The following is a 144,179-nucleotide window of genomic DNA, read 5'->3' on the forward strand; positions in this document are numbered from 1 at the left end:
GGTGTACGGAGCGGAGCCGCGTGTGTACGAGGTGTACGGAGCGGAGCCGCGTGTGTACGAGGTGTACGAGGTGTACGGAGCGGAGCCGCGTGTGTACGAGGTGTACGGAGCGGAGCCGCGTGTGTACGAGGTGTACGGAGCGGAGCCGTGTGTGTACGAGGTGTACGAGGTGTACGGAGCGGAGCCGTGTGTGTACGAGGTGTACGGAGCGGAGCCGCGTGTGTGCGAGGTGTACGGAGCGGAGCCGCGTGTGTACGAGGTGTACGGAGCGGAGCCGCGTGTGTACGAGGTGTACGGAGCGGAGCCGTGTGTGTACGAGGTGTACGGAGCGGAGCCGCGTGTGTACAAGGTGTACGGAGCGGAGCCGCGTGTGTACGAAGTGTACGAGGTGTACGGAGCGGACTCGTGTGTGTACGAGGTGTACGGAGCGGAGCTGTGTGTGTACGAGGTGTACGGAGCGGAGCCGTGTGTGTACGAGGTCTACGGAGCGGAGCCGCGTGTGTACGAGGTGTACGGAGCGGAGCCGTGTGTGTACGAGGTGTACGGAGCGGAGCCGCGTGTGTACGAGGTGTACGGAGCGGAGCCGTGTGTGTACGAGGTGTACGGAGCGGAGCCGCGTGTGTACGAGGTGTACGGAGCGGAGCCGTGTGTGTACGAGGTGTACGGAGCGGAGCCGTGTGTGTACGAGGTGTACGGAGCGGAGCCGCATGTGTACGAAGTGTACGGAGCGGAGCCGCGTGTGTACGAGGTGTACGGAGCGGAGCCGTGTGTGTACGAGGTGTACGGAGCGGAGCCGCGTGTGTACGAGGTGTACGGAGCGGAGCCACGTGTGTACGAAGTGTACGGAGCGGAGCCGTGTGTGTACGAGGTGTACGGAGCGGAGCCGTGTGTGTACGAAGTGGAGCCGTGTGTGTACGAGGTGTACGGAGCGGAGCCATGTGTGTACGAGGTGTACGGAGCGGAGCCGTGTGTGTACGAGGTGTACGGAGCGGAGCCGTGTGTGTACGAGGTGTACGGAGCGGAGCCGTGTGTGTACGAGGTGTACGGAGCGGAGCCGTGTGTGTACGAGGTGTACGGAGCGGAGCCGTGTGTGTACGAGGTGTACGGAGCGGAGCCGTGTGTGCACGAGGTGTACGGAGCGGAGCCGCGTGTGTACGAAGTGTACGGAGCGGAGCCGCGTGTGTACGAAGTGTACGGAGCGGAGCCGTGTGTGTACGAGGTGTACGGAGCGGAGCCGTGTGTGTACGAGGTGTACGGAGCGGAGCCGTGTGTGTACGAGGTGTACGGAGCGGAGCCCTGTGTGTACGAGGTGTACGGAGCGGAGCCGCGTGTGTACGAAGTGTACGGAGCGGAGCCGCGTGTGTACGAAGTGTACGGAGCGGAGCCGTGTGTGTACGAAGTGGAGCCGTGTGTGTACGAGGTGTACGGAGCGGAGCCGTGTGTGTACGAGGTGTACGGAGCGGAGCCGTGTGTGTACGAGGTGTACGGAGCGGAGCCGTGTGTGTACGAGGTGTACGGAGCGGAGCCGTGTGTACGAGGTGTACGGAGCGGAGCCGTGTGTGTACGAGGTGTACGGAGCGGAGCCGCGTCTGTACGAGGTGTACGGAGCGGAGCCGCGTGTGTACGAGGTGTACGGAGCGGAGCCATGTGTGTACGAGGTGTACGGAGCGGAGCCATGTGTGTACGAGGTGTACGGAGCGGAGCCGCGTGTGTACGAAGTGTACGGAGCGGAGCCGCGTGTGTACGAGGTGTACGGAGCGGAGCCGCGTGTGTACAAAGTGTACGGAGCGGAGCCGTGTGTGTACGAGGTGTACGGAGCGGAGCCGTGTGTGTACGAAGTGGAGCCGTGTGTGTACGAGGTGTACGGAGCGGAGCCGTGTGTGTACGAGGTGTACGGAGCGGAGCCGTGTGTGTACGAGGTGTACGGAGCGGAGCCGTGTGTGTACGAGGTGTACGGAGCGGAGCCGTGTGTGTACGAGGTGTACGGAGCGGAGCCGTGTGTACGAGGTGTACGGAGCGGAGCCGTGTGAGTACGAGGTGTACGGAGCGGAGCCGTGTGTGCACGAGGTGTACGGAGCGGAGCCGTGTGTGCACGAGGTGCACGGAGCGGAGCCGCGTGTGTACGAGGTGCACGGAGCAGAGCCGCGTGTGTACGAGGTGTACGGAGCGGAGCCGCGTGTGTACGAAGTGTACGGAGCGGAGCCGTGTGTGTACGAGGTGTACGGAGCGGAGCCGTGTGTGTACGAAGTGGAGCCGTGTGTGTACGAGGTGTACGGAGCGGAGCCGTGTGTGTACGAGGTGTACGGAGCGGAGCCGTGTGTGCACGAGGTGTACGGAGCGGAGCCGCGTGTGCACGAGGTGTACGGAGCGGAGCCGCGTGTGCACGAGGTGTACGGAGCGGAGCCGCGTGTGTACGAGGTGCACGGAGCGGAGCCGCGTGTGTACGAGGTGCACGGAGCGGAGCCGCATGTGTACGAGGTGCACGGAGCGGAGCCGCGTGTGTACGAGGTGCACGGAGCGGAGCCGCGTGTGTACGAGGTGCACGGAGCAGAGCCGCGTGTGTACGAGGTGCACGGAGCGGAGCCGCGTGTATACGAGGTGTACGGAGCGGAGCCGCGTGTGTACGAGGTGTACGGAGAGGAGATGTGTGTACGAGGTGTACGGAGCAGAGCCATGCGAGTACGAGGCATGTATACGAGATGTACGGAGAGGAGACGTGTGTGTGTGCGAGGTGTACGGAGCGGAGCCGTACGTGTACGAGGTGTACGGAGCGGAGATGTGTGTACGAGGTGTACGGAGTGGAGCCGCACGTGTACGAGGTGTACGGAGTGGAGATGTGTGTACGAGGTGTACGGAGCGGAGATGTGTGTACGAGGTGTACGGAGCGGAGCCGCACGTGTACGAGGTGTACGGAGCGGAGATGTGTGTACGAGGTGTACGGAGCGGAGCCGCACGTGTACGAGGTGTATGGAGCGGAGATGTGTGTACAAGGTGTACGGAATGGAGCCGCACCTGTACAAGGTGTACGGAGTGGAGCCGCGCATGTACGAGGTGTACGGAGCGGAGCCAGGCGTGTACGAGGTGTATGGAGCGGAGCCGCGCGTGTACGAGGTGTACGGAGCGGAGCCGCGTGTGTACGAAGTGTACGGAGCTGAGCCGCTCGTGTACGAGGTGTATGGAGCTGAGCCGCGCGTGTACGAGGTGTACGGAGCGGAGCCATGCGTGTACGAGGTGTACGGAGCGGAGCCGTGTGTGTACGAGGTGTACGTAGCAGAGCCATGTGTGCACGAGGTGTACGGAGCGGAGATATGTGTGCGAGGTGTACGGAGCAGAGCCATGCGAGTACGAGGCGTGTATACGAGATGTACGGAGAGTAGACATGTGTGTGTGCGAGGTTTACGGAGCGGAGCCGTACGTGTACGAGGTGTACGGAGCGGAGATGTGTGTACGAGGTGTACGGAATGGAGCCGCACGTGTACGAGGTGTACAGAGCGGAGATGTGTGTACGAGGTGTATGGAGCGGAGCCGCATGTGTAAGAGTTGTTGGAGCGGAGATGTGTGTATGAGGTGTACGGAGTGGAGCTGCACGTGTACGAGGTGTACGGAGCGGAGATGTGTGTACAAGGTGTACGGAGCGGAGTCGCACGTGTACAAGGTGTACGGAGCGGAGATGTGTGTACGAGGTGTACGGAATGGAGCCGCACGTGTACGAGGTGTACAGAGCGGAGATGTGTGTGCGAGGTGTACGGAGCGGAGCCACACTTGTATGAGTTGTTGGAGCGGAGATGTGTGTATGAGGTGCACGGAGTGGAGCCGCACGTGTACGAGGTGTACGGAGCAGAGATGTGTGTACGAGGTGTACGGAGCGGAGTCGCACGTGTACGAGGTGTACGGAGCGGAGATGTGTGTACGAGGTGTACGGAGTGGAGCCGCACGTGTATGAGTTGTTGGAGCGGAGATGTGTGTATGAGGTGTACGGAGTGGAGCCGCACGTGTACGAGGTGTACGGAGCGGAGATGTATGTACGAGGTGTACGGAGTGGAGCCGCACGTGTATGAGGTGTAGGAGCGGAGATGTGTGTACGAGGTGTACGGAGTGGAGCCGCACGTGTATGAGTTGTTGGAGCGGAGATGTGTGTATGAGGTGTACGGAGTGGAGCCGCACGTGTACGAGGTGTACGGAGCGGATATGTGTGTACGAGGTGTACAGAGTGGAGATGCGTGTATGAGGTGTACGGAGCAGAGCACGAGGTGTATGGTGTGGAGCCGTGTGTGTACAGCATGTACAGAGAGGAGCGGTGTGTACGGAGCAGAGCCTCGTGAGCAGCACGTGTACAGCGTGGACGGATATTGGCTTCGCTGTTGATTGGGCTAATGTGTTTGGAGATCCTTCTGATTTCCTGGATTGTTTTTCCAATGTATAACTTTGTGCAGAGCATTCTCCTATGTAAATAACTCTTTTTGTCCTTTATTCTATCTCTGATATTGAATTTCCAATTGTCATGGAGATTCGCAAATTCTTTAATACTACGCAGGTATTTTCAAAATTGGGAAGAATTGACGGGATAAGAGCCAATTTGTATTTTTTTAGGCCAATTCCCCTGTGCTTGTGGAGTCCTTATTGATGTAAAATGGCTTTGCACTAGTTGCTCATGTAAGGTGAGAACTCTCTGATAGGACACTGATGTGTTATGAGCTCATTTTCTTGTTCACCTTTGATGTCCGATGAACTCCCTCTGCTTGTGAAAGGAGGTGGTGAAACTGATTTGGATGGGAGAAACCTGTCACCTGAACAGGTGGATTGCGATTGGACATCCGGAATCTCTGAGTGGATATAAGGCAGCTGACGCCCTGTAGGGTTGCTGGTGATTTCTCTGCTCTGAGCTCTGGCCTCCAGTTCAGTTCCTGTCTTCTAAAGCTAAGTTTTGCTCTGCTATTGTTCCATGAGATTTTGTCTGATTTGCTTAGTTTTGTGTTCTGCCAGCCCCGGCTGGGGCTCTGCTGAATTTCCATTTTTGTCCCTGATCGGTTAAATCTCTTTTGCTCTGTCTTCAGAATATATCGGAGTGCTGATATAGGGATTTTGAAGTCTAGTGACTTCAGGGCCGTTTTTCCTATCAGACGTGTTGGGACATTTTTGGTAGGGTTTTTGCGGATTGCAGCCAGCATCTTTTCTGTCCTTTCCTATCTAGTTAGTTGGGCCCCATCGTTTGCTCTGCCTGTCTTTCTGTCTGTGTTTGTGTTTTCATCTGTTTTCACCGACAATACATGTTGGGGGCTGTCTATTGCTTTGGGGTCTGCTCTGGGGCAGTTTAGATTTCCCCTTTCTTTCTATAGGCTTATTTAGTTCTCTGGCTGTGAAGAGGCGTCTAGGACCACCGTAGGAACGCTCCACGGCTACTGTTAGTTGTTGTGAATAGGATCAGGGGTCTGCAATCCGCTAGCTACCAACCTCTCCGGTTTTCTGGACTTAGCTTGCATTTTTGTTTTTTCCTCCTCCGGTGACTCATTCATAACCCTGATGGATATGAGACAATTATAGCTTTCAAATCAGGATCTGTCTGCAAGATAGGTCAGTACCTGCGCCGTATATTTATAGCTTCTGGGGTTTGGTCCTCATGGGTCCCTATGGATCTAATGATAGAATTATCCCTTTTTTTGTCTCTTGGGTCCAGTATGGGAACTTTCTTTGATTTTGCTATATTAAATGCCTTATAAAAAAGCTTCTTTCGGGTAACCTCTAGCTGTAAATCTTTTCACAAAGATTATGGTACTCTCTACCAAAACTTTCATTCTCTGAACTGCTTTGGCGAGTCCTTGAATACTGTCCCACCTGTATTCCTGCTATTAGCCTTGTGGATGGAGCCATCATCCTGAATACCGATCGTCAAATCTAGGAAATTGATGCATTTGTTTCCAATTTCATGTGTAAAGAACTTGGCAATTTAATTCCTATTCATACCTGTAACAAAGTCACAAAATAAGTGGACATTGCCATCCCAAACGATAAGTACATCATCGATGTACCAACTCCCCCCCCCCGAAAAAAAGTGACTAGTGTAAAAAAGTAATTATTCACCAACTTTATCTTCCCACCACCCTAAAAATAAATTAGCAGAAGTCAGTGCACAAGAAGTACCCATGGTGGTGCCTTTCACACAGTGGTAAAAGACGCAGGCAAAGATAAAATAATTGTGTTCTAAAATGACCCGTAAAAGTGATATTACCAAATCATTATGTACATTGAATTGTTTGACTTTGGTGGAAAGGAATTGTGCAACCGCTGTAATGCCAAGTTCATGACCAATATTAGAATATAAGGCCTCAACATCGAGTGTTATGAATGGGTCACCGAGGAGGATAGCAGGCCCAGGCTAAACCACAGAAAACCAGAGAGGTTGGTCACTAAGCGGATTGCAGACCCCTGATCCTATCCACACAACTAGCAGTAGCCGTGGAGCGTACCTACGATGATCCTAGACGCCTCGGCACAGCCAGAGAGCTAACTAAGCCTAAAGCAAGAAAGGGGAAATCTAAACTGCCCCGGAGCAGACCCCAAAGGAATAGATAGCTGTTATGAGCTCATTTTCTGCTCCACCAGTTGAGAGTTCTCCTTCCGTTCTCCCTCTGGTGGTGACAGGAGGTAGTGAGGTTGGTTTAAGTAGTAGTGATCTGCCACCTGATGAGGAGGATAACAATGGGATCTCTGGAGTATCAGACTGGATATAAGACAGCCGACGCCCTGTCCTGGTGCTGGTGATTCAGTCTGCTTCTCAGGTCTTGGACTTCAGCTCTCTTCCAGCCTTCTCAAGTTCAGTTTGTTTTTTGCTAATGTTCACACTTGCGCTTGTTGGTCAATTCAGTTTCTTGTGTGGTCAGCTTGCCCCTGCTGGGGCTATGCTGAACTTCCACTCCTATTTATCTGTATTTGCCAATTTGCCTTTTTGTCCCTTATTAGATTGGCCTCTTTTTGCTCTGTTTCTGAATATTTCAGAGTGCTGATATAGTGGGAGAAGTCTAGTGACTTCAGGGTTAATTTTGCTATCAGACGTGTTGGACGTTATTTTGGTAGGGTTTTTTGGCAGATTGCAGACAGTGGCTTTCCTTTCCTGTCCTTTCTAGTTAGTCGTGCCCCATCGTTTGCTCAGCCTATTTTCCTGCCTGTGTTTGTGTTTTCATCTTGCTTCACCGTCAATACATGTGTGGGGGCTGTCTATTCCTTTGGGGTCTGCTCTGGGGCAGTTAGTTTTCCCTATTCTTGCTTTAGGTTTATGTAGTCCTCCGGCGGTGACGAGGCGTCTAGGAACATCGTAGGAACGCTCCACTGCTACTGTTAGTTGTGTGGTTAAGATCAGGGATCTGCAATCTGCATAGTTACCAACCTCTCTGGTATTCTGGGACTTAGCTTTTTTGTTGTTCCTCCTCGGTGACCCATTCATAACAGATAGCCCCCAAACATATATTGTCGGTGAGACAAGATGAAAACACAAACGCAGGTAGGAAAATAGACTGAGCAAATGATGGGGCCCACACTGACTAGACAGGACAGGAAAGGAAAGATACTGTCTGCAATCACGCAGAAAACCCTGCAAAAAAAGTCCAACACGTCTGATGCAGAAGAAAACACTGAAGTCGCACGACTTCGCCCCCCAATATATCAGCACTCTGGTATATTCTGAAAGCAAAGCAAAAAGAGACCAATATAACAGGGGAAAAAATAAACTAGTACAAGCAGTAACATATGGGTGGTGATTCAGCACAGCCCCAGCCGGAGCTAGCTGACCCGCACAAAGCAGAGATAGACAAAACCAGATCAAATGCAAACAGACTAGCAAATGAACCACTTAGCTTAACCATGCAGAAACAGAGCAGGAGACATCAGACCTCAGAAGGCACAGGAAGAAAATCACCAGCAGGGATAGAGGGAGTCAGCTGTCTTAAATCCCAATCAGAGACCCCAGATCTCCAATCGTCATCCTCATTATCAGGTGGCAAACATCTGTCATCAGATCAGTTCCACTACCTCCAGTAACCACCAAAGGGAGCCCAGAAAAAGAACTCGCAACCCCTCTGTCAATCTGACCAGCTCCACTACCTTCAGTAATAACCAGAGGGAGGCCAGAAAGAGAATTCACAACAATCGAGGCTCGTGAGAATAGTGGATGAAGAGATGGTGATGTCACATAATTTTAGTACCATATCCTTCATGTCTTTGATATAAGAGGGTAATGCATGGACGAATGGTGACAAAATCTCATCCTCGTTTTCTGTTTATGCCCTCTGTCAATGAATCATTACCGCAGACGATCGGTCTCCCTGGAACAGGCTGGACCCTCTTGTGCACTTTCGGTAGCACATAGAGAGCTCCCGTAAGTAAATTATGCGATAGCTGTCAGTGGGGTCACTTTTTAGCACCTCATATATTTTTGAATCTTGTAGATTTTTTTACAAAACTCTACAAAGTTCAGTGGCCCAAAGTCATTTAACCTCTTAAAAACATCAGTTACTTATTCAAATCTGTGAAAATTGGCTGTATGCCCACTTTGAAGCCAATTCTGATGCCCAGAACCCATTTGGGCCAGGCAGTAGAGACCTACGTGGGGCTCCCTGTTCTATATGTCTGCAGTGTGGTATCTTTGGCCTAAACTCATTAAACCCTTTCATTAACGCCCTTTGGTGCACTCTCTAATGCCCATTTTTGTGTGCTTTAGGCTGTGTGCAAACGTTGCGGATTTAGATGCGTTTCCGCAGCATTTTTGAACGTGCGGAATTGCATCAAATCCGCAGTGTAGTGCACAGTCAATGTAAATCTATGTGAAATGGAGATTTCCTTTGCACATGCTGTGGAAAAATCTGCCAAAAATGTAGCGTTTTTTTTCCGCAGCATGTCAATTCTTTTGCGGATCTGCAGCGTTTTTGCACCCATTGACTTCCATTGAGTCAGGCACATCCGCAGCAAAACCACAGATGTAAAAAAGATCTGTGGTTTTGCTGCAGATGTGGGTGCGAGAAACGCTGCAGATCGGGAGGAGGGAAGAGTGTTGGTGGTGACTATGTGTGTGTGCGGGGTCTGCATGTATGTGTGTCTGCGGGTCTGTGTGTGTGTCTGCAATCATGGAAAAAACCCTGAAAAATCCAACATGTCTGATGCACAAAAAACACTGAACTCACACAACTTCGCTCCCACTATATCAGCACTCCGGTATATACTGGAAGCAAAGCAAAAAGAGACCAATATAACAGGGGACTGAACAAACTGACACAAGCAGTAACATATGGGCGGTGATCCAGCACAGCCCCAGCAGGAGCAAGCTGACCAGCACAAAGCAGAGATAGACAAAACCAGATCAGATGCAAAGGATTAGCAAATGAACCGCTTAGCTGAACCATGCAGGAACAGAGCAGGAGACATCAGACCTCAGAAGGCACAGGAAGGAAATCACCAGCAGGGATTGAAGGAAGTCTGCTGACTTAAATACGCCAATCAGTAACCCCAGATCTCCAATCGTCATGATCAGATGGCAGACCTCTGTCAATCTGACCAGCTCCACTACCCCCAGTAACCACCAGAGGGAGCCCAGAAAGAGAATTCACAATCCTTCTGTCAATCTGACCAGCTCCACTACCTCCAGTAACCACCAGAGGGAGCCCAGAAAGAGACTTCACAACAGACAGCATTGCCGATGATAGGACGAATTAGTCCCATCAGACTGGCTGTGATCAGTAATACAAAAAAGCAAAACATACAGAACATACATTACATACATATAACAGAACATACATACAACACATAACAGAGTAAATACTTACCAAACAGCTAGTCCCCGACGCCCTCGTCTCCTGTATTAAAAATTAAAATAATAACCCAATCTATATTTACCTTTCTGCCGTAGTCCACTTAATAACGAGTGTCCAGCGAGGATCTCCCATGTAGAACACTGACATTGGGTGATGTCAGTGCTCTACAGGAGCCCTGCGATGAACTGACAGCGTAGGTAATCCTCCACGATGTATCCCTCGTCAGACAGGGAGTGTACGGTTGGTTTATTATTTTTTTTGTTTTTGCAGGAGATCGATGGTGTCTGCCTGAGCGGCACTGTGCACACTTGCATGCGTTATAATTAGCTGGCGCTAGCAGTCTAGAAGGACTCCAGTCCTGTGGTCTAAGGGCCGAGTCCTGTGACCTTACGCTATGCCCTTTCTCTGCCAAGTCCTGTGGGGTTAACAGGCTCCGGCGTTTCTGTTAGCAGCCCTGTGAAGTAACAGAGTTCGCCCCTGTGCCCACCGGATCAGTAGTTAACCCGCCAGTGTTCACTTAATACTCCGCCATTACTAAGCAGCAGTTTTCCATCTCTGCACAGTGGACCCCAGGCTGCGAACGCACCTCATTATCTTTTTATTATTTGGTGTATTCTGACTCATGGATATGTAGAACGTATGGTGCCTGGATAGACCTCTCTTTCTAGGCCCTTTCCATATCGACCTGTACTCACGTTCATACCGATTAATCAGACAGCTTAACTCAGCCACGATCTCATGTAAGAAGACTCCAGGAAAAGAGGGATGCTTTAACTGAAATTCTTGTATTATGATGAAAGCAGCAGGTAAAAAGGAATATTCTTCAGAGGACATGTAACAGGATGCATACAGGTGGAGGGACGATCACAAAATGGAGAATGAAGGAGGGAACAAACATACATCACAGGACTACAGGGAGAGAGTTGGGACAAAATACAGGGAAAGGCAAACTTCTGCCTAGCAACTGGGATACAACACAAGCAATGCAAATATTAAATGATTTCCCAAGTCGTGGGACATGACACTCCCCGTCTGAAATCCTTGGATTTCACGATGTCCGTAATTCTTCGAAGTCGTTCGAACCTGAAAAACAAGAGAAAAGAAAAACATGCATGCAATAATAACAAACATTTTTAAAGTCCAACTCGTTGTTGACCCGTAGATCACACCGGAAGAGTCCAAGTCTATTAAACCCATCTTCGGATTGGGGAAGCCGCAAACATGCCAACTCTTCCACCAACCCAGCAATCCAATGGCAATGTTCAAAGTTCAATCCAATGGAAAATGTCAATGTTCAATAAAACTGGGGGATGAGTAGGTATGCTCCCCGCCGTGAGCAACGTCCAGGAGCAATGTCCAGTTCATGTGACGTCCTCCTTTGGTAGAAGCAGCACGAGATCAGTGACCGGATGGAAGAAGGTTCGGGTAGAGCCCCCTTTTGTCACCTTAACTTCTGTCTTACGAGTCTTTCCGTCCTCGCTGGGCATGACCTTGGTGATAAGACCCATTGGCCAGTCGTTACGATGAGCCTCTTTGTCTTTTAAGAGATCAAGGTCTCCTTCTTGGAGATTGGGACTGGGTGTCTGCCATTTGTGACAGTTTTGTATGTACCCGAGTACCACTCTGCTGTCTGTGTAGAAGGTAAAGGAATCAATTGCAATGTCCATTTCGTCTCTTACAACTTCAGCAATTTCTACTGCCAGTACTGCAGCACAAAGTTTGAGTCTGGGTACAGAGTGTGCAGGCTTTGGAGTTAATTTGGCCTTACCCAGGATGAAACCACAATGCACCTTATTAGCTTCTAAGGTCTTCAGATAAGCTACTGCGGCTATGGCTTCTGTAGATGCATCACAGAAAATATGGACTTCTCTTCTGATTGCAGCCAAAGATGATCTTGGAGAATAACAACGTGGGACTTGGAGTTGCTCTAAGGACTTCAAGGACTTCTTCCATGTCTCCCACCTTTGCTGTTTCTGAGTCGGCAGCGGGGTGTCCCAATCAGTGTTCTCGGCAGGGAGCTGTCTTAACAGTATCTTGCCTTGAATAGTGATGGGTGCTACAAACCCGAGAGGATCGTAGATGCTGTTTATGACAGATAGGACTCCTCGTTTGGTAAAGGGTTTGTCACAGGGCGACACTTGGAAGGTGAAGGTGTCCTGTTTGATATCCCACAGTAGACCAAGGCTGCGCTGTGTGGGAGGAACATCAGAACCTAGGTTGAGGTCCTTTAGGTTCGTGGCATGGTCCTCAGATGGAAACACGCTCATTACTTCTTGACTGTTAGAGATGATCTTGTGGAGTCTGAGGTTTGATGTGGATAGCATTTCCTGTGTCCTGGAGAGTAGGTCAATTGCCTCTTCACTTGTGGGCAAGGACTTGAGCCCGTCGTCTACGTAGAAGTTCTTCTCTACGAATTGACGAGCATCGGATCCGTACTCTCTCTCACCTTCCTGGGCTGTCCGTCTCAGTCGGTAGATCGCCACAGCAGGTGAAGGACTGTTGCGGAAGACATGGACCTTCATCCGGTAGTCTATGACTTGATTGTTGACATTGTTGTCTTTGTGCCATAGGAACCTAAGATAGTTTCTGCTGTCTTCCTTCATGATGAAGCAATGAAACATCTGCTGAATGTCGGCCATTATAGCAACAGGTTCTTGTCTGAAGCGGATCAATACTCCAAGGAGGCTGTTGTTCAGGTTGGGTCCAGTTAGTAGCAGGTTGTTGAGAGAGAGGCCTTCATACTGAGCACTGGAGTCAAACACCACTCTGATCTGGTTAGGCTTGCGAGGGTGATAGACACCAAAGGATGGAAGGTACCAACATTCTTCTCCTTCCTTCAGTGGTGGCGCAGGTTCAGCATGATCTCTGTCAAAGATGTTCTGCATAAAGTCAATGAAATGCTTCTCCATCTCTGGTTTCCTCTTTAGGGTACGCTTTAAGGATGAGAACCTTGCAGTTGCTTGCTGCAGGTTGTTCGGCAACCTCGCTCTTGGGAAACGAAAGGGTAAAGGAGCTACCCAACTGTTGGAGTCATCTTGAACAAATTCTTTGTCCATAACCTTTATGAATTCTTTATCTTCCCTTGTGGGTGCTAACTTGTTGTCTTCATTTGTGGAATCGAACACTGTTGACCCGAGGTTTTCGTCCCAGGGCTGGAGCATGTTCATGTTGTTGAAGGATTCCTGTTGCCTCTTGGTGTTGCTCACTTTCACCCAGTAATGATGTGGGCATGGCTGAAAATGAGTGCCGCGACCATTTGGCAAGATGTGTGTTTTGTAAGAGGAGATGTTATTAGGTCTCTTCATCTTGAGTATGCAAACATTGCCTATAATTACCCAGCCTAGATCAAAGCGTTGGGCAAATGGTGCGTCGTGTGGTCCGTTAATTTGCTGACGTACCTTGTGCAGCCGGAGAATGTCTCTGCCAAGCAGAATCAGGATATCTGCGCTGTTGTTGAGGGCTGGTATCTTGTTTGCTATCCCCTTGAGATGTGGGTGATGAAGAGCAGCCTCTGGCGTTGGGATCTCTTCTCGATTGGATGGAATCTGGTTGCACTCGAAAAGTGTAGGTAAGGGTATCTCTACGGTGTTGTCGAGGGATATCGCTATAAGACCACTGGCCCTTCTCCCAGAGACCTCTGTAACACCGCTGCAGGTACTTAAGGTGTAAGGGTAAGCATTTCCCTTTAAGCTAAACATATGAAAGAGTTCTGACCTTGCAAGTGATCGGTTGCTCTGATCATCCAAGAGGACGTACACCTTCACGGCTTTCTCTGGGTGACCGTTGGGATATACGTTCACCAGACAAATCTTCGCACAGGACTTGTCCCAGAGACCTTCTCCGCAGACTTCTGTGCATGAAGAAGATATTGTGGTATGACTTGCAGTTTGAGCTGCGTCCTCCCCGCCATGGTTCGTGGTGGGGGAAGGAGTACGTGTAGAGTCAGGACGGTATGGGTGGAGTGCTTGTACGTGATCCTCACTGTCACACTCCATACATTTAATTGTAGTTTTACAGTCTTTAGCAAGGTGTTCAGTAGAAGCACAACATCTGTAGCATACCCCAAACTTCTTTAGAAGTTCCTTGCGTTCTTGGAGCGGTTTCTTCCTGAAGCCGATGCACTTTTTTAAGGGATGTGGCTTCTTGTGGCTGGGACACTCACGATTTGGGTTCTCTATCTTTTCACCCTTGTTGTTCTTGCCTGGGGCTGATGTTGGTAAGGGAAGAATATCCGTCTTCTTCACTGACACTGGACCCCTGCGGTTTCTGTTATTTGAGCGTGTGCTCACGTATTTAGAATTAGGTGAAGCTGGGCCACTGGATTCTCCGTAGGAAAAGCTTGGGTCGTTCTTACGCTCTGCAATGTCTTTTATAAACTCACAGAAGTAGGAGAACGGAGGAAATGACACTTGATGGTCTTTCTTGTATTTTGACCCTATTGCAGTCCACTTCTCTTGTACATTGTATGGTAGCTTGGAGATAATGGGGTTTACTCCACGAGCAGTGTCCAGGTAGCTGAGGCCAGGTAGGTGGGTGTCTGCCTTGGCCAGCTGGAGCTCTAACAGCAGGTCACTGAGCTCTAGGAACTTTGAATTGTCCTTGCTTGATATCTTTGGAAAACTCTGTAGTCGCTTGAACAGTGCATCCTCTATGGCTTCTGGACTGCCAAAGTTTCTCTCTAGTCTTTCCCATGCAGCCATGAGACCAGCCGTTGGATTACTGATATGTACAGACCTGAGTCTCTTGACACGCTCTGTGGATTGTGGTCCTAACCATCTGATCAGCAGGTCCAGCTCTTCCGCAGCAGTGATGCCGAGGTCACTAGTTACGGTTCTAAAGGCACTTTTCCAACCTCTGTAATTTTCAGGTTGGTCGTCGAACCTTGTGAGACCGGTTTTAGTAAGTTCACGGCGAATCATGTACATGCAAAGTCGGACATGTCTGTTCTTTCTGACTTAGGATGCACAATTGTAGGCTGAGCTGTGTTGTACATAGGGGTGGAGACGTCTTGGCCTTGAAACATGGGGAAGTATGGAGTGGCATATGCATTTAGTCCAGCAACTGGTTTGGTGGGTATAGTTTCTGCTACCTGCGGAGGTGGCACTGTGTGGTTGTCGAGGGTATAATGACCTGCCGGCATATTGGGTTGCATGTAGGTATTAGCCTGTGGAGTTTGGTGAGATGCAGGGTTTTGGCGCATACTGGAATATGAAGGAAGTTCAAGTTTGGGAGCATTGTACTGACCTTGAATGCAGGATTCTGTAAGTGGATCGGCATCCTGGTACTCTGGAGAAGCTTCAACACCTTCAGGAGTGTTAGTGATGATCTGCGGTTCGCCATCTTGGCTTAGCACGTAGTCTCTTGTGTGTTCAATAGGGTCTTCTGCCTCCATTTCACACAAACTGACGCTGTCTCTTTGACTCCCACTGACAGCCTGCTCGAGTACCTTTAATTCTGCCATGGCTGTTGCATGCTCACATTCCTTCTCTAGAGCTTCCATGCGTGCCGCTTCAGCATCCATTTCTGCTCTATTTTGTGCAGCAGCTGCATCCATTTCTGCTCTCTTTTGTGCAGCAGCTGCATCCATTTCTGCTCTCTTTTGTGCAAAGGCAGCTTGTACCTTAGTAGTTTCAGCCTTAGCACGTGCTCTTATAAGCTGCTCACTAAGAGTAGAATATTTTGATGAACTTGACCTAGATGAACGTTTTGAGTGCTTACACAATTTGGATGAGCGAGTTGATGCATCTGGTGTCCGTGCGATTCTAGCCTCTATCTTGGCTTTAATGTCACGTACAGTGCAGTCTCTTTCAGAATTAAGCTGCTGGAAACCATGCAATTCGTTTAAAGTCTCTGGGAGATTCAGTTTCTTCAGGAGAATAATGTATTGGTCACTCTTCTCCATATACATTTGGTATGCTGTGCATAATTGTTCTAGGACTCCCTCTGGTGGTAACTCATGAGAAGCAGGCCTTGATGCAGTATCTATATGACTCAGCACTTTCTTCCATACTGAAGACACATCACTATATAATTCACATTTTGCAGTCTCTAAATTCTCCATAACTTTCCATGTGGGTTTGACTGTACGTTTTCCCCTTTCGCTAGATGGTGGATGGGGGTCTGGGTCTCTTTCCTGTGCTTGTAAGTCTGGTAGGGACATTGTATTCCTTGCTTCAGACATGATTAGATTGCAGGCAGGAAGAGTGGATGATGGGGGTTATACTTCCCACTGTTCAGCAACAGGAAATACACAGACTCTGCACGGAGTTGATACTTTGTATCTAATGCTGGAGCAGCTGCAGGGTCCTGTGTAATGATGGGAGTTATATTCCTCTCTGTTCAGCTGCAGTGTGTGGCTTCTATGCACGCTGGGGTCTGGCTGGAACTGGGTTACAGTCTATCTGGGAAATGTCCTTTTCCACTGAGATTCAGCACAGACCTTGAGTTACTGTCTCTGAAGGCAGGTTATTCCTTTTTACTATTCTGACTCATGGATATGTAGAACATATGGTGCCTGGATAGACCTCTCTTTCTGGGCCCTTTCCATATCGACCTGTACTCACGTTCATACCGATTAATCAGACAGCTTAACTCAGCCACAATCTCATGTAAGAAGACTCCAGGAAAAGAGGGATGCTTTAACTGAAATTCTTGTATTATGATGAAAGCAGCAGGTAAAAAGGAATATTCTTCAGAGGACATGTAACAGGATGCATACAGGTGGAGGGACGATCACAAAATGGAGAATGAAGGAGGGAACAAACATACATCACAGGACTACAGGGAGAGAGTTGGGACAAAATACAGGGAAAGGCAAACTTCTGCCTAGCAACCGGGATACAACACAAGCAATGCAAATATTAAATGATTTCCCAAGTCGTGGGACATGACATGGTGCATTCCATCAGCCTAACAACACTTAGTTTTCCCTCACCATGCGTGACAGTATGCATGCGAAGCAAAGATTTTTACAGTAGACCACAGATACACCAGGCCTCAGAAGAGATAACACAAGCCGCGGAGACACCATCACATGTTTCTCAACAAAAGCATGACTAGCCAGGAAACCACCTATGCCAAAACATGGTATCCATCCACAGACAGCTGTTTCGGGGTATTGCCCCTCATCAGTGTGGAGTAGGAAACTGGCTAGTAGGAGCAATGCCTAGTAAAAGTACTAGGTGGTTTCCTTCATTGGAGACTGCCCTCCCCGTGGTTGTTCCTTCCCGGGGAAAGACCTGGCTAGTCATGCTTGCGTTGAGAAACATGTGATGGTGTCTCCGCGGCTTGTGTTTTGCATGTTTTTGCATATTTCCCATAAGGGATGGGGGCATTGCTCTAGAATCACTGCGTTCAGAAACATGTGATCGTGTCTCCGCAGTGTTGGATGTTGATCTCCATGAGTTCATTCATCCTCATTTTTCACAGTCTTTTACTAGGCATTGCTCCTACTAGCAATTTGCAGCATATGCTGCTGCTCTGAAATTTGGCAGCCCACCACCGCCAACGTACCATGCTGAATAGGGGTGGTATTGCATCCAGGATAGATAAAATGTTGTTTTCCAAAAATATATGTATGAATTTTGAACAAAATGCTGTACCTTTTTCTGATCATGAGTGTTTGAGAGGTGTGTTTAGTGCGATTGATGACCGTGTGTATGGGGGTGGGGTTTGGAAGCTGAATGTAAGATTGTTAGAAGATGAGGTTGTGATGAATGAATTAAAAATAAAGTATAAAGAGTGGAGAGTATGTAAGAGGGATTTTGCGTGTGTACTGGAATGGTGGGACTGGGTTAAGTTAGATTGCAAAAAATCCTTCAAAAAGTGGGGCTATAAAAAAGCTGCTATTTATCAGAGTAGATTTAATGATTTAAACAGGCGCTTAGGCTGGTTAAGGAAGTGTGGAGAAAGTGGCATGGATGTGTCTGATCTGCTGGCTGAGACAAAGAGTGAATTAAAGACTGTTATGGATGAAAAAGGGAAAGAAATCATCCATCGCACCAAAATAGAACATCTTGAGAAAGATGAAAAGTGCACAAGGTTCTTTTTTAAGAAAATGAATGGGAGAAAGGCTGATATGGATAAAATCCTGGATAGGAACGGTTTGTGTGTGTCAGGTGAGAATGTGATAAAGGAGGTGAATAGGTTCTATAGCAAGTTTTATGATAAAAAATGGATTGATTCTGGTCTTGTTTCAGAAGTGCTGAATGGGTTAGAGAACAAGTTGGATAGTGGAGAATGTGATATTTTGAATGAGGACGTAATTATGGAAGAAGTAGAAAATGTGATGAAGAGTGCTAAAAGGAATAAGACTCCAAGTAAAGACGGATTGCCGGTAGAATTCTATGTGAAGGTGTGGGATTGTCTGGGTGCTGATGTGACTGAGATATGTAAGTATATGCGGGAGAGCGGTAAGTTGTGTGAATCAATGAAAGAGGGGGTGGTTGTGCTTGTGCATAAGAAAGGTGAGAGAAAGTGTTTAGCGAATTGGAGACCTATAACATTGCTGAACGCAGATTACAAAATCTATAGCAAATTGTTGGCGAATCGTATGCGTGAGGTGATTGGTAGTGTTGTGGATGAGGATCAAGTGTGTGCTGTGCCTGGGAGAAGTATGAGTGATAACTTATTTGTTATTAAGGGATTTGATTGGAGACTGCATGGGAAGGAAACGGAAGTGTATGGTTCTGTCAATTGATTTTGAGAAAGCGTTTGATAGGGTCTCGCATGTGTTTAAAGTTCTGGAGAGAATGGGATTTCCTCAAAAATGTGTGAATGGGATAATGTCTTTGTATGATTGTGTGTCAAGTGAGTTTCTTGTTAATGGGTGGTTGAGTGAGAAAGTGAATATTAAGTCTGGTGTGAGGCAGGGGTGTCCCATGTCCCCTGTCTTGTTTGTTTGTGTGATTGAACCTCTGTTGTGCTTGGTGAGACGTGATAAAATGATGCGAGGTTTGTTGGCACCTGGGAGTGGTGGGAAGCATGTGAAAGTTCTTGGATATATGGATGATGTTGTGGCTGTGAGTGAAAGTGTTGCGTCTATGAGTAGGGTTAAGTTGCTTCTGGAGTTTTTCTGTGGTGCGTCTGGCTTTAGAGTGAATTGGAAAAAATGTAGTTTTAAATGTTTTGGGATGACAGGGTTAAAATGGAGGGGGTAAAGTGTGAGGAGGGTGCTATCAAAGTGCTGGGAGTATTATTTAATAAGGACTTGGAAGGTAAGGAGAGCTGGGAGGAGTGTGGATTGCGCATAGAGCGTAAGTTACATTTTTGGCGACTGAGAGACTTGACCTTGAGTGGTAAGATTTTGGTCATAAAAGCGGTGATTCTTCCGATTTTGCTTTTTATTGCAACAGTTTTTCCACCATCATGTAGGAAAATGAAAAGAGTGGAAAAGTTAGTTTTTACTTTTTTCTGGAGCAGTAAAATAGAGAAACTTAAGAGAGAGAGTCTTTTCAAGGCGTGTCACCATGGTGGCATGGCCTTTCCAAACATGGAGATTTTTCTGGGGCTTCAGTATATCAAAACTGCTGTTATTTTGCTGAATAAAGGAAATAAGGGAGCGTATATGGCAAGTTATTCTGCTGGTTGGATGTTATATGGCTTATGTTGGAGAAAGAGGGATGCGAGAGTGCCCGTTGCTTTCCAGTGTCCGGTCTGGTATGAGGTGATTGAGAAGTTTGTGAGGAAGCATGATTTACTGAGTGTACCGATGAATGATTTTAGAATGGCTAAGAATGTGATGAAAATAATACGTAAGAATGATGTGGAATGTAATATTGTCGGGCTGAGAGGGAATGAAGTTTCGGTTGCATGGAAGAGTTTGGGAACGCACGGGATGTCTAATAGACAAAGGGATATTGTATGGATGTCCTTGCACAATATTTTGCCTGTGCGACAGGTTCAGAAGAGACGAGGTCTGACCAGAACGGATGTGTGCCCGAGGGAAGGATGTGGTGGATGTGAGACTGTGCGGCAGGTCATGGCTAGTCATTGCTTGCGTTGAGAAACATGTGATGGTGTCTCCGCGGCTTGTGTTTTGCACCCTTTCACACAGTGTCGGTATTTGTTCATTTACATATTATTTGCTAATATTTCCACAAGTCCTTACCATAATGTATGTGCTCATTAATAACTTTTATTCACCGACTCTGGCACTCAGCACTTTCTACAATTTTATTTACATATAATCCTATTGATTGGCGCCTGATAGCAGCTTTCATTCTGTTCCCTCCCCATTCCTTCGAGTCTGTTTTTTCTTACGATGCGATTCCATGCCTTTTATGCCAGAACATTGTCCTTATACATGGCTGTTTCCAGCTGAAATCTTAAAAATGGCCGCCAATGTGCGCATGCGCGCTGCGCTCCTGTGCCTTTCTGCACTGTCAGGTCATCTGTTATGTGATTCATGCGTGTCTATGGTGTCACTGGGTTTGATTTACCCGACATGCACGCCGCTATGATGGTGGTGGGTAGAAGCAAATCATAATGACGCGGGCAACAGTAACCATGCTCCTCTGTAATTGGCAGGTGAGATTATCATATAAATAGCTAATGGGACAGGACTCCAATGGCAATTCCTCTTGAGAAAGCTGATATGCTAAACGTGCGTCGGGGGAGCGTGGTAGGTTCATCTTATCCTCCCTTACTATGGGTAAGCATTGCAACATTATTGAACTGGACATGTCCACATTGGTTATGGCTAGTGATGGGCGAGCACTAAAATGCTCGGGTGCTCATTGCTCGGGTCGAGCAAATTGGAATACTCGGGTACTTGGACAGAACAACGAGCCCAATGTAAGTCTATGAGAGACCCGAGCATTTTTACCGCGATCCCCCGGGGGTCCTTTTAAGGTCTAAAAACATCTGAAAATGATGGAAACACTGCTCAAATGACACGGGAACATCATGGGGATCACCCCTGGAAGCATTTGTCACTCCTAGGTCACAGCTGTAAACAATGTTGTCAGAGTTTCTTGCCATTTTTACAGGTTCACCAATAAACGTACAAAAACGAAACCAAAATGGATTTTGCTGGGAAATATGTTAAGGTGCATCCTTTCCAGGTTAATGACTTGTATATAAGGTAAAATAATTAACCCCAGACCAAAATCTTCCTACACCACTTGGGCTATGTTCAGACGCAGCGTTTTTTATGCGTTTTTCAACTTTAACATTGCTTTCAACCAATACAAATGCATTCACTGGGAAATGTCATTGTAACATTTACCAACCCTAGCTGGCCATGGGGGGGTAGTACCGGATGTATTATTAGGAATGTTACTGGCCCGGCCCATCTCCCTACAATGGCATACAGAAGATTCCAACGCCATGGAGACGTCACAGTGGGATGATTTATGAAACCTGCTATATATGTGATTTCTCACTCTAGGAGGACTGTTGTTTCTGTTGTAGAGTGTTCTCTTTGGTGGTGGCATGGCTCTCCTACTATATTCCCGGCGAGCTCCCACCACCGATTTGCAAAGTTAACTTTGTTGTTTATTTTTTATTGTTCTCTGTTACCTCTATCCTCTTGTGTTTCCCCCCTTCTTAGATCAGACACCAATGGATACGGGACCCACCTTTAATACCTGTTCATGCCTGCAGCTTCCTGGGACCGAAAGGGATAGACACACCGTACTACTATACACCGCAATGACCTCACCCTGGGACCCAGGATAAGTATACCCCACACATCATATTCTGACACCCAAAAATTCCAAAAAAACACATTTGACAGGTTAACTCACCAAAACCCTGACTAATGCACTAGCAGGATGCAGCAGACCTCCATTGATAAAGGCTGGGGCAGCACAGGTGCAAACCACTGATGAGAACAGCTAGTAACCCAATATGGTCTGGCTGCCTAGTGGAAAAATTTTGGGGAATTTTTTCCTTATGTGCGCTGTTCAGATTTAGTGTTAGGGACTCACAAAATCTGGGGACCCTTGACGTTGGGTTGTGAGCTAATCTACTTTGGCCAAAATAGTAACTAATACCCCATATCTTTTTATCTTTTTGCACTTTTTATCATTTTTGCAGGATGCAGCTAGGCCTCTTCATGTTGGCTTGGTTTTTTCTGTGTGATGCATATATATAGTGCTGAGCAGCCCGCCTGCTAATACTATGGGCGTCATTAATAGGCTGTTCAGACACTTTGCACCACACTTATCTGTGTGACTGATGTCCTATGCAAACCCTATTTCTGTGCATTTTTTTCCACTAGGCCGCCAGACCATCTTGGGTTACTGGCTGTTCTCATCAGTGGTTTGCACCTGTGCTGCCCCAGCCTTTATCAGTGGAGGTCTGCTGCATCCTGCTAGTGCATTAGTCAGGGTTTTGGTGAGTTAACCTTTCAAATGTGTTTTTACCATTTACACCTCACCGCACTTATTGTTCTTGCCGTGGAAGGTGGCGGGCCTTAACACCCCCTTTAAACGCAAAACAGTTCTAATACGCCTAAAGTGATTCCGACCAGATGTGATTTTTCTTCAGGAGACGCACTATTGCCACAGTCTTATCGCCAACTCTCCTCAACCACGACTATAAACTCTTGGCGAGGATCCTGGTGAACTGACTGCAGATGCTGCTACCTGGCCTCCTATCTGAGGCTCAAACAGGATTTAGTCAGGGACTGCACAGCGTAGCAAATATTCGCATGGTGGTCGCAGCAACGGTCCTGGCTCAAGATGTATTGAGGCCACCTGCAATGCTGATGAGTCTCGATGCCGAAAAGGCCTTTGACAAAGTGTCATGGCCTCTTCTATATGAAGTCCTGGATAGGGGAAATCTCAGCCCGAAGTTCTTACAATACGATCAATACCTCCATGCAAACCTTATACTCAGGTGTCAGTCAATGGATACGATGCGCCATCAATTGATCTTTTTCGTGGAGTTAAACTGGGATAAAATTTTGGAAAATTGATGTCATATCTTGGAATATTTTGAAGTATTCGCTCGTTAGATCGTCGGGGCGGGGGGACTTATTATTTTTCATTCCTCTAATGGTTTGCTGTATTTCTGTTTGGGATATTGGTTGATTCAACATGTGTAATAAGTCTTCCGGTATTTTAGTAAGTTTTATGCTCTTTAAGAACTGATTTATTAGTTGGGGGGTGAGTTGTGGTATTGCGGTATTTTCCTGCAGATTATGGAGGGAGGAATAGTATTGTGAGAAGGTGTTAGCGATTTCCTTGGGGTTATATATATTTTTTGGTCGCCCTGTATGTAGGACAATCTTTGGTTATTTTGGCTGTGATTTTGTTGGCTAAAATTTTGCCCGCTTTGTTTCCCTGCCAGTAATATTTGGCTTTACTTTTCGGTAGATTGTGCTCGTATTTGGGTTGGAGCAGTTGGTGTAGTTCATACCTTAGTTTCTGTAATGTTTGGAGGATTGTGTTTGTGTGGCTACGTTTGTGTGCCTCTTCTAGTGCGCTATGTTTTGATTAATTTCCTCTATTTGGTGTAGTGTTGTTTTTTTATTCTGGAACGCTATTTTACCCTGGATGTCGGCCTTGTGGTCGCACCATACTGTAGATACGGACACATCAGGTGTGTTATTAATTGTGAAATATTCTGATAATGCTTCCTGCAATTGGGGCCTAATTTTATGGGATGTGATTAGGTAGTTATTTACTCTCCATGGGGAATATGTCGGATAGTTGTGTCCCTCTGTAATTTGACCGGGGCATGGTCCGACCAGGTTATGTTCCCTATCGTGGCCTTTTGGATGTCCTGTAATAACCATTTATCTGTCACCATTAGGTCAATTCTGGAGTCACCTCTATGGGAGTGTGAGTAGAAGGTGTAATCCCACTCGGAGTCGTGTAGAACCCGCCAGACATCATAGAGTTCTTCCTCTAGAAGGGTCTGAGAGAGTGACCGGGGATTTTCTTTCTTTTGCGGGGGTACCGATTTATCAATATTAGGACAGGGGGTGATGTTAAAGTCCCCGCAGACTAACAAGGCGCCTTTTTTAACCTTTGCTACTACCGCCAGGTAGAGTTGAGCGACTTTTGGTTTTTTAGGGTCGAGTTTCGTTTCGTGAAACCCGACTTTTCCAAAAGTCGGGTCGAGCAAGATCGGCCGACTATAGGGAAAAGTCGGGGTCGTCCCGAAACACGAAACCCAATGTAAGTCAATGGGGAATAAAAGTCGGCAGTGAGAGGAGGACAGGAAACACACCTACAGTGCCCATTTGAATGCCAAAAGCATCAATTCTTCTTACTTAAGCTTGTCAACCTTAATTAGCTTCATAATACAAGTTACGCACTGAAAAATGGGGGTTATTTGGCTAAAGTTGTGGGGGGGTAGGGCTGGCTCCAGGTTTTCATGTGCCCTGGGCGAAAGAGCGCCCCTTTAACACATACCACAACTCATCATGCTCCGATACGGCAGAGAAATAGCGGTATAGTACAATGAAAAATACCTCACTTTTTACATCTCATGACGAGGCCCATCTATTTCTCCATACAGAATCATTGGTCCCATATAATGTTTGAAACAGTATATGATGAGCTCCACATAATGCTGCAGTATATGTTGGTCCCCATGGATGAAGCTCCACTGTCTTATGGGCCCAAATAATGCTCCAAACATAATGGGCCCCATTTCTAATGCTCTAGTGTGTAATGGGCCCTGTAAATGCTCCTCCAGTGTCTGATGTCCACCTTTGGAATGTTCCAGTGTATGGTGGGCCCCATCTATCATTCTCCAGAGTATAGTGCCCCCCAAAAATTGCTGTCCCAACATTGAAAACAATGAAATAAGTCTCCTCGCTAGGGAATCCCTGTACTAGTCTGGACTCCTCGTCGTCCCCATCTTCCATCTCACTGCACAGTATTTCAACCTTGCAAGTGCTGTGATCCTGAGCAAGCAGGGGGGGCCCACTCGTTGGCGACGCCACTGGCACAGGGCCCCTGATAGTACGGTGGTGTGTCTGATGGCGGGTGGGCCGAACCTGCACTTTCATCTGCAGCTTCCTCTTTGTCACCGTGTAAGATGGAACTGTATATGGGAAGGGTAACCTGAGTTTCATCAGGGTCAGATTCAGGCCGTGTAGCATGCGCCCCCAGGAGTACGGTCGCCACAGTGGCATTACCTTCCTCCTAGGGAGTGTGATGTCATGCTTGGGAGCAACGAAGGATCTCTCTAGCAGGTTAACTGATTGGGCAGCGTTATTCCCACGAGTCATGACCCTCCAAAAAGCGTTCATGAAGGCAAAGTGTTTGTTTTACGTGGGCAGTATGGTTGCAAAGCTGAACCTTAAAGGAATGTCCAGAAGGGCACCACCAGGAGTGGAGCCTACGGTTAAATTCGACTCCACCTGGGAAACCTCAACCATGCCAGCTACAGAAAAGATGCACACATTGCAAGCTTAATTCCGTTAACGAACGAGACTCCGTCATGCCCCGCGGTCCGAGTCCGGCTTACTAGAGGGACACGTGAGGCTCTTGCACATGAGATTGGCCAATAACTGGTGTGTCATGCCCTTACATGTCCGTGGCTGCATGTGCGCTACACTGAAAAAGCCAGCGTTTGTCGCTTACAGGTGCAGATAACCCGCTGAACAACGTTAGTGATGGGGATCTTGGGGATCTGTGATTACAATTATTACCCGTGAACGATGATTTCCCAGTAAGTGCAGGTCAACCGCAGTTCCGGAATTAGGCCTAACCGTCATTCCTGAAAAATTGAAAAACTTACGTGTGCAAACCACAGGTGCTGTAGCTTGCTTAACAGCTCGCCAGCCGTTCTCACGCCCAGTATGGATTACACGTGATTGCACAAAGGTGAGAAAGGGTACCGTATCCCCGGATAACATGTATGGATAGCATAGTGTACACATTAAAAATATATGTCTATACATCAGGAGGCAGGCTCAGACGGTGTTAGGCCCAGTATGGCTTGCACGTGATTGCACAAAGGTGAGAAAGGGTTCCGTATCCCCAGATAACATGTATGGATAGCATAGCGTACACATTCAAAATATATGTCTATACATCAGGAGGCAGGCTCAGACGGTGTTAGGCCCAGTATGGCTTGCACGTGATTGCACAAAGGTGAGAAAGGGTACCGTATCCCCGGATAACATGTATGGATAGCGTACACATTCAAAATATATGTCTATACATCAGGAGGCAGGCTCAGACGGTGTTAGGACCAGTATGGCTTGCACGTGATTGCACAAAGGTGAGAAAGGGTACCGTATCCCCGGATAACATGTATGGATAGCGTACACATTCAAAATATATGTCTATACATCAGGAGGCAGGCTCAGACGGTGTCAGGCACAGTATGGATTTGACGGCCCAGACTACACAGTGGAGGAGCAGGGAGAGGTAAAGATTGCAAATGCTGGGGCCCTGCCCAAGCAAGGGGGGCCCACTCGTGGGCGTCGGTACTGGCACTGGGCCCCTCATAGTACGGCGGTGTGTCTGACGGCGGGTGTGCACCACCACCGTCAGAGACACTTGATTGCACTATGAGGGACCCTGTGCCAGTGCCCGCGCCCAAGAGTCGGCCTACCCACCTGTCCAGGGCAACGGCACTCACACGGTGTCGTGCGCTAGGTGGTGACCACGGCCATGGGGGGGAGGCAGCACAGTTAGGGAGTTTTTGAAAGTGGCATATGTTGATGTTGGACATTCAGCTGATGCAAAAGGCGAAATAGGTCAAGTCCCAGGAAGAGGTGGACCAAAGCAAGCCATTTTTCTGTCACCCTATGTGTCATCAGGGGAAGGTGGGACAAAATCCTTGGAAACCCATGCATGGTTCATTTTAATGAAGGTTAGATCATCCACATTTTGGGTTGACAGACGGGTCCTTTTTTCTGTCAGGATTGATCCAGCTGCACTGAAGACTCTTTCCGATAGCACACTTGCAGCTGGGCAAGCGAGCTCCTGTAAGGCATATTGTGCCAATTCAGGCCAGGTGTCCAGTTTAGCGGCCCAATAGTCAAAGGGGAATGACCTGTGTGGGAGAACATCGATATGGGAGAAAAAGTAGTTTGTAACCATAGTTGACAACTGCTGTCTCCTGTCACTTTCCATCGATGCAGTATTACCAGTTGTGTGAGCGGTACTTGAAAAATCAGTCCACAACATTGTCATGAAACCCCTGTCTCCAACGCCACTTCTGCTGTGTGCACCACGAACACCTCTGCCAAGCTGCCCCCGGCCCGTACGGCTCGTGTGAGAATCATCACCGCTGCTGTGTGCTGGGAATGCCTCAAGCAACTGATTTACCAGAGTTGCTTGTTTATTAGCCAATATTAGGTCAAGGTTCTCGTGTGGCATGATGTTTTGTAATTTGCCTTTATAGCGTGGATCCAGGATGCTGGCCAACCAGTAGTCGTCATCGTTCATCATTTTGGCAATGCGGGGGTCCCTTTTTAGGATCTGCAAGGCATAATCTGACATGTGGGCCAATGTTCCCGGTGTCAATGATGCACTGCGAGTGCTGGTTGGAGGAGCACTTTCTGGCAAATCCACATCCCTCCAGTCACGCACAAACCCTGTAACAAACCTTGCCACGCCAACATTTTCACTTGCCCCACGAGATGCATCCTCCTCCCCTAAGTAATCATCCCCATCATCCTCCTCCTCTTCTTCCTCCACCTCGTCCAGGAGAGGTCCCTGAGCAGACAATGGCTGAATGTCATCAAGGATTCCCTCCTCGTCAACATTGGCTGCAGACGCCTGCTCCTTAAGGTGCGCCAAAGTTTGCATGAGCAGACGCATAAGTGGGATGCTCATGCTTAGGATGGCGTCGTCTGCGCTTACCAGCCGTGTGCATTCCTCAAAACACTGAAGGACTTTACAGAGGTATTTCAGCTTCGACCACTGCACGCCTGTCAACTCCATGTCTGCTCTCAAAGTGCCTGGCCGTGTATCCTCCCACAAATGCATTATGGCCTGCCTCTGCTCGAACAGCCGCTCAACCATGTGCAGGGTGGAGTTCCACCTTGTTGCAATGTCGATAATGAGGCGGTGGTTGGGAAGGTGGAGCAATCGCTGCAGCTTCTGCATACGAACGGAGTGTACAGGCGACCGGCGGATGTGCGTTCACAGTCTTCGCACCTTCTGGAGCAGGGCTGTTAACTCCGGATAATTTTTGAGGAAGCACTGCACCACCAGGTTCAAGGTGTGAGCCAAGCAAGGTATGTGGCTGAGTTTTGAAAGGGCTATGGCAGCCACAAAATTACGGCCGTTATCACTAACTACCTTGCCTGCCTCAAGATGTACACTGCCCAGCCATGACTCAGTTTGTCGCTTCAAGTACTCGGCCAGCACCTCGGCGGTGTGTCTGTCGCCCAAACACATCATCTGCAACACAGCCTGCTGACGCTTTCCACTAGCTGCTCGATAGGGGGACACCTCGTGTGCAACAGTGGCAGCTGCAGATGGAGTGCTCGTACGACTGCGCTCTGTGGACGAGCTTTCACTTCTGGAGGAGGAGGAGGGTCGAACGCCTACAGCTAACTGTTTCCTATACCGTGGGCTAGGCAGCACTGTCCCACCATCGCTGTCCCCTGTGGACCCTGCATCCACCACATAAACCCAGTGCGCAGTGATGGACACGTAACGGCCCTGGCCATGCCGACTGGACCATGCATCAGTTGTGAGGTGCACCTTTCCGCTCACTGACTGCTTGAGTGCATGGACAATGCGGTCTTTCACATGATGGTGGAGGGCTGGGATGGCTTTGCGAGAGAAGAAGTGGTGACTGGGTAGGTCATAGCGTGGTACTGCATAGGCCATGAGTTCGCGGAAAGCTGCGCTTTCCACCAACCGATAGGGCATCATCTCAAACGAGATTAGTTTGGCAATGTGGGTGTTCAAACCCAGTGTACGCGGTTGAGAGACTGAGTACTTTCTTGACCTACTCATAGTGTCTGGGAGGGTGAGCTGGACTTGAGAGCTGCATATGGTGGAAGTAGCGGTGGACAGGGCGGACCGAGAGAGGGTTGATGATGGTGATGGAGTTGGTGTTCTTTCTGATGGCCTAGAATCAGTCTTTCGTTGATATAACAGTGGGATTCCCTGACTGCTGTGGCCTTGTAACGACACCTCAACATTTGCTGCTGTGCTAACCGGTGGGCTTACAGTGGGGGAAACAATGTAGCGTTGCTGACTACCTTCTTTGTGATCAGTTCAGTGGTTAGCGCTGCAGCCTTGCAGCGCTGGGGTCCTGGGTTCGAATCCCACCAAGGACAACATCTGCAAGGAGTTTGTATGTTCTCCCCGTGTTTGCGTGGGTTTCCTCCGGGCACTCCGGTTTCCTCCCACACTCCAAAGACATACTGATAGGGAATTTAGATTGTGAGCCCCATCGGGGACAGTGATGATGATGTGTGCAAACTGTAAAGCGCTGCGGAATATGTTAGCGCTATATAAAAATAAAGATTATTATCAGTTGCACATGTGGCACTTGAGGTTTGGTGTTGTGTCCACACTTGCAAGTGCATGGTGGTTAAATGTCTAAGCATGCAACTGGTATTCAAATTTTTCAGATTTTTCCCTCGGCTAAAGGTCTTTCCGCACTTCTTACAGATAACCTTGGCCTGATCATGAGGATTTTGTTCAAAAAAGTGCCACACTGCACTCTTCCTACTTTGGCAGACATTTTGCGGCCTAGCACGCTGTGATCTTTTGACCCTCTGGACAAGCTGTCCAGCAACTCTTTTGATGTTTGGAACCTGTCTTTGGAGTGCTCCGGGCCTGCCAGATAACAGCTGTTGCGATGTCGATGTCTGCTGTGGATGCTCCTCATCTGAGCTATTGGAAGCAGCACCCTCTTCCCCCAATGGATGCCAATCTGGGTCAACAACTGGGTCATCCATCACCTCCTCTTCTATGTCATGTGCACCTTCCTCTGTGTCACCGTGTATGGTGGTATAGTGTGAAGGGGCACCTGAGTCTCATCAGGGTCAGAATCTGGCTCTGTACACTACGAGGACAATGTAGTGCTGTGAGTGAATGTACCAGCAGAATCATCTATCAGTGGCTGTGCATCAGTGCACTCCATGTCAGATTCATCTTGGCCTGGGTAATTCACCATTTCACTTGATAATCCAGGCATGGTATGTGAAAACAGCTCCATGGAGTAATCAGTAGTATGGCCTGCGTCATCCTTCAATCTTGGTTGGGGTGAAGGACACAAGGAAAGGTGTGGTTCATGAACATGAGCCTCCAATGACGACTCAGTGCTTTTACTTTTTACAACTGAAGAAGAGGAGGCGATAGAGCTGGAGGCTGAGTCAGCAATGTAAGACAAAACTTTTTCCTGATGCTCTGGCTTTAAAAGCGGTTTGCCAACTCCTAGAAAACTAAGCCTTCGAGGCCTTGTGGAGCCAGACGATGACGCAGGCTCAACACCTCATGCATTCGGTCCTATTTGGTCTTGCCACTACCATCAGATCCACCACCAACACCATCGTTACCAGCTGCCAACCCCCGCCCAATTCCACGGCCTCTTCCACCAGCCTTCCTCATTTTTTGTAGAAATGTAGACATAATCCAACAAACTATATAGTAATGTAAAACAAGGTACAAGGTGTCTATAGGACAGGGGAGATTTTGAATTTCTGCACACACTTGTGGACACTGGACACATATGGATTGTGTGAGGCCCACTGAATATCAGAGCGCTATGTCACAGGCTCGATGGCACAGGTGTGAAAAAAGTGACTACAGGATCACAGAAATTTTGAATTTCTGCACACACTTGTGGACACTGGACACTTATGGATTGTGTGAGGCCCACTGAATATCAGAGCGCTATGTCACAGGCTCGATGGCACAGGTGTGAAAAAAGTGACTACAGGATAAGGGAGATTTTGAATTTCTGCACACACTAGTGGACACTGGACACTTTTGGATTGTGTGAGGCCCACTGAATATCAGAGCGCTATGTCGCAGGCTTGATGGCACAGGTGTGAAAAAAGTGACTACAGGATCACAGAGATTTTGAATTTCTGCACACACTAGTGGACACTGGACACTTATGGATTGTGTGAGGCCCACTGAATATCAGAGTGCTATGTCACAGGCTCGATGGCACAGGTGTGAAAAAAGTGACTACAGGATAAGGGAGATTTTGAATTTCTGCACACACTAGTGGACACTGGACACTTCTGGATTGTATGAGGCCCACTGAATATCAGAGCGCTATGTCACAGGCTCGATGGCACAGGTGTGAAAAAAGTGACTACAGGATAAGGGAAATTTTGAATTTCTGCACACACTTGTGGACACTGGACACTTATGGATTGTGTGAGGCCCACTGAATATCAGAGCGCTATGTCACAGGCTCGATGGCACAGGTGTGAAAAAAGTGACTACAGCATAAGGGAGATTTTGAATTTCTGCACACACTAGTGGACACTGGACACTTTTGGATTGTGTGAGGCCCACTGAATATCAGAGCGCTATGTCACAGGCTCGATGGCACAGGTGTGAAAAAAGTGACTACAGGATCACAGAGATTTTGAATTTCTGCACACACTTGTGGACATTGGACACTTATGGATTGTGTGAGGCCCACTGAATATCAGAGCGCTATGTCACAGGCTCGATGGCACAGGTGTGAAAAAAGTGACTACAGGATAAGGGAGATTTTGAATTTCTGCACACACTAGTGGACACTGGACACTTTTGGATTGTGTGAGGCCCACTGAATATCAGAGCGCTATGTCACAGGCTCGATGGCACAGGTGTGAAAAAAGTGACTACAGGATCACAGAGATTTTGAATTTCTGCACACACTTGTGGACATTGGACACTTATGGATTGTGTGAGGCCCACTGAATATCAGAGCGCTATGTCACAGGCTCGATGGCACAGGTGTGAAAAAAGTGACTACAGGATAAGGGAGATTTTGAATTTCTGCACACACTAGTGGACACTGGACACTTTTGGATTGTGTGAGGCCCACTGAATATCACAGCGCTATGTCACAGGCAGAAATTGGCTAGTGTATCACAAACTACAAGGTGTATGTAGAATTGGACAGAATAGGAATCTCCCTAGAGTGTAGGTCTGTAAGAACGGAACAAGTCCTCCACTTATCCTTACAGAGCGACACACAGATAGCTTCACTGTGGCCGTGATAACAGCCGTTACACGGTACTGAGAGGAGCGTGCACGTACACGGCTGTCCGGTGTACGTAAAATTGTGAAGCTCCGTGTTTTTTAAGTATACGGACTGACACACGCTGTCTCTCTATAGTTTTGAATGTGATCAAACAGCAAATATATTTAACTGTTTGAAAGCTAGACAAAACTAGAAGGTGCAGGTCTGTAAGAACGGAACATGTCCTCCACTTATCCTTCCACAGTGACACACAGCTTCACTGTGGCCGTGATAACAGCCGTTACACGGTACTGAGAGGAGCGTGCACGTACACGGCTGTCCGGTGTACGTAAAATTGTCAAGCTCCGTGTTTTTTAAGTATACGGACTGACACACGCTGTCTCTCTATAGTTTTGAATGTGATCAAACAGCAAATATATTTAACTGTTTGAAAGCTAGACAAAACTAGAAGGTGCAGGTCTGTAAGAACGGAACATGTCCTCGACTTATTCTCACAGAGTGACACACAGATAGCTTCACTGTGGCTGTGATAACAGCCATTACACGGTACTGTGTGAGGAGCGTACACCGCTGTATGGTGTGAAAAAATGCACGCTCAGTACCTCAGCAGGACAAAAAAAAAAATTGGGATTGCTTTTAAAAAAGCAGTTTGCAGAGCAGTGGGTAAACAGCAATGCAGCTGTCAGGAAGCCTTAGAAGGCAGCCTAACAACCAACACCGCTGATCCACCACAATATAGCCTCCCCTTGCACTGCACACACAGTGACTGGTGTGTTGTACAGGCAAAATCGCTAGCAGCAGAAGCAGGTTTTTTTTCTTCTTCCCTGCCTAACGCTCTCCCTACAGAATCAGCAGCAGCAACCTCTCCCTATGCTAAGATCGGCAGAAGTAAGATGGCGGTCGGCGTGCACGCCCTTTTATAACCCCTGTGACGCCCACCAAAGCAAGCCAATCACTTGCATGCCCTTCTGAAAGATGGTGGTGACCCGTGCCTATGTCATCACGTTGCCCACAGTGTCCGTGGATCCTGATTGGCTGAAAAAGAGCGCAAAACAAACTTTTGAAACGCGACTTTGGCGCGTAAGTCGCCGACCTCGTGGCCGACCTCATACTAGGGTCGGGTTTCGTTTCATGAAACCCGACTTTGCCAAAAGTCGGCGACTTTTGAAATTTTTCGACCCGTTTCGCTCAACTCTACCGCCAGGATGTCTTTAAGAAATGAGATTTGCTTGGAGTTAGGGGCGTAAATAGAGACAATTGTGTAGGTCTTGTTATTGATGGTGCAGACTAGGAAGACGTATCTGCCCTCGTCGTCCACTACGCTGGTGATTAGCAGGAAGGTGACGGTGTTCTTTATTGCGATTACTACTCCTCTTTTTTGTCAATTGCAGGGGAATGAAAGACATTTGGGAAGTTCCCATTCTGCAGTCTGGGGGCGTCAGTGCTATATAGGTGGGTTTCCTGAACGCACAATACATCTGCTTTTAGGGATTGGGCCTCTTTCCATAGAAGGGATCTTCTGAACAGACTATTCAGTCCCTTTACATTAATGCTGGAAATGTGAAGAACCATGTACAGATTACAGATAAATTCTATGTATCACCACCAGACAATTAGGAAAAATGGGGGAATAACAAAAACCAAATTTTAATTTTGTGAAAAACCTGTAACTGTAACTCCTCTTGTGCCTTCGCAGGCCATGGTGAAAAATTGTCTTGTATTCTCTTCTCTTGTCCATGTCCACTGCTTCATCAGAGTGGGCGGCATCTTCTTCTTCTGCGGGGAGCTGGTATCTTCGTCCACCGTCCCCACCGACCACTTTTGCAGAAGAGACAAGGCCTCTCGGGGGGAAGTCAGGATCTGTGTTGCTCCATTCTTGGTAATGATCACCGGGTAGCCCCACTTGCACGCGATCCCATTGTCCCGTAGGATCTTGGTGGCTGTGGAGATCTCCCGCCTTCTGTTCAGGGTGACGGCAGATAGGTCGGTGAACACCATGATGCTCTTGAACCTCTGGGAGTTCCGGTCCGCCCGCTGCAGCTTTTATAATGGCTTCTTTAAAATGATAAAAATAAGGCTGTGTGCACACGCTGCGGATTTTGCTGCGGTTCCGCAGCGGTTTTGGCCGCTGCGGACCCGCAGCAGTTTTTGCTGCGGTGTACAGTACAATGATTCCCTATGGGAATCAAAAACCGCAGTGCAGACGGTGCGGAATTTTCCGCGCGGATTATCTGCGGTTTTCAATCCGCAGAAAGAATTGACATGTCAATTCTTTCTGCGGATTCTCCTGCGGTTTGCCATCTCCTCCATTGAGGAGATGAAAAACCGCAGGGCAAAACCGCAGAGCAATCCGCAGGTAAAACCGCAGGTCTTTTGACCTGCGGTTTCACCTGCGGATTGTACAAAATCCGCGCGGATGAATCCGCACCTTTTCCGCAGCGTGTGCACACAGCCTAAAGCCTTAAAGTTTTAGGGTGGTGGTCTCCTCATCTGCCTCATAATGAGAGTCCAATAAGTGGTTGTGAGCTGTGGTGACTCCTCCAGCTTCTCCTCAGTATGGCTGTTCTGTCCCCTATGTGCCCAATGTCTTTCTGTTGTTAGGAATCTGGCTTCTATGATGCCTATGCAGGAAACCAGATTCTCACACTTATCTCCAGAGGCTAAGTCCTTTTTTCCAGCTTCTGAGCATGCCCACGGGACGAGCTCCCATTGGAGTTCAGGAGTCAGGTGCTCAGGTCCTGCTCCTGAATTCTTTGGTTCAGCTCAAGGCTCTGGAGATTTCCGGAAGGTCCCGTTCACAATAAAAAGTGCGCATGGCTGTTCCGCCATGCTCTAGTATTTTCCATATTTGCTGCTGTGTGTATGGTGATGGATGCTTGGACTGGTGACTGACTTATTAAGAAACCCCTTCCCTCTGATAATACGTCTGTGTGAGTGGGATTCAGCCAGTAGCAGCGCTAGCGCCAGCATGCTCAAGCTCCATCTGTTGCAGCAGCCAGCGTCCTGCATCGCGCTTGCGACATTGCGCTTGCAGCCTTTCCAGGCGTTCGTAGTTGTGACGCCATGCACACGTTCTTTTACGGTAAGTCCGTTCGGTTGTAGTGACGTTATATAACTATTCCGGTCACCGGCTACCGTACGTGTGCCGCTGAGACCCTGTGCTGTTAACAGGCTCAGCGTTACTATTTTTCTATTATTTTCCTGTGCAGCTCTGTGTCCCTAAACAGAGACTGCTTATTTGCACTTGGGTGATTTAGAACCCTGTGCACATTTAGTGCTCTGCCTCTCTCAGCAGCGGTTTTTCCATCCACCGCACGGTGGACCCCGAGTGGTGAAGACACTTTATTTTTTTTTTATTTAGTGTCTTCCGCCACTCCTAACATCTGTAGTGCAGTGAGGGCTGAGGTAATGTCACTGTGTATTGCCTGCTTTAGATCTCCTAGCAGGGACTTCAGTGTGTCCTCAGTGATGGGGGTGGAGGGGTGCCCTGTGTCAGGTGCAGGTGCTTATACTTGCATTTTGTTGCTCTGCTTCTCCGGGCTCCTGGATGAAGAGCTGCCCGATCTCTCCTGTGCCAGCTCCGCTGCACTCATTCCCCTCTCCTGTGATGTCTGACCCGGTGTCAGGAGACCAGACTCCCCAGAGCGCTCCACACCGCCGCTGGCCGCATGGTGAGTGCTGCTGCGGCCATCTTGGATTTTCCCAGGCGCCGACACAAAGACCGGTATCCTGCCCGGCGCTGCTCCCCTGCACCTCGGGATGCGCCCCATCAGTGCCTGGACCCCGTCTGAGGTCGTGGTGAGAGGAATTTCGGGGTTCCCTGACCGTTAGTTGCTGCTGGGGCACGGAGCTAGCGTTCTCTGCACCCACTCAACTCCTCATCCAGACACGACCCCATGTCCTCACTATATAAGCTATTCATCTATAAGTGCACAGGATCTATTCCTCTTATACACTGATATCCAGTGACAGATCTACAATCCGGTTACATATATCTATGTATGGATTTATCTTACACTCAGTAAATACGGTGCACTTATCTCATCCCCACCTTGATAGTGACGCTCTCTTAGGATACATGTTACTCTATGGTGGCACTTTTGCACATAGCCACTAGATGGAGCTACAACATTTGACATTTGCCTGAATTTTTATCTCTACACATGGTTTACACAAATTATATTTTCTTGTGGTAACTCTATACTATTTACCATTAGAAGCTGTGTATTTCTGTAATTATCTGTATGTATACATGATTGATTACCACTTCTGTCTCTGTAAGAACAATCCCCTTTAACCCCTTTCTGACCTCGGGTGTAAATGTACTTCCTCCCTTTGATGTGGGCTCCGGTGGTGAGCCCACATGTTTCCATCACATGTCAGCTGTTTTGAACAGCTGCCGTTTGTCCTTAACAGCCTCTGACAGCCGCATTTAATGTGCACTTCCAGCAAACACGTCGGAAATCCCTCCCATCAGTGACCTGGTCACATGATCATGGGTCACCGATGGGTTGGCATGATAACCAGAGGTCTCCAGCAGACCTCTATGCTTGTCACTGCCGGAATGCTATGAGCGCCGCCCACTAGCCAAAACCACATGGATCAGTGATCATCCTGCCGAACTCCCGCTCTCCTTTTAACATGGGCAAAATGCTACTCAGACAACACAGGGTGAGGATAAAACAGTGTGGGCAATGCTTTATTGTACCAGAGAACAGGCAGATAACACATAGAACAGTCCCAGCACAGTACCCAAGATGGGGCACATTACAGAGTCTCACCCTTCTACTGACCCGCTGGGATAAGAGCAGCTGTGACTTCAGATCTTCCAGGGTCACTACCCCACCTGTGGCACACACACAGAGAGGAGGTAACGACAAGCGTAGGAAGATGACAGTCCATTGAGTCCATAAAAGGTACAAGGCCAGTTGATCCAAAGATCACAATCTGGCTTCTGCAAACGTATCCATGGTTCAGCGATGGTCAATGGAGCAGATCTGTATTCTTCCAACCAAGGCTGAAAACCCCTAGGTTGTTTCCTATAGAATGATAGATCCGTGTCCCTTGTGATGATGTTTTGGCTTCTGTCCTGTCTCTTGTCTTTTGGATGTATAGATGTCTTGGCAGAATCTCTCTGGCTGTTTCTCTCTCTGTCTCTTTATACAGAGGCATGTAACCTATTTTTAGACTTAACAAGTGTCCCTCATTCAGTATTTACATAAAGGGTAAGAATGGAGATGAGATTATTATAGCATTACTTGATAATTTAAACTATTTACATAGTTTTTCCCTCTCTGCTTTAGAAGTCAACAAACTGGCTCCATAACACAATGCATAATTAGCATATCATCAAACATCAGTAGTGATCAAGGATAAGCTCACAATAAAAGTCAATATTACCGGCTTACACAAACAAAAGTCTGTTTTCTTGACCAACTAGAAATCAACACTTAAATTTAAAGCCAACATACAGATAACATTCTATTATTCTTCGTTTGCTAAAAAATAGTCATCTGGTTCATTAAGATACAATGCTGTATGTCTTCACAATGCCAAAAGTAAAAAAAAGTTTTAAAAAATATAAAAAAAAATAAAAGTTCAAATCACCCCCCCTTTCGCCCTTCAAAATAAAACAATAAAAAATAAACATATTTGTTATAGCCGCGTTCAGAATCGCCTGATCTATCACTGTAAAAAAGAATTAGCCCGATCGCTAAATGGCGTAATGAGAAAAAATTTAAAAACGCCAGAATTACTTTTTTTGGTCGCCGCAACATTGCATTAAAATGCAATAAAGGACGACCAAAAGATCGTATCTGCACCAAAATGGTCTCCATTAATAACGTCAGCTCATTATGCAAATTGTCTCTTCAGAGAGAAAGAGGACTAGAACTCTAGTGCCACCTATTGGAGGTAGCAATCCTAAAAGTCAATGTTGACCCTTTAACGAGCCTTGTTACCTGACTGAGGATAAAAGCCAAGCCAGAATCTCGGTATTCAGGCCCCTTTAAATTTTTCACTCTTTATTTCATTGCAGCCATTTGGTAAATTCAAATTCATACTATCTATTCCTGACACTGGAGGGGCTTATAAACTTCCAAAGTATATAGTTTGAAGTTAGGGATCTGCCAATATGTGGCTAGTTTTCTGTTTTGGATAACATGATATGCTTACCTTTTGGTAGGCATAAAACCAGCACAATACTCTGATATTGGTTCACCAGGAAAGTGACTACTCCACCATTCCAAATGGAATAGAAACGCTTAGAAATAACCACATCATCGGCTACCAAAAGAAATCATCACTACAAGATAATCTGCGAACTATTCGCTACTTAGACACCTCAACCTACATAGAATACTCTACACCGCCTTCACTTTAAGTAAGTACCGACAACTGAACTATTAATTCCTTTATTTACCTACAACCAAAGACTCTCTTTTCCTTTTTTTTTCTGTACACCTGCTCAGTATAGCGCGGTGAATCACATAGTTACACGTTCTATTTAGGTTTTATAACAGGAGCAGACACAGTCCTGTCTTTTCACCAGCTGCATCTGAGGTTTTTTTTTAGATAGGTAGTGCCCGTGTATACTCTATCCCATTGGGTAACAAAATGTGATTTTTGTGCAAAATATTTCCCACATTTTAAACATGAAAAAGGTTTCTCTCCTGTGTGGATTCTCTGGTGCTTAACACAATCTGATTTAATGTTAAACCATTTCTCACATTCTGAACAGGAAAAGGCTTCTTTCCTGTGTGAGTTCTCTGGTGGACAACACAATGTGATTTCTGTGCAAAATATTTCCCACATTCTGAACAAGAAAAGGGTTTCTCCCCCGTGTGAGTTCTTTGGTGGGTAACAAAATATGATTTATGTGCAAAACATTTCCCACATTCTGAACATGAAAAAGGCTTCTCTCCTGTGTGAGTTCTTTGGTGGACAACACAATGTGATTTCTGTGCAAAATATTTCCCACATTCTGAACAGTAAAAAGGCTTCTCCCCTGTGTGAGTTCTTTGGTGGGTAACAAAATATGATTTATGTGCAAAACATTTCCCACATTCTGAACATGAAAAAGGCTTCTCCCCTGTGTGAGTTCGCTGGTGCATAACACAATCTGATTTATTCCTAAAACATTTCCCACATTCTGAACATGAAAAAGGCTTCTCCCCTGTGTGAGTTCTCTTGTGGGAAAGAAAATGTGATTTCTGTCCAAAACATTTCCCACATTCTAAACATGAAAAAGGCTTCTCTCCTGTGTGGATTCTCTGGTGCTTAACACATTCTGATTTAGTGTTAAAATATTTCCCACATTCTGAACAAGAAAAAGGCTTCTCCCCTGTGTGAGTTCTCTGGTGCTTAACACAATCAGATTTATTGTTAAAACATTTCCCGCACTCTGAACAGGAAAAAGGCTTCTCCCCTGTGTGAGTTCTCTGGTGTCTAACAAACTTTGATTTCTGTGTAAAATATTTCCCACATTCTGAACAGGAAAAAGGCTTCTCCCCTGTGTGAGTTCTCTGGTGGATAACAAAACTTGATTTATGTGCAAAATTTTTCCCACATTCTGAACAGGAAAAAGGCTTCTCCCCTGTGTGAGTTCTCTGGTGGATAACAAAACTTGATTTACGTGCAAAATTTTTCCCACATTCTGAACAGGAAAAAGGCTTCTCCCCTGTGTGAGTTCTCTCGTGAGTAATAAAATGTGATTTCCATGTAAAACATTTTCCACATTCTGAACATGAAAATGACTTCTTTGCTTTAGGAGCAGTTTGTTTTTTAATGCCTCTTTTGTGACTTTGATTTTCCTTAGTAGTCGGTAATGAATCAGAAGATGGGACCTGTTTCATAGGGTCAGATGACAGATCTTTGCTGTGAATGGATGATGGTATATCTGGAGTAATCACTTCAGTTGTATATTGTAGGATCTCAAGATCATCAGATTTAAAAATTGTAGATGTCATCCGTCCCTCTGATCTCCTGGTACAGTCATCTGCTAAGATAAAAACAATTAGTTTTTAATAAAATATCCTTGAGTTTTATATTTTTGAGCATTTCTACTTAAACTGTCCATAAAAATGGCAAGCTATGTAAAAGCTTAAATTATTTACCAAGACAATGACAGTTCACAGTGTAATAGAAAACCTTGTTGGTTGAACCAGTAGTGTGCGGTGTTCAACTGTTTGTTCATTCTGCCTCCCAAATAACGAATAAAAAGAAACCAATCAATGTTATGTAGGTGAAAATAATACCAATTCTCATGTCACAAAAAACAAGTCCCCACTCAGGTCCATCATCTGTCAATGGAAAAACAGAGGTTCCCACACTATTAGTGGCTCAAAGGCTGCTGAAAAGCAACAAGGTTTCCATAAACCAATCCAGCAAAATCCGCTCTCACTTCGGAGTCTTGCAGTGTGCGCAAACAACATTTAGGATGCCTGTATTTAGCAATGTTATAGTGAGAAGAATCCACTTAATTTGCGGTGTCTCCTGGAGCACAATCTGGGCACTATGTGCTGGGTAAGAAAATGGCAAATGTGTAATTTTCACTCTCCAACATCCACTGCGTGTTAATTTCCAGAAAGTGGCTGTGGAGTCAAAATATTCACTTCTCCTAAGGATTATAACCCACAGTGAATTAATTAATAACATGGAATCACTTTATGGGGATTTCAACTATTCTGGTTTTCTGTCATTTAGTTATATTAGGGCTTCTGCATATGGTGTGTCCAACCTCATCTGGGATCTGTTCCTGCTGTCCAGCTGGAGTAATCTGCTCCCTACTTCAGCCAATTGGAAAGTACCACACCCTACTAAAGCGCAAAGCACATGGCCGGAATCTGCCAGATACAGCGCTGTTCTCCTCTGGTTCAGTCCTCTGTGCTCAGCTTGCGGCTTGTGTATTTGTTTCCTGCTGTGACCGTGGCCCGTTTACTGACTACTCTTGTGTCTTCTGATTCTGTATTCTGTCCTTCTGATTCTGACCCAGCTACCTGACTATTCTTCTCGCCATCTAACACCACAGAATAGCAGGTAACACCATGGTCCAAGCCTAGGGGTCCCTGTGTAAGTCCAGATCCATGTAATTGTGTTATAGGGCGATGAGCAAGGCAATCCTTGGGATATGGGAAGCAGAGAAGATAGCGCCAAGCATGTTCATGGAGGACATCTTTTGAGCTGCCAGGTGACCATGAACAGTGCTCCCAATACATTGTGTCTGCAAACTATTCCAGCAAGATCTGCATTCAAATAGCTAAATGGCGCTCCTTCCCTTCTGAACACTGCCATGTGCCCAGACAGTAGTGTACAACCGTATATAGGGTATAGTGCGAAGCTGGAAAATAATTTGTAAGATCCATTTGTTTCCTATTATCCTTTGTGAAGAATTCCAAACTTACCACCACATAAAGTGACACACGTCAGATATTAATAATGGGGCCTGATTAGGAACTACTGAAATGATCAAACTCCACAGTCTCCATCAGTAATAAATGAGTAACTAGTGGTGAAACCTCTCTGGGGTAATTAGAGTATGGGTCTCAGAGACTTCACAATCTATACTATCGTAAGGTCCAATATTTTCTGACAGATGAGTTTCAAGAAGAAATATTAGGCATTTAAAGAGAACTGTGTATAAGGCCGGTTTCACACGTCCTGATATTTCCGGTACCGGAGATGTCCGTGTGTGTAATACTCGTGGCACACGTGTGACTACTATGTCAGCATCCGTACCACATGGACGGCTGGCAGGGAAGAAGCGCTACAGTAAGCGCTGTTCCCCGGCGGCGGGTGCTGAAGACGCTCTCATCATTCTCCTCTGCTCTGCCGGCGGGGAGAATGATGAGAGTTATATTAAAGTCAGAATGATGACAGCAGGTGGGGGCTTTTGGAACTATTACTCCCATCAACCTACACCTGCTGCTAAGAACAGTGACAGCAGGAGTGGATGATGGGAGTATTCCTCACCCGCCACCTGCAGTATAACTAAATAAATGAATGAAAAAAACAGCGTGGGTTCCCGCTTATTTTCTATAACCAGTCCGGCAAAACTCACAACTGGGGGCTGTAACCCTCAACTGTCAGCTTCAGCAAGGCTGGTTATCAAGAATAGAGGGGTCCAAACAGTTTTTTTAATTAATTAAATAATTTAAAAAAATGGCATGAGTTCCCCCATTTTTGACAACCAGCCTTGCTAAAGCTGACAACTGGGGGCTGGTATTCTCAAGCTTGTAAGGGGCCATGGATATTGACCCCCCAGCCTAAAAATAGCAGCCAACAGCTGCCCAGAAAAGGAACATCTACTAGATGCGCCTATTCTGGTGCTTTGCCCGGCTCTTCCCACTTGCCCTGTAGTGATGGCAAGTGGGGTTCATATTTGTGGGGTTGTATTGCCAGGTGACATCAAGCCCACGGCTTAGTAATGGAGAGTAAGACACCTTTCCATTACTAATCCTATAGATATATGGTAAATAAAGACACAGCCAGAATAAAGTATTTTATTAGAGATAAAACAAAACACAGGGTAAGTAGGAAGAGCCGGGCAAAGCGTCGGAATTTCTGGGTTTTCCGGGCAGCTGTGGGCTGGTTATTGTTTAATCTGTATTTGTAGTTTTCAGTTAATGAGATTTTCGTGCTTCGGGGTGGGGTTGTGGGAGTGGCTGTGGGTTGGGCTGTGGGTGGGGCCTTATGTGGTGCTCTACACACATATTAATCTGTATTTGCTTATGACACTGACCCATCAGTGACCTGCCCCCTATTTTACATAAAAAATTACATCCAGAAATATGTCACTGGCGATGGCGGCGCCTACACAGTAGCATCTATAAGTAAGAGATAGATGCTACTGGACAGGCGTCACCAGTGTCATTTGTAATTTTTTTTCTAAGCCTCACAATAGCCACAATATTATAGGCATTATCAACAATAATATTATTAACACTATTATATGCATTATGTAATAATGGGGGGAAGGTCAGTGAGGGGTCAGCGACCTGTCATAAGCCAATACAGATGAATATGTAATCAGAGCACCACATAAAGCCCCGTCCACAGCCCACCCACAGCCCCGCCCCAGAGCACGAGAATCTCATTAACTGAAAACTACAAATACAGATTAAACATCAACCACAAGATGGATTTCATCACCAGGTATCAATGTAATCAGTATAATGGTGCTGACCTGACAGTGTCTGTAGGTTACTGTGCACAATCCTGCTGACAGGTTCCCTTTATATTTGGATCTTAGGCTGTTGTGAGTTCATTTTCCCCTTCACCGTCGATGTCTGATGAACTCCCTCTTCTGGTGAAGGAAGGTAGTGAGGCTGATTACCAAACACCTGATCTGGTAGATGATGACTGGGTAACAGGAATTTCTGACTGGATATAAGGCAACCAATGCCCTTCTGAGTCGCTGGTGATTTCTCTGCTGGATTCTTGGAGACCAGTCTGATTCCTGCTTCCCAAAGATAAGTTTTTGCTCTGCTATTGAACTTATTAGTTTTGTTTTGTTTTCCTTGTTTTTTAGATTTCAGCCATCCCCGGTCGGGGGTGTGCTGAGTTCCATTTTTGTCTCTGATCAGTTTGTCTTTTTGCTCTGTCTTCAGAATTTACCTGAGTGCTGATATAGTCTTTTTGAAGTCCTAGCGACTTCAGGGCCTGTTTTTCCTATCAGACAGTTGGGACATTTTTTGGTAGGGTTTTTTACGGATTGCAGACAGCAGCTTTTCTATCCTGTCCTTTTTAGTTAGCTTGGGCCCCATCGTTTGCTCAACCTATCTTTCTATCTGTATTAGTGTTTTCATCTTGCTTCACCGTCATTATATGTTGGGGGCTGCCTATTGCTTTGGGGCAGTTTAGATTTCCCCTTTCTTTATTTAGGCCTATTTAGTTCTCCGGCTGTGATCGAGGGGTCTAGGGCATCGTAGGAACCCCCCACGGCTACTGTTATTGTTGTGGATAGGATCAGGGGTCTGCAATCCGATAGCTACCAACCTCTCCGGTTTTCTGGACTTAGCTTGTATTTTTGTTTTTTCCTCCTTCGGTGACTCATTCATAACATTAGGCATTTGGAAGAGGCGATGGAGAGCTTTTTTTCAAGACTATAAGGGAGTTACAGACTCACATTAGGCAGGAAAGCCGGTCCCACCACAATCAAACTATCATACAGAATGAACAGGTTATAAAAGAAGACAAAGAATAAAGAAATATGTTACATCCCCAACAAGGTATGTACAAGAGGAGAACACTAAACTGGAGCTGCACTCATTTATGGTGGACCATTGGAGCCACTATGAGTCCTGACCAGAAGAGTAGAGAAAGTATTAGCGCCCCCATTTCAGGAGAGATTGTGCAGTAATCTGAATTCCTTAGGATCAAAAACAATGTAATTTATGACGTGGAGTGAATCCATGACACCAGGGCTGGAGCCAACACATCTCCTGCAGGCGGGAATAAATGTATATTACAGCCATCAGCTTAGAGATCTATCATGGCACAGGTGGAATGTTTGTCCTGGAGATTATCACAATCCTCCTTGAAATTACTGTATTTTTTCGACCATAAGGCGCACCTAGGTTTTAGAGGAAATTAGGAAAAAAAATTGAACCAAAAAATGTGGTCAATTCTGTACTTAATATCCCCTATCCTGGTATATATGGTCCCCTCATCCCCATTCTGATACACATGGCCCACTCATCCCTATCCTGGTATGCATGGATCCGTCATCCCTATCCTGGTATGCTTGGATCCCTCATCTCTACCCTGGTATGCATGGCCCCCTCCTCCCCATTCTGATACACATGGCCCCCTCATCCCTATCCTGGTATGCATGGCCCTCTTATCCCTACCCTGGTATGCATGGCCTCATCCCTATCCTTGTATGCAGGGTCCCCATCTCGTTCTCGTATGCATGGGCCCATCCCTATCCTGGTATACAGGGCCCCCATCTTGTCCTAGTATGCATGGCCCCATCTCATCCTGGTATGCAGGGCCCCATCTCATCCAAGTGTGAAGTACAGTATTCAGGTGTACGGGACATCTTGTTCTCCGGGATCCATTCTTGTGCTTGCGACGCCATTTTGTTGTTTACGAGTTAAATTTTGTAACTTAACAGCTTGTACAATATATGAGATATGAGATGAGACCCTAAAAGAATGTGCTATTGTTCTATTCTCTGCGTCACGTAACTACATAGTAACATAGTAACATAGTTATTAAGGTTGAAGGGAGACTTTAAGTCCATCTAGTTCAACCCATATCCTATCCTAACTTGCCCTAACATGTTGATCCAGAGGAAGGCAAAAAAAACCCATGTGGCAACAGTAAGCTTCACATTGGGGAAAAAAACTCCTTCCCGACTCCACATACAGCAATCAGACTAGCTCCCTGGATCAACGCAATATTAAGGAGACTAGTGTATATACCCTGTTATATTATACTTTCCAAGAAAGGCATCCAGTCCCTTCTTACATGTTAGTAGGGAATCACTCATTACAACATCATATGGCAGAGAGTTCCATAGTCTCACTGCTCTTACAGTAAAGAATCCGCGTTTGTGAGTATGCTTAAACCTTCTTTCCTCCAGACGTAGAGGATGCCCCCTTGTCCCCGTCACAGGTCTAAGAGTGAAAAGATCATTAGAAAGGTCTTGGTATTGTCCCCGCATATATTTATACATTGTAATAAGATCACCCCTAAGCCTTCGATTCTCTAAACTAAATAACCCCAAGTGTAATAGCCTGTCTTGGTATTGCAGACCCCCTAGTTCCCTAATAACCTTGGTCGCTCTTCTCTGCACCCGCTCCAGTTCAGCTATGTCTTTCTTATACACCGGAGACCAGAACTGTACACAGTATTCTAAGTGTGGTCGCACTAGTGACTTATATAGAGGTAAAATTATGTTCTCCTCATGAGCATCTATGCCTCTTTTAATGCATCCCATTATTTTATTTGCCTTTGCAGCAGCTGCCTGACACTGGCCGCTAAATGTGAGTTTGTCGTCCACCCATACACCCAGGTCTTTTTCAGTGACTGTTTTGCCCAGTGTTTTACAATTAAGCACATAATTATACATCTTGTTCGTTCTACCCAAGTGCATGACCTTACATTTATCCAGATTAAAGCTCATTTGCCATTTATCAGCCCAAGCTTCTAGTTTACATAAATCCTCTTGTAATATAAAATTGTCCTCCACTGTATTGATTACCCTGCAGAGTTTAGTGTCATCTGCAAATATTGAAATTCTACTCTCTATGCCCCCTACAAGGTCATTAATAAATATGTTAAAAAGAAGCGGGCCCAAAACTGACCCCTGTGGTGCCCCACTGCTAACTGTGACCCAGTCCGAGTGTGCTCCATTAATAACCACCCTTTGTTTCCTATCCCTGAGCCAGCTCTTAACCCACCTACATATATTTTCCCCTATCCCCATTGTTCTCATTTTATGTATCAACCTTTTGTGTGGCACCGTATCAAAAGCTTTTGAAAAGTCCATGTACACCACGTCCACAGCATTCCCTTGGTCCAGTCCGGAACTTACCTCTTCATAAAAGCTTATCAGATTAGTCTGACAGGAATGGTCCCTTGTAAACCCATGTTGATATTGGGTCATGAGGTTCTTCTTCTCCAGATACTCCAGTATAGTATCTCTTAGAAAACCCTCCAGGATTTCACCCACAGTTGAGGTTAAACTTACTGGCCTATAATTTCCAAGTTCAGTTTTTGTCCCCTTTTTGAATATTGGCACCACATTTGTTATACGCCAGTCCTGTGGTACAGACCCTGTTATTATGGAATCTTTAAAGATTAAAAATAATGGTCTATCTATGACTGTACTTAATTCCTGCAGTACTCGGGGGTGTATCCCATCCGGGCCCGGGGATTTGTCAATTTTAGTGATTTTTAGACGCCGCCGTACTTCCTGCTGGGTTAAGCAGGTGACATTTAACGGACAATTTTTATCCCTGATCATGTTATCTGTCATGGGATTTTCTTGTGTAAACACTGTTGAAAAAAAGTCATTTAGCATATTGGCTTTTTCCTCATCCTCATCCACCATTTCACCCAGACTATTTTTTAGGGGGCCAACACTATCATTTTTTAGCTTCTTACTATTTATGTAGTTAAAGAATATTTTGGGATTATTTTTACTTTCTCTGGCAATGAGTCTCTCTGTCTCAATCTTTGCTGTCTTGATTTGCTTTTTACAGAATTTATTTAATTTTCTGTATTTATTTAATGCCTCATCACTACCTACTTGCTTTAATTCTCTAAATGCTTTATTTTTATCTCTTATTGCGCCCCTTACAGCTCTATTTAACCATAGTGGTTTCCTTCTATTTCTCGCAGGTTTATTCCCATACAGTATATATTGTGCACAGGTCCTATTCAGGATGTTAATAAACGTCTCCCATTTTCTTTGTGTATTTTTATGTCTCAGGATATCGTCCCAGTTAATTGCACCAAGATCATCTCTCATCCGTTGGAAATTTGCCTTCCTGAAGTTTCGTGTTCTTGTATCCCCTCTACTACACATCTTATTAAAGGATACATGAAAACTTATTAATTTGTGATCACTATTACCCAAGTGACCCTCAACCCTTACATTTGATATGCGGTCTGGCCTGTTGGTTAATATTAGGTCTAGCAGTGCCCCCCCTCTTGTTGGGTTCTGAACCAGATGTGAAAGGTAATTGTCTCTCATAGTAGGGAGAGGGACATATTCCGATTTTCTTGCATTACTATTGGCTTATAAAGTGAATGTATTACGACGATGTTATTGGTAGCTGAGTACTTTGCATAATTAAGCAAAAGATTATAAAAGAAGTGACTAAAATAAAGGGGCTTAGTGATCTGCCTCGATCCTCCCGTACAGAGACCCCCGTCTCCATGTGGTCATTCCCAGTTGCTAGCAACGCCCTGTGAACTAATTTGGAAATCACTGGATCAACCGTGAAGGGTTAATTTAGCCCTACCTCAACAGTTTTGGCGCCCAACGTACGGCCCCCGAATAGGGCCGCCTCTGCCCCCGGAGGAAAACAAGACAAAGGACCCTCGGAGCGGACATGGGTGCTGGAAAATTGGGACTGATCATCCCCCACGACAACCATGGTAAGTTGGCAGTTATACTGTTCAGACTGACCGTTGGTGTGGTTTTCCTGTGCTTGTTGCTGCAAAGAGGATCTGAGGTTTGTCCTCATGGTGGGGTGATTCATGGGTGGAATCATATAGAGGTGCAGTCCCGTTGGGGGTCCAGTGCTCGAACCGTACCTCATAAGGGACGGACACCCCGGATTGACCAGTGATTGTGACTCTCTTTATAGTAAAAATATCCTGAATTCCTGATCATTGTTAGTAATCAGGCGTGGTCATGTGATCGAAGACTGGGTAGGATACGTAACTCAGGTATATATATATATAACCAGAGGTGTCCGGAGGGATAGTCTGAGATGCCCTCCTCCTTTCACTGAGTACCGCGAATCTTGGGCAATCCCAGAGGGGGATTATTGACCCGGTGGAACAGAGACTGAAACGGCCGCCAGATCTGTGCACAACTTAAGGATATTTAGCTCTAAATGAGAGAATCCGTGGAAGGAAGAGAAGAATTTTGTGGCTTGGCACATTAATTGTGTGACGAAGGTGTTAGGAAGAACAGAGGAAGTGAATTCTGATTGTTTCTGTTACTGCTACGTTGAAGAAGGAAAAATTGTCTATTATTATGGCAAGGACGGGATGTATTGTGGTTCAAGCAAGTGACTGTGGTGTGAGAAAGTGATTGATTAAGAAGGAACTAAGATTGATACTGTGTCAGACAGACAAATAGTTAAAAGTGATGATTTGAAAGAAGATGTCTCCCTGCTAGATGACAATTGTACAAGGACACCGAGAGTCGCAGCCCCCACCTTTTCTTTTTTAAACGCTCACGGTATCTATTATCAGCCACCGCTGCCAGCCTCAGTCCCCGCTAAAAAAAAAAAAAAGTTTTCAGAAGAATTTAACCCGCTCTGTTCAGCAGAGAGAAATAAAAAAGCAAGCTAGCAGCCAGCAGCTGCTCCAGCCCCCACCATTGTGCCCAGCGAGGCTGTGAGTTCACAATCCCTTATCAGTATCAGTGTGCCCTTCAGCCCACACAGCAAACTCTGGCCCCCCTCAGACTTCAGCTACTGGGAACCCTGCTCCTCAGCCCCTCCCTGCTAATGCTGGCGCTGTGCCAGACTCGAACACTTTCAGAGAGATTGTCATTCCCCTGCTATTTTAATCGGAGTAGAAGGTAGACCCAATTAATATACTTTTATAAACCCTATTTCTGTGGGACCTTTTCCCAAGGTTACTGTTCAGTTTGTAATCTCTCCCACATGTCCAGTAAATTTACTAGGGGCAGACTAATTATCACAGTTCCGCTCCAGAATACAATTCCAAGATGATGGTCAGATGGCTCTTACGTTATATAATCCCTATGTAGATGAAGACAGTGAGGAAATTTGTATGTTCATGCCTTTCCCACAGATGCCGCAAGGGGCACAAAACAGTCCCAACCAGTTTGCAAAAATTAAAAAAAAAATATGAGCGAGTGTCTTTTGCCATTTCTGCCACTGTTAGCCTCCTTAAGTATCTGGCAGCACTGAACTGTCGGGTTTCGGCCTTGAGACTTCAGTTCTGCCTTGGTCAAGTGATATTCTTGGGTCACTGTCTCCTTCAGGGTGCCAGACACCTCGCAGAAGAAAGAAAACTAGCTGTCAGCTCCCTTCCTTTCCCAAAAGATGAAACTGAACTCCAGCGTTTTCCTATGCACTTATTGTTGTCAGTGGATACCAGATGCATCCAGCATAATGCAACCCCTTTACAATGCCTTGAAAGACGGTATAATGAACTATACGGGAAGATGGCAGTGATGAGGATTACCTCCAACATGATTGTTCCCAACTTTTGACTGAAGAAACAGCTACTCCACCAAATGCCAGTGAGAATCCACTCCCAAATCCCGATCTGGTGTTATACACGGATGGTTCAAGATATGCTGACAAGTTTGGTAGATTCCACACGGGATATGCTGTTACCACAGAGGACACTGTAGTGCACGCAGCTGCTCTCCCGCCCTCACAGTCAGCACAAGAAGCGGAACTCCAGGCTCTGTCTACTGCATGTACTTTGGCCAAGAACAGACTGGCTAATATATACACGGACTCACGGTATGCATTTGGTATTGCTCACGATTTTGGGGCTCTATGGGCCAATCGAGGGTTTATTACTACTGCCGGAACCCCAGTGAAAAATGCTGAAGCTGTTAAAACCCTCATGGACTCGATCAAATTACCTACTCAGGTGGCCATTATCAAAGTTAAGGCGCACGGTCCTAGGAACAGTCCACAGACTGTTGGCAACGCATTTGCAAAAGCTGCAGCTCTTTTACCCGTTGAACCAACCATACCAACTATGGTGACCACACGCTCTCAACGTAAACAGTTACAAGAAGCATTGACCCTACAAGAACCTGAGGATCTACAACAGACTGAAGTTTTCTGTCGGACCCTGCGAGACCGCTTAATGACGATGCAGGGAATGTCTCCAAAGGAAGAGGTGAAGCAATGGAAGACTGATGGGGCACGTATGGATAATGGTCTCTGGAAAAAGGACTAACTCGTGTGTCTCCCTAAGCTGATGTACCCTGCTATTGCCATATGGGCACATGGACCTACACATCGAGGAAAGAATCAGGCCCTCGCACTGGTGCAAAAATTCTACTGGGCCCCGGGAATTTCCACAGTTTTGACAGCGCTCACCCGTGCCTGTAATATCTGTCAGACTTGTAATCCCGGTCAACTTCAACGTGTACCCCCGAAGCATCTTGCTAAGCCCGACTATCCTTTCCCCAAAGGTTACAGGTGGACCATATCACGTTGCCTAAGTCTGGAAGGTATGACTACTGTTTGGTTGTTGTTGACATGTTCTCCAGTTGGCAGGAAGCATTCCCTGTTACCAACATGACTGCAAAAACCACAGCAAAGAAACTGGTGATGGAAGTCATATGCAGATATGGGGTTCCAGAAGTTGTTGAAAGTGATCAAGGCCCGGACTTTTCTTCTCATGTGTACCAAAAAGTTCTGACAATGCTTAGATCCACTGTAGCCCTCTATACTCCGTACCACCCACAATCCAGTGGGAAGTTAAGAGGCTGAACGGCACACTGAAGGGACAATTGACCTGTCACGCTCACCGCCGGCTCCACGCTCGCCGCTCCCGCGGCGTCCTCGGCTCCTGCTGCCGCCTCTCCCCGCGCTGGGTGCGCCCGCCGCCTCCGGCGTGCTCCCGTGGCGGGCGCGCGCTCACCTGCACGCCTGTCCTCCACCCCGCGCTCTGTCCCGGCATTCGGCCCGGGGCGCATGCGCACCCTGCGCTCCAGGTCCCACTACAGGCCTAGCCAGGCCTTCTCCCCGCCCTCCTGACCCTGCTGACCTGACCCGGAAACTCCTGCCTCTATAAGAGGCAGCCTCTTCCTCCAGCTCACCGCCTGATCGTCACTTCCTCTCTCTGTGACTCTGGCTCCAGCCTGCCTGCCTTTTTCCCTGCTGCTCTTACCCTTTCCTCGTCCTCCCTGTCTAACCGTTCCTTGTGTTCCTCCCAGTGCCCGCCATCTCGTCTCCGTGTTCAGCCTGTGCCCTGCGTCTGACCCGTGTCTTGCCGTTCCAGCCTTGCCTGCCTGTATCCTTCAGCCTCCGTTCCTGGCCTCCAGTCCTGCCGGTTCCAGTCCAGCTCATCCTTCCGCCTGCCCGCTGCACCCTCTACTGTGCACCTCCGTCCTCGGGTACCAGCTGCCGTGGTGAGTAGTTTCCCCTGGGCCTGTCCCAAACGCTCCCTGTATAGGGGGTGGTCCACCTGGTCCGCTCGCCCAGGGGAGGTTCGCTTGCCGCGGTCCAGTGGGTTCACCCTTGGGAATCCTTACAGAACGATCAGGCCATGGACCCCGCTGGTACTTCTACCCCGACCCAAAAGGAACTTCTGTTCCTGCGGGAAAATCAAGCGAGGATCATGTCGTTCCTCAAATCCATGGAGTCTCGTCTCTCGTCACTACAGGCCTCGGATCCAGGGAGTACCACCCAGATCGCCGGCCTCCAACAGGAGCTAGCCCAGCAGCGCGACACTCAGGCTCATATCCTGAACTACATGGCCTCGGTGGACAACCGCCTGCTGGCCCTCCAGACCGCGGCCGCAGCCCCGGCACAGCCTGCGGTTCCGCTCCCCTCCCCTCGGCTGGCTAAACCCCCGCGTTATAGTGGCGACCCCAAGATGTGTAGAGGGTTTTTAAATCAATGCCAGTTACATTTTGAGTTGCTGCCACATCAGTACCCCACTGACCGTGCCAAGGTGGCCTTCATTGTGTCCCACTTAGAAGGAGAGGCTCTAGCGTGGGTTAACCCCCTCTGGGAGAAAGACGATCCCGTGGTCACTCAACTCTCCTTTTTTCTAGACACCTTTCGTAAGGTGTTTGATGAACCCGGTCGCCTTGCCTCCGCTACCGAGGCACTATTCAATCTGCATCAGGGCACGCTTTCAGTAGGTCAGTACGCCATTTGGTTTCGCACCCTGTCCTCAGAGTTGGGTTGGAACAATGAGGCCTTGGTGGGAGCCTTTTGGCGGGGCCTTTCGGGGCGGATCAAGGACGAGCTGGCGGGGCGGGATACCCCCACCTCCTTGGAGGATTTAATCTCTTTGGCCACCCGCATCGACCTCCGCTTTCAAGAACGTTCCCGAGAGCTCGCTAGGGACAGGAGACCTCTCCGTGCTCCTCCGGCCGCTCGGAGTCCACCTCGAGCCCGCTCGACTCCAGCCTCCACGCTCCCGCTACCGGAACCCATGCAAGTGGATCGCCTCAAACCGGTGGAGGAGCGTCGGAGAGAGAGGGTCGAACAGGGGCTCTGTTTCTACTGTGGGAGTGCGTCCCACTTTCTTCGTGCCTGCCCCACTCGTCCGGGAAACGCCTCCGCCTAGGACAGGTAAGAGAGGTCTTCCTAGGTAATTTTGACTCCTCTCTACCCTTGACCCTATCTGTCCTTTTGCACCTGGATTCTAAACGTTTTTCAGAATGGGCCTATATAGATTCTGGGGCGGCCGGTAACTTCATCCAACTTGAGGCGGTTAGGAGACTTGGAATTCCTGTCAGATCCCTGGAGACCCCTCGGCAGATTGCTTCGGTCGACGGTCAACCCCTGCGGGAGTCCGTTACTCAGGTTACCGAAGAGGTGGAGCTTCAGGTCGGAGCCTTACACCGGGAGAAGATAGTATTCTATGTGCTACCTTCTTTGTCCCATGCCATCCTTCTGGGACTTCCCTGGCTAAGGACCCACGAGCCTATCCTGGATTGGCGCTCTGGTGACGTTCTGCGATGGGGTCGACTTTGTCAAGATAAGTGCTTACTCCCTGTACAGCCGCCGAAATTTCCACGTCCTATGTCGATGTCTACCGAATTACCCTCCGCCTACTGGGCCTTTTTGGATGTCTTCGACAAGAAGGAAGCAGAGGTCCTGCCTCCGCATCGTCCATATGACTGCCCCATCGATCTGCTCCCCGGTTCTACGCCGCCTCGTGGTCGCATCTACCCGCTGTCTCCCTCCGAGACCCAGGCCATGTCCGAATACGTTCAGGAAAACTTGGCCAAAGGCTTTATTCGTAAGTCTTCCTCTCCTGCAGGCGCTGGGTTCTTTTTTGTCAAGAAGAAGGACGGGTCCCTGCGTCCCTGTATTGATTATAGAGGGCTCAACGTTATCACCATCAAGAATAAATATCCTCTGCCCCTCATCCCGGAGTTATTTGACCGTCTACGGGGTGCACGGATCTTCACTAAATTGGATCTTCGAGGGGCCTACAATCTGGTCCGGATCCGCTCCGGTGACGAATGGAAGACCGCCTTCAACACTCGTGACGGCCATTATGAATACCTCGTCATGCCCTTCGGCCTATGCAATGCCCCCGCAGTGTTCCAAGAATTTGTCAATGATATTTTCCGAGATCTTCTTTACTCCTGCGTGGTGGTTTACTTGGACGACATTCTGGTGTTTTCTCCTGATTTGTCCACACATCGAAAAGACGTGCGTCAAGTTTTACTTCGGTTGAGAACACATCGTCTCTACGCCAAGCTGGAAAAATGCGCCTTCGAACAGTCGTCTCTGCCGTTCTTGGGTTATATCATTTCCGATTCTGGCTTGCGCATGGATCCGGGAAAAGTGTCTGCGGTACTCAACTGGCCGCGTCCTCAGGGAATTAAGGCTATCCAACGGTTCCTGGGTTTCGCCAACTATTACCGGCAGTTTATTCCGCACTTTTCCTCTCTGACTGCTCCCATCTCTGCTCTGATCCGAAAGGGAGCCGATCCTCACCACTGGCCTCCTGAGGCCGAGAACGCCTTCCGAACCTTGAGGCAAGCCTTTGCCACAGCCCCGGTGCTACATCGTCCAGAGGCGAACAAACCATTCACCCTAGAGGTAGACGCTTCTGCCACCGGAGCCGGTGCGGTTCTCTCCCAGAGATCTCCTTCCGGTCGCTTGGTGTCCTGCGGCTTCTTCTCCAAGAATTTCTCCCCTGCGGAGAGAAACTATACCATCGGGGACAGAGAGCTGCTTGCCATTAAGTTAGCCTTGGAAGAGTGGCGGCATCTTCTTGAAGGAGCAGTACACCCACTCCACATCTTCACCGACCACAAGAATCTAGCCTACATTCAATCAGCACAAAGGCTTAATCCCCGGCAGGCCTGATGGTCATTATTCTTTAACCGGTTCGACTTTGAGCTCCATTTCCGTCCGGGTGAAAAGAATCTCAAAGCGGATGCCCTGTCTCGATCCTTTCTGGTCACCGACAATGAGGAGGAGCTTTCACACATTGTGGAGCCAAGCAAGCTCATCGTAGTCGCGCCTGTTAACCTGACTTCCGTGCCCCCCGGCAAGACTTTTGTCCAAGATGATGACAGGAGGCGAGTTCTACATTGGGGTCATGCTACCAAGTTAGCGGGTCATGCCGGCCTCAAGAAGACATTCTCCCTCATCTCTCGTTTTTATTGGTGACCTTCTTTGTCTCAAGATGTCCGAAGTTTCATCCTCTCCTGCCCATCGTGTGCCAAGAACAAGGTCCCACGTCAGCCACCCTCCGGTTTTCTGCATCCACTTCCGGTTCCCTCGGCTCCGTGGCAGCATATCGCGATGGATTTTATTACGGATCTACCGCGTTCCTCAGGTCACACGGTCATTCTGGTGGTCGTGGACCGCTTCTCCAAGATGGCCCACTTCATCCCTCTGCCCGGTCTTCCTTCCGCTCCTGACCTGGCGAGAATTTTTATATCTCATGTCTTCCGGATTCATGGCTTCCCCAAGTACATTGTCTCGGACAGAGGGGTTCAGTTTACCTCGCGTTTCTGGAGGGCTCTATGTAAGCTGATGGAGGTAACGTTGGACTTTTCCTCCGCTTATCACCCTCAGTCCAACGGTCAAGCGGAACGCACGAACCAGATCCTCGTAGCATACCTCCGACATTTTTCCAACGGCCATCAAGACAATTGGTCCAACTTGCTTCCTTGGGCCGAATTCGCTTTCAACAACCATACCAGCGAATCCTCCGCCAAGTCGCCTTTCTTTACGGTCTACGGTCAACATCCTGGTATACCTCTGCCGGTACTCCCGACCTCGGGTGTGCCGGTGGCCGATCTTCTGACCAAGGAGTTCTCCAGGGTCTGGCAGGAGACCAAAACCGCACTTAAGCGAGCACGAGACGGGTTCAAGAAGCACGCCGATAAGAAACGCCTAGATTCTCCGCTGTACCACCCTGGGGATAAAGTTTGGCTATCCTCAAAATTTGTTCGTCTCAAAATTCCCTCCTACAAACTGGGTCCCCGCTACATCGGTCCCTTTGAGGTTCTAGCCCGTATCAATGACGTTGCCTACAAGCTAAAACTCCCCGCTTCACTGCGGATTCCTAATTCGTTTCACGTTTCCCTCCTAAAACCGGTCATACTCAACCAGTTTCATGCTTCTACTGGCAGCGCTCCCGCGCCCGTTTCCGCACAGGATGTCTTTGAGGTTAAGGAAATTCTTGCTATGAAACGATCTAGAGGTACAACTTTCTTTTTAATTGACTGGAAAGGTTTTGGCCCTGAGGAGAGATCCTGGGAACCCCGGGAGAACATTCAGGCTCCCCAAATTTTAGCTAAGTTTCTTTCCGGCCGTGGGAAGAGGGGGCGTAAAAGGGGGGGTACTGTCACGCTCACCGCCGGCTCTACGCTCGCCGCTCCCGCCGCGTCCTCGGCTCCTGCTGCCGCCTCTCCCCGCGCTGGGTGCGCCGGCCGCCTCCGGCGTGCTCCCGTGGCGGGCGTGCGCTCACCTGCACGCCTGTCCTCCACCCCGCGCTCTGTCCCAGCATTCGGCCCGGGGCGCATGCGCACCCTGCGCTCCAGGTCCCACTACAGGCCTAGCCAGGCCTTCTCCCCGCCCTCCTGACCCTGCTGACCTGACCCGGAAACTCCTGCCTCTATAAGAGGCAGCCTCTTCCTCCAGCTCACCGCCTGATCGTCACTTCCTCTCTCTGTGACTCTGGCTCCAGCCTGCCTGCCTTTTTCCCTGCTGCTCTTACCCTTTCCTCGTCCTCCCTGTCTAACCGTTCCTTGTGTTCCTCCCAGTGCCCGCCATCTCGTCTCCGTGTTCAGCCTGTGCCCTGCGTCTGACCCGTGTCTTGCCGTTCCAGCCTTGCCTGCCTGTATCCTTCAGCCTCCGTTCCTGGCCTCCAGTCCTGCCGGTTCCAGTCCAGCTCATCCTTCCGCCTGCCCGCTGCACCCTCTACTGTGCACCTCCGTCCTCGGGTACCAGCTGCCGTGGTGAGTAGTTTCCCCTGGGCCTGTCCCAAACGCTCCCTGTATAGGGGGTGGTCCACCTGGTCCGCTCGCCCAGGGGAGGTTCGCTTGCCGCGGTCCAGTGGGTTCACCCTTGGGAATCCTTACATGACCAAAATGATGCAGGAGACTACGGCTCCATGGCCAGAGCTCCTACCCATTGTACTCTACCATATCCGTACTACCCCTATTACAAAATATGGCCTGTCCCCATATGAGATATTGTTTGGTACCAGGCCCCCAGTTGCGAATTTCCAGCCTCAGCAGTTATCAGAAGAAACTGACCATGCTGTTCAATATGTTATTCAGCTTAGTAAAAATATTGCTAACACCTATGTTCTAGTTTTCTTTTCCAGATTCAGCAGAAACCGACACCTGTTATAACCTGAAGCCTGGTGATTTGGTAGTCGTGAAGAGGCATGTCAGAAAGCACGGACTAGAACCCTTGTATGACGGTCCCTATCAAGTCCTCCTCATCACCCAACAAGCCAATAGCAAATAAAGGGGGCATAATGTTTTGGTCTTCCGCATTTTTCATATTATTATTGGTAGAAGTTAAAAGTTAAAGTTAGAAGATATTCAATGACTCAGAGATCAATACGATAAAGACAATGATCGTACTAAGGACAGTTGGTGGTCAGACACCTTCTCATTTCTCAATCCAGCCATTTGGTTTAAGGGAATTGGGGGCTGGATAGCTGGGATCTTACAGAGCTTGTTACACATTGCTGCCTGTATCCTTGTTGTATATGTGATACTAAAACTTGTTCTTTGGTGTATTTCTGTATGTATTAGGAAAGTCTGCTCTAAGACAGCTAATGATGATACCAAAGATATCATTGCCCCTGCTCTTCTCTGCACCGATCTTAAAATGCTATTTGATGAAGATGTTGAAGCCAAGCACATGGCTACCTACAAAAGATCTTCACCAACGTCATCAAAAATTGTTATTCGTAAATTGTAGCACAGGGGGATGGGTGCACCGCGACAGCCATGACTGGTAACACGGCATCAGTCATGTGAAGACCAGTACCCCTCAAGCTGTTAGCTTGGGATAGCACCTCTGATGCTGCATATGTGTTAACAAAATTTATCTAGGGGGGAATTGTGAAGTACAGTATTCAGATGTACGGGACATCTTGTTCTCCGGGATCCATTCTTGTGCTTGCGACGTCATTTTGTTGTTTACGAGTTAAATTTTGTAACTTAACTAGGTGAAAGTTCGCAGCTGTTATGAAACTAGAGTGTTCCAGCTTGTACAAGATATGAGATATGAGATGAGACCCTAAAAGAATGTGCTATTGTTCTATTCTCTACGTCACGTAACTAGGGACATATTCCGATTTTCTTGCAATACTATTGGCTTATAAAGTGAATGTATTACGACGATGTTATTGGTAGCCGAGTACTTTGCATAATTAAGCAAAAGATTATAAAAGAAGTGACTAAAATAAAGGGGCTTAGTGATCTGCCTCGATCCTCCCGTCCCGGTACCCCCGTCTCCGTGTGGTCATTCCCAGTTGCTAGCAACGCCCTGTGAACTAATTTAGAAATCACTGGATCAACCGTGAAGGGTTAATTTAGCCCTACCTCAACACTAGTATGCATGGCACCTCACCGCTATCCTGGTATGCATGGCCCCATCATCCCTATCCTGGAAAGCATGACCCCAACCTTATCCTGGTATGCATGGTCCTATCCAAATCATGGTATGCACGGACCCCATCTCGTCCTGGTATTCAGTGACTTATTTCGTCCTGGTATGTAGGGCCCCATCCTCATAAGAAGCCCCCACCCCCATTCCTATCCTGGTGTGCATGGCCCATCACAAAACATTAAAAAAACCCAAACCATTACACTTACCTCTGGTGCCAGCAACTGCTATTTGCTTGTAAGAAGCGCTGAGAACAGTGAATATTCATGAATATTCATTTCTCTTAAGTAGCGACACATGTGACCGCCGGTAGCAGCAGGAAGCCGGTGGCTGACACTGCGCACTACTGAAGAGCAATGAATGCTCACTGCCCTTTGCGTGCACAGTCCTGGCAGCTGTGCTCTGCTTGTGAGCAGCGCGTGACGTCCCTGCCATGCGCTGCTTACAAGCATATAGCATTTGCTTGCACCGGAGCAGGACGCTGCGAGGGAGCGTGGGGTAAGTGTAATGGTTTGTTTTTTAATGTTTTCTGATGGGGCCATGCATACCAGGATAGGAATGGGGGTGGGGGCCAATTATAAGGATGGGGCCCTGCATACCAGGACCGGGGTTGGGGGCTAATCATATCAAGATACCATTATTAAAGAGAAATGAATATTCATTGCCCTCCAAGCCCATGGGCGTGGAATGCAGTGAATATTAATTTCTCTTTAGCAGCAGGAACAGGAGTTAGCCGCAGCCACCGGCTCCAGCCTCCTGTGACCCGCTGCTCCGCCGATGCCATTCCCCCACCTCCACACCAAAGCCAGAGCAGGTACATCCGGACTATAAGACGCACCCTCCATTTTCCTCCACATTTTTGAAGTATAAAATTGCGTGTGACGGGGTATACGACAGAGCGAGAAGGGACAACAGGCCGAGGGACGATCCAACGAGATTTATTAAGGCAGGAAGCATACAACATCAAATATCCATAATGTCCTTAGAGTCCATGAGAAGTCCACAATAAGTCTGCACAATGGAAACAAATCCGGGCACCTCACGATAGTCATTGTGCCGGATACGATAACAATAATCCTTGCAATAGTCCACAGGATTCCACACAATCCCACGGACATCACGAGCTGGCCTCAACTCAGTTCGTGACTCCTTCCACGTCCGCACTCAAATCACAACTGAACTTAAAACAAGAATGTATTGTCAGAGCTCCTGAGATCAGCCCATCTGAAGGGGGTAGGGGTCACACCTACTATTCAATGGTTTGGTCCATCAGAAAATTCTAGAAATGTAAGGGCTCCACTTAACCTACAATACACATCCTGTAGACTATCTTCTGCTTAGGAAAACAATAGCCAAAGTTCCACTAGCTGTTAACACAAGCCTAAATTAGATTATGGTCCAGGTTCATCACAAGACATTGCAAAGTATTGGGGGAAGGAGACATGGTTAATTTACAGTAAATACAACCAGAGAAAAGTTAAATGACATATTATACAAAATACAGGACAAGGCAAAACTACAAATCATGACAATCCCTTCCCCTCCCAATTTGTGTACGTACTAGGGACCTCTACAGGTCACTGGTTAAGTACACACAGCCATGGCTGACCAGACTCAGGGCTCCTCCTGCCTGGACAGTCCATCTGCATTCTGGTGTTGGCTGCCTCTTCTATACTGTATGGTAAAGTTATAGGGCTGCAGAGCCAGGCTCCATCGTAGTATGCGTCCATTGTTCCCAGAGACTCGGTTCAGTCAGGTGAGGGGATTGTGATCAGTAATGACAGTGAATTCTCGTCCATACAGATACGGCCTTAGTTTCCTAAGGGCCCACACTACAGCCAGATATTCTTTTTCAACAGTTGCATAGGCCACTTCTCGGTCCAGCAGTTTCCTGCTAAGGTAGGCGATGGGGTGTTCGTCCCCAGCTGCATTCACCTGGCTGAGGACAGCTCCCAGTCCATAAGCAGAGGCGTCCGTCTGCACAATGAATCTCCGCTTGTAATCTGGAGCAGCCAGAACAGGGTCGCAGACCAGGGCGTCTTTCAGCCAGTTAAAAGCCTCATCACAGGCTGGAGTCCAGATCACCAGCCGGGGCATCGTTTTCTTGGTCAGGTCGCTAAGAGGCTTGGCCACAGTGCTGAAATGAGACACAAATTTTCGGTAATAACTGGCAGCGCCCAAAAAAGCCATAACTTGTTTCTTAGTTTGGGGTACAGGCCAGTCTCTAATAGCCTGGATTTTGGCAGGTTCAGGATGGAGCTTCCCTCCTCCTACTCTATGCCCTAGGTACTGGACTTCACCCATCCCCAATTGGCATTTATCGGGTCGAATGGTTAGGCCGGCTGCAAGAATCAGGTCAAGAATAATAGTTACTTGATTCAGATGTTCCTCCCACGTCTGGCTGAAGATGGCGATATCATCCAAGTAGGCACAAGCAAAGTCACCACATCCCCGGAGGATCTGGTCCACCATTCTCTGAAAGGTTGCCAGGGCATTCTTCATTCCAAAAGGCATGCTTAGAAATTCATACAGACCAAAGGGGGTTATAAAAGCGGACCGTTCTCTCCCTTCCTCCGTGAGAGGGATTTGCCAGTATCCCTTGCTGAGATCCAAGGTAGTGACATATCGGGACCCAGCCAGTCGGTCTAGAAGTTCGTCAATATGGGGCATTGGGTAAGGATCGCTGACGGTATGGTCGTTTAGTCGTCGATAGTCAACACAAAATCGAGTACTCCCATCCTTCTTGGGTACTAACACCACAGGAGAGGCCCAAGGGCTATGGGAGGCCTGGATTACCCCAAGCTGTAACATCTCCTCCAGTTCGTGCTGCATAGTGTTTCGAACAGATTCAGGTACCCGGTAAGGAGCCTGTTGTATGGGACGGATACCCTGAGTGTCCACATGATGTTGGGTGACGGTGGTTCGACCGGGTTGGGATGAGAAAGCAGCCCGTCTCTGTTGAAGCACTCCCAGTATCTGGTTTTTCTGCAAGGAATCCAGGTGATCTCCCAGAGGAACCTGTTCCACAGTGGATAAGGCTCTCGCTGCTTCCACGAGATCAGGTAGGGAGTCTTCATCCTCTTGACCGTCCTCTGAAGCTAGCCGACAGCTTGCTATCATTGGAAGGTTCCGGTCATGGTACTCCTTAATCATATTCACATGGACAGTCCTTTGTCTTAGCCCCTGATCATCTAAGGCAAGAAGATAATTGGTATCATTTAGTTTTCTGAGAACCCGGAAGGGACCCTCCCATGTTGTCTGCAGTTTATTCTGCCAATGGGAACAATCATTAAGACCTGTTGTCCTTCTACAAACTCCCGATAGCGTGCTTTACGGTCATACCATGTCTTCTGTCTGGTTTGAGCCATACGCACATGACTCTGGGCTAAACTAGCGAGTTGAGCCAGGGTTTCTCGCAGCTTTAGGACATAAGGGACAACAGGGGCTCCTGTATCTTCAACTTGTCCCTCCCAATATTCTTTTACCAGGGTTAAGGGTCCTCGGACCTTTCTTCCATAGAGTAGTTCAAAGGGGGAAAACCCGGTGGACTCCTGGGGAACTTCCTGATAGGAAAACAAAAGATGGGGTAGGTACCTCTCCCAGTCTGAATCTCTGTCAGTGAAGGCCCTCAGCATATTCTTCAGAGTGCCATTGAATCGTTCACAAAGTCCATTTGTTTGGGGATGATACGGGGTCGTTCGGATCGTTCGTACTCCGCAGGTGCGCCACAGACACTGGACCAGCTCGGACATGAACTGGGAGCCTTGGTCTGACAAGATCTCACTGGGGAATCCTACTCTGGTGAAAATGGTAACCAGGGCCTCGGCCACCTTGGCTGCAGAAATACTCGACAAGGCTACAGCATCTGGATATCGGGTGGCATAGTCCACAACAGTGAGGATGTACTGCTTTCCAGATTTACTTGGTGTAGCCAGAGGTCCAATGATATCGACAGCCACTCTTTGAAAGGGTTCTTCTATTATCGGGAGTGGTTGCAGGGGTGCCTTTGGGTGATCTCTGGGTCGCCCTCTACGCTGACATATGTCGCAAGTTCGGCAGAAATGCGCTACGGCTTGGGAAATCCCAGGCCAATAGAAAAATTGAGTCAATCGTTTCTCAGTGCGGGTTTTGCCTTGATGGCCAGCAGTAGGAATGTCATGAGCAAGGTGTAATAGGGGAATTCTGTATTTCTGAGGAACAATCAGCTGTTTGCTATAAGTCCAGGGCTTATCTAGGAAGTCAGCATTGGTAACCCGATACAGAAGTCCATTTTCTCTGATAATTCTTTCCCCGTTCTCCCCCAACTGCCCTATCTCAGCTCGAGCTCTAAAACTAGCTAGGGTGGGGTCAGTATCTACCTCTTGTCTAAACTGAACTTTATCCCAAGTAACACTCACATTGTCTCCACAAGAAGAATCACTCACTGGCTGTGACGGCAGTTCTGTTGGCCTCATTTCCATGGATGGGTTGTACGCGTCCACATTTGCTGCTCTCTTGGCTTGACTTCTGGTAACCGCACCGACAAAGTGGCAATGAAGATCAGAAGAACAGGTGGCTGGGGCTCGCACCCCATAGACTCCGGGTAGGGGAGCCAGGATATCAGAGTCACTTGGCAAGTCATCAGGGACTGAATCCAGCTCTTCTCCTGGTGAGGGTGTCTGTAGATAATGAACAGGCAAAGGCGGTCTGTAGCTGTCCTGCCTCCGAACACCGGGACATTGGAATTGCAGATGCCCAGGCTGCCCACATCTATAACATCTGCGCTCTGGGATTCTTCCTCCACATCGTAGTCCCGAAGGTGGAGCAGGAGTAATGTGAGGCACAGTCACACGAAGGTCACCATGAGTTGATGGTCTAGTGGGATGGTGAATATTGGAGGCCGAAGGACCAGGGGCGGCCAGCGTTGGGGGGCTGGTAGTTTTTTTCTCACTGAGTAGTAGTTTTTCCACTGAGGCTTGATGGTGAGAGCCTCATCAGCTAGAGCTGCAGCTTCCTCCACAGTGGCTGGTCTCCTTTCACGCACTCATTCCCGGATCTCAGCGGGGCACTTGAAGTAAAACTGCTCTTTTAGGATGACTTGGAAGAAGGTCTCCCAAGTTAAGGCCTCCTCTCCCTCCAGCCAGCGATGACATATTTGTTTGAGTCTGTGGGCATACATCTTGAAGGACACTTCCTCATCACAGGCTAAAGTACGGAACTGGGTCCTGTAAGTGTCTGGGGTCACAGCATAATGTTCTAGAATAGTCTGTTTAATCTCTGCATACTCAGTTCCACCGAGGGTTCATAGCTCTATAGGCTGCTGCAACTCCACCCCCTAAGAGCCCCACCAGATGTCGGACTCGCTCACTTTCCGGGACTTCCATTAATCGACACTGATGCTCAAAGTCTTGGAAGAAGCCCTCAATGTCACCTGAAGCCTCATTAAACAGCTTGAAGTCTTTTCGGGACACTCTGGGGAGTTCCCTCATGGTGGGTGCTGGGGTTACAGTCTGTCTGGAGCTTCTAGCTGCTTCCACAGCGAGCTGCCTCTCCAGCAATGCCCTCTCTTGAGCTCTATGAATGGCCTCCCTCTTATCTTCTATGGTAGCCTCTTCTCCCAGCAATGCCAACTCCTCCTCGTACCACACAACCCACTGACTTTTTTGGGTATTTACCTCCGGCTGTAGTCTTTCCTCCGTTTGCTGTGGGGATCCCTTCTCAGCGTCATCTTGCAGGCGAACTCCTTCCAAAGCCTCAATCAGCTGCTCCTTGGAGAGTCCCTTGTAGCTGACTCCCAGTTCACGGGCCTTTGTTTGTAGGTTCACCGCAGTCCAGTTCTTGTACTCTGCGGTGCTGGTTCCAGATGTTGATGGGCCGTTGTCCTCCATTCCTTCTGCTCTGATCCCAGCGCTGCCAACCAGTTTGTGACGGGGTATACGACAGAGCGAGGAGGGACAACAGGCCGAGGGACGATCCAACGAGATTTATTAAGGCAGGGAGCATACAACATCAAATATCCATAATGTCCTTAGAGTCCATGAGAAGTCCACAATAAGTCCGCACAATGGAAACAAATCCGGGCACCTCACGATAGTCCTTGTGCCGGATACGATAACAATAATCCTTGCAATAGTCCACAGGATTCCACACAATCCCACGGACGTCACGCGCTGGCCTCAACTCAGTTCGTGACTCCTTCCACGTCCGCACTCAAATCACAACTGAACTTAAAACAAGAATGTATTGTCAGGGCTCCTGGGATCAGCCCATCTGAAGGGGAGTAGGGGGTCACACCTACTATTCAATGGTTTGGTCCATCAGAAGATTCTAGAAACGTAAGGGCTCCACTTAGTCTACAGGATGTGTATTGTAGGTTATCTTCTGCTTAGGAAAACAATAGCCAAAGTCCCACTAGCTGTTGACACAACCCTAAATTAGATTATGGTCCAGGTTCATCACAAGACATTGCAAAGTATTGGGGGAAGGAGACATGGTTAATTTACAGCAAATACAACCAGAGAAAAGTTAAATGACATATTATACAAAATACAGGACAGGGCAAAACTACAAATCATGACAGTGCGTCTTATAGTCCAAAAAATACGGTAGTTTTAATACAAATTGGAAAGTCTGGATAAAGGGAAACTCTGCTGTTATTGCACAGAAATTCACACTTGGCCTCACTGCACATATAAAGTTGTCACTCATAAAAGCAAAGTTTGCCCAGAAAGACTGGACCTGGTCTTTTAGGGACCATGAGACATTCAGCAGCACAGAAGGGAGAGAAGATTTATCCGATAAGACCTCAGGGATCTAGGAAGCCAACAGCATCATTACCCTCCGCTTTCGCTTACAGGCCCAGCATAAGATTTTTCTTCAAGTGATTTTTTAACCTGTCAGCACATTCTACGTACGCTGTCATTTGGCTTTATAGTTACAGATCTGGGCAGGTAACGGTCAGCGTCTCCTAATCCCAGGGGGTAGGTGGATCTACCAGGTTGTAAGTTCTATAGAAAAGGGACTTGAATGCCCAAAATCATTGAACAGTTTTGGGTGGAGGAGAATGTTGTGGTCTAGAGGCAAAATGGTGATCATGGTAATACGTCCGGACTACACCACCAATAAAGCAGCCACAGCCGGTGACTGAGAGGAATCTGTGACTTCTCTGCATTCAGTGGTTACTACTCACCTGGGTAGTCATATGTGGGAATCTCCTCTTTACACCGCTCATCACCCCTTACATATGTCTCTGTAGTATTAATATGGGTCAGATCTTCACCCTGAAACAAATATTGTAAAAGTCACCGACAGATGGAGAAGTCCCATCTATGATCAGCTCTAATCCTGCCATCTCCACCGTTCTCATTACACAAGTATAAAACATATAATACTGGTGGATAAAACAAGACTGAGCACAAGACCTTCACAGCCGTCTACACATCACAGGGGAGATCTCCTGACACCTTCTCTCCATCTACCTGATGATCCTGAGGAGCACTGGGATCTTCTTGGTTACAGTCCTGTGGAAGAAGAGGACGGGGACATCTCCCTGGTGTTGTCCTCTTACTGGATAGATCTGGAGGAAACACATACAGGGACTGAATTCATTCTCTACATACAGATAATTATAGGCCGTGTGTATTTAGTCCTGTCTATTACCTGGAGATGTGAGGGGCTGGGGAACCTCCATTATGACGTTCTTGTACAGATCGCTGTGTCCTTCTAAATACTCCCACTCTTCCATGGAGAAATAGACAGCGACATCCTGACATCTTATAGGAACCTGACACATACAATGATACCGTCATCCCCCGATCCCTTCATAGTGTTACTGTATAATGTCCCAGCATTCCCAGCAGTGTCACCTCTCCAGTCAGCAGCTCAATCATCTTGTAGATGAGGTCTAGGATCTTCTGGTCATTGATGTCCTCATGGATCAGGGGGTGAGGTGGAGGCCCCGTGATTGGGCTCAGGGGTCTTCCACATCCCTCAGACACAGGGTCCTGACAGCGATCACTAGAGGTCTTCTTCACCACTGTGTAATCCTGGTTATGGAGAGACACATTAATAAATCTCACTACAGACATTTCCAGAGTCCTCACCTCTCCAGTTCTGTCCATCTGTTATTCCCATAGATAAGAATGATGTAATGTGACGTCATCAGAATCTCTCACCTCTCCAGTGAGACGGAAGAGGATCTCTAGGGTGAGGTGTAATATCCTCTCCGCCATCTTGTCTCTGTCCATATCCATCCTTGATGGGTAAATCAGGAATATTTTCTTTTGTAGAAGATCTTCACTGAGAGGATCCGATATTGTAGAGACCTGAATGAGAAGAAGATGATCTGATGTAACACTGTGCTTGGGACCGGGCCCACCTGGAGCTACTGTCAGGGCTGGCGTTTGTACTGCACATGTATCAGAGTGCAGGGAGTGAGTCATGTGACCGCTCTTCTGCAGTTTGTGGAGGAGAGGGGGAAGGACGGTCACCCACCCAATCCAGGATGAGCGCGCTCTCCTTCAAAGCTCCCTGCTGCAGAGAAGTCATCAGCCCCAAAAGCCTGGACGCAGCAGGGTTTGCTCTGCCTATGACTGTGAGCTGAGCTCACTGTCTGCACTCGTCTGCCTGGAAGGAGCCTGACAGCCAAGGAGGCTAGGAGCAGCACCGAGGACCAGGGACACACTGGACACAGCATGAGGACTGATGAGTATCTTGGCACATGTTATTTACTATTTGATATGTCTAATCTGTTGGTCAAATGTATACATACAGATATATAAAGCAATGAAGGTTCTTAAATTGGTTGTCCACTATGGGGATGCATTACATTATAGAGGCTGCCTATGGGGATGCATTATACTATAGAGGCTGCCTATGGGGATGCATTATACTATATAGTCTTCCTATGGGGGTGCATTACATTATAGAGGCTGCCTATGGGGATGCATTATACTATAGAGACTGCCTATGGGGATGCATTACGCTATAGAGGCTGCCTATGGGGATGCATTACACTATAGAGGCTGCCTATGGGGAATCATTACACTATAGAGGCTGCCTATGGGGAAGCATTACACTATAGAGGCTGCCTATGGGGGTGCATTACACTATAGAGTCTGCCTATGGGGAAGCATTACACTATAGAGGCTGCCTATGGGGATGCATTACACTATAGAGGCTGCCTATGGGGGTGCATTACACTATAGAGTCTGCCTATGGGGGTGCATTACACTATAGAGTCTGCCTATGGGGAAGCATTACATTATAGAGGCTGCCTATGGGGATGCATTATACTATATAGTCTTCCTATGGGGAGTGCATTATATTATACAGAGAGGTGTGATGGAGAGGCGGCAGCATGACAGGGGCAGATGGCGGCAGCATGACACAGATTTGGTGCCAAGCAAAATAAAGGGGTGCGATGAGGAATCAGAGGTACCGGCCATGGTAAAGTGCCCGAGGCAGCTTGTTGTGGGGCAGAACCCTGCTTACAGGGGCATAATGGGGGCATTACACTGTGTGGGGCCAAGAAAGGGGCCCTGTACTATGAGAACACTCCGTCTCCTCACTGCCTGTGCTCCATAGTGGAGTCGTATGTATCTATTACAGGAAACAGAGCAGAAACGTGATGATTCTTATAGAGAGTCTCAGTGCAGAAGCGGTTAATGTCCCCCGCGCTCAGTAATGGGGAATCTCCACAACCCTCCACCTGCAGAGCCGCACTCCACATATATGGCTGCTCTGTGCACAGGACCTGTGATGAGGTCACAGGAGGGGAGGAGTCAGGGGTCACATGATCTCCGGAGTGCAGACCTCCATGGAGGCTTCTCCTCAGTCAGTGACATTCCCGCCATTATTTGCCCCTCACTACTGGCACAATTACCCCGCGCCGCCTTCTCTACACAGTGTTATGTGTGGAATGTAACGTGTGATTTCTCTGGAGGGAAATAGACCCCACACAGGAGGGAATTCTCACCAGTTACCGGCCGTCTACTATATGGCGGCATATGATTGTGCTATCGACTCCACACCAGGAGCTAAAATGCCCAAATCTCGGTTATTTCCTCCTTCCAGAGTCCGGCTGAGGCCGGGGTCACACATAACGTATACAACAATCGGTCGGTGTTTCAGGGCCGAGAATCACAGAAATGTTCCCTGATCAGTGATCCGTGTGTCCTCCGTGTGCAGAGCGAGGATGCGATTTCCTCACATCAAAGTGTCCGTGTGGCGAGATTTTACTGCAAAATGGACATTTCACTGATCCATGGCCTGAAATATTATAGGTCTTTATAGTTCATACAGATATAGATGGCAGAATCGCCGATAATTCTGTAAAATCATGACAGAACCCGACAGGATAGGAGACATAGTAATGGCCGGAGCTGAGCCTCCCCTCCCCCCAGAAGAGGCATCAGGCAGAGGCCAGCATAACGGGGGGGGGTTTGGAGGGTGAAGGTGGGGGGAGTGGGCTTGGTGGGAGGGGCCGTTGCTGATATATATGGTTGAGCAACGGGCCTCCCTCCTCACAGTTCCCGCTCTTTTCCCCCAAGAAGTTTGTGGACTCACCATGGCAGACGTGGAGAGTGCGCTGGAGTGTCTGAGGGTGCCTTCCATGACACAGCCGCCAGGGTGGCTGGAAGCGCAAGTCGCGGCGATCACCCCGGGGACGTCCAGGCAGTCGGCTCTGCCTGCAACGAGGGAGCGGCGCGCACGGCAGGTGTGGCCTTCCGAACGGCTCTCACTGGATGCAGCACCTCGGGCCTCCCGTCGGCGCAGGAGCCTCTCCCGGGACCCACCAGGCCGGGCGCCCCGCGCTGCTCGCTCCAGCGGGCCCCGGCTTGGGAGGAATCCGCAAGCCCAGCGAGGCCCTGCAGTGGTTTCCAGGCCTCTGTCTCACTCCGTGCAGGGGGCGGGGCTGGCACGCACTGGGTGGCGCAGCACCCAGGACTCATCGGAGGGCTGCGCTGGCGGCTCTAGTACAGCGCAGCCTGTTCCTCTCTCCAGGCCGCGGTCGGCCAGCACAGCGGTAGCGGCCTGCCAAACAGCAAGGCTCCTCCCTTCACCTTCCAGAGTGGGGGGGCATCGGGTTCATCGGGGGGCCGCGGCGGGGGGGTCCCGCAGCGCAACCTGCTTCCTGCTCCGGGCACAGTGACAGGAGGCGATGCAGCAGGGATAGAATGGCCTGCTGCACTGCAGGGCATGTGCCATCCACCTCCACATCTGGCAGCAGGGGGTACGCTCCGGTCCCACTGAGCTCTTCACCGGGGGCCGCACACGCGTCATCACGGACAGATGGTGCGACATCAAGGTCTCCGGTCGCGGCGACTCAGGCAGTACCGTCAGTTGGGGACCAGCAAGCGGGATCCCCCCTGGGTTTCGGGCTCGGCATCCCGGTTCCCTCGGGGGGGAGTCACGGACGTCAGCGGCAGTCCAGTGAAGCCAGCATCAGGAGCCAATCGGGCGTGAACACATCCGTGGATCCTGGCGGTCCGGCTGGAGGGCTCACAGCCCCCTCGCAGCCCGGTGAGTATGCATATGTGTCCCCTGTATGTCAGCCACTATTGTCTTCATTGCAAAGGGGGGTGGGTCCCTCGATGGACGGTATGAGTGGTGGGGGGGTGTTAGGTCTATGCTCGCAGACGTCCGCGATTTGCTTTCACGCTTGGAGCGGGGTTTCGTTGCACCGTCTCCATTGGCGGCCTGGGTGGGGTCTCAGGCTGGAGGTCAGGTTGGGCAGAGCAGGTTAGAGCTGGCGGAGCGCACTAGTGAACCAGTGTCGGTGTCGGTGCAAACGGAAAAGGAGAAGGAGTGTCGCGTGCACTTGGACGACAGGGCTCACGGTGAGGTCTATGTATGCTTTGAGGGCCCACTGGGGGCTCATTTAAAGAAGGAGGTTAAGGAGAGCATATGGAAGGACGAATACGTGGAGATATTCTCGTTGTTGCCTCTCGAGAAATTTAATTTGAATAAGAGCAAGAAGGAGGATAGCAAAAAGGAGGAAGAGGTGAAACGCAGGTGGCGCTTAATTCCTCAGACGTTTATGAATTGGCAGCAAGCGTTTGCCATTTTGGCAAGCGTTATTGGGGAAAGGGCCCCGGACAATTGCTCGGCATTGTTTTGTTACCTGGATGCGATAGGTGAAGCTTACAGAGTTTATGGGGGTCAGGCGTGGCTGAGGTATGATGAACAATTCCGGAAGAGGAAGGCCGTTCGCCCAGCCATTTGCGCGGATCAGAAGGATATTGGGTTATGGATGCAGGTTATTGCTCAAAACAAGTTTGGGAGCTCCTTTCATGGGGGGGCTAGCAGCACCAGCCAGAGCTGCGGTAACTCCAGCGCCACGAGCGGAAGTGGACTGGGGCAGGCGGGAAACCACAAGTTGGGGGTCTGCTGGCAGTTCAACAACGGGCAGTGTAAGTTCGGGGCAAATTGCAAATTCAAACACCTCTGTTCCACTTGCAACGGTGCTTCCAAGTGTTTCAAAAAAGGGAAGCCAGGAGCCGGGGGCGGTAACTCTAAAGGGGGAGACTCCGGTGAAACTGGAAAGGATGGTCCCTTATCTAAATAGATATGCTGACAGGGAAAAAGCGGCACTGTTGTACGCGGGTTTTAGAGATGGTTTTGTGATTCCGCACCCCCCTTTTGTCATTTCGCTCGCTTTAAAAAATTTGCATTCGGCTCTGCTTCACGCCGCCGTTGTTTCGGAAAAAATTGAAAAGGAAGTCTCTTTGGGCCGCATGGCCGGCCCTTTCGCGCTCCCACCGTTTCCGGATTTGGTGGTCTCCCCCTTGGAGTGGTTCTGAAGAAGGAGCCAAATAAGTTTCAGCTTATTCAGCACTTGTCTTTTCCACGGGATAGGTCAGTTAACGACAGTATTGATCCGGAGATATGTTCGGTGGTTTACTTCTCGTTCGACGAGGCTCCACGGTGGGTGCGGAGTTGTGGTCGGGGGGGCCCTTATGGCTAAGACTGACGTTGAAGCTGCATTTCGTCTTTTACCGGTCCATCCGGACAGCATGAGGCTCTTGGGTTGTTTTTGGGACAGCAAGATTTTTGTGGACAGGTGCTTACCCATGGGTTGCTCATTGTCCTGTGAGGCCTTTAGTTCTTTTCTTGAGTGGGTGGTGCGCAATGTTTCCGGTTTTGAATCAGTTATCCATTATTTGGATGATTTTTTGTGCGTCGGCCCTGCAGATTTGTTGCGCTGTCACAGAATATTGCAAACCATCGAGTGGGTGGCTGAGAGTTTTGGAGTTCCGCTGGAGCCCGGTAAAACCGAGGGCCCAAGTACGTGCTTGCGTTTCTTGGGGACTGTCGAGTGGGAGTTTAGGCTGCCTGAGGACAAGTTAGCTGATCTGCGGGCTGAGGTGGTCCGAGCGCGCCGTTTGAAGAAAATATCGTTGCGTGATCTCCAGTCGTTGTTGGGGAAGTTGAATTTTGCGCGTCGTGTGATGCCGATGGGGCGAGTTTTTTCACGTAGGCTGGCGAGCGCTACTGCAGGGGTTCATGCCCCCCATCATTTCATCAGATTGTCGTCGGAGCTCAGGGCAGATTTGGCGGTTTGGGAGTCCTTTTTGGTTGGGTACAACGGCCGCTCTTTGGTGATGTCTGAGGTTGTTGGTAACGACGCTCTGCAGCTGTTTACGGATGTGGCCGGGGGTATTGGCTTTGGAGCTTACTTCAGAGGACAGTGGTGCGCGTCTCATTGGCCCGACGAGTGGATTGCGTCTGGTCTGGTGCGTAACATTACGTTGTTGGAGATCTTTCCGATCCTGGTGGCGGTGCATTTGTGGGGGCGGGAGTTTCAGGATCAGCGTGTGCAGTTTAATTGTGACAACATGGGTGTCGTGTGCGCAATCAACGGGCTTACCGCCTCGTCTCCTCCAGTGTTGCAGCAATTGGTTTTGCTATACTTGTCTTTGAATGTGCACGTGACCGCGTCTCATGTTCCTGGAGTCAGGAATGAAATAGCTGACTCTCTCTCTCGTTCGCAGTGGGATTGTTTTCGCTCTTTGGCGCCAGAAGCGGAGGTTGAGGGTTTAGTTTGCCCGGAGGAACTGTGGAGATTGGTTTACGGGCCGCAGAGTCGCTGATCAAGTCTTCCTTGGCTCCAAAAACTTGGGAGGCCTACCGGGCTGTATGGCGGATGTGGAAGGAAGTTGTTGCAGCCGGCCCGGTTATTGGTTTCAGGCAGGATCAAGAGGGAATACTGTTAGCCTGGTTGGGGCGCGGTTCAATTGAGGGCTGGTCTTGCGCAAGAGTTTCACGGGTTTTGGCTGGATTGTCCGTTGGCTTTCGCTTACGCAAGTCGGGATCTGACGAAGAAGTTTTTGGTCAGACAAGCGGCTAAGGGTTTTCGCCGCTGCAAAAGCAGGGGGGATTTGAGGAGGCCGGTATCCTTTAATTTGTTGGAACAGTTGGGCCTTGTTCTGGAGTCGGTTTGTTCTTCACGTTATGAGCTTTTGTTATTTCGTTTAGCTTTCTCGTTCACCTTTTTTGGGGCTTTACGGGCGGGAGAGCTCATTTCTCCCAGCAAAGGATCGGTTGGTGGGTTATTGGCTAGGGATGTCGTATCGACATCGCGTGGTGTGGAATTTTGGTTACGAAGTCCAAGATGGATCAGTCGGGAAAAGGCCGCCAGGTGGTGTTGGGCAGTGTGCCCGGCTCTTCAATGTGCCCTCTTCAGTGCTTACAGAATTTTTGGGAGCTTCGTCCCAGCTTGAGCGGGTCACTTGTGTCATGTTGATGGCAGTAGTTTGTCTCGGTATCAGTTTGGTGCTGTTTTCAGAAAGGCTATTCAGTTGGGCCTGGACGAATCCCGCTTCGCTCCTCACTCTTTTAGGATAGGGGCTGCCATGGAGGCAGCGGCTGGGGGTTTGGGTCCATAATGCATATTGGTGGTTGGAAGTCTAATCGGTACCGAAGTTACGTTAGGCCTCAATTGTGAGGGGGGGTTTGAGTGGAGGCTTGGTGGCGCATATCGAGTTTACGTTTCTTGTATTTGTGGTATGGTTCGATGTTAGCACTCCCCCTTTTTTGTTCCAGGTATCGAGCCTTTGTTGGTTTGGATTTTTGGGCACTCCTTCGTTCATTGGGGAGCATTGCGAGCTGATGTCCGGAGCGAAGGTAGACAACTGGGCTTCCTCAGGACCGTGGCGGTGGTGCAGTGGCTCGGTTTCAGGGGAATGGAGTGGAGAAGGGTATTACAAGAAATTCATGTGTGTGCTCAGTTGGACCGTGCACCGGACATTCTGGTTCTTCATGTCGGGGGCAACGATTTGGCGGTCCGACCTTTTCGTGAACTGATAAAGGACATGAAGCAGGATTGCTTGCATTTGTGGTTGTTGTACCGGGGTGTCACCATCGTCTTGTCCAAAATTTTTCCACGCAAACGTTGGCGTTCCATGAGGTCCTTGGTGAAGGTCAACAAGGCTTGGATTAAAGTCAACAGGGCGGTGTCTTCCTTTGTGGTTAGGAACAGGGGTGTGGTTGTGCATCATTTTGATCGTGAAAAGGGTGAAGGGGATTTTTGGTTGGCTGATGGTGTCCATTTGAACGCGGTTGGATCCGACATTTGGACTCTGGGTCTGCAGGAAGGCATTGAGAGGGCCATAGCATGGTGTGTTTGGGGGGGTCTCGGGCCGTTGAGGTGTTCAAGGGCTATCGTTGTGGCGGTTCGGAAGGGGGGGAGTCCTTAGAGTCATTTGGAAATTGGTTTTGGAGACTCACGGTATAGGGTCTCCTACGTTCATAGGTATGGTGGTGGTGATCTGGTGAAAAGTGGACTCCTCGGTGTTCAAGTATTGTATTTATGGTGTTCATAATACATTATTATTGTTGTTTGTTAATTTAATAAAAGGCTGCTGTGGCCATTAAAATTCCAAAAGAAACTTTTGGTCTCTGGAGTTATTAAGTGGCGTATGGGGCTAATACATGGGGGTGGTGTGGGGGTTTGGGATGGTCTTGTCTTCCCTAAACGAGAACAACTTGACAATCCCAACGTCAAGTAATGGCTGGAGCTGAGCCTCCCCTCCCCCAGAAGAGACGTCAGGCGGAGTCCAGCATGACGGGGGGTTTGGAGAGTGAAGGTGGGGGGAGTGGGCTTGGTGGGAGGCGGCGTTGCTGATATATATGGTTGAGCAACGTGCCTCCCTCCTCACAGTTCCCGCCCTTTTCCCCCAAGAAGTTTGTCCCGCCCTCCCTCCCTTTTCTATTTTGGTGTATGGTAAAGTTGGAGTTACTCGGGTCATGGCAGTTCAGAAGGGGGGGGAGTCCTTGGAGTCGTTTGGAAATTGGTTTTGGAGACTCATGGTATAGGGTCTCCTACGTTCATAGGTATGGTGGTGGTGATCTGGTGAAAAGTGGAAGGGGAGTTTACGTAAAGTGGGCGCATCCCCTAGTTGCTTAGTGGACAATATGTCTCGGTGTGTTGGTGCTCCTGAGCCTGTGGGGTAATGGCTGGGAGTAATATGTTGGTTTTTGTCCACAACATATTGGGGTAATTCACCTAGATCTCGTGGCTTCAAGGACTCCTCCTCAGTGTTCAAGTATTGTATTTATGGTGTTCATAATACATTATTATTGTTGTTTGTTAATTTAATAAAAGGCTGCTGTGGCCATTAAAATTCCAAAAGAAACTTTTGGTCTCTGGAGTTATTAAGCGGCGTACGGGGCTAATACATGGGGGTGGTGTGGGGATTTGGGATGGTCTTGTCTTCCCTAAACGAGAACAACTTGACAACCCCAACGTCAAGTTTACATACGATAAACCATTGCAGAATAATTAGATTTATAGATGTCAGTGACTAACAGTGTTAGTACTATGTGTACTATGGCTAGAGGAGCACTAGCGTGAGGTCAAAGGACACTACTTACGAGACACGAGAAGCATGCCCCTCTAGACCCATTAGCCCGCAACTGCTACTGCGGAGCCAGGGAAGGTTCCCCCTGGAACACAGAGCCCTGTTAACCATCACAGGGTGCAGCACACATTAGACTACCGCTCTGAGCATGTACTGCATCTGCACTTGCGATCGCCACTAACCAGCCTGAGCTTGGTGCTGGAAAGCACACTATCTGGGCACGGCGCCGTACAGACGGACGCTGCTACACATGCGGTACTGTGATGCCTGTGCTGACTGGGGCTAACGGATGAGAGAGCTGAATGCACTGTGGCGCTAGGCAGTACCCGTACTAGGTGCTGACTCTAACTCTGTGACCCTAACTCATACACAACCGAAGGAGGGGAGTCATGAGTCATTCACCTGTCTCATACAGCCATCATCACACACACCACTATAACAATAAGAATTAATCTCTATCATAGCACATAGCGGGGCAGCCATGCGAGGATTTTATAGCCACGACCTTCCGGGACCTTCCTGATGGTCAAATCAGAGCAGGAGCTGGACCTAAGCATGTGACCTCCGATCTCCAATGAGAGATCGTCCCACGGGCATGCTCAGTGGACCGAAAGGAGGACTTTGTCCCTTGAGTTCACTGCTGACCAGCATGCATTGCTATAGCTGGACCAGAGGTTGCAGCAGCAACCAAACCCACAGTGCTAGTCTGAGCAGGGCACTGGGATTGACGACCCTGGTGAGCAGCCTCCTCTGCGGCAGGAGAGTAATGTGAGACCACAAAAGGCAAGGCTCAGGATTCCTTATGCAGCAGCAGGAACCTGACGCCTAACATTACCCCCCCCTCGTAGAGCCCCCTCCTCCCTGGGCCTCGCTACGTTCAAATGCCACAATGAGAAGGGGAGCGCGGATGTTCTCCACTGGCTCCCAGGTTCGATCATCTGGGCCATGACCCTTCCAGTCCACCAGATAAAACTTTTTTCCAGGTACCACCCTGCATCCCACGATGGCATTAACCTCAAACTCATCCGAGGACAAGTCTGATGTCCCGGCAGATGACTCTGAGAACCGGGACATGTGGACAGGCTTAAGAAGGGACACGTGGAAGGTGTCAGTGATAGCCAAGTGTGGCGGAAGGGCCAGACGGTCGACCACAGGGTTGATCTGCTCAAGGACCTTGAAGGGGCCAATGTAGCGAGGTGTGAACTTAGTGGACTCGACCCGCAGCCTGATGTTATGGGCGGAGAGCCACACTAGGTCGCCAGGAGCAAAGGTCGGAGCAGGACACCGGTGCATGTCGGCGGAGACCCTCATTCTCTCCTTGGAGGCCCAGATGGCATCCTGAGTGCAATCCTAAATGTCACGAGCCTCCACCACCCAGTCTGCCACCCTGGAATTGGTGGACAACACGGGCATAGGGACAGGGACGCGCGGAAGCTGGACATAATTAAGGAGGAATGGGGTCTAGCCAGTGGAATCGGCCACAGCATTGTTCAAAGCAAACTCCGCCCACGGTAGCAGGGGTGCCCAGTCATCTTGCCTGGCCGAGACAAAATTTCGTAGGTATGTGACCATGGTCTGGTTGGCTCTCTCTACCAACCCGTTCATCTCGGGATGATAGGCCGAGGAGAGATTTAGCTCAATGCTGAGCAGACTACAGAGCTCTCTCCAGAATCGAGACGCAAACTGGGGACCCCGGTCACTGACTATCTTGTCTGGCATTCCATGCAAGCGAAAGACAAGTTTAATGAACAACGCTGCCAGGCCTTGTGCAGAAGGTAGCCGCGAGAGTGGCACCAGGTGCACCATCTTGGAGAAATCATAGAATCGTAGAGTTGGAAGGGACCTCCTGGGCCATCTGGTCCAACCCCCTGCTCAAAGCAGGATTCGCTAAATCATGCCAGACAGATGTCTGTCCAGCCTCTGTTTGAAGACTTCTATTGAAAGAGAACTCCCCACCTCTCGTGGCAGCCTGTTCCACTCATTGATCACTCTAACTGTCAAAAAGTTTTTTCTAATATCTAATCTGTGTCTCCTCCCATTCAGTTTCATCCCATTGCTTCTAGTCTTTCCTTGTGCAAAAGATAATAAAGATGATCCTTCCCTACAATGTGACAGCCCTTGAGATATTTGTAGACAGCTATTAAGTCTCCTCTCAGTCTTCTCTTTTGCAAGCTAAACATTCCCAAATCCTGCAACCTTTCCTCATAAGACAGGGTTTGCAGACCGGTCACCATTCTGGTCGCTCTTTTCTGAACTTGCTCCAGTTTGTTGATGTCTTTTTTAAAATGTGGCACCCAAAACTGGACACAGTATTCCAGATGAGGTCTGACCAAAGAGGAGTCGAGGGCAATAATGACTTCATGTGATCTAGACTGTATGCTTCTGTTAGTACATGCTAGAATTGCGTTTGCCTTTTTTGCTGCTGCATCACACTGTTGACTCATATTCAGTCTGTGATCTATTAGTATATCCAAGTCTGTTTCACATGTGCTGTTGCTTAACCCTATTCTTCCCATTCCGTATATGTTTTCTTCATTTTTATTGCCCAGATGTAACATAGTAACATAGTTTTGAAGGCTGAAGGAAGACCTTATGTCCATGTAGTTCAGCCTATTTTTAGTGCAACTGTTCTGCATTGTTGATCCTGGGGAAGGCAAAAAACCCACAGAGTAGAAGCCAATTTTCTCCATAGGGAAAAAAATTCCTTCCCCTAAGCTGGGTCAACCATCTACCTATAATATTATATTATTTGTAACCTTCTATACTGTTACTCACAAGAAAAGCATCCATTCCTTTCTTAAATTCATTCAGTGAGTTGGCTATCACCACTTCCTCAGGACGAGAACTCCAGAGCCTCACTGCTCTTACCGTGAAGAACCCTCTTCTATGCTGGTGCAGAAATTGTCTTTCCTCCAAACGAAGAGAATGCCCCCTTGTTCTTGTCACATTCCTTGGTACAAACAGTTCATTGGAGAGATTTCTGTATTGCCCTCTGATATACTTGTACATATATATTAGGTCTCCCCTAAGTCTTCTCTTTTGTAGAGTAAATAGACCTAATTTTGATAACCTTTCTGGGTATTGTATTGAACCAACTCCATTCATCATTTTAGTAGCCCGCCATTGAACCCTTTCAAGTTCAGTAATGTCTTTCTTGAGCACCGGGGTCCAAAATTGCACACAATACTCCAAGTGTGTTCTGACGAGTGATTTGTACAGAGGGAGAATTGTGTTTTCATCTCGTGTCCCCAGACCTCTTCTATGTAGTACTTTGCATTTTTCCCTGTTAAAAACCATTCTGTTAGTTGCTGCCCACTTCTCCAGTTTGTTTATATCTTTTTGAATCCTCTCTCTCTTCTCTAGTATTAGCTATCCCTCCTAGCTTTGTGTCATCAGCAAATTTAATCAGTTTACCCTCAATTCCTTCATCTAAATCGTTGATAAAGATGTTGAACAATACAGGGCCCAGGACAGAGCCCTGTGGTACCCCACTTGAGACATTCTTCCAACTGGTTGTGCAGCCATTTACGACCACTCTTTGGGTCCAATCACTAAGCCAGTGTGATAAAACACTCCGGGATCGCCTTTGCTGGGGTCAAAGGTCACGTGCGTTCAGCATGAAACTCAGGCGCACAGCCGGGGTCCGGGTATAACTGACACTGGGTCAGGTTTAATAAAGGTGAAAGCAATGCATAAAGAAAAAAAACATAAAACAAATCCTTGCCTGTCCGGCACTAACTAAACAAAGTACAACCTAACTACCAACTGGCGGGCTTCTTCCGTCCAGCCAAACCACCGTCACAGTGGGCACTGCTTTCACTCACGTGTGTCTCTCACACAGACAAGCTCTCTGTGTCCCCAGGCTGAGACACTCACACAACCACCTGGCATCCTTTTATATCCGCCCTCCCATTATTCATTAGCAACCAGGTGAGATACTGACCAGACTAGGCCACATAGGAAAGGTATCTGGGCGAGATATACCTGCCCTCATCCACTATTCCCACATGATTCTCACATATCCCCCCACCTCTCCGGTCGAGCAATGACACCCGCCAAACAGTGCACTCGGGACAGGGCATCTGCATTCCCCATCTGTGCCCCTGGGCGGTGCTCCACCGTAAAAGTGTAGGCCTGCAGGGCAAGGAACCACCGGGTCACCCGGCTATTCCGTTCCTTGTGCAAGTGCATCCACTTGAGAGGGGCATGGTCCGTGATCAGCCTGAACTTTCGGCCCACCAGGTAATATTTGAGGGCCTCTAGAGCCCACTTAATGGCTAGGCACTCTTTTTCCACGACTGCATACTTTTGCTCATGTTTATTCAGCTTCCTGCTGAGATAGAGGACTGGGAGTTCCACTCCGTCCCTCACTTGTGACAGTAGGGCCCCGATACCGGTATCCGAGGCATCCGTTTGTACCACAAACTCGCTGCAGAAGTCCGGAGTCACCAGTACGGGTTGAGAGCAGAGTGCCCATTTTAGGCTATGGAAGGCTTCTTCAGCCGCTAAACTCCATTTAATCATGACGGAGTCTTTCCCTTTGGTAAGATACGTCAGGGGGGGTAGCGATGGCTGCAAAAATTGGGTATGAACTGGCGATAATAGCCGGCGATCCCCAGAAAGGCTAGCACCTGCTTCTTGTTGACAGGTTGCGGCCAGTCCTGAACCGCCTGAATCTTATCGAGCTGGGGTTTAACAATACCCCTCCCAATTACATACCCCAAATACCGGGCTTCTTCTAGCCCGATATGACATTTCTTGGGGTTCGCGGTAAGACCTGCCTCCCACAGGTCGTCAATCACAGCTTGTACTTTCTGGAGATGAGTCTCCCAGTCGAAGCTGTAAACGACAATGTCATCCAAATAGGTCGAAGCGTACTGCTTATGTGGCCTCAGGACTCGATCCATCAGTCTCTGGCAGGTCGCCGGTGCCCCGTGCAGTCCAAACGGCATATACACATACTGAAATAGACCTTCTGGGGTAGCAAATGCCGTCTTCTCTCTGGCAGCCTCCGCCAGAGGGATCTGCTAATACCCCTTTGTTAGATCTAGGGTCGTAATATACCGAGCTTTTCCTAACCGATCTATTAACTCGTCGACCTGGGGCATAGGGTAGGCATCAAATTTTGAGACCGCATCCAGTTTCCTGAAGTCATTGTAGAACCGGATGGTGCCGTCCGGTTTAGGAATTAACACAATCGGGCTGGACCAAGCACTGTGCGATTCCTCAATGACACCTAACTCTTCACTTCTCAGGAAACGGCTTCACGGCGCGCTTCCGGAATTCTGTAGGGTTTCACGTGAACTGTGACATCAGGTTCCATTATGATGTCATGTTTCATTAGCATAGTCTGCCCGGGTTTTTCTGAGAAAAACTTTTGGTTGTGAAGTAGAAACTGCCTGACCTCAGTCTTTTGCCGCTCCGAGTGAGTCTCTGCAACCCGTACCTCCGGTACGGTATGCGAGCAGACGGGACGGGCCAGCTCCGCTGACAAGGCAGACCGATCTTTCCAGGGTTTTATCAGATTTACATGATAAACCTGTTCCGGTTTCCGTTTACCTGCCTGGTATACCTTGTAGTTTACTTCACCAACTCTTTCCTTAATCTCAAAGGGGCCCTGCCACTTTGCTAGGAACTTACTGTCCACTGTGGGAACCAGGATCAACACCCTATCTCCGGGTGCAAACGTATGGATCTTGGCGCCACTATCATAGATTCTTTTTTGGGCTCCTTGAGCCTGCATCATGTGTTCTTTGACGATAGGCATAACAGCCGCAATACGGTCCTGCATTTGGGATACGTGATCTATCACCGTTTTAAACGGAGTGACCTGACCCTCCCAGGTTTCTTTTGCGACGTCTAACAGTCCGCGAGGACGTCGGGCGTACAATAACTCGAAAGGCGAGAATCCCGTGGAAGACTGGGGCACTTCCCTGATGGCAAAAAGCAAATACGGAAGTAAATAGTCCCAGTTCTTCCCATCCTTATCTATCACCTTTCTCAGCATCTGCTTCAGAGTTTTATTGAACCGTTCGACCAACCCGTCTGTTTGAGGGTGATACACGGATGTGCGTAACGGTTCGATTTGTAACAATCGGCAGAGCTCCTTCATTATCCTGGACATAAAGGGGGTCCCCTGGTCAGTGAGTATCTGTTTTGGTATACCGACCCGACTAAACACATGCACCAGTTCCTTGGCAATCGTCTTGGTGGCCGTGTTATGCAAAGGGATCGCCTCCGGGTAACGAGTGACATAATCCAAGATGACCAGGATATGTTGGTGTCCACGTGCAGACCGTGGAAGGGGCCCAACTAAATCCATCCCTATCCTCTCAAACGGGACCTCAGTAATAGGTAGGGGTACCAAAGGGCTACAGAACCGGGGCTTAGGCGCAGAGGCTTGGCAGTCAGAACGAGACTCACAATATACACGAATATCGTGATGCATGCCTGGCCAAACAAAACAGTGTAATATCCTTTCGGTGGTTTTCTGGACTCCCAGGTAACCTCCCATCACATGTCCGTGGGCCAGGTCCAGCACCTGCCGCCGGTAGGGTTTTGGCACGACTAATAGTTGCACCGTGTCTTACCCCTTTTTCTATATCTGATAGAGTAAATCATTCTCCAGGACCATGTAAGGATATGCCAGCCTAGAGCCAGGTTCTACGGGTACCCCATTTATCACTTTTACATTTGTCCTAGCCTGAGAAAGGGTAGGATCCTTTATTTGCTCGCTTTGGAAGTCATCTTTCTGAACTTCCAAATCCGGCATACGGGGAGGTGGACGGCTGTCGGCCTCCTCCTCTTCCCCGGTCTCCTCCGTATCACCCGCCATGACCGAAAACGGGAACTGCAGGTCATTTCCAGCAGAATCTTCCACAGAGTCTTCTGGGGGGACCTCATCCAGGGGTTCGGGACCCACACGCGCCCTGGGAGAAGAACCATGTACACTATTACCCTGGGTCATCAACTGATTCTCCCACAATTGCCAGAAGTGGGGAAAATCCCGGCCAAAGATAACATTATGTAATAACGCAGGGACGAGTCCCACTTTATGTTGCAAAGACCCATAGGAAGTAGTAATGCATATGACCGTGGTGAGGTACGAACAGGTGTCTCCATGCACACACGTTACAGAAACTTTGTCTGATGGTCCTGTCGGGGCTGACACCAGACTGGCCTTCACAGAGTCACCACACTTCCCGAGTCTAACAATGCCACCACATTTTTTCCATCAACAGTTAAATCACACAAGTGTTTTTCCACATCCTTTTGACCGGCAGTCACACTCACTACCCGTGCAACCATAGACATGCGGTTTTTAGAGTCTGTGACGTCGCACTGCATGGGTTCAGTAGTGACAGGACAGTTCGCAGAAATGTGGCCCATCTCTTGGCAGCGGAAACACCTGACGGGCCCCTTGCTTAGACCATAGTTCGTTACTCTCGGCCTCGCAGTGCAGGCAGTCCCGTTTTCCTCCTCCACTGTCTTAGGGATTTTTCCTTCTCCCCTACTCCCTGGAACAGTCTTACCGGTTCCACGTGGAGATGATCAAGAACGAGGTGGGGTAGCGTCGTCTCGGAGTCCTTCCGCCACGGAGTAACGTTCAACCAGATCCACCAGTTGATCTGCCGTCGTAGGATTTCCATGGCTTACCCACTTCTTCAGGGCTGGCGGTACAGCTCTCAGGTACTTGTCCAGGACGACTCTCTGGATTATCTCTGGCGCTGTCAACACCTCGGGTTGTAGCCACTTCTTCGTCACGTGGATCAGGTCGAACATCTGTGACCGCGGTGATTTATCCGCCTGATAAGTCCATTGATGCACTCTCTGTGCACGGACAGCGGTCGTCACTCCTAGCCGGGCCAAGATCTCGGCTTTCAGTTTGTCAAAGTTCTGCGCGGCTTCAGGTTCTAAGTCATAATAAGCCTTTTGGGCTTCACCGGAAAGAAACGGGGCAATCAGGCCAGCCCATCGTGCCTTCGGCCATTTTTCTCGCACTGCCATCCGTTCAAACGTGGTCAGGTATGCCTCGACGTCATCTTCGGTCGTCAACTTCTGCCAGTACCGACTCACGTGAATCACTCTCGACTCCGCTTCCAGGTTAACCTCAGGTAAGCTTGCCAGGTGCCGCGCCACCTGCTGGAGAAGCGAACGATCGGTAGCTGTCATGTCCACCAACTCCTTCAGCTGGGCCATCATTACCCGATTAGCTTCTTGCTGGACGGCGGTGGACTGTACCAGCACTTTCACCATGTCCTCCAGGCTCATGCTTCCCACGTGATGCCCGCGTTCTCCACCACAATGTGATAAAACACTCCGGGATCGCCTTTGCTGGGGTCAAAGGTCACGTGCGTTCAGCATGAAACTCAGGTGCACAGTCGTGGTCCGGGTATAACTGACACTGGGTCAGGTTTATTAAAGGTGAAAGCAATGCATAAAGAAAAAAAACATAAAAAAAATCCTTGCCTGTCTGGCACTAACTAAACAAGGTACAACCTATCTACCAACTGGCGGGCTTCTCCCATCCAGCCAAACCACCATCACAGTGGGCACTGCTTTCACTCACGTGTGTCTCTCACACAGACAAGCTCTCTGTCTCCCCAGGCTGAGACACTCACACAACCACCTGGCATCCTTTTATATCCGCCCTCCCATTATTCATTAGTAACCAGGTGAGATACTGACCAGACTAGGCCACATAGGAAAGGTATCTGGGCGAGATATACCTGCCCTCATCCACTATTCCCACATGATTCTCACACCAGTTATAAATCCACCTAACAGTTGCCTTGTCCATTCCATACCAAGTCATTTTTTCAATAAGGATTGTGTGAGATACTTTGTCAAATGCTTTGCTGAAGTCAAGATATACTATATCTACAGCATTTCCCTCATCCACCCAATCAGTGATTCTGTCATAGAAGGAAATTAAGTTAGTCTGACATGACTTATTAGTTACAAACCCATGCTGACTCTGTTTAATCACTTCATTCTTATCAAGGTACTGACATGCATGTTTAATAATTTGTTCAAAGATCTTTCCTGGTATAGAAGTCAGACTCACCGGCCTATAGTTGCCTGGGTCCACCTTCTTCCCCTTTTTGAAGATAGGAACATTTGCTCTTCTCCAGTCTTCTGGGACTTCTCCTGTACTTCAAGAATTTTCAAATATTATGGAGAGGGGTTCAAAAATTTCTTCTGCTATCTCCTTCAGTACTCTGGGGTGTAGTTCATCTGGACCTGGAGACTTGAATTCATTTAGGTTAGCTAAGTGTTTCCTCACTATCTTCCTGTTTATAGATATCCTGGATTCCTCTATTCCCTTAATAGGACAGTGAAGAACAGTTGATGTTACATTTCCTTTCTGAGAGAAAACAGATGCAAAATAGGAATTTAAAAGTTCAGCCTTCTCAACATCCTGTCTTACCATTTCATCATTTTCATCCTGTAAAAATCCTATAGCATCTTTGACTTTTCTTTTACTTTTGACATATCCCCAAAATCCTTTATTATTGCTTTTGACGTCTCTTGTGATAGGGAAACCATGATTCTGTGGGGTCCCTTCAGACACTTTTAGGGTCTCACACTCCATACTTATATCATATTAGCTGACAAAGAAGAAATCATCTCTCTCCTGATCCTGTTATTCTGTGCTCTCACCTCTATGACACTCTATGCATCGAATTAGCGAAGTGCAGTCGGCATAGGTCAAGAAATTGCTAGCAAAGTGATAAAGAAGTAAAAAAAAATTGTTGAGAAGTGGGCACAAAATAACAGCGCATATTAAGAAAATAGTGAGTAACAACCAGAGAAAGAGGCAGACAGAGAGATTAGGCAAAATGGGAAATGCAGAAAGTTCAGAGCATCAGGAGGGTTGCAAGGCGTGTGAGATAGTTGAGAAAAGAAAAGGAAAGTTTGCTGTAAAAGACGCAAGGAAGTTGTTAAAAGGTTTAGGAATGGAGGGTGATCCACTGGATTGCTCTCTGGGAGTCTGCTTTAGCAGGTAGCAGGGGATGAATTGCTGACAATGGGTTAATAAAACAAGCAGAGGCTTGGGCAGAGGCAGCAAAGGAAATGAAGAGAGAAGGTTGTTGGGTTAAAGTAGAAACCCCGAAAGGAGTGAGGTATGCAAGGAAAATAAAAACGCCCCCACCTTATCAGGCCCATCCTATGACAGGACCAGAAGGATGGACTTGCGTGTGTGGACAGCAGAACCCCGACTGGCTTGAACAATGTTCTGCCTGCTGGAGGCCAAGACCCCACAAGAGCACGGGGATATACCCAGTCCTACAGGGTCAGACTCAGTATCAGGTCCCTGGGTATAATAATAACACGGTAATAAAACCGGAGGACAGTAGTATGTTAATTACATTGGAAGAAGGGGACTATCAAACCATGGACGCGACTGGTATAACGGCAGCTGCAACATCTACCCCCGCAAGACCGACTATACAGACAACTACTGTCCCTCATTACAGACCATGGAGTCCAAAGGACCAAATGACGCTAGTTAAAGACGCCCCAGACCCTTTTGACTTACCAATGGCCTTTTATAGATGGATGGTAGGATTAAACAACACCTACACCTGCACATGGATGGACTTAGAGTCCCTCCTGAGGGGGAAAATTGGGGATGCACGAATGGAGTCAGTATTAGAGGATATAAACAGAGCTGGAAGTTCATACAGTGCAGAGAATAGACTGGGAACACAGTATGTAAGGACTATAGAGTCAGGGATGCATTTCCTGAAAGGTCTGCACGCATGGTGTCGAGGGAAGGTGGGGGAATCCACTATCTCCCTTTTGGATGTGGTACAGGGTCCTAAGGAGACAGTAGACCAGTTCTGGGGGAATTTGAAGCTGAGATATGCAGATCTGAGCTATGACAGCATGGGAGAAGCAGGAAGGAAACTTTTCCATGGAGCTTTTATGGCGGGGCTTAGGTCACAGCTCAGACAGAGGATGCAAGCAGCTAAGCCCGACTGGAGGACATGTCTCATAGAAGACTTAGTGCGTGTGGCAAAAGGTGTTGAGTAGAGTTGAGCGAAACGAGTCGAAAAAATTCAAAAGTCGCCGACTTTTGGCAAAGTCGGGTTTCATGAAACGAAACCCGACCCTAGGATGAGGTCGGCCACGAGGTCGGCGACTTACGCGCCAAAGTCGCGTTTCAAAAGTTTGTTTTGCGCTCTTTTTCAACCAATCAGGATCCACGGACACTGTGGGCAACGTGATGACATAGGCACGGGTCACCACCATCTTTCAGAAGGGCATGCAAGTGATTGGCTTGCTTTGGTGGGCGTCACAGGGGGTATAAAAGGGCGTGCACGCCGACCGCCATCTTACTTCTGCCGATCTTAGTATAGGGAGAGGTTGCTGCTGATTCTGTAGGGAGAGCGTTAGGCAGGGAAGAAGACAAAAAAACTGCTTCTGCTGCTAGCGATTTGGCCTGCACAACACACCAGTCACTGCCTTCTAAGGCTTCCAGACATTCCTGCATTGCTGTTTACCCACTGCTCCGCAAACTGCTTTTTTAAAAGCAATCCAATCTCCCTTATCCTCTAGTCACTTTTGTCACAGCTGTGCCATCGAGCCTGTCACATAGCACTCAGATATTCATTGGGCCTCACACAATCCAAAAGTGTCCAGTGTCCAAAAGTGTGTGCAGAGATTCAAAATCTCCCTTATCCTCTAGTCACTTTTGTCACAGCTGTGCCATCGAGCCTGTCACATAGCGCTCAGATATTCATTGGGCCTCACACAATCCAAAAGTGTCCAGTGTCCAAAAGTGTGTGCAGAGATTCAAAATCTCCCTTATCCTCTAGTCACTTTGGTCACAGCTGTGCCATCGAGCCTGTCACATAGCGCTCAGATATCAGTGGGCCTCACACAATCCAAAAGTGTCCATCCAGTGTCCAAAAGTGTGTGCAGAGATTCAAAATCTCCCTTATCCTCTAGTCACTTTGGTGACAGCTGTGCCATCGAGCCTGTCACATAGCGCTCAGATAACAGTGGGCCTCACACAATCCAAAAGTGTCCATCCAGTGTCCAAAAGTGTGTGCAGAGATTCAAAATCTCCCTTATCCTCTAGTCACGTTGGTCACAGCTGTGCCATCGAGCCTGTCACATAGCGCTCAGATATCAGTGGGCCTCACACAATCCAAAAGTGTCCATCCAGTGTCCAAAAGTGTGTGCAGAGATTCAAAATCTCCCTTATCCTCTAGTCACGTTGGTCACAGCTGTGCCATCGAGCCTGTCACATAGCGCTCAGATATCAGTGGGCCTCACACAATCCAAAAGTGTCCATCCAGTGTCCAAAAGTGTGTGCAGAGATTCAAAATCTCCCTTATCCTCTAGTCACGTTGGTCACAGCTGTGCCATCGAGCCTGTCACATAGCACTCAGATATCAGTGGGCCTCACACAATCCAAAAGTGTCCAGTGTCCAAAAGTGTGTGCAGAGATTCAAAATCTCCCTTATCCTCTAGTCACTTTGGTCACAGCTGTGCCATCGAGCCTGTCACATAGCGCTCAGATATAAGTGGGCCTCACACAATCCAAAAGTGTCCATCCAGTGTCCAAAAGTGTGTGCAGAGATTCAAAATCTTCCTTATCCTCTAGTCACTTTGGTCACAGCTGTGCCATCGAGCCTGTCACATAGCGCTCAGATATCAGTGGGCCTCACACAATCCAAAAGTGTCCATCCAGTGTCCAAAAGTGTGTGCAGAGATTCAAAATCTCCCTTATCCTCTAGTCACTTTTGTCACAGCTGTGCCATCGAGCCTGTCACATAGCGCTCAGATATTCATTGGGCCTCACACAATCCAAAAGTGTCCAGTGACCAAAAGTGTGTGCAGAGATTCAAAATCTCCCTTATCCTCTAGTCACTTTGGTCACAGCTGTGCCATTGAGCCTGTCACATAGCGCTCAGATAATAGTGGGCCTCACACAATCCAAAAGTGTCCATCCAGTGTCCAAAAGTGTGTGCAGAGATTCAAAATCTCCCTTATCCTCTAGTCACTTTTGTCACAGCTGTGCCATCGAGCCTGTCACATAGCGCTCAGATATTCATTGGGCCTCACACAATCCAAAAGTGTCCAGTGTCCAAAAGTGTGTGCAGAGATTCAAAATCTCCCTTATCCTCTAGTCACTTTTGTCACAGCTGTGCCATCGAGCCTGTCACATAGCGCTCAGATATTCATTGGGCCTCACACAATCCAAAAGTGTCCAGTGTCCAAAAGTGTGTGCAGAGATTCAAAATCTCCCTTATCCTCTAGTCACTTTGGTCACAGCTGTGCCATCGAGCCTGTCACATAGCGCTCAGATATCAGTGGGCCTCACACAATCCAAAAGTGTCCATCCAGTGTCCAAAAGTGTGTGCAGAGATTCAAAATCTCCCTTATCCTCTAGTCACTTTGGTCACAGCTGTGCCATCGAGCCTGTCACATAGCGCTCAGATATCAGTGGGCCTCACACAATCCAAAAGTGTCCATCCAGTGTCCAAAAGTGTGTGCAGAGATTCAAAATCTCCCTTATCCTCTAGTCACTTTGGTCACAGCTGTGCCATCGAGCCTGTCACATAGCGCTCAGATATCAGTGGGCCTCACACAATCCAAAAGTGTCCAGTGTCCAAAAGTGTGTGCAGAGATTCAAAATCTCCCTTATCCTCTAGTCACTTTGGTCACAGCTGTGCCATCGAGCCTGTCACATAGCGCTCAGATATCAGTGGGCCTCACACAATCCAAAAGTGTCCATCCAGTGTCCAAAAGTGTGTGCAGAGATTCAAAATCTCCCTTATCCTCTAGTCACTTTGGTCACAGCTGTGCCATCGAGCCTGTCACATAGCGCTCAGATATCAGTGGGCCTCACACAATCCAAAAGTGTCCATCCAGTGTCCAAAAGTGTGTGCAGAGATTCAAAATCTCCCTTATCCTCTAGTCACTTTGGTCACAGCTGTGCCATCGAGCCTGTCACATAGCGCTCAGATATCAGTGGGCCTCACACAATCCAAAAGTGTCCAGTGTCCACAAGTGTCTGCAGAAATTCAAAATCTCCCCTGTCCTATAGACACCTTGTACCTTGTTTTACATTACTATATAGTTTTTTGGATTTTGTCTACATTTCTACCAAAAATGAGGAAGGCTGGTGGAAGAGGCCGTGGAATTGGGCGGGGGTTGGCAGCTGGTAATGATGGTGTTGGTGGTGGATCTGATGGTAGTGGCAAGAGCAAAATAGGACCGAATGCAGGAGGTGCTGTCCCTGCGTCATCGTCTGGCTACATAAGGCCTCGAACGCTTAATTTTCTAGGAGTTGGCAAACCGCTTTTAAAGCCAGAGCATCAGGAAAAAGTTTTGTCTTACATTGCTGACTCAGCCTCCAGCTCTATCGCCTCCTCTTCTTCAGTTGTAAAAAGTAAAAGCACTGAGTCGTCATTGGAGGCTCATGTTCATGAACCACACCTTTCCTTGTGTCCTTCACCCCAACCAAGATTGAAGGATGACGCAGGCCATACTACTGATTACTCCATGGAGCTGTTTTCACATACCATGCCTGGATTATCAAGTGAAATGGTGAATTACCCAGGCCAAGATTAATCTGACATGGAGTGCACTGATGCACAGCCGCTGATGGATGATTCTGCTGGTACATTCACTCAGAGCACTACATTGTCCTCGCAGTGTACAGAGCCAGATTCTGACCCTGATGAGACTCAGGTGCCCCTTCCCGCACACTATACCACCATACACGGTGACACAGAGGAAGGTGCACATGACATAGAAGAGGAGGTGATGGATGACCCAGTTGTTGACCCAGATTGGCATCCATTGGGGGAAGAGGGTGCTGCTTCCAATAGCTCAGATGAGGAGCATCCACAGTAGACATCGACATCGCAACAGCTGTTATCTGGCAGGCCCGGAGCACTCCAAAGACAGGTTCCAAACATCAAAAGAGTTGCTGGACAGCTTGTCCAGAGGGTCAAAAGATCACAGCGTGCTAGGCCGCAAAATGTCTGCCAAAGTAGGAAGAGTGCAGTGTGGCACTTTTTTGAACAAAATCCTCATGATCAGGCCAAGGTTATCTGTAAGAAGTGCGCAAAGACCTTTAGCCGAGGGAAAAATCTGAAAAATTTGAATACCAGTTGCATGCTTAGACATTTAACCAGCATGCACTTGCAAGCGTGGACACAACACCAAACCTCAAGTGCCACATGTGCAACTGATCACAACGAAGGTAGTCAGCAACGCTACATTGTTTCCCCCACTGTAAGCCCACCGGTTAGCACAGCAGCAAATGTTGAGGTGTCGTTGCAAGACCACAGCAGTCAGGGAATCCCACTGTTATATCAACGAAAGACTGATTCTAGGCCATCAGAAAGAACACCAACTCCATCACCATCATCAACCCTCTCTCAGTCCGCCCTGTCCACCCCTACTTCCACCATATGCAGCTCTCAAGTCCAGCTCACCCTCCCAGACACTATGAGTAGGTCAAGAAAGTACTCAGTCTCTCATCCCCGTACACTGGGTTTGAACGCCCACATTGCCAAACTAATCTCGTTTGAGATGATGCCCTTTCGGTTGGTGGAAAGCACAGCTTTCCGCGAACTCATGGCCTATGCAGTACCACGCTATGACCTACCCAGTCACCACTTCTTCTCTCGCAAAGCCATCCCAGCCCTCCACCATCATGTGAAAGACCGCATTGTCCATGCACTCAAGCAGTCAGTGAGCGGAAAGGTGCACCTCACAACTGATGCATGGTCCAGTCGGCATGGCCAGGGCCGTTACGTGTCCATCACTGCGCACTGGGTTAATGTGGTGGATGCAGGGTCCACAGGGGACAGCGGTGGTGGGACAGTGCTGCCTAGCCCACGGTATAGGAAACAGTTGGCTGTAGGCGTTCGACCCTCCTCCTCCTCCTCCAGAAGCGAAAGCTCGTCCACAGAGCGCAGTCGTACGAGCACTCCATCTGCAGCTGCCACTGTTGCACACGATGTGTCCCCCTATCGAGCAGCTAGTGGAAAGCGTCAGCAGGCTGTGTTGCAGATGATGTGTTTGGGCAACAGACACACCGCCGAGGTGCTGTCCGAGTACTTGAAGCGACAAACTGAGTCATGGCTGGGCAGTGTACATCTTGAGGCAGGCAAGGTAGTTAGTGATAACGGCCGTAATTTTGTGGCAGCCATAGCCCTTTCAAAACTCAGCCACATACCTTGCTTGGCTCACACCTTGAACCTGGTGGTGCAGTGCTTCCTCAAAAATTATCCGGAGTTAACAGCCCTGCTCCAGAAGGTGCGAAGACTGTGCGCGCACATCCGCCGGTCGCCTGTACACTCCGTTCGTATGCAGAAGCTGCAGCGATTGCTCCACCTTCCCAACCACCGCCTCATTATCGACATTGCAACAAGGTGGAACTCCACCCTGCACATGGTGGAGCGGCTGTGCGAGCAGAGGCAGGCCATAATGCATTTGTGGGAGGATACACGGCCAGGCACTTTGAGAGCAGACATGGAGTTGACAGGTGTGCAGTGGTCGAAGCTGAAAGACCTTTGTAAAGTCCTTCAGTGTTTTGAGGAATGCACACGGCTGGTAAGCGCAGACGACGCCATCCTAAGCATGAGCATCCCACTTATGCGTCTGCTCATGCAAACTTTGACGCACCTTAAGGAGCAGGCGTCTGCAGCCAATGTTGATGAGGAGGAAGAGGAGGAGGGAATCCTTGATGACATTCAGCCATTGTCTGCTCAGGGACCTCTCCTGGACGAGGTGGAGGAAGAAGAGGAGGAGGAGGATGATGATGGGTATGATTACTTAGGGGAGGAGGATGCATCTCGTGGGGCAAGTGAAAATGTTGGCGTGGCAAGGTCTGGTACAGGGTTTGTGCGTGACTGGAGGGATGTGGATTTGCCCGAAAGTGCTCCTCCACCCAGCACTCGCAGTGCACCATTGACACCGGGAACATTGGCCCACATGTCAGATTATGCCTTGCGGATCCTAAAAAGGGACCCCCGCATTGCCAAAATGATGAACGATGACGACTACTGGTTGGCCAGCATCCTGGATCCACGCTATAAAGGCAAATTACAAAATATCATGCCACAGGAGAACCTTGACCTAATATTGGCTAATAAACAAGCAACTCTGGTAAATCGGTTGCTTGAGGCATTCCCAGCACACAGCAGCGGTGATGGTTCTCACACGAGCCGTACGGGCCGGGGGCAGCTTGGCAGAGGTGTTCGTGGTGCACACAGCAGAAGTGACGTTGGAGACAGGGGTTTCATGACAATGTTGTGGACTGATTTTTCAAGTTCCGCTCACACAACTGGTAATACTGCATCGATGGAAAGTGACAGGAGACAGCAGTTGTCAACTATGGTTACAAACTACTTTTCCTCCCATATCGATGTTCTCCCACACAGGTCATTCCCCTTTGACTATTGGGCCGCTAAACTGGACACCTGGCCTGAATTGGCCCAATATGCCTTACAGGAGCTCGCTTGCCCAGCTGCAAGTGTGCTATCGGAAAGAGTCTTCAGTGCAGCTGGATCAATCCTGACAGAAAAAAGGACCCGTCTGTCAACCCAAAATGTGGATGATCTAACCTTCATTAAAATGAACCACGCATGGGTTTCCAAGGATTTTGTCCCACCTTCCCCTGATGACACATAGGGTGACAGAAAAATGGCTTGCTTTGGTCCACCTCTTCCTAGTACTTCACCTATTTCGCCTTTTGCATCAGCTGAATGTCCAACATCAACATATGCCACTTTCTAAAACTCCCTAACTGTGCTGCCTCCCCCCCCATGGCCGGGGTCGCCACCTAGCGCACGACACCGTGCGAGTGCCGTTGCCCTGGACAGGTGGGTAGGCCGACTCTTGGGCGCGGGCACTGGCACAGGGTCCCTCATAGTGCAATCAAGTGTCTCTGACGGTGGTGGTGCACACCCGCCGTCAGACACACTGCTGTACTATGAGGGGCCCAGTGCCAGTACCGACGCCCACGAGTGGGCCCCCCTTGCTTGGGCAGGGCCCCAGCATTTGCAATCTTTACCTCTCCCTGCTCCTCCGCTGTGTAATCTGGGCCGTCAAATCCATACTGTGCCTGACACCGTCTGAGCCTGCCTCCTGATGTATAGACATATATTTTGAATGTGTACGCTATCCATACATGTTATCCGGGGATACGGTACCCTTTCTAACCTTTGTGCAATCACGTGCAATCCATACTGGGCCTAACACCGTCTGAGCCTGTCTCCTGAGACATATATTTTGAATGTGTACGCTATCCATACATGTTATCTGGGGATAGGGTACCCTTTCTAACCTTTGTGCAATCACGTGCAATCCATACTGGGCCTAACACCGTCTGAGCCTGCCTCCTGAGACATATATTTTGAATGTGTACGCTATCCATACATGTTATCCGGGGATACGGTACCCTTTCTCACCTTTGTGCAATCACGTGCAATCCATACTGGGCCTAACACCGTCTGAGCCTGCCTCCTGATGTATAGACATATATTTTGAATGTGTACGCTATCCATACATGTTATCCGGGGATACGGTACCCTTTCTAACCTTTGTGCAATCACGTGCAATCCATACTGGGCCTAACACCGTCTGAGCCTGCCTCCTGAGACATATATTTTGAATGTGTACGCTATCCATACATGTTATCCAGGGATACGGTACCCTTTCTAACCTTTGTGCAATCACGTGCAATCCATACTGGGCCTACCACCGTCTGAGCCTGCCTCCTGATGTATAGACATATATTTTGAATGTGTACGCTATCCATACATGTTATCTGGGGATGCGGTACCCTTTCTAACCTTTGTGCAATCACGTGCAATCCATACTGGGCCTAACACCGTCTGAGCCTGCCTCCTGAGACATATATTTTGAATGTGTACGCTATCCATACATGTTATCCGTGGAAACGGTACAATTTCTTACCTTTGTGCAATCACGTGCAATCCATACTGGGCCTAACACCGTCTGAGCCTGCCTCCTGAGACATATATTTTGAATGTGTATGCTATCCATACATGTTATCCGGGGATACGGTACCCTTTCTCACCTTTGTGCAATCACGTGCAATCCATACTGGGCCTAACACCGTCTGAGCCTGCCTCCTGATGTATAGACATATATTTTGAATGTGTACGCTATCCATACATGTTATCTGGGGATACGGTACCCTTTCTAACCTTTGTGCAATCACGTGCAATCCATACTGGGCCTAACACCGTCTGAGCCTGCCTCCTGAGACATATATTTTGAATGTGTACGCTATCCATACATGTTATCTGGGGATACGGTACCCTTTCTAACCTTTGTGCAATCACGTGCAATCCATACTGGGCCTAACACCGTCTGAGCCTGCCTCCTGAGACATATATTTTGAATGTGTACGCTATCCATACATGTTATCCGGGGATACGGTACCCTTTCTAACCTTTGTGCAATGACGTGCAATCCATACTGGGCCTAACACCGTCTGAGCCTGCCTCCTGAGACATATATTTTGAATGTGTACGCTATCCATACATGTTATCTGGGGATACGGTACCCTTTCTAACCTTTGTGCAATCACGTGCAATCCATACTGGGCCTAACATCGTCTGAGCCTGCCTCCTGAGACATATATTTTGAATGTGTACGCTATCCATACATGTTATCCGGGGATACGGTACCCTTTCTAACCTTTGTGCAATCACGTGCAATCCATACTGGGCCTAACACCGTCTGAGCCTGCCTCCTGAGACATATATTTTGAATGTGTACGCTATCCATACATGTTATCCGGGGAAACGGTACCCTTTCTAACCTTTGTGCAATCACGTGCAATCCATACTGGGCCTAACACCGTCTGAGCCTGCCTCCTGAGACATATATTTTGAATGTGTACGCTATCCATACATGTTATCCGGGGAAACGGTACCCTTTCTAACCTTTGTGCAATCACGTGCAATCCATACTGGGCCTGACACCGTCTGAGCCTGCCTCCTGATGTATAGACATATATTTTGAATGTGTACGCTATCCATACATGTTATCCGGGGATACGGTACCCTTTCTCACCTTTGTGCAATCACGTGCAATCCATACTGGGCCTAACACCGTCTGAGCCTGCCTCCTGATGTATAGACATATATTTTGAATGTGTACGCTATCCATACATGTTATCCGGGGATACGGTACAATTTCTAACCTTTGTGCAATCACGTGCAATCCATACTGGGCCTAACACCGTCTGAGCCTGCCTCCTGAGACATATATTTTGAATGTGTACGCTATCCATACATGTTATCCAGGGATACGGTACCCTTTCTAACCTTTGTGCAATGACGTGCAATCCATACTGGGCCTAACACCGTCTGAGCCTGCCTCCTGAGACATATATTTTGAATGTGTACGCTATCCATACATGTTATCTGGGGATACGGTACCCTTTCTAACCTTTGTGCAATCACGTGCAATCCATACTGGGCCTAACATCGTCTGAGCCTGCCTCCTGAGACATATATTTTGAATGTGTACGCTATCCATACATGTTATCCGGGGATACGGTACCCTTTCTAACCTTTGTGCAATCACGTGCAATCCATACTGGGCCTAACACCGTCTGAGCCTGCCTCCTGAGACATATATTTTGAATGTGTACGCTATCCATACATGTTATCCGGGGAAACGGTACCCTTTCTAACCTTTGTGCAATCACGTGCAATCCATACTGGGCCTAACACCGTCTGAGCCTGCCTCCTGAGACATATATTTTGAATGTGTACGCTATCCATACATGTTATCCGGGGAAACGGTACCCTTTCTAACCTTTGTGCAATCACGTGCAATCCATACTGGGCCTGACACCGTCTGAGCCTGCCTCCTGATGTATAGACATATATTTTGAATGTGTACGCTATCCATACATGTTATCCGGGGATACGGTACCCTTTCTCACCTTTGTGCAATCACGTGCAATCCATACTGGGCCTAACACCGTCTGAGCCTGCCTCCTGAGACATATATTTTGAATGTGTACGCTATCCATACATGTTATCCAGGGATACGGTACCCTTTCTAACCTTTGTGCAATCACGTGCAATCCATACTGGGCCTAACACCGTCTGAGCCTGCCTCCTGAGACATATATTTTGAATGTGTACGCTATCCATACATGTTATCCAGGGATACGGTACCCTTTCTAACCTTTGTGCAATGACGTGCAATCCATACTGGGCCTAACACCGTCTGAGCCTGCCTCCTGAGACATATATTTTGAATGTGTACGCTATCCATACATGTTATCCAGGGATACGGTACCCTTTCTAACCTTTGTGCAATGACGTGCAATCCATACTGGGCCTAACACCGTCTGAGCCTGTCTCCTGAGACATATATTTTGAATGTGTACGCTATCCATACATGTTATCCGGGGAAACGGTACCCTTTCTAACCTTTGTGCAATCACGTGCAATCCATACTGGGCCTAACACCGTCTGAGCCTGCCTCCTGAGACATATATTTTGAATGTGTACGCTATCCATACATGTTATCCGGGGAAACGGTACCCTTTCTAACCTTTGTGCAATCACGTGCAATCCATACTGGGCCTGACACCGTCTGAGCCTGCCTCCTGATGTATAGACATATATTTTGAATGTGTACGCTATCCATACATGTTATCCGGGGATACGGTACCCTTTCTCACCTTTGTGCAATCACGTGCAATCCATACTGGGCCTAACACCGTCTGAGCCTGCCTCCTGATGTATAGACATATATTTTGAATGTGTACGCTATCCATACATGTTATCCGGGGATACGGTACAATTTCTAACCTTTGTGCAATCACGTGCAATCCATACTGGGCCTAACACCGTCTGAGCCTGCCTCCTGAGACATATATTTTGAATGTGTACGCTATCCATACATGTTATCCAGGGATACGGTACCCTTTCTAACCTTTGTGCAATGACGTGCAATCCATACTGGGCCTAACACCGTCTGAGCCTGCCTCCTGAGACATATATTTTGAATGTGTACGCTATCCATACATGTTATCTGGGGATACGGTACCCTTTCTAACCTTTGTGCAATCACGTGCAATCCATACTGGGCCTAACATCGTCTGGGCCTTTCTCCTGAGACATATATTTTGAATGTGTACGCTATCCATACATGTTATCCGGGGATACGGTACCCTTTCTAACCTTTGTGCAATCACGTGCAATCCATACTGGGCCTAACACCGTCTGAGCCTGCCTCCTGAGACATATATTTTGAATGTGTACGCTATCCATACATGTTATCCGGGGAAACGGTACCCTTTCTAACCTTTGTGCAATCACGTGCAATCCATACTGGGCCTAACACCGTCTGAGCCTGCCTCCTGAGACATATATTTTGAATGTGTACGCTATCCATACATGTTATCCGGGGAAACGGTACCCTTTCTAACCTTTGTGCAATCACGTGCAATCCATACTGGGCCTGACACCGTCTGAGCCTGCCTCCTGATGTATAGACATATATTTTGAATGTGTACGCTATCCATACATGTTATCCGGGGATACGGTACCCTTTCTCACCTTTGTGCAATCACGTGCAATCCATACTGGGCCTAACACCGTCTGAGCCTGCCTCCTGATGTATAGACATATATTTTGAATGTGTACGCTATCCATACATGTTATCCGGGGATACGGTACAATTTCTAACCTTTGTGCAATCACGTGCAATCCATACTGGGCCTAACACCGTCTGAGCCTGCCTCCTGAGACATATATTTTGAATGTGTACGCTATCCATACATGTTATCCAGGGATACGGTACCATTTCTAACCTTTGTGCAATGACGTGCAATCCATACTGGGCCTAACACCGTCTGAGCCTGCCTCCTGAGACATATATTTTGAATGTGTACGCTATCCATACATGTTATCCAGGGATACGGTACCATTTCTAACCTTTGTGCAATGACGTGCAATCCATACTGGGCCTAACACCGTCTGAGCCTGCCTCCTGAGACATATATTTTGAATGTGTACGCTATCCATACATGTTATCCAGGGATACGGTACCCTTTCTAACCTTTGTGCAATGACGTGCAATCCATACTGGGCCTAACACCGTCTGAGCCTGTCTCCTGAGACATATATTTTGAATGTGTACGCTATCCATACATGTTATCCGGGGAAACGGTACCCTTTCTAACCTTTGTGCAATCACGTGCAATCCATACTGGGCCTAACACCGTCTGAGCCTGCCTCCTGAGACATATATTTTGAATGTGTACGCTATCCATACATGTTATCCGGGGATACGGTACCCTTTCTAACCTTTGTGCAATCACGTGCAATCCATACTGGGCCTGACACCGTCTGAGCCTGCCTCCTGAGACATATATTTTGAATGTGTACGCTATCCATACATGTTATCCGGGGATACGGTACCCTTTCTAACCTTTGTGCAATCACGTGCAATCCATACTGGGCCTGACACCGTCTGAGCCTGCCTCCTGAGACATATATTTTGAATGTGTACGCTATCCATACATGTTATCCGGGGATACGGTACCCTTTCTAACCTTTGTGCAATCACGTGCAATCCATACTGGGAATGGCACCGTCTGAGCCTGCCTCCTGAGACATATATTTTGAATGTGTACGCTATCCATACATGTTATCTGGGGATACGGTACCCTTTCTAACCTTTGTGCAATCACGTTCAATCCATACTGGGCCTAACACTGTCTGAGCCTGCCTCCTGATGTATAGACATATATTTTGAATGTGTACGCTATCCATACATGTTATCTGGGGATACGGTACCCTTTCTAACCTTTGTGCAATCACGTGCAAGCCATACTGGGCCTAACACCGTCTGAGCCTGCCTCCTGATGTATAGACATATATTTTGAATGTGTACGCTATCCATACATGTTATCTGGGGATACGGTACCCTTTCTAACCTTTGTGCAATCACGTGCAATCCATACTGGGCCTAACACCGTCTGAGCCTGCCTCCTGATGTATAGACATATATTTTGAATGTGTATGCTATCCATACATGTTATCTGGGGATACAGTACCCTTTCTAACCTTTGTGCAATCACGTGTAATCCATACTGGGCCTAACACCGTCTGAGCCTGCCTCCTGAAACATATATTTTGAATGTGTACGCTATCCATACATGTTATCCGGGGAAACGGTACCCTTTCTAACCTTTGTGCAATCACGTGCAATCCATACTGGGCCTAACACCGTCTGAGCCTGCCTCCTGATGTATAGACATATATTTTGAATGTGTACGCTATCCATACATGTTATCCGGGGAAACGGTACCCTTTCTAACCTTTGTGCAATCACGTGCAATCCATACTGGGCCTAACACCGTCTGAGCCTGCCTCCTGAGACATATATTTTGAATGTGTACACTATCCATACATGTTATCTGGGGATACGGTACCCTTTCTAACCTTTGTGCAATCACGTGCAATCCATACTGGGCCTGACACCGTCTGAGCCTGCCTCCTGAGACATATATTTTGAATGTGTACGCTATCCATACATGTTATCCGGGGATACGGTACCCTTTCTAACCTTTGTGCAATCACGTGCAATCCATACTGGGCCTGACACCGTCTGAACCTGCCTCCTGAGACATATATTTTGAATGTGTACGCTATCCATACATGTTATCCGGGGATACGGTACCCTTTCTAACCTTTGTGCAATCACGTGCAATCCATACTGGGAATGGCACCGTCTGAGCCTGCCTCCTGAGACATATATTTTGAATGTGTACGCTATCCATACATGTTATCTGGGGATACGGTACCCTTTCTAACCTTTGTGCAATCACGTTCAATCCATACTGGGCCTAACACTGTCTGAGCCTGCCTCCTGATGTATAGACATATATTTTGAATGTGTACGCTATCCATACATGTTATCTGGGGATACGGTACCCTTTCTAACCTTTGTGCAATCACGTGCAAGCCATACTGGGCCTAACACCGTCTGAGCCTGCCTCCTGATGTATAGACATATATTTTGAATGTGTACGCTATCCATACATGTTATCTGGGGATACGGTACCCTTTCTAACCTTTGTGCAATCACGTGCAATCCATACTGGGCCTAACACCGTCTGAGCCTGCCTCCTGATGTATAGACATATATTTTGAATGTGTACGCTATCCATACATGTTATCTGGGGATACAGTACCCTTTCTAACCTTTGTGCAATCACGTGTAATCCATACTGGGCCTAACACCGTCTGAGCCTGCCTCCTGAAACATATATTTTGAATGTGTACGCTATCCATACATGTTATCCGGGGAAACGGTACCCTTTCTAACCTTTGTGCAATCACGTGCAATCCATACTGGGCCTAACACCGTCTGAGCCTGCCTCCTGATGTATAGACATATATTTTGAATGTGTACGCTATCCATACATGTTATCCGGGGAAACGGTACCCTTTCTAACCTTTGTGCAATCACATGCAATCCATACTGGGCCTAACACCGTCTGAGCCTGCCTCCTGAGACATATATTTTGAATGTGTACACTATCCATACATGTTATCTGGGGATACGGTACCCTTTCTAACCTTTGTGCAATCACGTGCAATCCATACTGGGCCTAACACCGTCTGAGCCTGTCTCCTGAGACATATATTTTGAATGTGTACGCTATCCATACATGTTATCTGGGGATACGGTACCCTTTCTAACCTTTGTGCAATCACGTGCAATCCATACTGGGCCTAACACCGTCTGAGCCTGCCTCCTGATGTATAGACATATATTTTGAATGTGTACGCTATCCATACATGTTATCCGGGGAAACGGTACCCTTTCTAACCTTTGTGCAATCACGTGCAATCCATACTGGGCCTAACACCGTCTGAGCCTGCCTCCTGAGACATATATTTTGAATGTGTACACTATCCATACATGTTATCTGGGGATACGGTACCCTTTCTAACCTTTGTGCTATCACGTGCAATCCATACTGGGCCTAACACCGTCTGAGCCTGCCTCCTGAGACATATATTTTGAATGTGTACGCTATCCATACATGTTATCCGGGGATACGGTACCCTTTCTAACCTTTGTGCAATCACGTGCAATCCATACTGGGCCTAACACCGTCTGAGCCTGCCTCCTGAGACATATATTTTGAATGTGTACGCTATCCATACATGTTATCTTGGGATACGGTACCCTTTCTAACCTTTGTGCAATCACGTGCAATCCATACTGGGCCTGACACCGTCTGAGCCTGCCTCCTGAGACATATATTTTGAATGTGTACGCTATCCATACATGTTATCTGGGGATACGGTACCCTTTCTAACCTTTGTGCAATCACGTGCAATCCATACTGGGCCTAACACCGTCTGAGAATGATAGATGGGGCCCACCATACACTGGAACATTCCAAAGGTGGACATCAGACACTGGAGCAGCATTTACAGGGCCCATTATACACTAGAGCAGTAGAAATGGGGCCCATTATGTTTGGAGCATTATTTGGGCCCATAAGACAGTGGAGCTTCATCCATGGGGACCAACATATACTGTAGCATTATGTGGAGCTCATCATATACTGTTTCAAACATTATATGGGACCAATGATTCTGTATGGAGAAATAGATGGGCCTCGTCATGAGATGTAAAAAGTGAGGTATTTTTCATTGTACTATACCGCTATTTCTCTGCCGTATCGGAGCATGATGAGTTGTGGTATGTGTTAAAGGGGCGCTCTTTCGCCCAGGGCACATGAAAACCTGGAGCCAGCCCTCCCCCCCCACAGTCTGTAGCCAAATAACCCCCATTTTTCAGTGCGTAACTTGTATTATGAAGTTAATTAAGGTTGACAAGCTTAAGTAAGAAGAATTGATGCTTTTGGCATTCAAATGGGCACTGTAGGTGTGTTTCCTGTCCTCCTCTCACTGCCGACTTTTATTCCCCATTGACTTACATTGGGTTTCGTGTTTCGGGACGACCCCGACTTTTCCCTATAATCGGATGATCTTGCTCGACCCGACTTTTGGAAAAGTCGGGTTTCATGAAACGAAACGCGACCCTAAAAAACCAAAAGTCGCTCAACTCTAGTGTTGAGTTAGACCAGAGGATAAAGCCAATACAGATACAGTATGCATCTAACGACACCCAGACAGGTCAGAAAGCTACCACAGCCAAAAATCACCGCAGACAGATTGAATGTTATAATTGCTGTAAGATGGGCCACATTAGCCGACAGTGCAGATCACCCAGGAAAGAGAATCAGGCCAGGACGGACGTCCCGACCCAAGACCCACAATAGGAAATAGGCAACCCCGTAGACATCTACCCCCTTAGGACATCATCATGTGCAAAAACAGGTCCACAAGGGGTAATCTCAGTATCTCTCCCAGATGGTAAGAAAATCCCATTCCTGGTGGATACGGGGGCAGCCAAAACTGTAATTCGCCAGGAACATGTTAAACCATCTGACTTATCCAATGAAACCATTTACACTCAAGGGTTTGAGGGACTGATACAGGAATGTAAAATGACAAAACCATTGCCCCTTCGACTGGCTGACCACACATGCCTGACTAAGCTGCTAGTTAGTGACAAAACACCTGTAAACTTACTCGGTTCTGATGTGCTGCAAGCGATTCACGCCCACATTGTGTACGGATCCAACGGAGCTGTGAAGTTAACGGCAGGAGTTTCCAAAAGCGCTCTGTGCAAAGTTCTAGCCTGCATGTATTTCTCTGACTCCCCCGCCCTCTCAGAAGAGAATAAGGAACTAGCGCAGATCCCAGACTCGCTCTGGTCAAAGTCTAAAACTGATATCGGGCACATGCCAGTCTCTCCTGCAATGATTAACCTCAAACCAGGAGAGAAACTACCGCAATTAAAGCAGGATCCACTAAGTGTCGCTCAAGAGGAGGCGATAAGCAAAAATATTGCAGATCTAATTGCTTCTGGGGCTCTAAGGCTAGTTTCACACTTGCTTTTTTTTGCAGCGCGTTTTTCCCGCAAAAAAACGCATTGAAAAAACGCATACATAAGCATACAACTGCTGCATTTTTTTCAAGCATTTTTATGAGCATGCATGAAAAAAACGCAGCGTTTTTATGCGTTTGTATGCGTTTTTAGTGCGTTTTTACCGCGTTTGCGTTTTTTTCCAACATTTTTAGGTGGCCCCTCACACTACCCAAACCATGACTTTACTAACCCTAACCCTGACCCTAACCCTAACCCTAACCCTGACCCTAACCCTAACCCTAACCCTGACCCTAACCCTTAACCAAATCATACTTAACCCTAACCCAAACCCTAAACCCTAACTAACCCTAACCCTAACCCTGACCCTAATCCTTAACAAAACCATACTTAACCCTAACCCTGACCCTAACCCTAACCCTGACCCTAACCCTAACCCTAACCCTGACCCTAACCCTTAACAAAACCATACTTAACCCTAATCCTGACCCTAACCCTGACCCTAATCCTTAACAAAACCATACTTAACCCTAACCCTGACCCTAACCCTAACCCTGACCCTAACCCTAACCCTAACCCTGACCCTAACCCTAACCCTAACCCTAACCCTGACCCTAACCCTTAACAAAACCATACTTAACCCTAATCCTGTCCCTAACCCTGACCCTAATCCTTAACAAAACCATACTTAACCCTAACCCTGACCCTAACCCTAACCCTGACCCTAACCCTAACCCTAACCCTGACCCTAACCCTAACCCTAACCCTGACCCTAACCCTTAACAAAACCATACTTAACCCTAATCCTGACCCTAACCCTGACCCTAACCCTTAACAAAACCATACTTAACCCTAACCCTGACCCTAACCCTAACCCTGACCCCAACCCTAACCCTAACCCTGACCCTAACTCTAACCCAAACCCCTAAATTCCATGGTTAAAAAAAAAAAACGCATATGCAAAAAAACGCATACATGAGCATGCCAGTGCGCACATATGCGCATCCATAGGCTATAATGGCCATTTTTAGCGCAAAACATGCGCATATGTGCGCATGCGCTTTTTTGCAGGGCCAAAAAATGCAACATGCTGCGTCTGGAAAATACCAACGCACACCCCAAAAAAACGCAGCGCATGAAAATCGCATACATGCGCTAACCAGCGCGCAGGTATGCGCACCCATGTTAAATATAGGGGAAAAAACGCATGCGCAGGTATGCGTTTTTTTCCAGCGCTAAAAAACGCAAATGTGAAACCAGCCTAAAACCAGCAAAATCTACAGCCAACACCCCCTTGTTTCCAGTAAAAAAGAAAGGCAGGAAAGGGGAGCCAGTCACTTACAGGATGGTTCATGATCTCAGAACCATAAATGCCGTCACAGAATTACTGACACCAGTGGTTCCAAGTCCGCACACGATCTTGGCACAGATCCCTTCAACAGCTGGCCACTTCAGTTGCATTGACTTGGCAAATGCTTTCTTTTCTGTCCCTCTGCACCCGGACTGTCAGTATTTGTTCGCATTTACCTTCAGGGATCGACAGTATACCTGGTTGGTTTTACCGCAGGGAGCCCAAAACTCCCCAACCTTGCATACTGCTGCTTTGCAATTCATTTTGCAGGATTGGGACAGCAAACATGCTGAGGTTGTCTTACTTCAGTATGTTGATGACCTACTCCTTTGTGCCCCGAACAGAGATGTATGCTGCGAAGCTACAATCTCATTGCTTCTACATCTTGCTGCCAAAGGGTGTAAAGCGTCCAGAGAAAAGTTACAGTTTTGTCAGCTAAAAGCTGTGTTTCTCGGACATTGCATATCACAGGGTGCACGCCATCTGACAGAGGACAGGAAAAAGGCGATTGAGGTGTTAAAACCACCTACAGGGGTTCAACATCTACGTACCTTCCTGGGGCTGGCATGATATTGTAGGCCTTGGATTCGCTCTGCATCCATTCTCATGCAGCCACTCTATGATTGTCTGCCCTCTCAACCTTTCAAACTTGATCAGGAAGCACTAGACAGTTTCTACTCACTCAAACTGGCAATCGTCTCTGCTCCAGCTCTAGGCACCCCAGACTATGCTAAACTTTTCCTCCTGTACTGCACAGAAATGCAAGGACATGCTACAGGGGTCCTAGCCCAAAAACATGGTCAGCAGAACAGGCCTGTGGCATACTACTCTGCCCGCCTGGACCCTGTAGCGAGAGGAGCACCATCTTGTGTCCGAGCAGTAACAGCTGTCACAATCCTTCTTGACAAAGCATCAGAGATCATACTGGACTACTCTGTCACCATCTACACTACACATGACTTACACAGCATTCTTAACCAAGTTCAACCCAAGCACATTTCTGTAGCCAGACATCTGAGACTGCAGTGTGCACTTCTCAGGCCTCCCAATGTCACTCTGAAACGATGTACAACTTGGAATCCAGCCACTCTCATTCCCATTAATGTGGAGGATTCAAAAGGGGGGGAGAAGGACAGGGCAAACCACTATTTTTGCAGAATTTGACTGAAGAAGAGCTTTTTGATGTATATCATGAACATGATTGTATGGCCCTTATGGCCCAAGAGACAGCAGGTTTTTCACATGTTTCTGATGTACCCCTCGCTAATCCAGATGTTGATCTTTTCATAGATGGATCTCGAAGCATCGGTGAAGACGGACGGTTCTACACTGGATATGCAGTGGTAACACAGCATGAGGTAGTAAAAGCAGAACCACTCCCACCTCATATGTCTGCGCAAGAGGCGGAGTTGATGGCACTCATTAAAGCGCTTAAAGGGGCTGACGGTAGACGCTACAACATTTACACAGACTCAAGGTATGCTTTCCGGGTGGCCCATGACTACTGTCCTATATGGAGGGCAAGAGGCTTTCTTACATCAACAGGCACTCCTGTTAAACATGGGCACCTCATCAAACAACTGATGGAAGCGTTGCTGCTGCCCAAAGAGGTTGCCATAATTAAGGTAAAGGCACACACAAAGCTTAATACCACCGAAGCAAGAGGAAACGACAAAGCGGATCGAGCTGCCAAGGAAGCAGCCAGAAGACCCAGACACAATGAGACCCCTGAGGCGCCTCCACTGGTTATGGTAAGCACTGAGTGTAACCACTTCGACTTGAGTATCTTGCAGGCTCTTTCTCGGCAGAAAACCGGGGAAGAGAAAAAGGCTTGGTCGAAAGCTGGAGCACGTGACCATGAAGGTTTGTGGATGGTGGGACAGCGGGTGTGTCTGCCAAGATCCTTGTATCCCGTCATGGCTCAAGCAGCCCATGGACCAACGCACCTTTCTAAAAATGCTATGTGTTCTTTGGTGGATAAGCAATGGATCGCTCCAGGTTTTACAACAGTAGCTACTAGGTTCACACAGGCATGTCTGACATGCGCACAACACAACCCAGGAGGTGTAGTGAAAGTACCACAGAAACACATACCTAAGCCCCTCTACCCGTTTCAACGACTGCAGATTGACTTCATACAGTTACGCCCAGTAGCAACGTATGAATATGTACTCGTGTGTGTTGACCTCTTCTCAGGGTGGCCAGAAGCATTCCCGATGCCGAAAGCCACTGCAAGGGCTACTGCAAAGAAGCTGATGTCAGAAGTTTTCTGTAGGTTCGGACTACCTGAAACCATAGAGTCCGATAGAGGTACCCACTTCACTGGAGAGGTAATGCAGCATGTTATGCAAATGTTGGGGGTCACACAAGCATTCCACACACCCTACAGACCCCAAGCAAGTGGTAAGGTTGAGCGGCTGAATGGGACACTTAAGTTAAAGATTCAAAAAGCAAGTGAGGAATTGGGGAAACCTTGGACAGAATGTTTACCCCTAGCTTTGTTCTCCATTAGGTACACACCTAATAGAAAGACAAAACTCTCTCCTTTCGAAGTTTTGTTTGGGTCAGCACCAAGGTTAGGCCTATACTTCCCACAGACACTGCAGCTACAGTGTGACAATCTCACTAGCTATGTCCAGAGCCTTCAGAAGAGGCTCTCGCTTGTGCATAAACAAGTCTTTGATTCTATTCCAGACTCAGAGAATCAAGAAGGAACCCATTCCCTCCAACCAGGAGACTGGGTGGTGGTCAAGAGACATACACGGAAACCACTGGAGCCAAGGTTCGACGGCCCGTTCCAAGTTCTCCTCACTACCTCTACATCAGTGAAGCTTGAAGGAAAACCCACTTGGATTCATGCCAGCCACTGCAAGGCCCTGGAACAGAAGAATGATGATCATGTTCCTGTTGCTGATAACAGCCTTGCTCCAAGAGGCACAGATGGGGAAAAATCAAAATGACATTTTAGAGACTGAAGCTCCTTTTGTAACTAATTCCAAGAAAGATGTGCTTTGGATAATTTACCTTTACTATAATCAACAGAGGTTTATAAAAGCTACTAGAGATGCACTAAGGGAAATAATAGATCTAGGTAGCCCTGACGACTTTCACTAACACAATAAAATATGTGAATATTCCCCCAAAGAATTGACAAGGTTGAGAATGAGATATGATCTCTCAACCCACTCCAGGGAATTTGGTGAAGAAAATAATAACAAGCCCAACACTGGCGCTTAGGCCTTTGAAGTACCTGGAGGAAGGAGGGTGAGAGAATCATATCTGTTCTCAAAAGGGGGGACTGATAGGGAAACCATGATTCTGTGGGGTCCCTTCATATACTTGTAGGGTCTCACACTCCATACTTATATCATATTAGCTGACAGAGAAGAAATCATCCCTCACCTGATCCTGTTATTCTGTGCTCTCACTTATGATTCATGCATCAGCAGATCCACGTAGCCCTAATGAGTACAAAAGTCCTAGAAATAGACAGATAAAGGGGCTATGAACCCTTAGTAAGACAGGTTAATGAGGGTAATATTAGAATATTGTATAACAACCAAATTGCATTAACCTTTTCTGGAAATTCCCGAATGTATCTAATAATTAACGGCCGAATACAATCTGATTGGTTGCCGAATATGAATATGATTGGATGAAACCATTTATGCTTACTGTTGAATAATCAATTGTCCAATAGAATACGATGATGTAATGTAACCGCCTACTCAAATGAGCATATAAGCTTGACCTAATTAAAGTTGGCCAGGCGTAGCGTGGCATCTTGCAGATACATACCCTGTCTCTGTGTCGATCTGTCACCTTGCCCGGGCAACACGCTATCAATCTGGCTACCATCCGGTATATCTGAAGATCTCCGATTGAGAGATAAAGATCAAAACCCTTCACTCCTCTATCCAGTATATAGTGGGGGGTATTGGGGGCTGATATGCTCCTCTATCCAGTATATAGTGGAGGTATTGGGGGCTGATATGCTCCTCTATCCAGTATATAGTGGGGGCATTGGGGCTGATATGCTCCTCTATCCAGTATATAGTGGGGGTATTGGGGGCTGATATGCTCCTCTATCCAGTATATAGTGGGGGGTATTGGGGACTGATATGCTCCTCTATCCAGTATATAGTGGGGGTATTGGGGGCTGATATGCTCCGCTATCCAGTATATAGTGGGGGGTATTGGGGGCTGATGTGCTCCTATATCCAGTATATAGTGGAGGTATTGGGGGCTGATATGCTCCTCTGTCCAGTATATAGTGGGGGGTATTGGGGGCTGATATGCTCCGCTATCCAGTATATAGTGGGGGCATTGGGGGCTGATATGCTCCTCTATCCAGTATATAGTGGGGGGTATTGGGGGCTGATATGCTCCTCTATCCAGTATATAGTGGGGGTATTGGGGGCTGATATGCTCCTCTATCCAGTATATAGTGGGGGCATTGGGGCTGATATGCTCCTCTGTCCAGTATATAGTGGGGGGTATTGGGGGCTGATATGCTCCTCTATCCAGTATATAGTGGGGGGTATTGGGGGCTGATGTGCTCCTCTATCCAGTATATAGGGGGGGGCATTGGGGGCTGATATGCTCCTCTATCCAGTATATAGTGGGGGGTATTGGGGGCTGATGTGCTCCTCTATCCAGTATATAGTGGGGGGTATTGGGGGCTGATATGCTCCTCTATCCAGTATATAGTGGGGGGTATTGGGGGCTGATATGCTCCTCTATCCAGTATATAGTGGGGGTATTGGGGGCTGATATGCTCCTCTATCCAGTATATAGTGGGGGTATTGGGGGCTGATATGCTCCTCTATCCAGTATATAGTGGGGGCATTGGGGCTGATATGCTCCTCTATCCAGTATATAGTGGGGGTATTGGGGGCTGATGTGCTCCTCTATCCAGTATATAGTGGGGGGTATTGGGGGCTGATATGCTCCTCTATCCAGTATATAGTGGGGGGTATTGGGGGCTGATATGCTCCTCTATCCAGTATATAGTGGGGGTATTGGGGGCTGATATGCTCCTCTATCCAGTATATAGTGGGGGTATTGGGGGCTGATATACTCCTCTATCCAGTATATAGTGGGGGCATTGGGGCTGATATGCTCCTCTATCCAGTATATAGTGGGGGTATTGGGGGCTGATGTGCTCCTCTATCCAGTATATAGTGGGGGGTATTGGGGGCTGATATGCTCCTCTATCCAGTATATAGTGGGGGGTATTGGGGGCTGATATGCTCCTCTATCCAGTATATAGTGGGGGTATTGGGGGCTGATATGCTCCTCTATCCAGTATATAGTGGGGGTATTGGGGACTGATATGCTCCTCTATCCAGTATATAGTGGTGGCATTGGGGCTGATATGCTCCTCTATCCAGTATATAGTGGGGGTATTGGGGGCTGATATGCTCCTCTATCCAGTATATAGTGGGGGGTATTGGGGGCTGATATGCTCCTCTATCCAGTATATAGTGGGGGTATTGGGGGCTGATATGCTCCTCTATCCAGTATATAGTGGTGGCATTGGGGCTGATGTGCTCCTCTATCCAGTATATAGTGGGGGTATTGGGGGCTGATATGCTCCTCTATCCAGTATATAGTGGGGGGTATTGGGGGCTGATATGCTCCTCTATCCAGTATATAGTGGGGGTATTGGGGGCTGATATGCTCCTCTATCCAGTATATAGTGGGGGTATTGGGGGCTGATATGCTCCTCTATCCAGTATATAGTGGGGGCATTGGGGCTGATATGCTCCTCTATCCAGTATATAGTGGGGGGTATTGGGGGCTGATATGCTCCTCTATCCAGTATATAGTGGGGGGTATTGGGGGCTGATATGCTCCTCTATCCAGTATATAGTGGGGGCATTGGGGCTGATATGCTCCTCTATCCAGTATATAGTGGGGGGTATTGGGGGCTGATATGCTCCTCTATCCAGTATAGAGTGGGGGCATTGGGGCTGATATGCTCCTCTATCCAGTATATAGTGGGGGGTATTGGGGGCTGATATGCTCCTCTATCCAGTATATAGAGGGGGTATTGGGGGCTGATGTGCTCCTCTATCCAGTATATAGTGGAGGGTATTGGAGGCTGATATGCTCCTCTATCCAGTATATAGTTGAGGTATTGGGGGCTGATGTGCTCCTCTATCCAGTATATAGTGGGGGCATTGGGGGCTGATATGCTCCTCTATCCAGTATATAGTGGGGGGTATTGGGGGCTGATGTGCTCCTCTATCCAGTATATAGTGGGGGTATTGGGGGCTGATATACTCCTCTATCCAGTATATAGTGGGGGGTATTGAGGGCTGATGTGCTCCTCTATCCAGTATATAGTGGGGGGTATTGAGGGCTGATGTGCTCCTCTATCCAGTATATAGTGGGGGGTATTGGGGGCTGATATGCTCCGCTATCCAGTATATAGTGGGGGTATTGGGGGCTGATATGCTCCTCTATCCAGTATATAGTGGGGGGTATTGGGGGCTGATATGCTCCTCTATCCAGTATATAGAGGGGGTATTGGGGGCTGATGTGCTCCTCTATCCAGTATATAGTGGGGGGTATTGGAGGCTGATATGCTCCTCTATCCAGTATATAGTTGAGGTATTGGGGGCTGATGTGCTCCTCTATCCAGTATATAGTGGGGGGTATTGGGGGCTGATGTGCTCCTCTATCCAGTATTTAGTGGGGGGTATTGGGGGCTGATATGCTCCGCTATCCAGTATATAGTGGGGGTATTGGGGGCTGATATGCTCCTCTATCCAGTATATAGTGGGGGGTATTGGGGGCTGATGTGCTCCTCTATCCAGTATATAGTGCGGGGTATTGGGGGCTGATATGCTCCTCTATCCAGTATATAGTGGGGGGTATTGGGGCTGATATTCTCCTCTATCCAGTATATAGTGGGGGCATTGGGGGCTGATATGCTCCTCTATCCAGTATATAGTGGGGGTATTGGGGGCTGATATGCTCCTCTATCCAGTATATAGTGGGGGTATTGGGGGCTGATATGCTCCTCTATCCAGTATATAGTGGGGGGTAATGGGGCTGATATTCTCCTCTATCCAGTATATAGTGGGGGCATTGGGGCTGATATGCTCCGCTATCCAGTATATAGTGGGGGTATTGGGGGCTGATATGCTCCGCTATCCAGTATATAGTGGGGGTATTGGGGGCTGATGTGCTCCTCTATCCAGTATATAGTGGGGGGTATTGGGGGCTGATATGCTCCTCTATCCAGTATATAGAGGGGGTATTGGGGGCTGATGTGCTCCTCTATCCAGTATATAGTGGGGGGTATTGGAGGCTGATATGCTCCTCTATCCAGTATATAGTTGAGGTATTGGGGGCTGATGTGCTCCTCTATCCAGTATATAGTGGGGGGTATTGGGGGCTGATGTGCTCCTCTATCCAGTATTTAGTGGGGGGTATTGGGGGCTGATATGCTCCGCTATCCAGTATATAGTGGGGGTATTGGGGGCTGATATGCTCCTCTATCCAGTATATAGTGGGGGGTATTGGGGGCTGATGTGCTCCTCTATCCAGTATATAGTGCGGGGTATTGGGGGCTGATATGCTCCGCTATCCAGTATATAGTGGGGGTATTGGGGGCTGATATGCTCCGCTATCCAGTATATAGTGGGGGTATTGGGGGCTGATATGCTCCTCTATCCAGTATATAGAGGGGGTATTGGGGGCTGATGGGCTCCTCTATCCAGTATATAGTGGGGGGTATTGGAGGCTGATATGCTCCTCTATCCAGTATATAGTTGAGGTATTGGGGGCTGATATGCTCCTCTATCCAGTATATAGAGGGGGGTATTGGGGGGCTGATATGCTCCTCTATCCAGTATATAGTGGGGGGTATTGGGGGCTGATGTGCTCCTCTATCCAGTATATAGTGGGGGGTATTGGGGGCTGATGTGCTCCTCTATCCAGTATTTAGTGGGGGGTATTGGGGGCTGATATGCTCCGCTATCCAGTATATAGTGGGGGTATTGGGGGCTGATATGCTCCTCTATCCAGTATATACAGGGGGTATTGGGGGCTGATATGCTCCTCTATCCAGTATATAGTGGGGGGTATTGGGGGCTGATATGCTCCTCTATCCAGTATATAGAGGGGGGTATTGGGGGCTGATATGCTGCTCTAACCAGTATATAGTGGGGGGTATTGGGGGCTGATATGCTCCTCTATCCGGTATATAGTAGGGGGTATTGGGTGCTGATATGCTCCTCTATCCAGTATATAGTGGGGGGTATTGGGGGCTGATATGCTCCTCTATCCAGTATATAGTGGGGGCATTGGGGGCTGATATGCTCCGCTATCCAGTATATAGTGGGGGGCATTGGGGACTGATATGCTCCTCTATCCAGTATATAGTGGGGGCATTGGGGGCTGATATGCTCCGCTATCCAATATATTAGAAGGGGGTATTGGGGGCTGATATGCTCCTCTATCCAGTATATAGTGGGGGGTATTGGGGGCTGATATGCTCCGCTATCCAGTATATAGTGGGGGGCATTGGGGGCTGATGTGCTCCTCTATCCAGTATATAGTGGGGGGTATTGGGGGGCTGATATGCTTCTCTATCCAGTATATAGTGGGGGGCATTGGGGGCTGATATGCTCCTCTATCCAGTATATAGTGGGGGTATTGGGGGCTGATGTGCTCCGCTATCCAGTATATAGTGGGGGGTATTGGGGGCTGATATGCTCCGCTATCCAGTATATAGTGGGGGGTATTGGGGGGCTGATATGCTCCTCTATCCAGTATATAGTGGGGGGCATTGGGGGCTGATATGCTCCTCTATCCAGTATATAGTGGGGGGTATTGGGGGGCTGATATGCTCCTCTACCCAGTATATAGTGGGGGGTATTGGGGGCTGATATGCTCCTCTATCCGTTATATAGTAGGGGGTATTGGGGGCTGATATGCTCCTCTATCCAGTATATAGAGGGGGTATTGGGGGTTGATATGCTCCTCTATCCGGTATATAGTGGGGGGTATTGTGGGCTGATATGCTCCGCTATCCAGTATATAGTGGGGGTATTGGGGGCTGATATGCTCCTCTATCCAGTATATAGTGGGGGGTATTGGGGGCTGATATGCTCCGCTATCCAGTATATAGTGGGGGGCATTGGGGGCTGATATGCTCCTCTATCCAGTATATAGTGGGGGTATTGGGGGCTGATATGCTCCTCTATCCAGTATATAGTGGGGGGTATTGGGGGCTGATATGCTCCGCTATCCAGTATATAGTGGGGGGTATTGGGGGCTGATATGCTCCTCTATCCAGTATACAGTGGGGGGTATTGGGGGCTGATATGCTCGTCTATCCAGTATATAGTGGGGGGTATTGGGGGCTGATATGCTCCGCTATCCAGTATATAGTGGGGGCATTGGGGGCTGATATGCTCCTCTATCCAGTATATAGTGGGGGTATTGGGGGCTGATATGCTCCTCTATCCAGTATATAGTGGGGGGTATTGGGGGCTGATATGCTCCGCTATCCAGTATATAGTGAGGGGTATTGGGGGCTGATATGCTCCTCTATCCAGTATATAGTGGGGGCATTGGGGGCTGATATGCTCCACTATCCAGTATATAGTGGGGGGTATTGGTGGGCTGATATGCTCCGCTATCCAGTATATAGTGGGGGGTATTGGGGGCTGATAGGCTCCTCTATCCAGTTTATAGTGGGGGGTATTGGGGGCTGATATGCTCCTCTATCCAGTATATAGTGGGGGTATTGGGGGCTGATATGCTCCTCTATCCGGTATAAAGTGGGGGGTATTGGGGGCTGATAGGCTCCTCTATCCAGTATATAGTGGGGTGTATTGGGGCTGATATGCTCCTCTATCCAGTATATAGTGGGGGCTGATATTCTCCTCTATCCAGTATATAGTGGGGGGTATTGGGGGCTGATATGCTCCGTTATCCAGTATATAGAGGGGGGTATTGGGGGCTGATATGCTCCGCTATGCAGTATAGTGGGGGTATTGGGGGCTGATATGCTTCTCTATCCAGTATATAGTGGGGGGCATTGGGGGCTAATATGCACCGCTATCAAGTATATAGAGGGGGTATTGGGGGCTGATATGTTCCGCTATCCAGTAAATAGTGGGGGGTATTGGGGGCTGATATTCCCTGCTATACGGTATATAGTGGGGGTATTGGGGGCCAATATGCTCCGCTATCCAGTATATAGTGGGGGCATTGGGGGCTGATATGCTCCGCTATCAAGTATATAGAGGGGGTATTGGGGGCTGATATGCTCCTCTATCCAGTATATAGTGGGGGTATTGGGGGCTGATATTCTCTGCTATCCGGTATATAGTGGGGGTATTGGGGGCCGATATGCTCCGCTATCCAGTATATAGTGGGGGCATTGGGGGCTGATATGCTCCGCTATCCTGTATATAGTGGGGGTATTGGAGGCTGATATGCTCCTCTATCCAGTATATAGTGGGGGCATTGGGGGCTGATATGCTCCTCTATCCAGTATATAGAGGGGGTATTGGGGGCTGATATGCTCCGCTATCCAGTATATAGTGGGGGGTATTGGGGGCTGATATGCTCCTCTATCCAGTATATAGTGGGGGTATTGGGGGCTGATATGCTCCTCTATCCAGTATATAGTGGGGGCATTGGGGGCTGATATGCTCCTCTATCCAGTATATAGTGGGGGTATTGGGGGCTGATATGCTCCTCTATCCAGTATATAGTGGGGGGTATTGGGGGCTGATATGCTCCTCTATCCAGTATATAGTGGGGGTATTGGGGGCTGATATGCTCCTCTATCCAGTATATAGAGGGGGCATTGGGGGCTGATATGCTCCTCTATCCAGTATATAGTGGGGGTATTGGGGGCTGATATGCTCCGCTATCCAGTATATAGTGGGGGGCATTGGGGGCTGATATGCTCCGCTATCCAGTATATAGTGGGGGTATTAGGGGCTGATATGCTCCGCTATTCAGTATATAGTGGGGGGTATTGGGGGCTGATATGCTCCTCTATCCAGTATATAGTGGGGGCATTGGGGGCTGATATGCTCCTCTATCCAGTATATAGTGGGGGTATTGGGGGCTGATAGGCTCCTCTATCCAGTATATAGTGGGGGTATTGGGGGCTGATATGCTCCGCTATCCAGTATATAGTGGGGGTATTGGGGGCTGTTATGCTCCGCTATTCAGTATATAGTGGGGGGTATTGGGGGCTGATATGCTCCGCTATCCAGTATATAGTGGGGGTATTGGGGGCTGATATGCTCCGCTATCCAGTATATAGTGGGGGGTATTGGGGGCTGATATGCTCCTCTATCCAGTATATAGTGGGGGCATTGGGGGCTGATATGCTCCGCTATCCAGTATATAGTGGGGGTATTGGGGGCTGTTATGCTCCGCTATTCAGTATATAGTGGGGGGTATTGGGGGCTGATATGCTCCTCTATCCAGTATATAGTGGGGGCATTGGGGGCTGATATGCTCCTCTATCCAGTATATAGTGGGGGCATTGAGGGCTGATATGCTCCTCTATCCAGTATATAGTGGTGGGCATTGGGGGCTGATATGCTCCTCTATCCAGTATATAGTGGGGGCATTGAGGGCTGATATGCTCCTCTATCCAGTATATAGTGGGGGGTATTGGGGGCTGATATGCTCCGCTATCCAGTATATAGTGGGGGGTATTGGGGGCTGATATGCTCCTCTATCCAGTATATAGAGGGGGTATTGGGGGCTGATATGCTCCTCTACCCAGTATATAGTGGGGGTATTGGGGGCTGATATGCTCCGCTATTCAGTATATAGTGGGGGGTATTGGGGGCTGATATTCTCCTCTATCCAGTATATAGTGGGGCATTGGGGGCTGATATGCTCCGCTATCCAGTATATAGTGGGGGGTATTGGGGGCTGATATGCTCCTCTATCCAGTATATAGTGGGGGGTATTGGGGGCTGATATGCTCCTCTATCCAGTATATAATGGGGGCATTGAGGGCTGATATGCTCCTCTATCCAGTATATAGTGGGGGGCATTGGGGGCTGATTTGCTCCTCTATCCAGTATATAATGGGGGCATTGAGGGCTGATATGCTCCTCTATCCAGTATATAGTGGGGGTATTGGGGGCTGATATGCTCCTCTATCCAATATATAGTGGGGGTATTGGGGGCTGATATGCTCCTCTATCCAGTATATAGTGGGGGCATTGGGGGCTGATATGCTCCTCTATCCAGTATATAGTGGGGGTATTGGGGGCTGATATGCTCCACTATCCAGTATATAGTGGGGGGCATTGGGGGCTGATATGCTCCGCTATCCAGTATATAGTGGGGGGTATTGGGGGCTGATATGCTCCTCTATCCAGTATATAGAGGGGGTATTGGGGGCTGATATGCTTCTCTATCCAGTATATAGTGGGGGGTATTGGGGGCTGATATGCTCCGCTATCCAGTATATAGTGGGGGGTATTGGGGACTGATATGCTCCTCTATCCAGTATATAGTGGGGGCATTGGGGGCTGATATGCTCCTCTATCCAGTATATAGTGGGGGCATTGAGGGCTGATATGCTCCTCTATCCAGTATATAGTGGGGGGTATTGGGGGCTGATATGCTCCGCTATCCAGTATATAGTGGGGGGTATTGGGGGCTGATATCCTCCTCTATCCAGTATATAGAGGAGGTATTGGGGGCTGATATGCTTCTCTATCCAGTATATAGTGGGGTGTATTGGGGACTGATATGGTCCTCTATCCAGTAGATAGTGGGGGCATTAGGGGCTGATATGCTCCTCTATCCAGTATATAATGGGGGGTATTGGGGGCTGATATGCTCCTCTATCCAGTATATAGTGGGGGGTATTGGGGGCTGATATGCTCCTCTATCCAGTATATAGTGGGGGGTATTGGGGACTGATATGCTCCTCTATCCAGTATATAGTGGGGGGCATTGGGGGCTGATATGCTCCTCTATCCAGTATAAAGAGGGGGTATTGGGGGCTGATATGCTCCTCTATCCAGTATATAGTGGGGGGTATTGGGGGCTGATATGCTCCGCTATCCAGTATATAGTGGGGGGTATTGGGGGCTGATATGCTCCTCTATCCAGTATATAGTGGGGGCATTGGGGGCTGATATGCTCCTCTATCCAGTATATAGTGGGGGGTATTGGGGGCTGATATGCTCCTCTATCCAGTATATAGTGGGGGGTATTGGGGGCTGATATGCTTCTCTATCCAGTATATAGTCGGGGGTATTGGGGACTGATATGCTCCTCTATCCAGTATATAGTGGGGGCAATGGGGTCTGATATGCACCTCTATCCATTATATAGAGGGGGTATTGGGGGCTGATATGCTCCTCTATCCAGTATATAGTGGGGGTATTGGGGGCTGATATGCTCCGCTATTCAGTATATAGTGGGGGGTATTGGGGGCTGATATTCTCCTCTATCCAGTATATAGTGGGGGCATTGAGGGCTGATATGCTCCTCTATCCAGTATATAGTGGGGGCATTGAGGGCTGATATGCTCCTCTATACAGTATATAGTGGGGGGCATTGGGGGCTGATATGCTCCTCTATCCAGTATATAGTGGGGGCATTGAGGGCTGATATGCTATTCTATCCAGTATATAGTGGGGGGTATTGTGGGCTGATATGCTCCGCTATCCAGTATATAGTGGGGGGTATTGGGGGCTGATATGCTCCTCTATCCAGTATATAGAGGGGGTAATGGGGGCTGATATGCTTCTCTATCCAGTATATAGTGGGGGGTATTGGGGACTGATATGCTCCTCTATCCAGTATATAGTGGGGGGTATTGGGGGCTGATATGCTCCTCTATCCAGTATATAGTGGGGGGTATTGGGGGCTGATATGCTCCTCTATCCAGTATATAGTGGGGGGTATTGGGGGCTGATATGCTCCGCTATCCAGTATATAGTGGGGGGCATTGGGGGGCTGATATTCTCTGCTATCCAGTATATAGTGGGGGGTATTGGGGGCTGATATTCTCCTCTATCCATTATATAGAGGGGGGTATTGGGAGCTGATATGCTCCGCTATCCAGTATATAGAGGGGGGTATTGGGGGCTGATGTGCTCCTCTATCCAGTATATAGTGGGGGGCATTGGGGGGCTGATATTCTCTGCTATCCAGTATATAGAGGGGGGTATTGGGGGCTGATATTCTCCTCTATCCATTATATAGAGGGGGGTATTGGGAGCTGATATGCTCCGCTATCCAGTATATAGAGGGGGGTATTGGGGGCTGATGTGCTCCTCTATCCAGTATATAGTGGGGGGTATTGGGGGCTGATATGCTCCTCTATCCAGTATATAGTGGGGGGTATTGGGGGCTGATATGCTCCTCTATCAAGTATATAGTGGAGGTATTGGGGGCTGATGTGCTCCTCTATCCAGTATATAGAGGGGGTATTGGGGGCTGATATGCTCCTCTATCCAGTATATAGAGGGGGGTATTGGGGGCTGATATGCTCCTTTATCCAGTATATAGTGGGGGGTATTGGGGGCTGATATGCTCCTCTATCCGGTATATAGTAGGGGGTATTGGGTGCTGATATGCTCCTCTATCCAGCATATAGTGGGGTGCATTGGGGGCTGATATGCTCCTCTATCCAGTACATAGTGGGGGCATTGGGGGCTGATATGCTCCGCTATCCAGTATATAGTGGGGGGCATTGGGGACTGATATGCTCCTCTATCCAGTATATAGTGGGGGCATTGGGGGCTGATATGCTCCGCTATCCAGTATATAGTAAAGGGTATTGGGGGCTGATATGCTCCTCTATCCAGTATATAGTGGGGGGTATTGGGGGCTGATGTGCTCCTCTATCCAGTATATAGTGGGGGTATTGGGGGGCTGATATGCTCCTCTATCCAGTATATAGTGGGGGGCATTTGGGGCTGATGTGCTCCTCTATCCAGTATATAGTGGGGGATATTGGGGGGCTGATATGCTCCTCTATCCAGTATATAGTGGGGGGCATTGAGGGCTGATATGCTCCTCTATCCAGTATATAGTGGGGGCATTGAGGGCTGATATGCTCCTCTATACAGTATATAGTGGGGGGCATTGGGGGCTGATATGCTCCTCTATCCAGTATATAGTGGGGGCATTGAGGGCTGATATGCTATTCTATCCAGTATATAGTGGGGGGTATTGTGGGCTGATATGCTCCGCTATCCAGTATATAGTGGGGGGTATTGGGGGCTGATATGCTCCTCTATCCAGTATATAGAGGGGGTAATGGGGGCTGATATGCTCCGCTATCCAGTATATAGTGGGGGGTATTGGGGGCTGATATGCTCCTCTATCCAGTATATAGAGGGGGTAATGGGGGCTGATATGCTTCTCTATCCAGTATATAGTGGGGGGTATTGGGGACTGATATGCTCCTCTATCCAGTATATAGTGGGGGGTATTGGGGGCTGATATGCTCCTCTATCCAGTATATAGTGGGGGGTATTGGGGGCTGATATGCTCCTCTATCCAGTATATAGTGGGGGGTATTGGGGGCTGATATGCTCCGCTATCCAGTATATAGTGGGGGGCATTGGGGGGCTGATATTCTCTGCTATCCAGTATATGGAGGGGGGTATTGGGGGCTGATATGCTCCTCTATCCAGTATATAGAGGGGGGTATTGGGGGGCTGATATGCTCCTCTATCCAGTCTATAGTGGGGGGCATTGGGGGCTGATATGCTCCTCTATCCAGTATATAGTGGGGGCATTGGGGGCTGATATGCTCCTCTATCCAGTATATAAAGGGGGGTATTGGGGGCTGATATTCTCCTCTATCCAGTATATAGTGGGGGATATTGGGGGGCTGATGTGCTCCTCTATCCAGTATATAGTGGGGGATATTGGGGGGCTGATATGCTCCTCTATCCAGTATATAGTGGGGGGCATTGAGGGCTGATATGCTCCTCTATCCAGTATATAGTGGGGGCATTGAGGGCTGATATGCTCCTCTATACAGTATATAGTGGGGGGCATTGGGGGCTGATATGCTCCTCTATCCAGTATATAGTGGAGGCATTGAGGGCTGATATGCTATTCTATCCAGTATATAGTGGGGGGTATTGGGGGCTGATATGCTCCTCTATCCAGTATATAGTGGGGGGTATTGGGGGCTGATATGCTCCTCTATCCAGTATATAGTGGGGGGTATTGGGGGCTGATATGCTCCGCTATCCAGTATATAGTGGGGGGCATTGGGGGGCTGATATTCTCTGCTATCCAGTATATGGAGGGGGGTATTGGGGGCTGATATGCTCCTCTATCCAGTATATAGAGGGGGGTATTGGGGGGCTGATATGCTCCTCTATCCAGTCTATAGTGGGGGGCATTGGGGGCTGATATGCTCCTCTATCCAGTATATAGTGGGGGCATTGGGGGCTGATATGCTCCTCTATCCAGTATATAGTGGGGGTATTGGGGGGCTGATATGCTCCTCTATCCAGTATATAGTGGGGGATATTGGGGGGCTGATGTGCTCCTCTATCCAGTATATAGTGGGGGGTATTGGGGGCTGATATGCTCCTCTATCCAGTATATAGAGGGGGTAATGGGGGCTGATATGCTTCTCTATCCAGTATATAGTGGGGGGTATTGGGGACTGATATGCTCCTCTATCCAGTATATAGTGGGGGGTATTGGGGGCTGATATGCTCCTCTATCCAGTATATAGTGGGGGGTATTGGGGGCTGATATGCTCCTCTATCCAGTATATAGTGGGGGGTATTGGGGGCTGATATGCTCCGCTATCCAGTATATAGTGGGGGGCATTGGGGGGCTGATATTCTCTGCTATCCAGTATATAGTGGGGGGTATTGGGGGCTGATATTCTCCTCTATCCATTATATAGAGGGGGGTATTGGGAGCTGATATGCTCCGCTATCCAGTATATAGAGGGGGGTATTGGGGGCTGATGTGCTCCTCTATCCAGTATATAGTGGGGGGCATTGGGGGGCTGATATTCTCTGCTATCCAGTATATAGAGGGGGGTATTGGGGGCTGATATTCTCCTCTATCCATTATATAGAGGGGGGTATTGGGAGCTGATATGCTCCGCTATCCAGTATATAGAGGGGGGTATTGGGGGCTGATGTGCTCCTCTATCCAGTATATAGTGGGGGGTATTGGGGGCTGATATGCTCCTCTATCCAGTATATAGTGGGGGGTATTGGGGGCTGATATGCTCCTCTATCAAGTATATAGTGGAGGTATTGGGGGCTGATGTGCTCCTCTATCCAGTATATAGAGGGGGTATTGGGGGCTGATATGCTCCTCTATCCAGTATATAGAGGGGGGTATTGGGGGCTGATATGCTCCTTTATCCAGTATATAGTGGGGGGTATTGGGGGCTGATATGCTCCTCTATCCGGTATATAGTAGGGGGTATTGGGTGCTGATATGCTCCTCTATCCAGCATATAGTGGGGTGCATTGGGGGCTGATATGCTCCTCTATCCAGTACATAGTGGGGGCATTGGGGGCTGATATGCTCCGCTATCCAGTATATAGTGGGGGGCATTGGGGACTGATATGCTCCTCTATCCAGTATATAGTGGGGGCATTGGGGGCTGATATGCTCCGCTATCCAGTATATAGTAAAGGGTATTGGGGGCTGATATGCTCCTCTATCCAGTATATAGTGGGGGGTATTGGGGGCTGATGTGCTCCTCTATCCAGTATATAGTGGGGGTATTGGGGGGCTGATATGCTCCTCTATCCAGTATATAGTGGGGGGCATTTGGGGCTGATGTGCTCCTCTATCCAGTATATAGTGGGGGATATTGGGGGGCTGATATGCTCCTCTATCCAGTATATAGTGGGGGGCATTGAGGGCTGATATGCTCCTCTATCCAGTATATAGTGGGGGCATTGAGGGCTGATATGCTCCTCTATACAGTATATAGTGGGGGGCATTGGGGGCTGATATGCTCCTCTATCCAGTATATAGTGGGGGCATTGAGGGCTGATATGCTATTCTATCCAGTATATAGTGGGGGGTATTGTGGGCTGATATGCTCCGCTATCCAGTATATAGTGGGGGGTATTGGGGGCTGATATGCTCCTCTATCCAGTATATAGAGGGGGTAATGGGGGCTGATATGCTCCGCTATCCAGTATATAGTGGGGGGTATTGGGGGCTGATATGCTCCTCTATCCAGTATATAGAGGGGGTAATGGGGGCTGATATGCTTCTCTATCCAGTATATAGTGGGGGGTATTGGGGACTGATATGCTCCTCTATCCAGTATATAGTGGGGGGTATTGGGGGCTGATATGCTCCTCTATCCAGTATATAGTGGGGGGTATTGGGGGCTGATATGCTCCTCTATCCAGTATATAGTGGGGGGTATTGGGGGCTGATATGCTCCGCTATCCAGTATATAGTGGGGGGCATTGGGGGGCTGATATTCTCTGCTATCCAGTATATGGAGGGGGGTATTGGGGGCTGATATGCTCCTCTATCCAGTATATAGAGGGGGGTATTGGGGGGCTGATATGCTCCTCTATCCAGTCTATAGTGGGGGGCATTGGGGGCTGATATGCTCCTCTATCCAGTATATAGTGGGGGCATTGGGGGCTGATATGCTCCTCTATCCAGTATATAAAGGGGGGTATTGGGGGCTGATATTCTCCTCTATCCAGTATATAGTGGGGGATATTGGGGGGCTGATGTGCTCCTCTATCCAGTATATAGTGGGGGATATTGGGGGGCTGATATGCTCCTCTATCCAGTATATAGTGGGGGGCATTGAGGGCTGATATGCTCCTCTATCCAGTATATAGTGGGGGCATTGAGGGCTGATATGCTCCTCTATACAGTATATAGTGGGGGGCATTGGGGGCTGATATGCTCCTCTATCCAGTATATAGTGGAGGCATTGAGGGCTGATATGCTATTCTATCCAGTATATAGTGGGGGGTATTGGGGGCTGATATGCTCCTCTATCCAGTATATAGTGGGGGGTATTGGGGGCTGATATGCTCCTCTATCCAGTATATAGTGGGGGGTATTGGGGGCTGATATGCTCCGCTATCCAGTATATAGTGGGGGGCATTGGGGGGCTGATATTCTCTGCTATCCAGTATATGGAGGGGGGTATTGGGGGCTGATATGCTCCTCTATCCAGTATATAGAGGGGGGTATTGGGGGGCTGATATGCTCCTCTATCCAGTCTATAGTGGGGGGCATTGGGGGCTGATATGCTCCTCTATCCAGTATATAGTGGGGGCATTGGGGGCTGATATGCTCCTCTATCCAGTATATAGTGGGGGTATTGGGGGGCTGATATGCTCCTCTATCCAGTATATAGTGGGGGATATTGGGGGGCTGATGTGCTCCTCTATCCAGTATATAGTGGGGGATATTGGGGGGCTGATATGCTCCTCTATCCAGTATATAGTGGGGGGCATTGAGGGCTGATATGCTCCTCTATCCAGTATATAGTGGGGGCATTGAGGGCTGATATGCTCCTCTATACAGTATATAGTGGGGGGCATTGGGGGCTGATATGCTCCTCTATCCAGTATATAGTGGGGGCATTGAGGGCTGATATGCTATTCTATCCAGTATATAGTGGGGGGTATTGTGGGCTGATATGCTCCGCTATCCAGTATATAGTGGGGGGTATTGGGGGCTGATATGCTCCTCTATCCAGTATATAGAGGGGGTAATGGGGGCTGATATGCTCCGCTATCCAGTATATAGTGGGGGGTATTGGGGGCTGATATGCTCCTCTATCCAGTATATAGAGGGGGTAATGGGGGCTGATATGCTTCTCTATCCAGTATATAGTGGGGGGTATTGGGGACTGATATGCTCCTCTATCCAGTATATAGTGGGGGGTATTGGGGGCTGATATGCTCCTCTATCCAGTATATAGTGGGGGGTATTGGGGGCTGATATGCTCCTCTATCCAGTATATAGTGGGGGGTATTGGGGGCTGATATGCTCCGCTATCCAGTATATAGTGGGGGGCATTGGGGGGCTGATATTCTCTGCTATCCAGTATATGGAGGGGGGTATTGGGGGCTGATATGCTCCTCTATCCAGTATATAGAGGGGGGTATTGGGGGGCTGATATGCTCCTCTATCCAGTCTATAGTGGGGGGCATTGGGGGCTGATATGCTCCTCTATCCAGTATATAGTGGGGGCATTGGGGGCTGATATGCTCCTCTATCCAGTATATAAAGGGGGGTATTGGGGGCTGATATTCTCCTCTATCCAGTATATAGAGGCGGGTATTGGGGGCTGATATTCTCCTCTATCCAGTATATAGAGGGGGGTATTGGGAGCTGATATGCTCCGCTATCCAGTATATAGAGGGGGGTATTGGGGGCTGATGTGCTCCTCTATCCAGTATATAGTGGGGGGTATTGGGGGCTGATATGCTCCTCTATCAAGTATATAGTGGGGGGTATTGGTGCTGATATTCTCCTCTATCCAGTATATAGAGGGGTGTATTGGGGGCTGATATTCTCCTCTATCCAGTATATAGAGGGGGGTATTGGGGGCTGATGTGCTCCTCTATCCAGTATATAGTGGGGGGTATTGGGGGCTGATATGCTCCTCTATCAAGTATATAGTGGGGGGTATTGGTGCTGATATTCTCCTCTATCCAGTATATAGAGGGGTGTATTGGGGGCTGATATTCTCCTCTATCCAGTATATAGAGGGGGGTATTGGGGGCTGATATGCTCCGCTATCCAGTATATAGAGGGGGGTATTGGGGGCTGATATGCTCCTCTATCCAGTATATAGTGGGGGTATTGGGGGCTGATATGCTCCGCTATCCAGTATATAGTGGGGGGCATTGGGGGCTGATATGCTCCTCTATCCAGTATATAGAGGGGGGTATTGGGGGCTGATATTCTCCTCTATCCAGTATATAGAGGCGGGTATTGGGGGCTGATATTCTCCTCTATCCATTATATAGAGGGGGGTATTGGGGGCTGATGTGCTCCTCTATCCAGTATATAGTGGGGGGTATTGGGGGCTGATATGCTCCTCTATCCAGTATATAGTGGGGGGTATTGGGGGCTGATATGCTCCTCTATCAAGTATATAGTGGAGGTATTGGGGGCTGATGTGCTCCTCTATCCAGTATATAGAGGGGGTATTGGGGGCTGATATGCTCCTCTATCCAGTATATAGAGGGGGGTATTGGGGGCTGATATGCTCCTTTATCCAGTATATAGTGGGGGGTATTGGGGGCTGATATGCTCCTCTATCCGGTATATAGTAGGGGGTATTGGGTGCTGATATGCTCCTCTATCCAGCATATAGTGGGGTGCATTGGGGGCTGATATGCTCCTCTATCCAGTATATAGTGGGGGCATTGGGGGCTGATATGCTCCGCTATCCAGTATATAGTGGGGGGCATTGGGGACTGATATGCTCCTCTATCCAGTATATAGTGGGGGCATTGGGGGCTGATATGCTCCGCTATCCAGTATATAGTAGGGGGTATTGGGGGCTGATATGCTCCTCTATCCAGTATATAGTGGGGGGTATTGGGGGCTGATATGCTCCGCTATCCAGTATATAGTGGGGGGTATTGGGGGCTGATGTGCTCCTCTATCCAGTATATAGTGGGGGTATTGGGGGGCTGATATGCTCCTCTATCCAGTATATAGTGGGGGGCATTTGGGGCTGATGTGCTCCTCTATCCAGTATATAGTGGGGGATATTGGGGGGCTGATATGCTCCTCTATCCAGTATATAGTGGGGGGTATTGGGGGCTGATATGCTCCTCTATCCAGTTTATAGTGGGGGGTATTGGGGGCTGATATGCTCCTCTATCCAGTATATAGTGGGGGGTATTGGGGGCTGATATGCTCCTCTATCCAGTATATAGTGGGGGGTATTGGGGGCTGATATGCTCCTCTATCCGGTATATAGTAGGGGGTATTGGGGGCTGATATGCTCCTCTATCCGGTATATAGTAGGGGTTATTGGGGGCTGATATGCTCCTCTATCCAGTATATAGAGGGGGTATTGGGGGTTGATATGCTCCTCTATACGGTATATAGTGGGGGGTATTGGGGGCTGATATGCTCCTCTATCCGGTATATAGTGGGGGGTATTGGGGGCTGATATGCTCCTCTATCCAGTATATAGTGGGGGGGTATTGGGGGCTGATATGCTCCTCTATCCGGTATATAGTGGGGGGTATTGGGGGCTGATATGCTCCTCTATCCAGTATTTAGTGGGGGGGTATAGGGGGCTGATATGCTCCTCTATCCGGTATATAGTGGGGGGTATTGGGGGCTGATATGCTCCTCTATCCAGTATATAGTGGGGGGTATTGGGGGCTGATATGCTCCTCTATCCGGTATATAGTAGGGGGTATTGGGGGCTGATATGCTCCTCTATCCAGTATATAGAGGGGGTATTGGGGGTTGATATGCTCCTCTATCCGGTATATAGTGGGGGGTATTGGGGGCTGATATACTCCTCTATCCGGTATATAGTGGGGGGTATTGGGGGCTGATATGCTCCTCTATCCAGTATATAGTGGGGGGGTATTGGGGGCTGATATGCTCCTCTATCCGGTATATAGTGGGGGGTATTGGGGGCTGATATGCTCCTCTATCCGGTATATAGTGGGGGGTATTGGGGGCTGATATGCTCCTCTATCCAGTATATAGTGGGGGGGTATTGGGGGCTGATATGCTCCGCTATCCTGTATATAGTAGGGGTATTGGGGGCTGATATGCTCCTCTATCCAGTATATAGTGGGGGGTATTGGGGGCTGATATGCTCCTCTATCCAGTATATAGTGGGGGTATTGGGGGCTGATATGCTCCTCTATCCAGTATATAGTGGGGAGTATTGGGGGCTGATATGCTCCGCTATCCAGTATATAGTGCGGGGTATTGGAGGCTGATATGCTCCTCTATCCAGTATATAGTAGGGGGTATTGGGGGCTGATATGCTCCTCTATCCAGTATATAGTGGGGGGTATTGGGGGCTGATATGCTCCTCTATCCAGTATATAGTGGGGGGTATTGGGGGCTGATATGCTCCGCTATCCAGTATATAGTGGGGGCATTGGGGGCTGATATGCTCCTCTATCCAGCATATAGTGGGGGGTATTGGGGGCTGATATGCTCCTCTATCCAGTATATAGTGGGGGGTATTGGGGGCTGATATGCTCCGCTATCCAGTATATAGTGGGGGCATTGGGGGCTGATATGCTCCACTATCCAGTATATAGTGGGGGGTATTGGGGGGCTGATATGCTCCGCTATCCAGTATATAGTGGGGGGTATTGGGGGCTGATCGGCTCCTCTATCCAGTTTATAGTGGGGGGTATTGGGGGCTGATATGCTCCTCTATCCAGTATATAGAGGGGGGTATTGGGGGCTGATATTCTCCTCTATCCAGTATATAGAGGCGGGTATTGGGGGCTGATATTCTCCTCTATCCATTATATAGAGGGGGGTATTGGGAGCTGATATGCTCCGCTATCCAGTATATAGAGGGGGGTATTGGGGGCTGATGTGCTCCTCTATCCAGTATATAGTGGGGGGTATTGGGGGCTGATATGCTCCTCTATCCAGTATATAGTGGGGGGTATTGGGGGCTGATATGCTCCTCTATCAAGTATATAGTGGAGGTATTGGGGGCTGATGTGCTCCTCTATCCAGTATATAGAGGGGGTATTGGGGGCTGATATGCTCCTCTATCCAGTATATAGAGGGGGGTATTGGGGGCTGATATGCTCCTTTATCCAGTATATAGTGGGGGGTATTGGGGGCTGATATGCTCCTCTATCCGGTATATAGTAGGGGGTATTGGGTGCTGATATGCTCCTCTATCCAGCATATAGTGGGGTGCATTGGGGGCTGATATGCTCCTCTATCCAGTATATAGTGGGGGCATTGGGGGCTGATATGCTCCGCTATCCAGTATATAGTGGGGGGCATTGGGGACTGATATGCTCCTCTATCCAGTATATAGTGGGGGCATTGGGGGCTGATATGCTCCGCTATCCAGTATATAGTAGGGGGTATTGGGGGCTGATATGCTCCTCTATCCAGTATATAGTGGGGGGTATTGGGGGCTGATATGCTCCGCTATCCAGTATATAGTGGGGGGTATTGGGGGCTGATGTGCTCCTCTATCCAGTATATAGTGGGGGTATTGGGGGGCTGATATGCTCCTCTATCCAGTATATAGTGGGGGGCATTTGGGGCTGATGTGCTCCTCTATCCAGTATATAGTGGGGGATATTGGGGGGCTGATATGCTCCTCTATCCAGTATATAGTGGGGGGTATTGGGGGCTGATATGCTCCTCTATCCAGTTTATAGTGGGGGGTATTGGGGGCTGATATGCTCCTCTATCCAGTATATAGTGGGGGGTATTGGGGGCTGATATGCTCCTCTATCCAGTATATAGTGGGGGGTATTGGGGGCTGATATGCTCCTCTATCCGGTATATAGTAGGGGGTATTGGGGGCTGATATGCTCCTCTATCCGGTATATAGTAGGGGTTATTGGGGGCTGATATGCTCCTCTATCCGGTATATAGTAGGGGTTATTGGGGGCTGATGTGCTCCTCTATCCAGTATATAGTGGGGGTATTGGGGGCTGATATGCTCCTCTATCCAGTATATAGAGGGGGTATTGGGGGTTGATATGCTCCTCTATACGGTATATAGTGGGGGGTATTGGGGGCTGATATGCTCCTCTATCCGGTATATAGTAGGGGGTATTGGGGGCTGATATGCTCCTCTATCCGGTATATAGTAGGGGTTATTGGGGGCTGATGTGCTCCTCTATCCAGTATATAGTGGGGGTATTGGGGGCTGATATGCTCCTCTATCCAGTATATAGAGGGGGTATTGGGGGTTGATATGCTCCTCTATACGGTATATAGTGGGGGGTATTGGGGGCTGATATGCTCCTCTATCCGGTATATAGTGGGGGGTATTGGGGGCTGATATGCTCCTCTATCCAGTATATAGTGGGGGGGTATTGGGGGCTGGGCTGATATGCTCCTCTATCCGGTATATAGTGGGGGGTATTGGGGGCTGATATGCTCCTCTATCCAGTATATAGTGGGGGGGTATTGGGGGCTGATATGCTCCTCTATCCGGTATATAGTGGGGGGTATTGGGGGCTGATATGCTCCTCTATCCAGTATATAGTGGGGGGTATTGGGGGCTGATATGCTCCTCTATCCGGTATATAGTAGGGGGTATTGGGGGCTGATATGCTCCTCTATCCAGTATATAGAGGGGGTATTGGGGGTTGATATGCTCCTCTATCCGGTATATAGTGGGGGGTATTGGGGGCTGATATACTCCTCTATCCGGTATATAGTGGGGGGTATTGGGGGCTGATATGCTCCTCTATCCAGTATATAGTGGGGGGGTATTGGGGGCTGATATGCTCCTCTATCCGGTATATAGTGGGGGGTATTGGGGGCTGATATGCTCCTCTATCCGGTATATAGTGGGGGGTATTGGGGGCTGATATGCTCCTCTATCCAGTATATAGTGGGGGGGTATTGGGGGCTGATATGCTCCGCTATCCTGTATATAGTAGGGGTATTGGGGGCTGATATGTTCCTCTATCCAGTATATAGTGGGGGGTATTGGGGGCTGATATGCTCCTCTATCCAGTATATAGTGGGGGTATTGGGGGCTGATATGCTCCTCTATCCAGTATATAGTGGGGAGTATTGGGGGCTGATATGCTCCGCTATCCAGTATATAGTGCGGGGTATTGGAGGCTGATATGCTCCTCTATCCAGTATATAGTAGGGGGTATTGGGGGCTGATATGCTCCTCTATCCAGTATATAGTGGGGGGTATTGGGGGCTGATATGCTCCTCTATCCAGTATATAGTGGGGGGTATTGGGGGCTGATATGCTCCGCTATCCAGTATATAGTGGGGGCATTGGGGGCTGATATGCTCCTCTATCCAGCATATAGTGGGGGGTATTGGGGGCTGATATGCTCCTCTATCCAGTATATAGTGGGGGGTATTGGGGGCTGATATGCTCCGCTATCCAGTATATAGTGGGGGCATTGGGGGCTGATATGCTCCACTATCCAGTATATAGTGGGGGGTATTGGGGGGCTGATATGCTCCGCTATCCAGTATATAGTGGGGGGTATTGGGGGCTGATCGACTCCTCTATCCAGTTTATAGTGGGGGGTATTGGGGGCTGATATGCTCCTCTATCCAGTATATAGTGGGGGTATTGGGGGCTGATATGCTCCTCTATCCGGTATATAGTGGGGGGTATTGGGGGCTGATAGGCTCCTCTATCCAGTATATAGTGGGGGGTATTATGGCTGATATGCTCCGCTATCCTGTATATAGAGGGGGTATTGGGGGCTGATATGCTCCTCTATCCGGTATATAGTGGGGGGTATTGGGGGCTGATAGGCTCCTCTATCCGGTATATAGTGGGGGGTATTGGGGGCTGATATGCTCCTCTATCAAGTATATAGTGGGGGCTGATATTCTCCTCTATCCAGTATATAGTGGGGGGTATTGGGGGCTGATATGCTCCGTTATCCAGTATATAGAGGGGGGTATTGGGGGCTGATATGCTCCGCTATCCAGTATAGTGGGGGGCATTGGGGGCTGATGTGCTCCTCTATCCAGTATATAGTGGGGGGTATTGGGGGCTGATATTCTCCGTTATCCGGTATATAGTGGGGGTATTGGGGGCCGATATGCTCCGCTATCCAGTATATAGTGGGGGCATTGGGGGCTGATATGCTCCGCTATCCTGTATATAGTGGGGGGCATTGGGGGCTGATATGCTCCTCTATCCAGTATATAGTGGGGGCATTGGGGGCTGATATGCTCCTCTATCCAGTATATAGTGGGGGGTATTGGGGGCTGATATGCTCCGCTATCCAGTATATTGTGGGGGGTATTGGGGGCTGATAGGCTCCTCTATCCAGTTTATAGTGGGGGGTATTGGGGGCTGATATGCTCCTCTATCCAGTATATAGTGAGGGTATTGGGGGCTGATATGCTCCTCTATCCAGTATATAGTGGGGGGTATTGGGGGCTGATATGCTCCTCTATCCAGTATATAGTGGGGGGTATTGGGGGGCTGATATGCTCCTCTATCCAGTATATAGTGGGGGGTATTGGGGGATGATATGCTCCTCTATCCAGTATATAGGGGGGGGTATTGGGGGCTGATATGCTCCTCTATCCGGTATATAGTAGGGGGTATTGGGGGCTGATATGCTCCTCTATCCGGTATATAGTAGGGGGTATTGGGGGCTGATATGCTCCTCTATCCAGTATATAGAGGGGGTATTGGGGGTTGATATGCTCCTCTATCCGGTATATAGTGGGGGGTATTGTGGGCTGATATGCTCCGCTATCCAGTATATAGTGGGGGTATTGGGGGCTGATATGCTCCTCTATCCAGTATATAGTTGGGGGTATTGGGGGCTGATATGCTCCGCTATCCAGTATATAGTGGGGGTATTGGGGGCTGATATGCTCCTCTATCCAGTATATAGTGGGGGGTATTGGGGACTGATATGCTCCTCTATCCAGTATATAGTGGGGGATATTGGGGGCTGATGTGCTCCTCTATCCAGTATATAGTGGGGGTATTGGGGGCTGATATGCTCCTCTATCCAGTATATAGTGGGGGTATTGGGGGCTGATATGCTCCTCTATCCAGTATATAGTGGTGGGTATTGGGGGCTGATATGCTCCTCTATCCAGTATATAGTGGGGGTATTGGGGGCTGATATGCTCCTCTATCCAGTATATAGTGGGGGGTATTGGGGACTGATATGCTCCTCTATCCAGTATATAGTGGGGGCATTGGGGGCTGATATGCTCCGCTATCCAGTATATAGTAGGGGGTATTGGGGGCTGATATGATCCTCTATCCAGTATATAGTGGGGGGTATTGGGGGCTGATATGCTCCGCTATCCAGTATATAGTGGGGGACATTGGGGGCTGATGTGCTCCTCTATCCAGTATATAGTGGGGGGTATTGGGGGGCTGATATGCTCCTCTATCCAGTATATAGTGGGGGGCATTGGGGGCTGATGTGCTCCTCTATCCAGTATATAGTGGGGGGTTTTGGGGGCTGATATGCTCCTCTATCCAGTATATAGTGGGGGGTATTGGGGGCTGATATGCTCCTCTATCCAGTATATAGTGGGGGGTATTGGGGCTGATATGCTCCTCTATCCAGTATATAGTGGGGGGTATTGGGGGCTGATATGCTCCTCTATCCAGTATATAGTGGGGGGTATTGGGGGCTGATATGCTCCTCTATCCGGTATATAGTAGGGGGTATTGGGGGCTGATATGCTCCTCTATCCAGTATATAGAGGGGGTATTGGGGGTTGATATGCTCCTCTATCCGGTATATAGTGGGGGGTATTGTGTGCTGATATGCTCTGCTATCCAGTATATAGTGGGGGTATTGGGGGCTGATATGCTCCTCTATCCAGTATATAGTGGGGGGTATTGTGTGCTGATATGCTCTGCTATCCAGTATATAGTGGGGGTATTGGGGGCTGATAGGCTCCTCTATCCAGTATATAGTGGGGGGTATTGGGGGCTGATATGCTCCTCTATCCAGTATATAGTGGGGGGCATTGGGGGCTGATATGCTCCTCTATCCGGTATATAGTAGGGGGTATTGGGGGCTGATATGCTCCTCTATCCAGTATATAGAGGGGGTATTGGGGGTTGATATGCTCCTCTATCCGGTATATAGTGGGGGGTATTGTGTGCTGATATGCTCTGCTATCCAGTATATAGTGGGGGTATTGGGGGCTGATATGTTCCTCTATCCAGTATAAAGTGGGGGGTATTGGGGGCTGATATGCTCCGCTATTCAGTATATAGTGGGGGGTATTGGGGGCTGATATGCTCCTCTATCCAGTATATAGTGGGGGCATTGGGGGCTGATAGGCTCCTCTATCCAGTATATAGTGGGGGTATTGGGGGCTGATATGCTCCTCTATCCAGTATATAGTGGGGGGTATTGCGGGCTGATATGCTCCGCTATCCAGTATATAGTGGGGGGTATTGGGGGCTGATATGCTCCTCTATCCAGTATATAGTGGGGGGTATTGGGGGCTGATATGCTCCGCTATTCAGTATATAGTGGGGTGCATTGGGGGCTGATAGGCTCCTCTATCCAGTATATAGTGGGGGTATTGGGGGCTGATATGCTCCTCTATCCAGTATATAGTGGGGGGTATTGGGGGCTGATATGCTCCTCTATCCAGTATATAGTGGGGGGTATTGGGGGCTGATATGTTCCTCTATCCAGTATATAGTGGGGGGTGTTGGGGGCTGATATGCTCCGCTATCCAGTATATAGTGGGGGGTATTGGGGGCTGATATGCTCCTCTATCCAGTATATAGTGGGGGGTATTGGGGACTGATATGCTCCTCTATCCAGTATATAGTGGGGGATATTGGGGGCTGATATGCTCCTCTATCCAGTATATAGTGGGGGTATTGGGGGCTGATATGCTCCTCTATCCAGTATATAGTGGGGGTATTGGGGGCTGATATGCTCCTCTATCCATTATATAGTGGGGGCATTGGGGGCTGATATGCTCCGCTATCCAGTATATAGTAGGGGGTATTGGGGGCTGATATGATCCTCTATCCAGTATATAGTGGGGGGTATTGGGGGCTGATATGCTCCGCTATCCAGTATATAGTGGGGGGCATTGGGGGCTGATGTGCTCCTCTATCCAGTATATAGTGGGGGGTATTGGGGGGCTGATATGCTCCTCTATCCAGTATGTAGTGGGGGGCATTGGGGGCTGATGTGCTCCTCTATCCAGTATATAGTGGGGGTATTGGGGGCTGATATGCTCCTCTATCCAGTATATAGAGGGGGTATTGGGGGTTGATATGCTCCTCTATACGGTATATAGTGGGGGGTATTGGGGGCTGATATGCTCCTCTATCCGGTATATAGTGGGGGGTATTGGGGGCTGATATGCTCCTCTATCCAGTATATAGTGGGGGGGTATTGGGGGCTGGGCTGATATGCTCCTCTATCCGGTATATAGTGGGGGGTATTGGGGGCTGATATGCTCCTCTATCCAGTATATAGTGGGGGGGTATTGGGGGCTGATATGCTCCTCTATCCGGTATATAGTGGGGGGTATTGGGGGCTGATATGCTCCTCTATCCAGTATATAGTGGGGGGTATTGGGGGCTGATATGCTCCTCTATCCGGTATATAGTAGGGGGTATTGGGGGCTGATATGCTCCTCTATCCAGTATATAGAGGGGGTATTGGGGGTTGATATGCTCCTCTATCCGGTATATAGTGGGGGGTATTGGGGGCTGATATACTCCTCTATCCGGTATATAGTGGGGGGTATTGGGGGCTGATATGCTCCTCTATCCAGTATATAGTGGGGGGGTATTGGGGGCTGATATGCTCCTCTATCCGGTATATAGTGGGGGGTATTGGGGGCTGATATGCTCCTCTATCCGGTATATAGTGGGGGGTATTGGGGGCTGATATGCTCCTCTATCCAGTATATAGTGGGGGGGTATTGGGGGCTGATATGCTCCGCTATCCTGTATATAGTAGGGGTATTGGGGGCTGATATGTTCCTCTATCCAGTATATAGTGGGGGGTATTGGGGGCTGATATGCTCCTCTATCCAGTATATAGTGGGGGTATTGGGGGCTGATATGCTCCTCTATCCAGTATATAGTGGGGAGTATTGGGGGCTGATATGCTCCGCTATCCAGTATATAGTGCGGGGTATTGGAGGCTGATATGCTCCTCTATCCAGTATATAGTAGGGGGTATTGGGGGCTGATATGCTCCTCTATCCAGTATATAGTGGGGGGTATTGGGGGCTGATATGCTCCTCTATCCAGTATATAGTGGGGGGTATTGGGGGCTGATATGCTCCGCTATCCAGTATATAGTGGGGGCATTGGGGGCTGATATGCTCCTCTATCCAGCATATAGTGGGGGGTATTGGGGGCTGATATGCTCCTCTATCCAGTATATAGTGGGGGGTATTGGGGGCTGATATGCTCCGCTATCCAGTATATAGTGGGGGCATTGGGGGCTGATATGCTCCACTATCCAGTATATAGTGGGGGGTATTGGGGGGCTGATATGCTCCGCTATCCAGTATATAGTGGGGGGTATTGGGGGCTGATCGACTCCTCTATCCAGTTTATAGTGGGGGGTATTGGGGGCTGATATGCTCCTCTATCCAGTATATAGTGGGGGTATTGGGGGCTGATATGCTCCTCTATCCGGTATATAGTGGGGGGTATTGGGGGCTGATAGGCTCCTCTATCCAGTATATAGTGGGGGGTATTATGGCTGATATGCTCCGCTATCCTGTATATAGAGGGGGTATTGGGGGCTGATATGCTCCTCTATCCGGTATATAGTGGGGGGTATTGGGGGCTGATAGGCTCCTCTATCCGGTATATAGTGGGGGGTATTGGGGGCTGATATGCTCCTCTATCAAGTATATAGTGGGGGCTGATATTCTCCTCTATCCAGTATATAGTGGGGGGTATTGGGGGCTGATATGCTCCGTTATCCAGTATATAGAGGGGGGTATTGGGGGCTGATATGCTCCGCTATCCAGTATAGTGGGGGGCATTGGGGGCTGATGTGCTCCTCTATCCAGTATATAGTGGGGGGTATTGGGGGCTGATATTCTCCGTTATCCGGTATATAGTGGGGGTATTGGGGGCCGATATGCTCCGCTATCCAGTATATAGTGGGGGCATTGGGGGCTGATATGCTCCGCTATCCTGTATATAGTGGGGGGCATTGGGGGCTGATATGCTCCTCTATCCAGTATATAGTGGGGGCATTGGGGGCTGATATGCTCCTCTATCCAGTATATAGTGGGGGGTATTGGGGGCTGATATGCTCCGCTATCCAGTATATTGTGGGGGGTATTGGGGGCTGATAGGCTCCTCTATCCAGTTTATAGTGGGGGGTATTGGGGGCTGATATGCTCCTCTATCCAGTATATAGTGAGGGTATTGGGGGCTGATATGCTCCTCTATCCAGTATATAGTGGGGGGTATTGGGGGCTGATATGCTCCTCTATCCAGTATATAGTGGGGGGTATTGGGGGGCTGATATGCTCCTCTATCCAGTATATAGTGGGGGGTATTGGGGGATGATATGCTCCTCTATCCAGTATATAGGGGGGGGTATTGGGGGCTGATATGCTCCTCTATCCGGTATATAGTAGGGGGTATTGGGGGCTGATATGCTCCTCTATCCGGTATATAGTAGGGGGTATTGGGGGCTGATATGCTCCTCTATCCAGTATATAGAGGGGGTATTGGGGGTTGATATGCTCCTCTATCCGGTATATAGTGGGGGGTATTGTGGGCTGATATGCTCCGCTATCCAGTATATAGTGGGGGTATTGGGGGCTGATATGCTCCTCTATCCAGTATATAGTTGGGGGTATTGGGGGCTGATATGCTCCGCTATCCAGTATATAGTGGGGGTATTGGGGGCTGATATGCTCCTCTATCCAGTATATAGTGGGGGGTATTGGGGACTGATATGCTCCTCTATCCAGTATATAGTGGGGGATATTGGGGGCTGATGTGCTCCTCTATCCAGTATATAGTGGGGGTATTGGGGGCTGATATGCTCCTCTATCCAGTATATAGTGGGGGTATTGGGGGCTGATATGCTCCTCTATCCAGTATATAGTGGTGGGTATTGGGGGCTGATATGCTCCTCTATCCAGTATATAGTGGGGGTATTGGGGGCTGATATGCTCCTCTATCCAGTATATAGTGGGGGGTATTGGGGACTGATATGCTCCTCTATCCAGTATATAGTGGGGGCATTGGGGGCTGATATGCTCCGCTATCCAGTATATAGTAGGGGGTATTGGGGGCTGATATGATCCTCTATCCAGTATATAGTGGGGGGTATTGGGGGCTGATATGCTCCGCTATCCAGTATATAGTGGGGGACATTGGGGGCTGATGTGCTCCTCTATCCAGTATATAGTGGGGGGTATTGGGGGGCTGATATGCTCCTCTATCCAGTATATAGTGGGGGGCATTGGGGGCTGATGTGCTCCTCTATCCAGTATATAGTGGGGGGTTTTGGGGGCTGATATGCTCCTCTATCCAGTATATAGTGGGGGGTATTGGGGGCTGATATGCTCCTCTATCCAGTATATAGTGGGGGGTATTGGGGCTGATATGCTCCTCTATCCAGTATATAGTGGGGGGTATTGGGGGCTGATATGCTCCTCTATCCAGTATATAGTGGGGGGTATTGGGGGCTGATATGCTCCTCTATCCGGTATATAGTAGGGGGTATTGGGGGCTGATATGCTCCTCTATCCAGTATATAGAGGGGGTATTGGGGGTTGATATGCTCCTCTATCCGGTATATAGTGGGGGGTATTGTGTGCTGATATGCTCTGCTATCCAGTATATAGTGGGGGTATTGGGGGCTGATATGCTCCTCTATCCAGTATATAGTGGGGGGTATTGTGTGCTGATATGCTCTGCTATCCAGTATATAGTGGGGGTATTGGGGGCTGATAGGCTCCTCTATCCAGTATATAGTGGGGGGTATTGGGGGCTGATATGCTCCTCTATCCAGTATATAGTGGGGGGCATTGGGGGCTGATATGCTCCTCTATCCGGTATATAGTAGGGGGTATTGGGGGCTGATATGCTCCTCTATCCAGTATATAGAGGGGGTATTGGGGGTTGATATGCTCCTCTATCCGGTATATAGTGGGGGGTATTGTGTGCTGATATGCTCTGCTATCCAGTATATAGTGGGGGTATTGGGGGCTGATATGTTCCTCTATCCAGTATAAAGTGGGGGGTATTGGGGGCTGATATGCTCCGCTATTCAGTATATAGTGGGGGGTATTGGGGGCTGATATGCTCCTCTATCCAGTATATAGTGGGGGCATTGGGGGCTGATAGGCTCCTCTATCCAGTATATAGTGGGGGTATTGGGGGCTGATATGCTCCTCTATCCAGTATATAGTGGGGGGTATTGCGGGCTGATATGCTCCGCTATCCAGTATATAGTGGGGGGTATTGGGGGCTGATATGCTCCTCTATCCAGTATATAGTGGGGGGTATTGGGGGCTGATATGCTCCGCTATTCAGTATATAGTGGGGTGCATTGGGGGCTGATAGGCTCCTCTATCCAGTATATAGTGGGGGTATTGGGGGCTGATATGCTCCTCTATCCAGTATATAGTGGGGGGTATTGGGGGCTGATATGCTCCTCTATCCAGTATATAGTGGGGGGTATTGGGGGCTGATATGTTCCTCTATCCAGTATATAGTGGGGGGTGTTGGGGGCTGATATGCTCCGCTATCCAGTATATAGTGGGGGGTATTGGGGGCTGATATGCTCCTCTATCCAGTATATAGTGGGGGGTATTGGGGACTGATATGCTCCTCTATCCAGTATATAGTGGGGGATATTGGGGGCTGATATGCTCCTCTATCCAGTATATAGTGGGGGTATTGGGGGCTGATATGCTCCTCTATCCAGTATATAGTGGGGGTATTGGGGGCTGATATGCTCCTCTATCCATTATATAGTGGGGGCATTGGGGGCTGATATGCTCCGCTATCCAGTATATAGTAGGGGGTATTGGGGGCTGATATGATCCTCTATCCAGTATATAGTGGGGGGTATTGGGGGCTGATATGCTCCGCTATCCAGTATATAGTGGGGGGCATTGGGGGCTGATGTGCTCCTCTATCCAGTATATAGTGGGGGGTATTGGGGGGCTGATATGCTCCTCTATCCAGTATGTAGTGGGGGGCATTGGGGGCTGATGTGCTCCTCTATCCAGTATATAGTGGGGGGTATTGGGGGCTGATATGCTCCTCTATCCAGTATATAGTGGGGGCATTGGGGGCTGATATGCTCCGCTATCCAGTATATAGTAGGGGGTATTGGGGGCTGATATGATCCTCTATCCAGTATATAGTGGGGGCATTGGGGGCTGATATGCTCCGCTATCCAGTATATAGTGGGGGGTATTGGGGACTGATATGCTCCTCTATCCAGTATATAGTGGGGGCATTGGGGGCTGATATGCTCCGCTATCCAGTATATAGTAGGGGGTATTGGGGGCTGATATGATCCTCTATCCAGTATATAGTGGGGGGTATTGGGGGCTGATATGCTCCGCTATCCAGTATATAGTGGGGGGCATTGGGGGCTGATGTGCTCCTCTATCCAGTATATAGTGGGGGGTATTGGGGGGCTGATATGCTCCTCTATCCAGTATATAGTGGGGGGCATTGGGGGCTGATGTGCTCCTCTATCCAGTATATAGTGGGGGGTATTGGGGGCTGATATGCTCCTCTATCCAGTATATAGTGGGGGGTATTGGGGGCTGATATGCTCCTCTATCCAGTATATAGTGGGGGGTATTGGGGCTGATATGCTCCTCTATCCAGTATATAGTGGGGGGTATTGGGGGCTGATATGCTCCTCTATCCAGTATATAGTGGGGGGTATTGGGGGCTGATATGCTCCTCTATCCGGTATATAGTAGGGGGTATTGGGGGCTGATATGCTCCTCTATCCGGTATATAGTAGGGGGTATTGGGGGCTGATATGCTCCTCTATCGAGTATATAGAGGGGGTATTGGGGGTTGATATGCTCCTCTATCCGGTATATAGTGGGGGGTATTGTGGGCTGATATGCTCTGCTATCCAGTATATAGTGGGGGTATTGGGGGCTGATATGTTCCTCTATCCAGTATAAAGTGGGGGGTATTGGGGGCTGATATGCTCCGCTATTCAGTACATAGTGGGGGGCATTGGGGGCTGATAGGCTCCTCTATCCAGTATATAGTGGGGGTATTGGGGGCTGATATGCTCCTCTATCCAGTATATAGTGGGGGGTATTGCGGGCTGATATGCTCCGCTATCCAGTATATAGTGGGGTGTATTGGGGGCTGATATGCTCCTCTATCCAGTATATAGTGGGGGGTATTGGGGGCTGATATGCTCCTCTATCCAGTATATAGTGGGGGGTATTGGGGGCTGATATGCTCCGCTATCCAGTATATAGTGGGGGCATTGTGGGCTGATATGCTCCTCTATCCAGTATATAGTGAGGGGTATTGGGGGCTGATATGCTCCTCTATCCAGTATTTAGTGGGGGGTATTGGGGGCTGATATGCTCCGCTATCCAGTATATAGTGGGGGCATTGGGGGCTGATATGCTCCTCTATCCAGTATATAGTGTGGGTATTGGGGGCTGATATGCTCCTCTATCCGGTATATAGTGGTGGGTATTGGGGGCTGATATGCTCCTCTATCCAGTATATAGTGGGGGCATTGGGGGATGATATGCTCCTCTATCCAGTATATAGTGGGGGCATTGAGGGCTGATATGCTCCTCTATCCAGTATATAGTGGGGGCATTGGGGGCTGATATGCTCCTCTATCCAGTATATAGAGGGGGTATTGGGGGCTGATATGCTCCTCTATCCAGTATATAGTGGGGGCATTGAGGGCTGATATGCTCCTCTATCCAGTATATAGTGGGGGTATTGGGGGCTGATATGCTCCTCTATCCAGTATATAGTGGGGGTATTGGGGGCTGATATGCTCCTCTATCCAGTATATAGTGGGGGCATTGAGGGCTGATATGCTCCTCTATCCAGTATATAGTGGGGGGTATTGGGGGCTGATATGCTCCTCTATCCAGTATATAGAGGGGGTATTGGGGGCTGATATGTTCCTCTATCCAGTATATAGTGGGGGGTATTGGGGGCTGATATACTCCTCTATCCAGCATATAGTGGGGGGCATTGGGGGCTGATATGCTCCTCTATCCAGTATATAGTGGGGGTATTGGGGGCTGATATGCTCCTCTATCCAGTATATAGTGGGGGGTATTGGGGGCTGATATTCTCCTCTATCCAGTATATAGAGGGGGGTATTGGGGGCTGATATTCTCCTCTATCCAGTATATAGAGGGGGGTATTGGGGGCTGATATGCTCCGCTATCCAGTATATAGAGGGGGGTATTGGGGGCTGATGTGCTCCTCTATCCAGTATATAGTGGGGGGTATTGGGGGCTGATATGCTCCTCTATCCAATATATAGTGGGGGCATTGGGGGCTGATATGCTCCGCTATCCAGTATATAGTGGGGGGTATTGGGGGCTGATATGCTCTTCTATCCAGTATATAGTGGGGGCATTGGGGGCTGATATGCTCCTCTATCCAGTATATAGAGGGGGGTATTGGGGGCTGATATGCTCCGCTATCCAGTATATAGTAGGGGTATTGGGGGCTGATATGCTCCGCTATCCTGTATATAGTGGGGGGCATTGGGGGCTGATATGCTCCTCTATCCAGTATATAGTGGGGGCATTGGGGGCTGATATGCTCCGCCATCCAGTATATAGTGGGGGGTATTGGGGGCTGATATGCTCCTCTATCCAGTATATAGTGGGGCCATTGGGGGCTGATATGCTCCGCTATCCAGTATATAGTGGGGGGTATTGGGGGCTGATGTGCTCCTCTATCCAGTATATAGTGGGGGGCATTGGGGGCTGATATGCTCCGCTATCCAGTATATAGAGGGGGGTATTGGGGGCTGATGTGCTCCTCTATCCAGTATATAGTGGGGGGCATTGGGGGCTAATATGCTCCTCTATCCAGTATATAGAGGGGGTATTGGGGGCTGATATTCTCCTCTATCCAGTATATAGAGGGGGGTATTGGTGGCTGATATTCTCCTCTATCCAGTATATAGAGGGGGGTATTGGGGGCTGATATGCTCCGCTATCCAGTATATAGAGGGGGCTATTGGGGGCTGATGTGCTCCTCTATCCAGTATATAGTGGGGGGTATTGGGGGCTGATATGCTCCTCTATCCAGTATATAGTGGGGCCATTGGGGGCTGATATGCTCCGCTATCCAGTATATAGTGGGGGGTATTGGGGGCTGATATGCTCTTCTATCCAGTATATAGTGGGGGCATTGGGGGCTGATATGCTCCTCTATCCAGTATATAGAGGGGGGTATTGGGGGCTGATATGCTCCGATATCCAGTATATAGTAGGGGTATTGGGGGCTGATATGCTCCTCCATCCAGTATATAGTGGGGGGTATTGGGGGCTGATATGCTCCGCTATCCAGTATATAGTGGGGGGCATTGGGGGCTGATATGCTCCTCTATCCAGTATATAGTGGGGGGCATTGGGGGCTGATATGCTCCTCTATCCAGTATATAGTGGGGGCATTGGGGGCTGATATGCTCCGCCATCCAGTATATATTGGGGGTATTGGGGGCTGATATGCTCCTCTATTCAGTATATAGTGGGGGGTATTGGGGGCTGATGTGCTCCTCTATCCAGTATATAGTGGGGGCATTGGTGGCTGATATGCTCCTCTATCCAGTATATAGTGGGGGGTATTGGGGGCTGATATGCTCCTCTATCCAGTATATAGTGGGGGCATTGGAGGCTGATATGCTCATCTATCCAGTATATAGTGGGGGGTATTGGGGGCTGATATGCTCCTCTATCCAGTATATAGTGGGGGCATTGGGGGCTGATATGCTCCTCTATCCAGTATATAGTGGGGGGCATTGGGGGCTGATATGCTCCTCTATCCAGTATATAGTGGGGGGTATTGGGGGCTGATATGCTCCTCTATCTAGTATATAGTGGGGGGCATTGGGGGCTGATATGCTCCGCTATTCAGTATATAGTGGGGGGTATTGGGGGCTGATATGCTCCTCTATCCAGTATATAGTGGGGGGTATTGGGGGCTGATATGCTCCTCTATCCAGTATATAGTGGGGGGTATTGGGGGCTGATATGCTCCTCTATCCAGTATATAGTGGGGGGCATTGGGGGCTGATATGCTCCTCTATCCAGTATATAGTGGGGGGCATTGGGGGCTGATATGCTCCGCTATCCAGTATATAGAGGGGGGTATTGGGGGCTGATGTGCTCCTCTATCCATTATATAGTGGGGGGCATTGGGGGCTGATATGCTCCTCTATCCAGTATATAGAGGGGGTATTGGGGGCTGATATTCTCCTCTATCCAGTATATAGAGGGGGGTATTGGGGGCTGATATTCTCCTCTATCCAGTATATAGAGGGGGGTATTGGGGGCTGATATGCTCCGCTATCCAGTATATAGAGGGGGGTATTGGGGGCTGATGTGCTCCTCTATCCAGTATATAGTGGGGGGTATTGGGGGCTGATATGCTCCTCTATCCAGTATATAGTGGGGGCATTGGGGGCTGATATGCTCCTCTATCCAGTATATAGTGGGGGGTATTGGGGGCTGATATGCTCCGCTATCCAGTATATAGTGGGGGGTATTGGGGGCTGATATGCTCTTCTATCCAGTATATAGTGGGGGCATTGGGGGCTGATATGCTCCTCTATCCAGTATATAGAGGGGGGTATTGGGGGCTGATATGCTCCGCTATCCAGTATATAGTAGGGGTATTGGGGGCTGATATGCTCCT

General features: G+C 48.6%; 1 protein-coding gene across 1 annotated transcript; it reads right to left on the minus strand.

The window, feature by feature from the left end:
• Positions 1 to 36,561: 36,561 nt before the first annotated feature.
• Positions 36,562 to 103,029, minus strand: LOC141073538 (uncharacterized). The gene is made up of 8 exons (XM_073560806.1): positions 102,906 to 103,029; positions 84,317 to 84,616; positions 66,562 to 66,711; positions 66,253 to 66,432; positions 66,047 to 66,170; positions 65,866 to 65,963; positions 65,577 to 65,667; positions 36,562 to 39,885 (listed from the first exon to the last, which is right to left on the minus strand). The coding sequence occupies exons 3-8, from the start codon at positions 66,637 to 66,639 to the stop codon at positions 38,537 to 38,539; spliced, it is 1,920 nt and encodes a 639-aa protein (XP_073416907.1). The 5' UTR covers positions 66,640 to 66,711; positions 84,317 to 84,616; positions 102,906 to 103,029; the 3' UTR covers positions 36,562 to 38,536.
• Between the last annotated feature and the right edge of the window lie 41,150 nt (positions 103,030 to 144,179).

The sequence above is a fragment of the Dendrobates tinctorius genome, unplaced genomic scaffold (genome assembly GCF_039654945.1).
Source record: "Dendrobates tinctorius isolate UK_male_01 unplaced genomic scaffold, ASM3965494v1 ptg000305l, whole genome shotgun sequence".
NCBI classification, from domain to species: domain Eukaryota; kingdom Metazoa; phylum Chordata; class Amphibia; order Anura; family Dendrobatidae; genus Dendrobates; species Dendrobates tinctorius.

What these genes read in the sequence shown, in the direction of transcription:
- LOC141073538 (XM_073560806.1), bottom strand. Translation starts at nt 66,639, where the DNA reads ATGGATATGGACAGAGACAAGATGGCGGAGAGGATATTACACCTCACC. An exon ending in TCTTCCGTCTCACTGGAGAG is followed by an intron (nt 66,433 to 66,561) that starts GTGAGAGATTCT and finishes CTCCATAACCAG; the next exon opens with GATTACACAGTGGTGAAGAA. An exon ending in TTGAGCTGCTGACTGGAGAG is followed by an intron (nt 66,171 to 66,252) that starts GTGACACTGCTG and finishes TGTATGTGTCAG; the next exon opens with GTTCCTATAAGATGTCAGGA.